Genomic DNA, 144,179 nt, shown 5'->3' on the forward strand with positions numbered 1-144,179 from the left:
GGATCAGGTATCGGTATCGGCGATATCCGATATTTTTTGAATATCGGCCGATCCAATCCGATACCGATACTTTCCGGTATCGGAAGGTATCGCTCAACACTAGTCACCACCCGTACGAACAAATCGATGCTGGGACAAGACGTGAACGGGGGGAATCTCGTGGAGCGTGGCCGAATACATGGGGGAATCTTACCTCCCAAATTATCATGCTCGAGTGCCAACTCCTCCAGAATCCTTACAGCCTCCTGTTCTTCCTCTGTGGGGAAAAGACGTTGGAATTCATCATTAAAAAAGTGTCGTTTAAACAGTAACGATCTGGCAAAGATGTGTAAGTCCTTCACCGCAGTGAAGGTGTCGAACCCCGGTGTGGGAGAGAAGGATAGACCCCTCTCCAAGACAGAAACATCCACCTCAGATAGCTTATGTTTACTAAGATAATGCAAAAATACAAAGAAAAAGTCCAAAAATTGAGCTTGGCTTAAGTTGGTACACATGCAGCACATAAACACATGTTCACGTTGGCCATAAAGTATACAAAACATACAAGAAGCAAAATGAGCAAAAACCTAGGGTTTGTTTTATTGTCAGTCCTTAAAGTGGGGTTGAAGTGTGATCCCATTGTTCTCAGCAGAGATCTGGGAGTCAGAGATGCTTCCAAGGGTCTTCCCATGCTGTTTTTCCATTAAGCACATTTTCTATCCTTTTCAACATTTTCACTGCCCCCCCCCCCAGACCTACTTGTACGGTCTGCTGGAAAAATGCTGGGGTTTCCCATTGACTTCCATTATATTCATTACTCGAAACGAGCATCCGAGTATTATGAATTGCTCGATTTCGGTAATGAGCATTCGAGCATTTTAGTGCTCGCTTACCACTATAAATAATGTTTAGGGTTTTTTTGACATTTTAGTAATTTGCACAATTAAAATGAAAGAAAAAATTAAATGTTTGCATCTTTGGATTTTGATAACCATGTTTTGAATTTCATTTTTGTACAAACTTTGTAAAAAAGTAAGTAATGAAAAAACGCTACCAGCCCAATTTCCAGAGAAATACCTCAGAAAACAAATTGACCTTTGAATTTGGCAAAGCTGCCAACTGAAATCCAACGCATTATTTATATTTGCTGATAAGAAGGATTTTGTGGACAGTGATTCCAGTCTGAAGTTTTATGTTCTAAATGCCCACATTGGCTGTGTAGTCTCCAGTAGCATCATGGAGTGGACGGCTGTGTGTCTTCTACTGCTCACCTGTGTCTCTAGTATCTACGCGTAAGTATTTTTTACTTATAACCTATAATGAATGCTGTCAATTTCAAATTCCCAGAAAGGGAATGACAAAACGATTTTACATAACCTTATAAAATAGGAAAGGAAACATAAATTAGGATATTAAATTATGACCAATTATTTTTTTGTGTGTGTTCATCATCGCATTTTAAGAGCCATAACTTCATAACTTTGCATTTTTGTGTATGGCTTGTTTTTTTTCTGATTTGATTTTATAATTCCAATTCTCAAGGTCTCCTTAATTTATTGATAAAGTTTTATTTTTATAAAGGGGTTGGGGGGATAAAAAAAAGAACAAAAAAACCCCAAACAAACAGAAATTCTGAAATGTATGTTATGCTCTTTTTAAGCTGTTACCCTCACATTAAAATTGCCATGCAATGTTTATTCTAAGGACCGGTATGAATACGGTGACTATATACATTTATAGGGTTTTTATACATTTTAATAATTTGAATATTTAAAACTAGGCTTATGGCAAAAATGTATTTTTGTGTCTTTACATTTTAATAAAATAATGTTCTTAATAATGCAGCCATGTAGGCAAGCACAGACTACCCCACAAGGGGACAGCTGAATCGCCGGGAAGGGCCCCCAGAATCAATTTTACCATTTGGCCTTTAGCGACCAAATCCGACATTGCATTAATTTTTATCAAATGAATTTCAGTTTTAGATACTTTTAATTGCAAAATTCTTTTTTTATTGCACTTTTATATATATATTTTTTTTCTGGGAATGTGAAAGATAAAAATAACACCGTAGATCACTGTTTAGTACTTATCCTTCTTCTGTGAGTGATTATGAATGCTGAAAAAGGTTCTTGATCATGGAGATTTTTTCTATTAACCCCTTTCTGCCATTAGACGTACTATTCCGTCCATGTGGGGTGGGCCTTACTTCCCAAGGACGGAATAGTACGTCATAGGCGATCGGCCGCGCTCACGGGGGGAGCGCGGCCGATCGCGGCCGGGTGTCAGCTGCCTATCGCAGCTGACATCTGGCACTATGTGCCAGGAGCGGTCACGGACCGCCCCCGGCACATTAACCCCCGGCACAACGCGATCAAACATGATCGCGATGTGCCGGCGGTGGAGGGAAGCATCGCGCAGGGAGGGGGCTCCCTGCGGGCTTCCCTGAAACCCCTGCAGCAACGCGATGTGATCGCGTTGCTCCGGGGGTCTCCTACCTTCCTCCCTGCAGCAAATCCCGGATCCAAGATGGCCGCGGATCCGGGTCCTGCAGGGAGGGAGGTGGCTTACCAAGTGCCTGCCCAGAGCAGGCACTTGGTAACGCTGGAGCGCTCTGAGACAGATCGGTGATCTGACAGAGTGCTGTGCAAACTGTCAGATCACCGATCTGTATTGTCCCCCCCTGGGACAAAGTAAAAAAGTAAAAAAAAAATTTACAAGTGTGTAAAAAAAAAAAAAAAAAAAATCCTAAATAATGAAAAAAAAAAAATTATTATTCCCATAAATACATTTCTTTATCTAAATAAAAAAAAGAAACAATAAAAGTACACATATTTAGTATCGCCGCGTCCGTAACGACCCGACCTATAAAACTGTTCCACTAGTTAACCCCTTCAGTAAACACCGTAAGAAAAAAAAAAAAAAACGAGGCAAAAATCAACGCTTTATTATCATACTGCCGAACAAAAAGTGGAATAACACGCAATCAAAGAGACGGATATAAATAACCATGGTACCGCTGAAAGCATCATCTTGTCCCGCAAAAAACGAGCCGCCATACAGCAACATCAGCAAAAAATAAAAAAGTTATAGTCCTCAGAATAAAGCGATGCAAAAATAATTATTTTTTCTATAAAATAGTTTTTATTGTATAAAAGCGCCAAAATATTAAAAAAATGATATAAATGAGGTGTCGCTGTAATCGTACTGACCTCAAGAATAAAACTGCTTTATCAATTTTACTAAACGCGGAACGGTATAAACGCCTCCCCCAAAAGAAATTCATGAATAGCTGGTTTTTGGTAATTCTGCCTCACAAAAATCGGAATAAAAAGCGATCAAAAAAGTCACATGCCCGAAAATGTTACCAATAAAAACGTCAACTCGTCCCGCAAAAAACAAGACCTCACATGACTCTGTGGACTCAAATATGGAAAAATTATAGCTCTCAAAATGTGGTAACGCAAAAAATATTTTTTGCAATAAAAAGCGTCTTTCAGTGTGTGACGGCTGCCAATCATAAAAATCCGCTAAAAAACTCGCAATAAAAGTAAATCAAACCCCCCTTCATCACCCCCTTAGTTAGGGAAAAATAAAAAAATTAAAAAAAAATGTATTTATTTCCATTTTCCTATTAGGGTTAGGGCTAGGGTTAGGGCTAGGGTTAGGGCTAGGGTTAGGGTTAGGGCTAGGGTTAGGGCTAGGGTTAAGGTTAAGGCTAGGGTTAGGGCTAGGGTTAGTGTTAGGGCTAGGGTTAGGGCTAGGGTTAGGGCTAAGGTTAGGGTTAGGGCTAGGGTTAGGGCTAGGGTTGGGGCTAGGGTTATGGTTAGGGCTAGGGTTAAGGCTACAGTTAGGGTTAAGGCTACAGTTAGGGTTAGGGCTAAAGTTAGGGTTAGGGTTTGGATTACATTTGCGGTTGGGAATAGGGTTGGGATTAGGGTTAGGGGTTTGTCTGGGTTAGAGGTGTGGTTAGGGTTACCGTTAGAATTGGGGTTAGGGGTGTGTTTGGATTAGGGTTTCAGTTATAATTGGGGGGGTTTCCACTGTTTAGGTACATCAGGGGCTCTCCAAACGCGACATGGCATCCGATCTCAATTCCAGCCAATTCTGCGTTGAAAAAGTAAAACAGTGCTCCTTCCCTTCCAAGCTCTCCTGTGTGCCCAAACAGGAGTTTACCCCAACATATGGGGTATCACCGTACTCAGGACAAATTGGACAACAACATTTGGGGTCCAATTTCTCCTGTTACCCTTGGGAAAATACAAAACTGGGGGCTAAAAAATAATTTTTGTGGGAAAAAAATGATTTTTTATTTTCACGGCTCTGCGTTAGAAACTGTAGTGAAACACTTGGGGGCTCAAAGTTCTCACAACACATCCAGATAAGTTCCTTGGGGGGTCTAGTTTCCAATATGGGGTCACTTGTGGGGGGTTTCTACTGTTTAGGTACATTAGGGGCTCTGCAAACGCAATGTGACGCCTGCAGACCATTCCATCTAAGTCTGTATTCCAAATGGCGCTCCTTCGCTTCCGAGCCCTCCAATGCGCCCAAACAGTGGTTTACCCCCACATATGGGGTATCAGCGTACTCAGGACAAATTGTACAACAACTTTTTCGTTCCAATTTCTTCTCTTACCATAGGGAAAATAAAAAATTGGGGGTGAAAAGATAATTTTTGTGAAAAAAAAATGATTTTTTATTTTTACGGTTCTGCATTATAAACTCCTGTGAAGCACTTGGTGGGTCAAAGTGCTCACCACACCTCTAGATAAGTTCCTTAGGGGGTCTATTTTCCAAAATGGTGTCACTTGTGGGGAGTTTCAATGTTTAGGCACATCAGTGGCTCTTCAAACGCAACATGGCGTCCCATCTCAATTCCTGTCAATTTTGCATTGAAAGGTCAAACGGCGCTCCTTCCCTTCCGAGCCCTCCCATGCGCCCAAACAGTGGTTTACCCCCACATATGGGGTATCAACGTACTCAGGACTATTTGCACAACAACTTTTGGGGTCCAATTTCTCCTGTTACCCTCGGGAAAATACAAAACTGGGGGCTAAAAAATAATTTTTGTGGGAAAAAATTTTTGTTTTATTTTTACGACTCTGCATTATAAACTTCTGTGAAGCTCCTGGTGGGTCACAGTGCTCACCACACATCTAGATAAGTTCCTTAGGGGGTCTACTTTCCAAAATGGTGTCACTTGTGGGGGGTTTCAATGTTTAGGCACATCAGTGGCTCTTCAAACGCAACATGGACTCCCATCTCAATTCCTGTCAATTTTGCATTGAAAAGTCAAACGGCGCTCCTTCCCTTCCGAGCTCTCCCATGCGCCCAAAGAGTGGTTTACCCCCACATATGGGGTATCACTGTACTCAGGTCAAATTGGACAACAACATTTGGGGTCCAATTTCTCCTGTTACCCTTGGGAAAATACAAAACTGGGGGCTAAAATGTAATTTTTGTGGGAAAAAAAGATTTTTTATTTTCACGGCTCTGCGTTAGAAACTGTAGTGAAACATTTGGGGGCTCAAAGTTCTCACAACACATCCAGATAAGTTCCTTGGGGGGTCTAGTTTCCAATATGGGGTCACTTGTGGGGGGTTTCTACTGTTTAGGTACATTAGGGGCTCTGCAAACGCAATGTGACGCCTGCAGACCATTCCATCTAAGTCTGTATTCCAAATGGCGCTCCTTCCCTTCCGAGCCCTCCCATGCGCCCAAACAGTGGTTTACCCCCACATATGGGGTATCAGCGTACTCAGGACAAATTGTACAACAACTTTTTGGTTCCAATTTCTTCTCTTACCATTGGGAAAATAAAAAATTGGGGGCGAAAAGATAATTTTTGTGAAAAAAAAATGATTTTTTATTTTTACGGTTCTGCATTATAAACTCCTGTGAAGCACTTGGTGGGTCAAAGTGCTCACCACACCTCTAGATAAGTTCCTTAGGGGGTCTACTTTCCAAAATGGTGCCACTTGTGGGGGGTTTCTACTGTTTAGGTACATTAGGGGCTCTGCAAACGCAATGTGACGCCTGCAGACCATTCCATCTAAGTCTGTATTCCAAATGGCGCTCCTTCCCTTCCGAGCCCTCCCATGCTCCCAAACGGTTTTTCCCCCTAACATATGGGGTATCAGCGCACTCAGGACAATTTGCACAACAACTTTTGGGGTCCAATTTCTCCTGATACCCACGGGAAAATACAAAAATGGGGGCTAAAAAATAATTTTTGTGGGAAAAAATTTTTGTTTTATTTTTACGACTCTGCATTATAAACTTCTGTGAAGCTCTTTGGTGGGTCAAAGTGCTCACCACACATCTAGATAAGTTCCTTAGGGGGTCTACTTTCCAAAATGGTGTCACATGGGGTTTCAATGTTTAGGCACATCAGTGGCTCTTCAAACGCAACATGGCATCCCATCTCAATTCCTGTCAATTTTGCATTGAAAGGTCAAACGGCGCTCTTTCCCTTCCGAGCTCTCCCATGCGCCCAAGCAGTGGTTTACCCCCACATATGGGGTATCGGCGTATTCAGGACAAATTGTACAATAAGGTTTGGGGTCCATTTTTTCCTGTAACCCTTGGTAAATTAAAACAAATTGGAGCTGAAGTAAATTTTTTGTGAAAAAAAGTTAAATGTTAATTTTTATTTAAACATTCCAAAAATTCCTGTGAAGCACCAGAAGGGTTAATAAACTTCTTGAATATGGTTTTGAGCACCTTGAGGGGTGCAGTTTTTAGAATGGTGTCACACTTGGGTATTTTCTATCATATAGATGCCTCAAAATGACTTCAAATGAGATGTGGTCCCTAAAATAAAATGGTGTTGTAAAAATGAGAAATTGCTGGTCATCTTTTAACCCTTATAACTCCCTAACAAAAATAAATTTTGGTTCCAAAATTGTGCTGATGTAAAGTAGACATGTGGGAAATGTTAATTATTAAGTATTTTGTGTGATATATCTCTGTGATTTAATTGCATAAAAATTCAAATTTAGAAGATTGCGAAATTTTCAAAATTTTCGCCATATTTCCGTTTTTGTCACAAATAAACGCAGGTAATATCAAAGAAATTTTACCACTATAATGAAATACAATATGTCACGAGAAAGCAATGTCAGAATCACCAGGATCCGTTGAAGCGTTCCAGAGTTATAACCTCATAATGGGACAGTGGTCAGAATTGTAAAAATTGGCCTGGTCATTAACGTGCAAACCACTCTTGGGGGTAAAGGGGTTAAATTTTATGCATCTTACTGTAGATTTTTTTTACTGCACCATTAGCTGGTTTGTTGCTGGGATTGAGCGTGGCCTAATATGCTGATATATCTCGCAGACTTGTAGATCTTCATCAGGCTTCTGAAGGCTATTTACATATTCAAATTCCTAGAGGAGCATTGCATCTCTGGTGTTCTCCACAAGGAGAAATGTTCCCTATTAGACCCCAAGTCAGAGGAACTGCCATTCTAAAACTCATGTCTACAAATGGAGTTTCTTGTTTGGATTCTTATTCTAAATCATCTGGTAAAGCTAATTAACCCCTTCATGAACTTGGGATTTTTCATTTTTCCGTGTTCGTTTTTCACTCCCCTCCTTCCCAGAGCCATAACTTTTTTATTTTTCCGTCAATTTGGCCATGTGAGGGCTTATTTTTTGTGAAACGAGTTGTACTTTTGAACGACATCATTTGTTTTACCATGTCATGTACTAGAAAATGGGAAAAAAATTCCAAGTGTGGTGAAATTTCAAAAAAAGTGCAATCCCACACTTGTTTTTTGTTTGGCTTTTTTGCTAGGTTCACTAAATGCTAAAACTGACTTGACATTATGATTCTCCAGGTCAGTACGAGTTCATACACACCTGACATGTCTAGGCTATTTTTTACCTAAGTGGTAAAAAAAAATTCCAAACTTTGCTAAAAAAAAAAAAAAAAATTGCGCCATTTTCTGATACTCGTAGCGTCAACATTTTTCGTGATCTGGGGTCGGTTGAGGGCTTATTTTTTGCATGCCGAGATGACGTTTTTAACGATAGCATTTTGGTGCAGATACGTTCTTTTGATCGCCCGTTATTGCATTTTAATGCAATGTCGCAACGACCAAAAAAACGTGATCCTGGCATTTCGAATTTTTTTCTCACTACGCCATTTAGTGATCAGGTTAATGCTTTTTTTTAATTGATAGATCGGGCGGTTCTGAACGCGGCGATACCAAATATGTGTAGATTTGATTTTTTTTATTGATTTATTTTGATTGGGGCGAAAAACTTTCATATATTTTTTTTTTCACATTTTTTTAACTTTTGCCATGCTTCAATAGCCTCCATGGGAGGCTAGAAGCAGGCACAGCACGATCGCCTCTGCTACATAGCAGCGATCTGCTGATCGCTGCTATGTAGCAGAAAATCAGGTGTGCTGTGAGCGCCGACCACAGGGTGACGCTCACAGCTACCGGCGATCAGTAACCATAGAGGTCTCAAGGACCTCTATGGTTACAAGGTACAAGCATCGCCGACCTCCGATCATGTGACGGGGGTCGGCGTTTGACAGCGGCATTTAACTAGTTAATAGGTGCGGGCAGATCGCGATTCTGCCCGCGCCTATTACGGGCACATGTCAGCTGTTCAAAACAGCTGACATGTCCCGCCTTTGATGCGGGCTCACCGCCGGATCCCGCATCAAAGCAGGGGATCTGACCTCGGACGTACTATCCCATCCGAGGTCAGAAAGGCGTTAAACTGTCGACATTAACTTACAAGATTCCTACATTTAAGGCCTCTTTTAGACGTCAGTGTCTCCGGTACATGTAGTGACAGTTTTCTCACGTACCGGAGACACTGACACACCTAGACCCATTCAAAAGAATGGGTCTATGCACATGTGTGTCCCTGTTGAAAACACGGAGACATGTCCGTTTTTCGCCGGCAGCACGTACCACAATACGTGCTGCACACGTGCACACGGAGAACAGTGTGCACTCTCCTCCGTGTGCACGTACCGCCCGCAGGAGAGACAGCGCTACAGTTAAGCGCTGTCCCCTGCGTGCGGTGCTGAATCAGCAGCATTTGCTAGAAAGAAGGGATGAATCATCTTTTTTTGTTTCTTTCCCTTTAAAAATAAAGTTTATGTGCCCCTCCCGCCTCCCATCCCCTGTGCGCGCCCCCAGCTGGCCAGGAAATACTCACCCAGCTCCAAGCTCCAGCGATGTCTCCTCTCAGCGGCTGCAGCCTGTGCTGTGTGAGCGGTCACGTGGTCCCGCTCATTACAGTGGGGGAATATGCGCATATTCCTCACTGTAATTAGCGGTCCCACGTGACCACTCACACAGGAGAAGCTGCAGCCGCTGAGAGGACAGAGGAGACATCGCGGGAGCTAGGTGAGTATTTCTATGCAAGGGCCCGGGCTGTGCATGGGGGATGGGAGGGGGGAGCTCAGCAGAACTTTATTTTTAACAAAAAAAAAAAATGGATCTTTCATCTCTTCTCTCCTGCGGGGGAGAAGAGATGAATGCGGCTTCAGCACCGCACAGGGGGAACAGCGCTTAGTGTAGCGCTGTCTCTCCTGCACGGTCCATGTTGTCCTCAGGCGGCACACGGGCGGCACACGGATGCCGCACGTGTGCCACACTGATGTGCTACGTGAGCACACGGACACAGATAATTCCGGTACCGATTTCTCCGGTACCGTAATTATCTGGACGTCTGAAAGAGGCCTAATAGGTGGTGCTAGAATTAAAGTCCTCTTCCTCTATGAAGAGGCTATTTGTACTACATACTAGAGACCCATTGGTACTTCGCAAAACCAATTGTATGACTCTGATAAGCTTGCGCAAGAACTCTTCTTCTTGCTTTGATAAGTTTTCTTCCTAGACTAAAATCAAACACATCAACCAGAGTATGGACCAAAGCACATTCTCACTGTGACCATTTTGCAGACAAAATACAAAACAGCACAAAATGAGTATATAACCTACAGTAAGTAAATAGTAAAAGTAGACATAAATAACATAGGGTACTTACTTAACAATTGTGATGCACTGACCCCTGTAACAGGTAGGGGGCGCTGCATGGTCTCCCCAGTATGCGCACGGAGGCGTATTGAGGACGTGAGAGTGCGTGGCAGTTGTGTGCATGGATGTGATAGTGAGACAGTGTCTGGCGTTGTGGTTAATGGGAGGTATGTGTCACAGGGATGGATGCTCCCTGCGATGCAACCCGGAGTATCTTGTCTTTAGAGCACGTGAGCACTGAAGATGTCATTTAGTGCACCTGGGTCCGGGTTGCGGGTAGCTATGAGAGATGGGAGGGTCTGGCTACCCACATACCTCACTCTGAGTGGGGGTGCTCACTGTATCTTTTTCCCTGCAGGAGTTTGAGGACCTGCAGTGATGTCATGGTCATGTGACCAGTGCATGTGATGTTACCTCACCTGTGGGTTTGGTTAGAGGCTACCTAAAGGAGGTGTGTTAGCACATGGGAGAGAGTGTTTGGGAGTCTGAAAGTGTGGACACACTTCCATGTGTCCTGGCTGGACACTGCAGAGGGGTCCTGTGTGGTCTGAGTGTGCAGACCTGGATGGTACAGGTGCAAGGTCCTGAGAGAAACCTCGGTGTTGGGTGTGCTAGCCCTGAAGAGCACGTGGTGGGACTTTGCTACTGTTGGCCTGGGTATTGGACTGTCCCAGCCGGGGATGGATGTCCTGAATAGTACCTGGACAGGCCATCGGTGTGATCCCGAGTAACCTGGGTGTTGGGAGGTCCTGGGAGGAGGACTGGATCCCTGAAGAGCACAAGGTGAGGACAGGGATCTGCAGAGCCAGAAACAGGTCCCGTGTGGTACTGCCAGTGGAAAACCTGCAGCACTGACGAGCAGGTACTACCAGACTGTGTGTTTGGCTCCAGAGCGAGCCGGAATATTGGACTCGACCAAGAGTGTGTGGTCACCGTCCTGATGGAACAGAGTCACGCTGTGAACATTGTTACTTTGATTTGCTGTGATATGAAGATTGTTGTTTTGTGTTTTCTGCCACTGGGGTTTATGGAGTAATAAACCCAGTTGAGTCTTTGAGGAGAAAACATATTGCTGTGTGTTTTGTCGCTGCCAAGCGAGTATTCCCCAACCTGCAAGTAAGTGCAATCCTACACAATATTTTGATCAAAATAGTGTAAAAGCCATCCTACTGCGACAAGATGTACTCAATCGAGATGGACACATGTTTCTCTAGTTTTAAAACCTTTAATTGTGCCAGCCAACCTCAATTTAGACTAGGGCAGAGCAGGACAGGAGCACGACTGTTCAGATACCTGCCCATGGGAAGCTATATAGGTGAAATGCCTAGCTCAAAAAGAAGGGCCATGCCCCTGTTCCTACAATGTACAAGAAACTACAGCAAAACCAAAGAAATGAGCCAGAGCACAAGTTGGCATATGTGCAATGTGTAACAACACATTAAGATTGTGGCTGTTTCACCGACAAAACCCTAGAAACAAAAAGAACAAAACAAAATGAGCATATACTCATTAGTATGTAAATAACTACATAGGATTAGTAAAAAACATGGGATACTTAGTTAACACCATTTTGATGAAAAGAAGCGTAAAAGCCATCCAACCGCGACAAGGTGACCCACCAGGATGCTCTATTAATGTCTCTAGTATCAAAACTTTACCTTGCATCAGGTGGCCTCCATGTAGATACTTAGACCAGCAAAACACTATACACATTCTAATGGAAAGCGGCACATTCCATAAGGATTTAAAATTGCAGTACAGTCACAGGAAACACTTTAAGGCCAGGGTCACACAGCCATCGATTCTCTCACTTGAGAGAATCGGGCCAATTATGCAAGTGACACTTGGCTCGAGGTTAGAGTTTGAGCCAAGTGTCAGTCCTCTGTGCTCCGATTCTCTAGCATGAAAAAAATCACAGCACAGGTGTGGAGGAGATAGAGAAAGTAATTTCTCCATCTCATCCATTGCAAGCATCCGTGGTAAACCGACAGAACTCGAATGACATCCGAGTGAAGTCAGATGTTTCACACACACCCTCAGACTTCTATATGTGATCCCATTCGGAGATGCACTTGCAGCATGCTGGAATTGTTTTATTATGCCAAATCAGAATTAGAAAATAATCGCAGATCTGCGCTGCCCCATAGTATAACACTTGGCAGAGTACTATCAATGAAAACATTGGAAAGCACTCGGCCATGTTACATCGATTACATGAGATCAGACATTACTCATCCATCGCAGTGAGAACCCATAAGGGAAATAAATAATCCATTGGTCATCACATGAGTAGCTTTCACAACCCATGGCAGCATACAGTATGTTTAATTTAGTGAGGTGCATGGGCCTTGGATCCACTGCTCATTGAGGTGTTGTTGGCTGAATCTTTACAATACAGTGCACTTTTTCCCTATCTCGATTTGTGAAATTATTTCTGAGCCACTTCTTTATCATTATGGAAAACATCTTGGCAGAGTCACCTCCATGCCATTAGCCGTGGAGGGAAAGCTAACATGGATCTCCAGTAACCTCCAACTATTCAGCTCCTTACATCTACAGCTTTGTCTCCTCTGAACAGATGTACCTTGATTACTCCAGGCATCCTACGAGCTGACACTGATGAAACCATTGTACTAGATGGTCACAGCTCTGGATTTGATGCTGAAATCTCAGTCCAGGAATTTCCCGTGATGAAACAAATTCTCGCTGAGGGCAGGATCTCTGTCAATAGTAATAATGTTTACTTGGGAACAATGAAAATAAATGTAAGTTCACAGTATGTCATGAGATTTTTCTTGGTTGGAGCTCTCGAAAAAATGATTAATCTATATAGTCAGTGGAAGATTTCCACCTCTTGGACCACTATGCATTGGGGAATGGTGGTCTGTTTAACCAAGTGTTTCTCGACTCCAGTCCTCAAGACCCACCAACAGGTCATGTGTTCAGGATTTCCTTATTTGCATAAGTGATGGAATTAATGCTTGAGCAGGTGATGAAATTATCACCTGTGCAATACTAAGTAAATCCTGAAAACATAACCTGTTGGTGGGTCTTGACTGAGGACTGGAGTTGAGAAAAACTGGCTTAAACCAATTCTGCAAGCAATTTACAAGAGAGAGTTGCTCAGATGTTTGGTCACTCCTCCACCTATCCATTTACCGGATGCATCTACCAGAAGGAATAGGATTCAGGATATTGTTGTTCTTCTAATACATGAAATACCCAGTGATAAAAGTAAATCAACACTGGCTTCTCTTCCTTGTTCATATCCCAAACAGCTCACATTTGCCGGTCACTCACCAGCTCCAACATACAGACTGCTCAGCTTCCCTAGCTGACCGAACACAAAATGAACACATGGCCTGGCTCCAGTCAGTTAGCCGAGTGCACACAATCAGGACCTCCAGTGCTGGATTTTAGTCATGTCCTACCTCGCTTTCCTACAATATATATGTGGTTGAGCTCTCAAAAAATCATGAATATATATAGTCAGTGGAAGACTTCTAGCTCTTGAACCCGCTATGCATTGGGGGAATGATGGTCAAATATCACATATGGCACAATGTCAAATATACCCTTCAGACTAGAGCATGTGCTATTGTGTTTTTTAGGCAACATATTTTCGTCTTTCTCTATCCATTGATAGTTATTTTGTTCCTTTTTTTAATTAAGATTAAATCTCGAGATCTCCTGAATGAGCCAAAGAAAAGATATTATGTAAGTGTAAAAGTGAGTTCACCACAGTGTACCTTGGAAAAAGTGGTTGCCATCTCTTTCCATAGTGGTTACATCTTCATCCAGACTGACAAAACCATTTATACACCGGGATCTAAAGGTAATGTAAATGACCTATATTTCTATACACACCAAACTTTTTAAATGGGTTCAATTTAAGCGTCACCTTGTGCCCTTAGAAGCCTCAGATTAAGAAAGTCACATTGGATATGACATGGAATATTACAAGTTATGTGTACATTTATAGGGAACCTGAGAGCTGATACATGCTGCCCGATCCATGGCAATCATTTATCAGACAGTGGCTGCAGTCATACATGATAAACTCTGAAACGCGTTTCAGAGAAATCCAAGCCGTGCTGGAGGCTAGATGGACAGGTGAGTACCTGAAGGCTTCATTCTGCCCGTTGTATGCTTGAAAAGGGAAAGACCTATCACTCAAGGTGGGGAGAAGGCACCGAGGACAACACCTGTCTGTCTAGTCCCCAGCATGGCTCAGTCCCCGACAACTAATAAACTATATTTTTCCATGAAATGCTGCAGCGTTGCATGGCTGGAATAGTGCAGCCTCTGTCCTATACGTGCTGCCCATAGATTGGGAAGCATGGGTCAACTGTCAGGTTTCCGTTAATGCTAATTAAATAATGGTCATTAGTTTCCTTTGGTTAGCTGCAATGGCAATCAATTCACCCTCCATTTACAACAATGCATTTATTAGCTCATAGGATTTTCATGAAGCACTGTGCCATGGTTTGTCGGGAATGATTATGTAATTGAGAAAGGCTTGAGAAAGGCTCAGTGTGAGCCGAAACGTTGCCACAGCATGTAGGTTTGAAATAAACCACATTTTTTCACTTAAGTCTATGGAGTGCTGCGTTCATTTTTGCTCTATGTAGAAATGGGAAGTCGCTTTTCCCTGCAGAAATCATTCCCCTCTTCAACTCCTGACCCAACGGCTCTCTTCTTCTCGTGCCAGGGACTTTCCAGTGACGACTCATACAGGGAAAACTCACTTCCTGTTTTTGCATAAAGCTTAGAAGGATTTAGCTACTCAGCTTTTAATTATGAGATGTCATAGACCTAATGGAAAACAGAAGAATTAGCGGGGTAGAAAGGCAAAATGAGCAATTGTGAGTACACAGTGCTGTGTAATATGGAGACTGCAATATATTAAGAGGATAAAAACTTTGATGGAGGAGGAGGAGGAAGGTTTCTTAAGCCCCAAAAACAAATTACAAGTAATGATAATTCTGCAACATTTTTCCAAGAATGTGATTAAAACTATATTACCAGTTAAATATTATTAGATATCATTAAAGATTTGGCGTTTTAAATGGTCACAAATATTTCATAAATGAATAGTACAAGTGAATACAAAAAACTATAGAATATATTATAAGAAATATGCTTTTTTTTTCTCCACTTTTGAGCAACTTCTCTTTTTCCTGCTCTCAAAACTCATCATTCACTCAACAGAAGAGATGAGTGAACCCAAACTTTAAAGTTCGGGGTTTGTGCCCAGTGTCTGGTGCTGAACTCCGAACACGGACTTCTTCCGGAAGTCTGTTTTACCGTTTATCAATGTCCAGAGTTTAGGAGGAGAGATTTTTTACAGCTCCAAAGTTCAGGTCCCTATTGATGTCAAGTTCGGGTACAGGTTCATGTTCGGGTTCAGTTCTGGTACCTGAACCATACTTTGGACTAAAGTTCTGTCGAGTACCAGAATCCAAACTTCCACAAATCCAATCATCCCTACTCAACAGTTCAAGTCTGCTTTAGTCAAGACCAGATAGATTTACATCTTATTGAGGGATCAGATTACAGCTCCTAGAAACTTCTATGGAGAAGGGAAGAGGAAGGAGATGTATAATGAGACAAAGATAAAGAAAGATGCGTACAGATCCCTTACTAGAACAGTTTTTTTAGTAAGTGTTTTAGCTTATCCCAGAGGTGGATTCAAAGCTACATTGCTAAGTACTGCTACATCGTTTCTTCCATGCTGATGCTGTTTTTCTATATATGTTACATAAAAATAGAAGAAAAAAGCACAGCTGACCGCACCACCACTGCAGCTGACTGCCTCCGCTCAAGGCTAATTAGCCCCAGCTGGCCCCCAGATCTCGGGTGCTTCGGCCAGGAAGACAGATATCATAGATGAATGGAATAGAAAACAGCAGCACTCACCGATCTTCTTAACAGGTGCCTTTATTAGTTAAAATTCTTCACGGCTCGGGGGTGAATGAACAAGAGAATGTGGGAGCAGAACGATGGCCGTTTCACGCCGATCTGGCGCAAAACGGCCGTCGTTCTGCTCCCACATTCTCTTGTTCATTCGCCCCTGAGCCGTGAAGAATTTTAACTAATAAAGGCACCTGTTAAGAAGATCAGTGAGTGCTGCCGTTTTCTATTCCATTCATGAAAATAGAAGAGCAGGAAACCATAACATCTATGTGTACATCTGACCAACTAGCTCAGAGACAACTAAAATTTGGAATGAGAAACTGAAATTGCAAGTGTTCTATAAGAAATGCATTCTGGAGCTGAGTTAATAGTAACTTTTTACTATGCAAAATGAAAAACATGAGCTATGATTTGGTACCTAATAGATCTAAAATACATAAACACAACTGCAAAGTATCCAAGTTCATAAAGTAATAAATGACATTATGTCTTGTCAGTTCTCTACCGAATTTATCCTTTGAACTACAAAATGCAGTCAACAAAGCAGTCTGTGATCTTTGAGATTAAGGTGGGTCCTTTATTTGATTGTTCATCTGCACTCAAACTGTTTTTTTTCTTTTTTTAGTTTTTTATCCCAGTGTCCTCATGTCATGTGTTTTTGTTTTTTTATCTCAGAATCCGGATGGAATTGTTACAGTAAAAGAGCAATGGTTTCCTGACAAATCTGGTATCATCTCAAAGAACTTTGACCTTTCTGATCTAGCATGGTATGGACCACAATGAATCATGACCACTTTACCCAGCAGAGATAAAATCCATTTTACTTTGACCAAAAATCCTTCCCAAGACAACAATATACCTATTCCCTTTCACTACTAGTTGAATCTAAACAGTTATCCCGATTTTATTATGATGCCGACTATTTACGACAGTCCTACTATTAATCATGATGGAAGCGATGGTATAAACATGCGGCCATTGCTCCAGTACTTCAGAGCCTCTTTTTAGAATCAGCAAGGGTCTTTTATACAGGTAATTTGTTAAAATGGGAATAACATTTTCAGATATTATTATCATATTTAAAGGGCCTATCCTTCATGTTGCAACTCGCTGCCATTTTGTTGAAAAATCTTGTAGAAGTAATTTATTGAAGCAGGTTCTTAAACCTGTAGGGGAAAAATCTAAGTAATTCTAAGGTTTTACATTAGTGATGAGCTAACATACTAGGATAATGTCTTGTCTGAGAATCCTCGGGTGTTTTCCGAGAATTTGGGAGTGTTGGTATTATGTTCCCATCCCCTTGGATGATTTGAAGCTACTATAAAGCCTCAACACCAACAAGGATTTCCTAATATACAGGCAATCCTCACAAATGTCAAGGAACAGTCGCAAATCATGCAGTGGACTTTAACATCATACAGTATGAGTACACCCAAGATCCTCGGATAACACCTGACGATCCTCGATTAAGACATTATCCAAGCACGTTGGCTCATCAATATTTCACATTTTAGGAGGTAATAAAATAGTATCCGGTCTTTAGGAGATTTTAATATTAGACAACTACTACCTCATATTAGCAAAATATGACACATTGCAGCATGTCATTATTTAATTACTAAAGACTAGGCCAAAATATGATGTTTAAAAAACTTAAGTACACCCATACAATTTGCATAGGAATAAGGAGGGTGTTAGTTAGGTGCTGTTAATCAAATGCCTCTGATTAATCGTTCATCAGCAACTGTGACCATTTTTATAAAAGCATAAGTTTTGGCAATTTACTGGTCTTCAGTATTCAGATGTGAGTTAACACATTGCCAAAGAAGAAAGACATCATCAAAAATCATAGGAAAGTAATTTTTGCTGCTCAGCAATCCGGAAAGGACTATGAGGTCATTTCCAAACTACGTGAAGTTGATTGACAATGAGAAAAATTATTAATAAGTGGATAGAACATTCAAGGCTGCTCACAAGTTCTTTCCATGATTGGATGTCCCTAAAATTCAACGCAAGGTTATAATGCTCATAGAAATTGCAGAGTACTATCAGCTATGGAGAGCTACCAATATTAAAACTTAACCTTTAATGAAGATAACCTAAAATATATAGAAATTGCAGAGAAATCATCAGTAGTACAGTTATAGAAAGATTGAGCTAATATAAATTGGTTGGAAGGGATTTGACGAGAAAAAGAACATGGCGGCATGGCTAAAATCTAAACAAACTAAAAAATTTTTTATAGAACATTGTCCTTTTGTCAGAAGAGAACCAAACACACGTTAGTGGAAATGCAGTTTGGGCTTGTTTTATAGCCACAAGACCTGGTCATCTTACAGCCATTGAGTCCTCGTTATATTAAAGTATTTTAAAGCTTGGCCAAAACTGGGTTTTAATTAAATTGCATTTTATTGCAAGCAAGAATTCTGGCTTTCACAGACCTGTTAGTTTATCTTTAAGAAGCTCTCCTAGTCTGCACTCATTACCTGTATTAATTGTACCAGTGTGAACTCATTACCTGTATAAAAGACACCTGTCCACAATCTCAATCAATCACACTTCAACCTCCACCATGACCAAGACAAAAGAACTGACTAAGGGTACCGTCACACAGTGGCATTTTGATCGCTACGACGGCACGATCCGTGACGCTCCAGTATCGTAACAATATCGCTCCAGCGTCGTAGACTGCTGTCACACTTTGCAATGTACGACGCTGGAGCGATAATTTCATGACGTATGTGCGATGTAGAAGCCGTTGGTTACTATGCGCACATCGTATACAATATCGTGCACACCTTTGTTACACCATGCGATCATGCCGCCACAGCGGGACACTAGACGACGAAAGAAAGTTTCAAACGATCTGCTACGACGTACGATTCTCAGCGGGGTCCCTGATCGCAGGAGCGTGTCAGACAGCGAGATCGCTGGAACGTCACGGATATATCGCTGGAACGTCACAAATCGTGCCGTCGTAGCGATCAAAATGCCACTGTGTGATGGTACCCTAAGGACACCAGGGACAAAATTGTAGACCCGCAGGAGGCTGGGATGGGCCACAGGACAATAGGCAAGCAGCTGGGTGAGAAGACAACAACTGTTGGCACAATTATTGGAAAATGGAAGAGACACAAGATGACTGTCAATGTTCATTGTTTTGCGGCTCCATGCAAGATCTCTTAATAATGCAGCCGTGTAGACAAGCACAGACTACCCCACAGGGGGACAGGTGAATCGCCGGGAAGGGCCCCCAGAAATAAATATTACTGTTTGGCCTTTAGCGACCAAGTCTGACATTGCATTAATTTTTATCAAGTGAGTTTCAGTTTTAGATACTTTTGATTGCAAAATTTCTTTTTATTGCACATATATATATATATATATATATATATATATATATATACATAGGGTGTTCAATCAGGAGATCACAGGGTTGAACCATTCAGGAACTCAGGGTGGCGAAAATCAGGAACAAATAGGTACTAGTATCTGGGTTAGCAAGTAACTGCCCAGCAAGCTGAATAGCTCAGTGGTGCACAAGATATGCTGTGTTCAAGTCCTAAGTGTTCCCCTGCTCACGTTAGCACATGTCCAGGTCCATTTGACATTCACCAATAACCTTCTGTATGATTCAGAGGAGGCATAGGAGAAAGGCATGTGCTCAGATGAGACCAAAATAGAACTTTTTAGTATCAATTCCACTCGCCATGTTTGGAGGTAGAAGGATGAGTACAACCCAAGAACACCATCCCAACTGTGAAGCATGGTGGGGAAAACATCATACTTTTGGAGAGCTTTTCTGCAAAGGGGACAAGACGACTGCACCGTATTCAAGGGAAGATGGATGCAGTCATTTATCGTGAGATTTTGGCCAACAACATCCTTCCCTCAGTAAGAGCATTGAACATGGGCCATGGCTGGTTCTTCCAGCATGACTATGACCCAAAACACACAGCCAGTGCAACTAGGGAGTGGTTCCATAGGAAGCATTTCAAGGTCTAGGAGTGGCCTAACCAGTCTTCAGACCTGAACCGAATAGAAAATCTTTGGAGGGAGCTGAAGCTCAATGTTGCCCAATGACAGCCCCGAAACCTGAAAGATCTGGAGAAGATCTGTATGATGGAGTGGGCCAAAATCCCTCCTGCAGTGTGTGCAAACCTGGTCAAGAACTACAGGAAACGTCTGACCTCTGTAATTGCCAACAAAGGTTTCTGGACCAAATATTAAATTCTGTTTTTCTATGGTATCAAATACTGATTTTATGCAATAAAATGCAAATTAATTATGTGCAAATCATAGAATTTGATTTTCTAAATTTATTTAAAGATTCTATGTCTCACATATTTTAATCTGAAAGAAGATTTTTCCTGTGTTAAAAGTGTTACCTTAACTAGTCAACCCCATGTCAGAATGTTGCTGAAACATCTGTGAACTGATGACGCTCAGGCTACACAAATGGGTAACCATGGAAAGTATGATCACAGCAAGTCCTTCAGAATTAAAGGTGGACTATCCAATGGATTTCACTATGTACATTAGAAGACTAAGCTATTATTAGGCTGGAAAATACAAAAAAAAATTAAAAATTAAGGTCAAATTTTTAGTTTTTCACTGAATTTCATTCTGAGAACCTGATAATAGCTACTTTTACTCTTCCCTACGGAGGTTGTCTGAAATACTTCCTACGGTCTAATCACTGATATTGTTTCCTTTTCCGGCAGGCTTGGCACCTGGACCATGACAGCCCATTTTGACAACTCTCATAATGAATTCTCTGCACACTTTGAAGTTAAAGAATATGGTAATTAGATATATTTAGGTCAAACAGATGACCACAGCCCCTATACGTTTTTTGTTGTCCAAATTGGCAAGTATTCCTCATTATGAAATAGTGTTATAGGAATGGACTAATCATCAAAATAGAGAAATCTGGGCTTTTTAAGTTTAGAAAAACTTTGGAACCTATTATGTGAGAATAGTAGCGGTGGCAATATTGTTACTTGACTCTCTGGGAAATCCGAGAAATTGGCATTTTGTCTTTTTTTAATAAGAGGAAAAATAGTTAAAAAGCATTTAATAGGAGTCCATTATTTCTATTGATCCTTTTTTTTCCTATAGTGTTACCTAGTTTTGAAGTTATCATAAAGCCAGAGAAAAGTTTCATGCACATAGACGACCGAACATTTTCCATAACTATTGAAAGTCGGTAAGTATGCATCACCATGATGATTTGAATAATATAATAATATGATTTTGATTTTAATTGGATTGATCCCTGTCATGTCGGAGCCAATCCAAAAGAATAATGACTTTTATAGTGTTGTGTTGTCTATGTCAGGCTACTCAAAGGGTATTCCAACCCAGGCCATTTATAGTATATTCATAGGGTAGGTTATAAATGAATTCTGAAAGTCCAAAGTGCCTAGTGAATGGAGATGCGGTGGTGCATGTGCATGGCTGTTTACACTCATTTGTCAAAAAACAGTTGAAAAGGAGGACTCCATTTCCCAAATAGCTGATAATTCCTGAGATGGAACCCACAACTATCGAAGATTTGTAGCATATACTGGGGACATGCAATGAATGTTCTGCGGTGGATTCACAGCCGGACCCTTACAGTGGCTGTTTGGACATCAGTTGATCCTTCCCCTATTGAAAGAAATGATGCACAGTGCCAGGCCGCAGACCCTATTTCGTCAACGGAGCTGGGCTATAGCATGGCAACTGAACAGTTCCAACCTCCATTGGCACGGGAAACAACTGATTGCTTGGAGTGCCGAGGGTCGCACCATCACCAATCAGACGTTGATGACCATCTTGTAAACAATGGGCGAGGACCCTGTCTAATGGGCTTACAATCTACAAGGTATTGGTAAAACCTACAAGAGAAAAAAGTAAATGAAAACCCTGATATAACTAAGTAAAAAAGCAAAAATGCATTTAAATAACACAGAGTTTTTAGTAATACTGTTTTTTGATCAAAAAATAGCACAAAAGCCATCCCACCTTTTGGTAAGGTTTTAATATTAGATAGTTTAGGACTGTCCCGATCAGAGTTACCGTGACGAGGTGGGATGGCTTTTGTGCTATTTTTTGATCAAAAAACAGTATTACTAAAAACTCTGTGTTATTTAAATGCATTTTTGCTTTTTTACTTAGTTATATCAGGGTTTTCATTTACTTTTTTCTCTTGTAGGTTTTAATGTTTTGTGGCCATTTTGAACATGCGTTTTACCTCTGCATGTATACCATCTTAAGTTAAGCTCAATTTTGTGGTTTTTTTTTTCTGTGTATTGTTGCATTCTGTGCAATCCGGGGTGTGGCCTCCCTGTTTCTGAGCTAGAAACTATATAAGGCTTCCCTAGTCTAGTGTTTCACTTTTTGGGCTCAGTCCTTTCATCTGCCCTTATTCACACTGAGGTCAACATTGACTCATGGTAAGGTTTTAATATTAGATAGTTTAGGACTGTCCCGATCAGAGTTACCGTGACGAGGTGGGATGGCTTTTGTGCTATTTTTTGATCAAAAAACAGTATTACTAAAAACTCTGTGTTATTTAAATGCATTTTTGCTTTTTTACTTAGTTATATCAGGGTTTTCATTTACTTTTTTCTCTTGTAGGTTTTAATGTTTTGTGGCCATTTTGAACATGCGTTTTACCTCTGCATGTATACCATCTTAAGTTAAGCTCAATTTTGTGGTTTTTTTTTTTTTCTGTGTATTGTTGCATTCTGTGCAATCCGGGGTGTGGCCTCCCTGTTTCTGAGCTAGAAACTATATAAGGCTCCCCTAGTCTAGTGTTTCACTTTTTGGGCTCAGTCCTTTCATCTGCCCTTATTCACACTGAGGTCAACATTGACTCATGGTAAGGTTTTAATATTAGATAGTTTAGGACTGTCCCGATCAGAGTTACCGTGACGAGGTGGGATGGCTTTTGTGCTATTTTTTGATCAAAAAACAGTATTACTAAAAACTCTGTTATTTAAATGCATTTTTGCTTTTTTACTTAGTTATATCAGGGTTTTCATTTACTTTTTTCTCTTGTAGGTTTTAATGTTTTGTGGCCATTTTGAACATGCGTTTTACCTCTGCATGTATACCATCTTAAGTTAAGCTCTATTTTGTGGTTTTTTTTTTTTTCTGTGTATTGTTGCATTCTGTGCAATCCGGGGTGTGGCCTCCCTGTTTCTGAGCTAGAAACTATATAAGGCTTCCCTAGTCTAGTGTTTCACTTTTTGGGCTCAGTCCTTTCATCTGCCCTTATTCACACTGAGGTCAACATTGACTCATGGTAAGGTTTTAATATTAGATAGTTTAGGACTGTCCCGATCAGAGTTACCGTGACGAGGTGGGATGGCTTTTGTGCTATTTTTTGATCAAAAAACAGTATTACTAAAAACTCTGTGTTATTTAAATGCATTTTTGCTTTTTTACTTAGTTATATCAGGGTTTTCATTTACTTTTTTCTCTTGTAGGTTTTAATGTTTTGTGGCCATTTTGAACATGCGTTTTACCTCTGCATGTATACCATCTTAAGTTAAGCTCAATTTTGTGGTTTTTTTTTTTTTTTTTCAAGGTATTGGTAAAAGGATATAGTAGATCAGGGGACAAAAACCATGTGATTGTATAAGCTATCTTAGGTCATAAGCACAGGATCGATGAAAAGACAGGAATCCAAAGACAAAGACTTGAGATTGACCCACAGTAATAGTATGAAAAAAGGAGGTGTTGTGTAAACGGGAGCCACTGAAGGCACCATTGTTGAGGTGTGCACCATCGTTGCCCAAGTCCGTGAGGACAAGAAAAGTGGGAATCGTGAAAAGGAGAAATTGGTCAACAATGCGTTGAAGACAAAGGTCAGGTTTAGATGATTGAATAATGTTTTGCTAAGACTGTTTCGGTAGATTAGAGGGTTGGAAGCCAGATTGTAGATGGTCAGAAAGAAAGATGGATGAGAGGTGGGAGGATCATTTAAGATGGTTCAAGGTGTGGAGACAGAACCAGCTGTCACATCTGTGGTCCACCTAAAAGCTGCATGCCTCAAAGCTAAGGTTTTATCAGATGACATTACTACTGCACATTGTGTGACAAATTGTGAGGTCAAATATAATCCATGTGGAAAAACTGATTTCTAAATTTTGTGGTTTTGTACTTTTCTGGATTGACTTCATGTTTCTTTAACTCTTAGGTACCTATTCAAGAAACCAATTAATGGAATGGCCTTTGCTATCTTTGGCCTGAAGAAAGGTGATGAGAAGAGAAGTCTCACAGACTCACTGAGGAAAATTGAGGTAATTTAGCTCCATGTTAAGAAAACTGCCACAATGGGTATGTTCACACTGTCAGGATTTGCAGCAGAAAATTCTGCTGCTTCAAATCCTGATCTGTATGCAGGATAAATGATGTGTAAATGATGCACATTTTTGCCCCACTTTTGTTGAATTTTACATGCGTTTTTATTGCGGATTTTTCCCGACTCATTAGGCTATGTTCATATGTTGCGTTTTTGTAGCATTATTTCAGCAAACAAAACATGTTCTTTGGGCAAAAGCAGAATTTGTTTCAGCTTCTTTTGGTGCATTTTTACTGCTTTTCTGGGTCAAATTATGCATCAATTGTCTACAATTCATGTTTAATAGAGTCAGTTTTACTGCCCAAAAACGCTGCAGAAATGCCAAGAGAATTGAGATGTTGCAGATTTTAAAAAAAGTTGCAGTTTTCCAGGTCAATCAGGAAAAAAACAAAGCATGTGCATTCAGATCTTTAAAATATCAAAGCTTTAGCCGATACTGTAAAAAGCAGCTTTTAATTTGCATTAAAAAAGCACTGAAAAAAAATGCTGCAAAAGCGCAACATGTGAATTTAGCCTTACCATTGGTGAATTCTGCAGTAAAAACGCTAAAACAATTGGCATGCTGCAGATTTCAATCTGCAGGGAAAAAATAAGCAACATGTACATGAGACTTAAGCAATATCATTCATTTTTCTGATACTAGGAAATCCTTCAGGTTTTGTGACAAAACTGAGCAGGAAAAATGCAAAAAAAATGACAAAAATGCAACGTATGCTCATACCCATAAGAAGGAAATAATATGGAAAGTAAAGATATTACTGAACTCCAGTCAATTTGCTAGGGCAAGGGCAGACAATTGTTTTCTCCACATTTGGGAAAATCGGTCCGATTCTGCCAATCATGCTCTGATCAGTAGAGTTGAGCGACTTTTACTTTTTTAGGATCGAGTCGGGTTTCGCGAAACCCGACTTTCTCAAAAGTCGGGTCGGGTGAAATCGGCCGATTATTGCGAAAAGTCGGGGGCCGACCGAAACACGAAACCCAATGCAAGTCAATGGGGAATCAAAGTCGGCAGTGAGTGGAGGATAGGAAAACACCTACAGTGCCCATTTTAATGCCAAAAACATCAATTCTTGTTACTTAAGCTTGTCAATCTTAATTTACCTTATAATAATAGTCATTGAAAATTGGGGGTCATTTGGATAAAGTTGTGGGGGGGTAGGTCTGGTTCAAGTTTTTCGTGGGCCCAGGAAACGCGGACTACGTCACGGTGGTGGAGAAGGGAGAGGTAAGTATTTCAACTTTGCAAGTGCTGTGATCCTGAGCAAGCGGGGGGCCCACTCATTCGCATTGGCACTGGCACAGGGCCCCTCAAAGTACGGTGGTGTGTTTGATGGCGGGGGCGCCTCCCACCGGCAGAGACACTTTTGCGTACTATGAGGGGCACTGTGCCAGTGATGTCGCCAAGAGTATGCACCCACACCTGATGAAGGAACCTTCACTTTCATCTGCACCTTCCTCTTTGTCCCTGTGTAAGGTGGTATAGTATGCGGGAAGGGGAACCTGACTTTCAGCAGGGTCAGATTCTGGCTGTGTAGAGTGCAAGGAGAATGTAGTGGTCTGGGTCAATGTACCAGCAGACTCATCTAGCAGTGGCTGGGCAATGGGCAGGATGTGAAGGAAACATAGTTAGTAGGCCCAAATAATAAAGTAGGCTAATTGCAGTTCAAATGTGGTAACATGACTAAACAGGTGGCATAGCTTTGTTCAGTAGAGGACAACTGTAATGAGTGGCAGACACAGTTAGTAGGCCCAAGTAATAAAGTGGGCCAAATGCAGTTCAAAATTGGTGACAGAAGTAAACAGGCGGCACTGCTTTGTTCAGTGGAGGAGAACAACAAGCAGCGGCAGACAAAGTTAGTAGGCCCAACCAAACAAGTAGGCCAAATACAGTTTAACCCTCCGTCACATACAACTGATCTGACAGGCGCTTCTCTTTTACTTTCATTTCTCCTTCCTCACCAGATTGTGAGGAAACCCCCTCCCTCCAGGTAGTCTCCTGTCTCTTGAAGGTCTGTGAAACCTGATATCACAGTTGGATTTCAGAGCTTCAGGGGAGAGGATATAGCTGCACAGATCTCTCAGGCTCATTGTATGTGAATACGTCACATTCAGTAAGGTTGGTATTTTATGTTTTTATTCATCACAATAGTTTATTTAGCTTGTTTTATGAATGTATAGCACAAAATGTGAGGATATTTCATAGAAATAAGGGAGATTTTATAAAAGAAAGTGTGCTGCTCAGGCATATACAGTAGTTCCCTAACATATTCCTTCTCTTGCTTCAGATTATCTGCTGAAATGGAGAGGAAAATGTACAATTTATCCAAACAACTTGATGTTGAGGAAGTAACAAACATGCTGTTAGATGATAGAGACCTCACACAGAAGGAGGATTTAGGAGAGGAAAGTGAGATTGATTCTCATGATGAGGTGGAAGAATGTGTCCTGGATTCTGAAACAGAGCAAGATGGTGACAGTGGTGAGGATGAAGAAGTTGGATCATATTATATTGGAAAAGATAAAAATACTAAATGGAACAAGAAGCCATTCCAGAAAAAACGTACTACTTCTATCAACACTTCATGATGATGCTGCCATCAATCCTGGGACTGGGGCAGAAAAAACCCCGGAGATAATTACATTTTACAATGCCACCAAAGGGGGTGTGGATACAGCAGATCAGATGTGCTCCACTTTCAACATCAGCAGAAACATCAAACGCTGGCCAATGGTCATATTTTTTGCTATGTTGAATTTGGGTGGTATAAATTCACAAGTAATTTATCTTGAAAACAAGCTTGAACCACTCCGTAGACGATTGTATCTATAAAAATTGGCCCATGAACTAGTACTTGGAGAGCTACGCAGGAGAAGCGTGAAAACAATCGGTATCCCCTCTCGCCTTCAAGTTCAGCTCAAAAGGTTCCGCCCAGAAGATGATGGTGAAAAGTCACCATCTGCACCACCTCACAAAAGAAGGAGATGCACCACCTGTCAAACGGAAAGCGGAACCAGAAGGCTTTCAAATTATGAATGTCTCAAATGTCATAAAGCAATTTGCCTGACACATGCAAAAATGGTGTGTAATTCTTGCTATTTGCTCTGCAAGTGTGACTTTTCTGGGGAAACCTCAGCATCTACTTCTGATTGAATATGTTTTTAATAGTACTTAAGGTATCTTAAAATTAAGTTTGTGTTCAAAAATTTTCTTTGTACATTTTTTTGAGAGAGTCGAACTGGGGACTATTTGGCGGGAGTTTTGAAAAGTTTGTATTTCATAGTTATTAGTTTTATGTTAAGTAAATGTTTTTTTTTGCAACTGATTATGTGTAGTCTCTTTTATTACATCCCTATGAAGGTCACTGATCACTTTTAGAGCACTGAAATTGCAAACATTAGATATTATAGGTATTTTTCCAGCAGGCGCCTGACAGGCACATTGTATGTGAACTCGTTAGTCCGAATATTGTATGTGACGGAGGGTTAATATTCGAAACAGGATCAAAATTGAGGCTCAGCTTTGTTCAGTGGAGGAGAAAAGCAAGGCGCAGTAGACACCATTAGTAGGCCCAACCAAACAAGTAGGCCAAATGCAGTTTAATATTCGAAACAGGATGAAAATTGAGGCTCAGCTTTGTTCAGTGGAGGAGAAAAGCAAGGAGCGGCAGACACCGTTAGTAGGCCCAACCAAACAAGTAGGCCAAATGCAGTTTAATATCTGAAACAGGATGAAAATTGAGGCTCAGCTTTGTTCAGTGCAGGAGAACAACAAGCAGCGGCAGACACCGTTAGTAGGCCCAACCAAACAAGTAGGACAAATGCAGTTTAATATTCAAAACAAGATGAAAATTGAGGCTCAGCTTTGTTCAGTGGAGGACAACTGAAATGGGAGGCAGACACAGTTAGTAGGCCTAAATAAGTAAGTAGGCTAGATGCAGTTCAAAATTGGTAACTGGAGTACACAGGCAGCATAGCTTTGTTCAATGGAGGACAGCTGTAATGAGTGGCACAGACAGACACAGCTAGTAGGCCTAAAATAAAAAAGTAGGCTACATGCAGTTCAACACTGGTAACAGGAGAACACAGGCGGCATAGCTTTGTTCAGTGGAGGACAGCTGTATTGAGTGGCACAGACAGACTTAGTAGGCCTAAAATAAAAAGTAGGGTAAATGCAGTTTAAAATTGGTAACAGGACTCAACAGGCGGCATTGCTTTGTTCAGCGTAGGACAATTGTAAGGAGGGTCTGACACACTTAGTAGGCCCAAAAAAGTAAGTAGGCTAAATCCAGTTTAAAACTGGTAACAGGAGTAAACTGGCGGCATCGCTTTGTTCAATGGAGGACAACTGTAAGGAGTGGCGCAGACACAGTTTGTAGGCCCTGTAAGACTCATGCTGGTGTGGTAGTTGGAGGCAGGTATATCTCGCCCAGGTGTTTGTCCTATGTGAATTAGGCCACTCAGTATCTTCAGGGTGCTAATGGGTTAATAATTGCAGGAATACAAGATGACCAGCTGGGGGTTTTCAGCGTCTGCCTGGGGCACACAGATTGCCTGCCTGTGTGAGACAAACGTGAGTGAAGAGCTCTGCTCAAGAATTGTGTGATGTTAGCTGGGTGGGAGAAGCCCCCCCAGTTGTTGAGATAGCAACGTATTTGTTTAGTTAGTGCCGGACAGGCTAGGATTTATTTTTATGTTTTGTTTTGTTCATGTTGCTTTCACGTTAATAAATCTGACCTGAGGTCAGCCTGCTCAGAAACCTGCTGTACGCCTCAGATTCAATGCACAAACCACGTGACCTTTGACCCCAGCAAAGGCGATCCCAGAGTGTTTTGTCACATTGTGGTGGAGAACGCGGGCATACCGTGGCACAGGCGACAGCATGGAAGACGTGGTGAAAGCCTTAGTACAGTCCACTCCCGTACAGCAGCAGGCCACTGCCGCACAGCACGAAGCTAATCGCTTGATGGCCGCACAGCTGAAGGAGTTAGTGGACATGACGGTTGCAGACCGCCAACTTCTCCAACAGGTGGCGCAGCGCCTGGTGAGCATGCCTGACGCTGTCCCGGAAGCAGAGTCCAGAAGGATCCATGTGAGTCGATACTGGCAAAAGCTGACTGCAGAAGATGACGTCGAGGCATACCTGACAACGTTTGAGCGGACGGCGTTGAGAGAGAAGTGGCCGAAGGCACGATGGGCCGACTTGATTGCCCCGTTTCTCTCCGGCGAGGCCCAAAAAGCTTACCATGATTTGGACCTGGAGGTCGCTCAGGACTTTGAGAAACTGAAAGCTGAGATCCTGGCCCGGCTGGGTGTGACGACGGCTGTCCGGGCACAGAGGGTACATCAGTGGACATACCAGCAAGATAAACCGGCGCGGTCTCAGATGTTCGACCTGATAATAATAATAATAATAATAATAATTTTTATTTATATATCGCCAACATATTCCGCAGCGCTTTACAAATTATAGAGGGGACTTGTACAGACAATAAACATTACAGCATAACAGAAATACAGTTCAAAACAGATACCAGGAGGAGTGAGGGCCCTGCTCGCAAGCTTACAAACTATGGGGAAAAGGGGAGACACGAAAGGTGGATGGTAACAATTGCTTTAGTTATTCGGACCAGCTATAGTGTAAGGCTCAGGTGTTCATGTAAAGCTGCATGAACCAGTTAACTGCCTAAGTATGTAGCAGTACAGACACAGAGGGCTAATACTGCATAAAGTGTATGAGAACATGATGCGAGGAACCTTTTTTTTTTTTTATTATAAATAGGCCACACAGGGATCGTTAGGTTAATGCATTGAGGCGGTAGGCCAGTCTGAACAAATGAGTTTTTAGGGCACGCTTAAAACTGTGGGAATTGGGGATTAATCGTATTAACCTAGGTAGTGCATTCCAAAGAATCGGCGCAGCACGTGTAAAGTCTTGGAGACGGGAGTGGGAGGTTCTGATTATTGAGGATGCTAACCTGAGGTCATTAGCGGAGCGGAGGGCACGGGTAGGGTGGTAGACTGATACCAGGGAGGAGATGTAGGGTGGTGCTGAGCCATGGAGACCTGATCTACTTAACAAAGAAATGGCTGCAACCCGAGGTACTGACAATACCCGAAATAATCCAGCGGGTTGTCCTGGACAAGTACCTGAGAGTACTTCCCCCAGGGCTGAAAAGGTGGGTAAGCCAAGGAAATCCCACGACAGCTTGTGGAGTTGGTCGAGCGTTATTCCGTGGCAGAAGGACTTCCCGACGACACCGACAACCCCCGGTCTGTGCCTCCTCCTCGTGGAACCGGTAAGACTGTTCCAGGGACCACGGGTGAAGGAAAATCGCTTAAAACTGTGGGGGAGGAGTCTGGGACTGCTCGCACTCCGAGACCAAGAGTATTGGACGGTGGTCTCAGTAGGGGACCTGTTAGGTGTTTCCGCTGCCATGAGAAGGGTCATGTTTCTGCGAACTGTCCTGTTACCGCTGAACCCATGCAGTGCGACGTTATAGACTCTAGAAAACGCATGTCTTTGGTTACACAGCTAGTGAGTGTGAATGCGGGTCAAAATGATACAGTGAAACACCTGTGTGAATTATCTGTTGATGGGAAAAATGTTGTGGCATTACTAGACTCCGGAAGTGTGGTGACTCTGGTGAAAGCTAGTCAGGTGGCACTTCCGTCTGGTCTGTCTGACAAGTTTTCTGTGACATGTGTGCATGGTGACACCCGCTCGTACTTAACAGCGGTCATATGGATTTCTACTCCCTATGGGTCAGTGCAGCACAAAGTGGGACTCGTTCCCGCATTGTTACAGGATGTAATCCTGGGCAGGGATTTTCCCTATTTCTGGCAGTTGTGGGAGAATCAGTTGCTCCTTCACGGTAGCTGTACCCGTGAATCTTCTCCCATGCCATCTGGAGGTCCCGAGTCCCTAGAGGAGACCCCACAGGAAGATGTTGCTGGGGAGGTTAGTGAATCTAACCTTCAGTACCCCTTCTCCGTCATGGCGGGGGAAATGGAGGAAACTGAGGAACCTCAGCGAGAGGCGGAGGCAGACAGCCATCCGGCACCCTGCCTGCCAGATTTGGGAGTCCAGGTGGATGACTTCTACAGCGAGCAAATGAAAGATCCTACCCTGACTCCGGCTAGGAAAAATGTAAAAATGATAGATGGGGTACCCGTAGAACCTGACACTAGGCTAGCGTACCCGTATATGGTTCTTGAAAATGATTTGCTCTACCAGGTAGAAAAAAAAGGGGAAGACACAGTGCAACGGTTAGTGGTACCCAAACCTTATCGGCGGAAGGTACTGGATTTGGCCCACGGACATATAATGGGGAGACATCTGGGGGTACAGAAAACCACAGAAAGGATATTGCATTGTTTTGTGTGGCCTGGAATACATTATGATGTGCGTAACTATTGTGAGTCCTGTCCAGAGTGCCAAATCGCGGCCCCTAAATCTCAGTTCCGTAGCCCTTTGGTACCCCTTCCTATCATCGGGGTCCCTTTTGACAGAATTGGGATGGATTTGGTTGGGCCCCTTCCCCGATCCGCACGTGGGCACCAACATATCCTCGTCATCGTGGACTATGCCACTCGTTACCCGGAAGCCGTCCCTTTGCGTAACACAGCTACCAAGACGATCGCCAAGGAATTGGTACAAGTGTTTAGTCGGGTGGGAATTCCAAAACAGATACTCACCGACCAGGGGACTCCCTTTATGTCGAGGGTAATGAAGGAGCTCTGCAGGCTCTTACAAATAGACCCGTTGCGTACGTCTGTCTATCACCCTCAAACAGATGGCCTGGTTGAGCGCTTCAACAAAACCTTAAAACAGATGCTCCGGAAGGCGATAGACAAAGATGGGAAGAACTGGGATTACTTGTTACCCTATTTGCTTTTTGCCATTAGGGAAGTTCCCCAGTCTTCCACAGGGTTTTCGCCTTTCGAACTGTTGTACGCCCGTCGTCCCCGGGGACTTCTGGACGTCGCAAAAGAAACCTGGGAAGGTCAAGTCAGTCCCTTTAAAACGGTGATCGACCATGTAACACAAATGCAGGATCGTATTGCCGCTGTCATGCCCATTGTTAGGGACCATATGTTACAGGCCCAGGGAGCCCAGAGGCAAAGTTATGATAGAGGTGCTAAGGTCCGTACATTTGCACCCGGCGATAGGGTGTTGGTCCTAATCCCTACGGTGGATAGTAAATTCCTGGCGAAATGGCAGGGCCCATTTGAGGTCTGAGAAAGAGTTGGTGAAGTGAACTATAAAGTGTACCAGCCGGGTAAGAGAAAACCGGAACAGATTTATCATGTGAATCTGATAAAATCCTGGAAAGACCGCTCTGCCCTAACGGCGGATCTGCCCCGTCCGGTTTGTTCACCTACTGTACCGGAGGTGCAGGTTGCCAAGACTCTCTGAGAACGACAAAAATCTGAGGTTAAGCAATTTTTGTTACAGAACCGACAGTTTTTCTCCGAAAAACCTGGCCGGACTAAGTTGGTGAAACATGAGATTGTCATAGAGCCTGGCGTCACTGTTCATGTGAAGCCCTACCGGATTCCAGAAGCCCGCCGTGAAGCCGTCTCCCGGGAAGTGATGGCAATGTTGGACTTAGGAGTCATTGAGGAGTCGCACAGCGCCTGGTCCAGTCCAATTGTGTTGATACCTAAACCGGATGGCTCCATCCGGTTTTGTAATGACTTTAGGAAACTGAATGCAGTTTCTAAATTTGATGCGTACCCTATGCCCCGGGTCGATGAGTTGATCAACCGGCTTGGTAAAGCCCGATACATTACGACCCTGGATTTAACAAAGGGGTACTGACAGATTCCTCTGGCCGAGGCGGCCAGAGAGAAGACGGCATTTGCTACACCGGAAGGTCTGTTCCAGTATGTCTATATGCCGTTTGGACTTCACGGAGCTCCCGCAACGTTCCAGAGATTGATGGATCGAGTCTTGAGGCCTCACAGACAGTACGCTTCTGCCTACCTGGATGACATCGTGATTTACAGCATGGACTGGGAAACTCATCTCCAGAAGGTACAAGCGGTGATTGATGACCTGCGAGATGCAGGTTTAACGGCAAACCCCAAGAAATGCCACATCGGGCTTGAAGAAGCCCGATACTTGGGCTACGTGATTGGCCGAGGAGTGGTTAAACCCCAGATCGACAAAATACAGGCAATTCAGGGCTGGCCACAACCAGTGAACAAAAAACAAGTACAGGCTTTCCTGGGGATTGCCAGCTATTATCGCCGGTTCATACCCAATTTTGCAGCCATGGCTTCTCCCTTGACGGATCTTACCAAGGGGAAGGGTTCCGTCATGGTAAAATGGACCTCAGCTGCTGAAGAGGCCTTCCACAGCCTGAAACGGGCTTTGTGCTCTCAGCCCGTACTAGTGACTCCTGATTTCAGCAGCGAGTTTGTGATACAAACTGATGCCACTGATACTGGTGTCGGAGCTGTACTTTCCCAGGTGAGGGACGGAGTCGAACACCCGGTCCTCTATCTCAGTCGGAAACTGAATGTACATTAGCAGAGGTATGCGGTGGTTGAAAAAGAGTGCCTAGCCATTAAATGGGCTCTCGACTCCCTCAAGTATTACCTGGCCGGTAGGAAGTTTAGGCTGGTCACAGACCATGCCCCTCTCAAATGGATGCACCTCCACAAGGACCGTAATAGTCGGGTAACCCGGTGGTTCCTTGCCCTGCAGGCTTACTCTTTTACGGTGGAGCACCTACCTGGGGTGCAGATGGGGAACGCCGATGCCCTATCCCGAGTGCACTGTTTCAAAAGTGTTCTTGCTCGACCGGAGTGGTCTGAGCAAGGGGGGGGGATATGTAAGACTCATGCTGGTGTGGTAGTTGGAGGCAGGTATATCTCGCCCAGGTGTTTGTCCTATGTGAATTAGGCCACTCAGTATCTTCAGGGTGCTAATGGGTTAATGATTGCAGGAATAAAAGATGACCAGCTGGGGGTTTTCAGCGTCTGCCTGGGGCACACAGATTGCCTGCCTGTGTGAGACAAACGTGAGTGAAGAGCTCTGCTCAAGAATTGTGTGATGTTAGCTGGGTGGGAGAAGCCCCCCCAGTTGTTGAGATAGCAACGTATTTGTTTAGTTAGTGCCGGACAGGCTAGGATTTATTTTTATGTTTTGTTTTGTTCATGTTGCTTTCACGTTAATAAATCTGACCTGAGGTCAGCCTGCTCAGAAACCTGCTGTACGCCTCAGATTCAATGCACAAACCACGTGACCTTTGACCCCAGCAAAGGCGATCCCAGAGTGTTTTGTCACAGCCCACATTAAAAAAGTAGGCTAAATGCAGTTCAAAATTTGTAACAGGAGTACACAGGCGGCATTGCTTTGTTCGGTGGAGGACAACTGGAAGGAGTGGCTGACACAGTCAGTAGGGCAAAATAGTAAAGTGGGCTAAATGTCTGCTAAACAATGTTCCTAAATAAGCAGGTGGCATAGATAGGTACAGGGGTGGGCTCCTCTGCTGAGTAGCAGACAGTGGTAGTTCGCGCACAGCATTAACTGGTCTAAATGGAGACCAGGGCCCCTGTATATATTTACTATCATCTATCATTTCAACAAATTTGTATTGGCAGTGCCATTAAAGGATTTAACAGCACAGACTAAACAGTGGTGGAGCAGGGAGAGGTAAGTTTTGCAAGTGGTAGAGCACTGTTTGAGCTGGGGCAACACTCTTTCGTGGGCGGCTGTACTGGCACAGAGCCCCTCATATTACGACGGTGTGTCTGACATTGGGTGTGCACCACCACCATCAGAGACACTTCATTGTACTATGAGGGACCCTGTGCCAGTGCCATCGCCCAAAAGTGGGCACACCCACCTTTCCAGGCAAACGGCACTCACACGGGTGCTTGCGCCAAGTGGTGACCACGGCCCTGTGGGGTAGTCAGACCATTTAGGGAGGTATAAAAATGGCCTATGGTGGACATTCAGCAGCTGGAAATGAAGGAATTGGAGCAGTCAGTAAGAGGAGGCCAAAAGCAAGACATTTTTCAGGCAAGCTACGTGTCAGCAGGGGAAGGTGGGGCAAAATAATTAGAAATCCATGATTGGTTCATTTTAATGAAGGTTGAGCATCAACATTTCGGGAAGCCAGACAAGTCCTTTTTTCGGTCAGTATTGAACCAGCAGCACTGAAGACTCTTTCTGAGAGCACACTAGCAGCTGGGGAAGCGAGATCCTTTAATGCATATTCTGCCAATTCAGGCCAGGTGTCTATTTTAGATGCCCAGTAATCAAAGGGGAATGACCTGTGAGGGAGAACATCGATAAGGGAGGAAAAATAGTTCGTAACCATACTGGACAAATGCTGTCTCCTGTCACTTTGAATCGAACCTGTACCTGTCGTGTCTGCGGTCATTGCGAAATCACTCCACAACCTGGTCATAAAACCCCTCTGTCCAATGCCACTTCTGATTTGTGCACCTCTAACACCTCTGCCATGTTGCCCCCTACAGCTCGTGTGAGAACCATCACCGCCGCTGTGTGCTGGGAATACCTGAACCAAACGGTCTACAAGAGTTGCTTGTTTGGTAGCCAATATTTGCTCAAGGTTCTCATGTGGCATGATATTTTGTAATTTCCCTTTATATCGTGGATCCAGGAGGCAGGCCAACCAGTAATCGTCACCGGTCATCATTTTGATAATGTGGGGGTCCCTTTTTAGGATAAGCAAGGCATAATTAGTTATGTGGGCCAATGTTCCAGGTGTCAATTCATTGCTTGTGCTGGGTTGAGGAGCAATTTCTTGCAAATCAACATCACTTGTCTCCCACAAAAACCCTGTACCTGACCTTGCAATGCCACCAGTTTCTATTGCCCCCTGAGAAGCATCCTCCTCCCATAAATATTCCCTGAGCAGACAGTGGCTGACTGTCATCAAGGCTTCCCTCCTCCTCGGCCGCAGACGCCTGCTCCTTAATGTGCATCAAACTTTGCATCAGCAGACGCAATAATGGGATGCTCATGCTTATGATGGCGTCGTCTGCACTTACCAGCCATGTGCATTCCTCAAAACACTGAAGGACTTGACAGAGGTCTTGGAGCTTCGACCACTGCACACCAGACAACTCCATGTCTGCCATCCAACGGCCTGCCCGTGTATGTGTATCCTCCCACAATTACATTACAGCACACCTCTGTTCACACAGCCTCTGAAGCATGTGCAGTGTGGAGTTCCACCTTGTTGCAACGTCGATTATTAGGCGGTGCTGGGGAAGCTTCAGCGACCACTGATGGTTCAGCATACGCCTGGAGTGTACGGGCGACCGGCGGATGTGCGAGCAAAGTCTTCACACCTTCAGGAGCAGGGCTGGTAACCCCGGATAATTTTTCAGGAAGCACTGCACCACCAGGTTCAAGGTGTGAGCAAGGCAAGTTATGTGTTTCAGTTCTGAAATGGCTATGGCAGCCATAAAATTCCATCCGTTATCACTGGATGGTGAAAGCTAACATATTAAACACCTTCTTCTCCACGGTATTCACGGTGGAAAATGAAATGCTAGGTGAAATCCCAAGAAACAATGAAAACCCTATATTAAGGGTCACCAATCTAACCCAAGAAGAGGTGCGAAATCGGCTAAATAAGATTAAAATAGATAAATCTCCGGGTCCGGATGGCATACACCCACGAGTACTAAGGGAACTAAGTAATGTAATAGATAAACCATTATTTCTTATTTTTAGGGACTCTATAGCGACAGGATCTGTTCCGCAGGACTGGCGCATAGCAAATGTGGTGCCAATATTCAAAAAGGGCTCTAAAAGTGAACCTGGAAATTATAGGCCAGTAAGTCTAACCTCTATTGTTGGTAAAATATTTGAAGGGTTTCTGAGGGATGTTATTCTGGATTATCTCAATGAGAATAACTGTTTAACTCCATATCAGCATGGGTTTATGAGAAATCGCTCCTGTCAAACCAATCTAATCAGTTTTTATGAAGAGGTAAGCTATAGGCTGGACCACGGTGAGTCATTGGACGTGGTATATCTCGATTTTTCCAAAGCGTTTGATACCGTGCCGCACAAGAGGTTGGTACACAAAATGAGAATGCTTGGTCTGGGGGAAAATGTGTGTAAATGGGGTAGTAACTGGCTCAGTGATAGAAAGCAGAGGGTGGTTATAAATGGTATAGTCTCTAACTGGGTCGCTGTGACCAGTGGGGTACCGCAGGGGTTAGTATTGGGACCTGTTCTCTTCAACATATTCATTAATGATCTGGTAGAAGGTTTACACAGTAAAATATCGATATTTGCAGATGATACAAAACTATGTAAAGCAGTTAATACAAGAGAAGATAGTATTCTGCTACAGATGGATCTGGATAAGTTGGAAACTTGGGCTGAAAGGTGGCAGATGAGGTTTAACAATGATAAATGTAAGGTTATACACATGGGAAGAAGGAATCAATATCACCATTACACACGGAATGGGAAACCACTGGGTAAATCTGACAGGGAGAAGGACTTGGGGATCCTAGTTAATGATAAACTTACCTGGAGCAGCCAGTGCCAGGCAGCAGCTGCCAAGGCAAACAGGATCATGGGGTGCATTAAAAGAGGTCTGGATACACATGAGAGCATTATACTGCCTCTGTACAAATCCCTAGTTAGACCGCACATGGGGTACTGTGTCCAGTTTTGGGCACCGGTGCTCATGAAGGATATAATGGAACTAGAGAGAGTACAAAGGAGGGCAACAAAATTAATAAAGGGGATGGGAGAACTACAATACCCAGATAGATTAGCGAAATTAGGATTATTTAGTCTAGAAAAAAGACGACTGAGGGGCGATCTAATAACCATGTATAAGTATATAAGGGGACAATACAAATATCTCGCTGAGGATCTGTTTATACCAAGGAAGGTGACGGGCACAAGGGGGCATTCTTTGCGTCTGGAGGAGAGAAGGTTTTTCCACCAACATAGAAGAGGATTCTTTACTGTTAGGGCAGTGAGAATCTGGAATTGCTTGCCTGAGGAGGTGGTGATGGCGAACTCAGTCGAGGGGTTCAAGAGAGGCCTGGATGTCTTCCTGGAGCAGAACAATATTGTATCATACAATTATTAGGTTCTGTAGAAGGACGTAGATCTGGGGATTTATTATGATGGAATATAGGCTGAACTGGATGGACAAATGTCTTTTTTCGGCCTTACTAACTATGTTACTATGTTACTATGTTACTGACTACCTTGCCTGCCTCAAGATGTACACTGCTCAGCCATGACTGAGTTTCTTGCTGCAAGTACTCGGCCAGTACTTCCGCGGTGTGTCTGTTGTCGCCCAAACACTTCATTTCCAACACAGCCTGCTGACGCTTACCACTAGCTGTTCCATAAAGGGACACCTCGTGTGCAACACTGGCAGCTTCGGATGGAGTGGTCATGCGACTGCGCTCTGTGGACGAGCTTTCGCTTCTGGAGGAGAAGGAGGGGTGGCAAATGCCTACAGCCAACTGTTTCCTAGACCATGGGCTAGGCAGAACTGTCCCACTATGGCTGTCCCCTGTGGACCCTGCATCTACCACATTAACCCAGTGCGCCATGATGGACACGTAACGTCCCTGGCCATGCCTACTGGTCCATGCATCTGTTGTGAGGTGCACCTTTCCACTGACTGATTGCCTCAGTGCATGGACAATGCGGTCTTTGACATGCTGGTGGAGGGCTGGGATGGCTTTTCTCGCAAAGAAGTGTCGACTGGGTAGGTCATAGCTTGGTACCGCATAGGCCATCAGGGCTTTGAAAGCTTCGCTTTCAACCAACCGGTAGGGCATCATCTCTAACGAGATTCGTCTAGCAATGTGGGCGTTCAAACCCTTTGTACGTGGATGAGAGGATGAGTACTTCCTTTTCCTAACGAGAGTCTCTTGTAGGGTGAGCTGGACTGGAGAGCTGCATATGGTGGAACTAGCGGGGGTGGTGGTGGTGGACATGGCAGATTGAGAGAGGGTTGGTGATGGTATTCTTGATGTTGGCCTACATACAGTATTTTCTACCAAGAACCTTGTGATTCCCTGACTGCTTTGGCCTTGCGACGATACCTCCACATTTGCTGCTGGTGGTGTCCTAACCGGTGGACTTACAGTGAGGGAAGCAATGTAGCGTTGCTGACTACCTTCACTCTGAGCAGGTACACCAATGGTACGGGACGTTTCGTAGTTAGTTCAGGCTTGCAAGTGCATGCTGGTTAAATGTCTACGCATGCACGTTGTATTTAAATTTTGGACATTCTTCCCTCTGCTAAAGGTCTTTGAGCATTTCTTACAGATAACTTTGCACTGATCATTCGGATGTTGGTTAAAAAATTCCCACACTGCACTCTTCCTACTATCGAATACCTTTTCAGGCATTGCACGCTGTGCTACTTTCACCGGATGGCCACGCTGTCCTAAAACTGTTTTTGTTTTTGACAAACGTGTTTGGCCTGATATGGGCCTGCCAGATGACAGCTGTTGCGATGTAGATGGCTGCTGCAGATCATCCTCCTCCGCTTCTGAGCTACTGGCAGCGGCACCCTCTTCCCCCAATGGCTGCCAATCTGGGTCAACAACTGGGTCATCTATCACCTCCTCTTCAATGTCATGTGCACCTTCCTCTGTGTCACCGTCTAAGGTGCTATAGCGTTCGGGATGGGCCACCATAGTCTCATCAGGGTCAGATTCTGGCTTAGTACACTGCGAGGGCAATGTAGTGATCTGAGTCAATGGAACAGCATAATAATCTAGCTGTGGCTGTGCATCTGCGCACTCCATGCCCGATTCATCTTGTAATGGGCTGTTAACAATTTCCCTTTCTAACCCAGGCACGGTATGTGTAAAGAGCTCCATGGAGTAAACTGTAGTGTCGCCTGCCACATCCTTCACTTTTGCTTTGGATGAAGGACACAAGGAAGCGACTTGTTCCTGACCGGGAGCATCCACTGACGACTCGCTGCTTTTATATTTGGAACTTTCTGAAGAGGAGGCGCAAGAGCTAGAGGCTGAGTCAGCAAGGAAAGCCAAAACTTTTTCCTGCTGCTCCGGCTTTAAAAGCGGTTTTCCTACTCCCAGATAAGGGAGCCTTCGAGGCCTTGTGCAGCCAGATGATGAAGCTGGCTCAACACCTCCAGCCTTAGGTGCTATTTTGCTTTTCCCTCTACCACCATATGCTAAACCACCACCACAACCATCATTACCAGCTGGCAACGACCGCCCACGGACTCTTCCACCAGACTTCCTCATTTTTGGGAAAATGTAACCAAAACAACAACCGTTATATGCTACTGTAAAACAAGGTAGAAGGTGTATATAAGCTTGTTGAGAATTTAAATCTCCCTATTTTTGGGGGGAGACTGCAGCAAAACTCTGGCCCAGTGTATTACACTACACAATGTAAGTGGCAGAATGTGGCTGGCAGATATAGGACAAACAGAACTGACGTAGATCCACTTAGTGGCAATTTAAATCTCCCATTTTTTTGGGGGGGAGACTGCAGCAAAACTCAGGCCCAGTGTATTACACTACACAATGTAAGTGGCTTTACGTGGCTGCAAGATATATAAAAAAATACAAGGACTGTAGTACAATTTCAATCTCCCTACAATGATCTCAGGACTAGGGTTGAGCGAAACGGGTCGGCCAGATTCAGAAGTCGCCGACTTTTGGCAAAGTCGGGTTTCATGAAACCCGACCCGACCCCTGTGTGGGGTCGGCCATGAGGTCGGCGATCTTCTGATCTGGAATTGGAATTCCGATACCGAGTTCCGATATGTTTAAGATATCGGGAATCGGTATCGGAATTCATATTTAAGTGTAAAATAAAGAATAAAAATAAAAAAATATTGATATACTCACCCTCGGACGCGCCCTGGTTCCCACCGGCAGCCTTCCTTCCTAAGAATGAGCGCCTGAAGGGCCTTCGATGACGTCACGGCTTGTGATTGGTCGTGTGAGCGGTCACATGGGCGTCACGCGACCAATCACAAGCCGCGACGTCATCTAAGGTCCTTCAGGCGCTAATTGTTAAGAAGGAAGCGTCCGAGGGCGCGTCTGAGGGTGAGTATATTCCTAATAGGTATATACTCACCCTCGGACGCGCCCTGGTTCTAACCCGCAGCCTTCCTTCCTAAGAATCAGCGCCTGAAGGACCTTAGATGACGTCGCGGCTTGTGATTGGTCGCGTGACGCCCATGTGACCGCTCACGCGACCAATCACAAGCCGCGACATCATCGAAGGTCCTTCAGGCACTGATTCTTAGGAAGGAAGGCTGCCGGTGAGAACCAGGGTGCGTCCGAGGGTAAGTATATCAATATTTTTTATTTTGATTCTTTATTTTACACTTAAATATGGATCCCAGGGCCTGAAGGAGAGTTTCCTCTCCTTCAGACCCTGGGAACCATTAGAAACCCAATGCATTGCATTGGGTTTTGTTTCGGCCGACCCCGACCCCGACTTTTCTATAGGATCAGCCGATTTCACTCGACCCGATCCTATAAAAAGAAAAGTCGCTCAACCCTACTCAGGACAAGTATGGCAGCCAGCAATAAAAAGGACTGCTGAACACAAAAGTGTGGACAAATAAACAAGAGAACTGTGCAGAAAGGAGCAACAGGATCTTTGCTTTTAAAAAAGCAGTTGGTTTGCACAGCGGCGTACAAACAGCAATGCAGCTATCAGGGAGCCTTATAAGGCAGCCTAATAAGCTACAGAGCTGATGCACAAAAATCTAGCCTCCACTGTCCCTGCAAAGCAACCTCTCCCTATGCTGAGATCGGCAGAAGTAAGATGGCGGTCAGCGTGCACGCCCCTTTATAGCCCCTGTGACGCCGCAGAAAGCAAGCCAATCACTGTCATGCCCTTTTCTAAGATGGTGGGGACCGAGACCTATGTCATCTCGCTGCCCACACTCTGCTTCTTCCTTCATTGGCTGAAAAATGGCGTGAAAGCATCATACGAAACGCGACTTTGGCGTGAAGATCGCCAACCAAATGGCCGATCCCACACTGTGATCTGGTCGGGTTTCATGAAACCCGACTTTGCTGAGAGTCGGCGATTTTTGAAATTGTCCGATCCGTTTCCCTCAACCCTACTGATCAGAGTTTGATCAGAGTGAGATCCAATTCTCTCAGTGGAGAAAAAAAAAATTCTCCACCTTCCCTATAATACCAGTCCGGGAAAATCGGATGTCATCCGAGTATGGTCAGATTTTTTTTCACAGATCCATAGTAATGAATGGGCGAGTGCCATTTGATTGTTGGAGGTAAAACGGTAATGCCGAGATATTTTCCTTGGAGGAATGAAAAGAGAATCTGAAATGTGCACGGCCCAATAGAATAACATGAGTGCTATCTACCAAAGCGAAGGCTACCAAATTCTACAATCATCTACTCGAGCCCTTAAAGATGTTCTACAATAGAATGGATAACAAGCTTCAGCTTTGAAATCTTAGATATCCCATTTAAAACTATAAATCATAAAGCTGCCAGGACATATAGTATAGGATTCTGTTTTACAAATACATGTGCATCTCACAAAATTAGAATTTCATCAAAAAGTTAATTTATTTCAGTTCTTCAATAAAAAAGTGAAACTTATATATTATATAGAGTCATTACACACAGAGTGATCTATTTCATGTGTTTATTTCTGTTAATGTTGATGATTATGGCTTACAGCCAATGAAAACCCAAAAGTCATTATCTCAGTAAATTAGAATATAGTACTTTATAACACCACTTTGAAAAAATGATTTTAAAATCTGAAATGTTGTCCTACTGAAATGTATGTTCAGTAAATGCACTCAATTCTTGGTTGGGGCTCTTTTTACATCAATTACTGCATCAATGCGGCGTGGCATGGAGGCGATCAGCCTGTGGCACTGCTGAGGGGTTATGGAAGCCCAGGTTGCTTTGATATCAGCCTTCAGCTCGTCTGCATTGTTGGGTCTGGTGTCTCTCAGTAGGTCAACATTTCAGATTTTAAAATCATTTTTTCAAGCTGCTGTTATAAAGTATTCTAATTTACTGAGATAAGGACTCTTGGGTTTTTATTGGCTGTAAGCCATAATCATCAACATTAACATAAACACATTAAATACATCACTTTGTGTGTAATGACTCTATATAATATATGAGTTTCACTTTATGCATTGAAAAGCTGAAATACATAAACTTTTTAATGATATTCTCATTTTGTGAGATGCACCTGTAGTTATTCCATCTGAGATCGGGAATATGGTGTCATGCTTAGAAACCATCCTTTATAAGAAGTCCCATCAGCAGTCAAATGGTGGACTCCCTGGCATAAAGTGCCTTTTGTTGGCGGCTAGAGCTCTGGATCTAAAAAAATGGCTTAACAAATATGCCAGACGGAAGAAGAGAGAGTTAGCCTAGCTGCTGGAACCAACAGACATGGTAAGTTGGCACCAGGAGCCTTTTTTATTACAGCAACCCAATAGCTCAAAGATACCTTGTGAGACACGTTCAAGTTGACATTATGGTCAAGAACCTCATTAAGCTCAAACATGTAAAAAAAAATGCCTTTTAAATGTGGATACATTAAAAATATGTTTGTAAATATTTGTATCTCAAAATTTTACATTTGCATCATGCCATCAGAATTGACACTTCTCAGCATAAACGAGTACACCCCCTTTGAAAGTAAGATTTTAATCAATATCTCACTCAACACAAGAACAATTTAAAAAATTTCGATGAGACTGAGTTTCATAAAACATTGTTTTAACTTAGTCATTACATGAAAGTTAGGTAAGTAAGTATAAAAAGGTTACGGGATGCAGTATGATCAAAAAGGCAGATCAAGGGTCAACAAGGGGATTTATTTAACGAACAGTAACTCCTCGCAGGGAGATATATATATATATATATATACAAGAGTATGAAATAATTTCCTAACACAGAATATACTAAAAAGGAAAAAATATAAACGATGCACTTAACACTCTGGGCTCCTGTAACGGATGTGCTCCTGTCCGCGACTGGGAACGTTAGATTATGCCCAAAGGGGATTTATCACAGGTGGTCCTAACGATGTCGGTGCTCTGTGGTGGTCCTGAAGATAGCATTGTCATGTTGTGGTCTCGGCCATGACGACAATAGTCTGTGGCTCCAGCACGGGCACTGGCCTCAATGGATGAAGGAAGGAAAGGGAATAATCTCTTGTCTCAGCGGTGAGAGCCCTTACACTAGCAGGGCCTATGCCACTGCCCCAACACTGTTCAAACTGTAATGGCCAGCCCGGTCTGCTGCATTGTACTGATCAGCGCTTGTATCCCGTACAGACCTTGCCTCTCATGGTCAGTGCTGAAGGCCAGGCCGGTTTTGTTAATGTACTATAGACATAAGGATGAATGACCTTGGGGAGATCAAAACATCCAGCACCACGGAGACACCATCACGTGTTTCTCAGTGTGAGAAACATGTGATGGTGTCTCCGCGGTGTTGGATGTTTTGATCTCCACGAGGTCATTCATCCTTATGTTTATAGTCCTTTTACTAGGCACTGCTCCTAATAGCTAGTTTCCTACTCCACACTGATGAGGGGCAAATACCCCAAAACAGCTGTCTGTGGATGGATACCATGTTTTGGTATAGGTGGTTTTCCCTTTTTGGATGCTGCCCTTCCTGTGGTTGTTCCTTCCCGGTGAAAGACCTGGCTATTCATTGCTTGCATTGAGAAACACGTGATGGTGTCTCCGCGGCTTTTCTACATGGTTTTGTTAATGTAGTCAGCTACATCTCGTAAATGTCTGTGATGTAAGTAGGGACAGCGGTGTTAGTGTGGACAGCGGTATCTCCGGTGTCTCAGTGGGACCCCATCTGTCGGCTCCTGTCAGCACATCGTCTTGTCCCTGGCTCCAGTCAGCTCCCCATCGCCTCACAGCTGATATTTTCTGACCGGACTCCCGCGTGTGTGTGCCGTTCCCGCCTCAACTGTTTGAATTTCTGCACGCACATTAACTGTCTGTTTAGCCATGCCCCCTTCTCTTGAGCACAGGGAACACTCTGACACGCCAAATTCTCCCCCCTATAACCCAGGTGACAGACCCGACGGTTCCAGACCCGTTACAGATGAGGCAAACCTGGTTAGTTTCGCCCCCTTACATTATCACATCAAAAACTACTACATCTAGTATTTTGTATGACCTCTATGATTTTAAAGGACAGTCCCAAATCATCTAGGCCTCCAGTGAACAAGTTGGTGACATATTGTAACTTCTATCTTTTTCCATTCTCCAAGGACGAGCTCTCTTAGAGCCGGGATGCTGGATGGAGAGTGATGACAACTTGTGTCTTCAGGATTCCTTATAGGTGTTCTGCTTGGTTCAGATCAGCAGACACTTAATCACTTAATCACTTTCACCTTGCTCTTCTTCAAAAATTCAATCGTGACCTTAGAAGTGTGTTTGGGATCATTGCCATGTTGAAAAATTGGCCGACTACCCAGGGCATGGATTGATGGCGGCATCTTCTCTTTCAATGTAGAGCAGTACATCTGTGAATTCATGATACCATCAATTGAATGTAGCTCCTCGACACCAGCAATGCTCATGCAGCCCCATGAAAGGACACTGCCACCACCATATGTCACTGTAAGCACCAGACATTTTTCTTTGAACCCCTCACCCTTTGCGACACCATCCAGTTTTTAGTTTTAGCCATCAGTTCCAAAAACATTTATTTTGAAGTCATCCCCCCCAGTGTACAAAGACCCTGTAGTCTTCATATTTCTCAGCATAGTACTTGGAAAAGTGTAGATGTTTCTTTTTTGTGCATGTGCTTTAGGAAAGGCTCCTTTTGTGGATGCCCCCCATGCTGCCGTTCCTCTGCAGTGTACACCAAATTGTGTTACACCAGTTTGGCTTTGTGCTTCTTAAGATAACAGCAGTGAACCTACATGTGGTTTTTCATCAAACCTTCTCATCAGAAGACGCTCTTGTCTAGGTGGTAACTTCCATGCTTGGCCCTCACGTCTCTATGAGATGTTCTATATTTGTTACTTTTTTTTAACCTCTTTTGCTATAGTATTCTGATGGATAAGTAAAACTTTGCTGATCCTCTTCTTGCCTGCACCTTTCTTGAATTCAGAAATTGTTTCCTTTCTCAGGTCTTGTGACATTTCTCTTCCATGGGGTGCCATTTCTGACAACAAAGAAAACCCCTTCCCATCTTCTTAATTACAATTTGGTAGCCTAAACTTTAGGTTTGCTCCTAAAACTTTCAATACAGTGTGCCCATTTTTGCAACATGTTCTTGAATACATTTTCTATGAAAATTACATTTTTGGTTTTGCAAAATAACAATTCTTGTTTGCAGTTAGTGTCCCTGATAAATCTCTTGGGACATACTCATTTTTGATGAGCTCTGTAATTGAAAAATTTGCAATACAATTATTTTGGTTAATTTTCCCCTTTGTTTTCCCATTTATTACCTAATAATTTTCTAGATCGAAGAAGGAATTGGACATGTGGAACTACAACGAAGAGACTTAGTAAAATCTTTCAAAAATCCAGAGGATTTGCTACAGTATAAACTCTACGTTTCGGTGACTGTCATCACTGATGAAGGTTAGAAAATTGATTAATAAAGAATGTCATGATCAATGGAATAATCTAAGAAAAATAATTATTGCACTAAATGATTTTTAAAAGTCTTCATGGATGTAAAACCTGGATAAAAGGATGAGATCTTTTACGTCAACTGAAATGTTTAGAAATGTTTTTATTCGAATACTGGTACCCCACGTACGAACATTGATGAACTATAATTCAGCATATGAAGCTAATGCATGAACACTCGCAGGAAATCTAAAACTACTTTAAGGTCCATCCCTCCTAATTTCTTAATGGTCTAAAATAGCTGCTGCCAGGTCCCAACATTAAAAGGGGTTGCCCGGGCTTGCGGAAGAAATGCAGTCATTCTATGTAGATTGTTACTCTATGCAATGCGCTCGCTGTGGGGAGTTTCCGGTGCTGATGCTGGGAGCGGGTGGTTATGTGTCCCCATATATGTGATTCAGTCACATTTCAGCTATACTTGTCTGACCTCACTGAATACTCTTACATTGAGCGAGGATGTGCATTACTAGTCATCATATGACCACATGTATATAAATCACATACTTGCAGTCACGCCCAGCCGCTCCTGGTGCCAGAGAACCCTCGCATCATGCAGCGCACGAAATCGCAAGCCTGTACTCACATTGCACGACTGCAGACTCAATGGCTGGACAATTACTTTAAGTGGAAATCTATCCCAGGAGAATATAGTTACTGTGGCATACAAAATTATTCACCATATACAGAATGAGAAGAAATTCTGCTTAGGAAACTCATTTCATCTCCTGGACAGAATGGAGAGTGGTTGAGTGATACCTTCCGATATCCAGAAATATCGGATTGGATTGCATCGGACTGATACCCAAAAAATATCAGGTGTCGCCGATTCCGATACCGGAAACAAATGCAAGTCAATGGGACACAAATATCGGAATGAAAATAAACCCTTTCTTTCCTTGTACATCCAGTTCGGGAGGGGAAAGAGTGTGGGCGGTGCGTGGGCGAAAATTGTGCGTGTATGTGTGTGCGGGCGGGGTCTTTACGGGCCTCTCGGGGGTCTGTGCGGGCCTGCTGGGGTCTGTACGGGCCTCTCGGGGGTCTGTGTGGGCCTGCCGGGGCCTGTACGGGACTCTCGAGGTCTGTGCGGGCCTGCTGGGGCCTGTATGGGCCTCTCGGGGGTCTGTACGGGCCTGCCGGGGCCTGTACAGGCCTCTTGGGGGTCTGTGCGGGCCTGCCGGGGCCTGTACAGGCCTCTTGGGGGTCTGTGCAGGCCTGCTGGGGGTCTGTACGAGCCTCTCGGGGGTCTGTGTGGGCCTGCCAGGGCCTGTACAGGCCTCTTGGGGGTCTGTGCAGGCCTGCTGGGGGTCTGTACGAGCCTCTCGGGGGTCTGTGTGGGCCTGCCGGAAGTCTGTACTGGCCTCTTGGGGGTCTGTGCAGGCCTGCTGGGGGTCTGTACGAGCCTCTTGGGGGTCTGTGTGGGCCTGCCGGGGGTCTGTACTGGCCTCTTGGGGGTCTGTGCGCGCTGCCGGGGCCTCTCGGGGGTCTGTACGGGTTTGTGCATGCATCTTCCGATGGGACTACAAGTCCCATCGGGCTATGCCTGCTGCAATGACGGTGATTGACACATTAGCCAATGATGGGACAGTAGTAGTCCCATCATCCGGCTAATGTGTTGAATGTAAAAAAAAAAAAACACATACATACTACATACAACAAACAACATACATACTATGTACATACAACATACATACAACATACTACATACATACACACATACTGCATACATAATAAATACATACTACATACATACTACATACATACTGCATACAACATACATACTACATACAAACATACTACATACATGCTACATACAGTACATACATACTACATACAACATACATACAACATACTACATACATGCAACATACATACAACATACATACATACATACATACAACATACATACTACATACATACTACATACATACTACATACATACAACATACATACATACTACATACATACAACATACATACTACATACATACTACACACATACATACAACATACATACAACATACTACATACATACTACATACATACAACATGCTACATACATACTACATACATACAACATACTACATACATACAACATACATACATACTACATACATACTACATACAATACATTCATACATTACATACATACATACATACATACATACATACATATAGACATACAGTACATATAACATAGAGTACATACTTACCATCACTTGTCACTTTGTTCCCCCGAAGCCAGTGTCATCTGTAAAAAATATTAAAATAACAAACAATATACTCCCTGATCGGCAGAAATCCACGAGTGTCCCACGATGATCTCCAGTGGAGAACAGCAGTATCAGCTGATGTGACCGCTCTCTAGGGGCTCCAGGAATACAATGTTGGGAGGAAGGTATCCTTCCGCACTGTATTCTTCCACCACTGTAAAAAAATAGTCCCTAGTCTCACTTTTGGCATTGCTGTGTGAGAAAGTTCCCACGCAGCTTTTGCCATAAAGTGAGACCAGTGAACTATAGTAAACTCTCAGTGATGCACGGCAGGAGCCATTGTCTCCTGTCAGCGTGTCACTGAGGGTCCTATAGAGCAGTGACATCACCCGATGTCACTGTTCTATAGGGGAGATCATCGTGGGACACTCGTTATTAATTGAACTATGGCGGACAGGTAGTATACGGTTTATTATTTTACGCTTTTTGAAGGCGCTGAAGTATGGTAAGTATGGTGAAATTAAGAATAATAAAATAACTTTTCTGGCTGTGTCTTTATTTTGTTTTTAACCTGTTCACTATTTTAGGATTAATAATGGATAGGCGTCTTATTGACGCCTCTCCATTATTAACCCGGCTTAATGTCACCTTAAAATAGCAAGGTGACATTAACCCCTTATTACCCATATCCCACCACTACACTGCAGTGGGAAGAGAGGGGCTAAGTGCCGGAATTGGCGCATCTTTAAGATGCGCCATTTCTGGGGTGGCTGCGGACTGGTATTTGTAGCCCGGGGGGGGGGGCAATATCCATGGCCCCTCTCTAGGCTATGAATACCAGCCCGCAGCTGTCTACGTAGCCTTTCTGGCTATAAAATATAGGGGTACCCCACGTCATTTTATGGGGGGTCCCCCTATTTTAATAGCCAGTAAAGACTACACAGACAGCTGCGGGCTGATATTCATAGCCTGGGAGGGGCCATGGGTATTACCCCCTTCCCAGACTACAAATATTGGCCTCCGGCCGTCGGCTTTCCCCCTCTGGCGCAGAAAATTGCGCGGGAGCCCACGTTGTTTTTTTCCCATTTTTTTCTTTATGTTAATTTATCAACATCGGCCTATCTATAGATATATCTATAGATACATAGATGTTTCTATCTATATATCTATCTGGCTAATTTTACACATCAGGTTTTTGCCGTCAGGCACAATCTGGCGAGTTTTGAAAAAAAATGGCCAAACGTTTCATCCGCTTTTTGCCGGATCCATCAAAAAAGCTGTTTCCACCTGATGGAAAACACATACAGAGGAACGGTTTTTCTGTCCGGCAAAAAAACGCACAGCGACGGATCTGGCAAAAAATGGATGAAAAGTGTTGCCATCAGGCACAATCCAGCGCTAATACAACTCTATGAGAAAAAACGGATTCAGCAGAAAAAAAAGGATGTTTTTTTTTTTTTCAAAACTCGCCAGATTGTGCCTGATGGCAAAAACCTGATGTGTGAAATTAGCCAGATATATATATGGATAGAAACATCTATGTATTTATAGATATATCCATAGATAGGCCGATGTTGATAAATGAACATAAAGAAAAAAATGGGAAAAAAAACAACGTGGGCTCCTGCGCAATTTTCTGCGCCAGAGGGGGAAAGCCGACGGCCGGGGGCCAATATTTGTAGCCTGCTATGAATATCAGCCCGAGCTGTCTGAGTAGCCTTTACTGGCTATTAAAATATGGGGACCCCCCAAAAAATGATGTGGGGTCCCCCTATATTTTATAGCCAGAAAGGCTATGCAGGCAGCTGCGGGCTGATATTCATAGCCTAGAGAGGGGCCGTGGACATTGCCCCCCGCTGCTACAAATACCAGCCCCCAGCCGCCCCAGAAATGGCGCATCTGTAAGATGCGCCAATTCCGGCACTTAGCCCCTCTCTTCCCACTCCCGTGTAGCGGTGGGATATGGGGTAATAAGGGGTTAATGTCACCTTGCTATAGAAAGGTGACATTAAGCCGGGTTAATAATGGAGAGGCGTCAATAAGACACGTATCCATTATTAATCCTAGAGTAGTGAAAGGGTTAAAAACAAAATAATGACACAGCCAGAAAAAAGTATTTTCTTATTCTTAATTTCACCATATTTACCATACTTCAGCGCCTTCAAAAAACGTAAAATAATAAACCGTATACTACCTGTCCGCCGTAGTCCAATTAATAACGAGTGTCCCACGACGATCTCCCCTATAGAACAGTGACATCGGGTGATGTTACTGCTCCATAGGACCCTCAGTGACACACTGACAGGAGACAATGGCTCCTGCAGTGCATCACTGAGAGGTTCAGAGTCTTAATTTATGGCAAAAGCTGCATGGGAACTTTCTCACACAGCAATGCCAAAAGTGAGACTAGGGACAATACTTTTACAGTGGCGGAGGAATACAGTGCGGAAGGATAGAGAGCGGTCGCATCAGCTGATGCTGCTGTTCTCCACGGGAGATCGTCATGGGACACTCGTGGATTTCTGCGGATCAAGGAGTATAGTGTTTGTTTGTTATTTTAATATTTTTTACAGATGACACTGGCTTTGGAGAACAAAGTGACAAGTGATGGTGAGTATGTACTCTATGTTATATGTACTGTATGTCTGTATGCATGTATTGTATATAATGTATGAATATATTGTATGTAGTATGTATGTAGTGTGTATGTTGTATTTAGTATGTATGTTGTATGTACTGTATGTAGTATGTTGTATGTATGTAGTATGTATGTTGTATGTTGTATGAATGTATGTAGTATGTATGTAGTATGTATGTGTGTAGTATATATGTATTATGTATGCATGTAGTATGTTGCATGTATGTAGTATGTATGTATGTAGTATGTATGTAGTATGTATGCATGTAGTATGTATATAGTATGTATGTAGTACGTATGTAGTATGTTGCATGCAGTATGTATGTAGTATTTTATATGTATGTATGTTGTATGTATGTAGTATGTATGTAGTATGTTGTATGTATTTAGTTTGTATGTAGTATGTATGTTTTATGTATGTAGTATGTTGTATGTAGTATGTTTGTTTGTGTTTTTTTACATTCAACACATTAGCCGCATGATGGGACTACTACTGTCCCATCATTGGCTAATGTGTCAATCACTGTCATTGTAGCAGGCATAGCCCGATGGGACTTATAGTCCCATCGGACGATGCCTGCACATAGACACAAAGACCCCCAGCAGGCCAGCACAGACCCTCAAGAGGTCCGTACAGACCCCCGAGAGGCCCATACAGACCCCGAGCAGCACATACAGACCCTTGAGAGTCCCGTACAGACTCCCAGCAGCACGCACAGACCCTTGAGAGGCCTGTACAGACCTCCAGCAGCAGGCACAGACCCCTGAGAGGCCCTGTACAGACCCCCGGCAGGCCCACACAGACCCACGAGAGGCCCGCACAGACACCGCCCGCACACACAGACACGCAGTCTCCGCCACGCACCGCCCACCACCGACATCATTTCAGCAGCTAATCACAGCCATGCCATTAGTTGACATGGCTAACATGCCTAACAGGATGTGCCCACACTTCTTAGGATCCTCATTGGCTGAATAGAATAAAACTGGCTCATTGCATTAAGGGAACTTCCGATTCCAGTATCCGATATTGTAAAAATATGGGAACTCGGTATCGGAACTCCGATATAGCGAATATCGGCCGATACCCGATATTGCAGTATCAGAATGCTCAACACTAGTTATAATGTGCATCTTTCACTCTGGAAGACCTGTCTTGTCCTGCAATACACAACCAGCCCATTGATGAAAAAGGACAACTTGCAGGTTTTCTAAATCCATGCAGCCTCTCCTATAACTATTTAGAGCCTTAAAGAAGCACTTGCATCATTTTTATCCTCTTATCTTCAGTCATCATATTATATATCACTGTGTACTTACAATTGTTCATTTTTAGTGATGAGCGAATATCCTAGTTACTCGAGATTTCCCGAGCATGCTCAGGGGTCCTCTGAGTATTTGTTAGTGTTCGGAGATTTAGTTTTCTTTGCCACAGCTGAATGATTTACAGCTACTAGACAGCTTGATTACATGTGGGGGTTCCCTAGCAACCAGGCAACCCCCACATGTACTTAAACTGGCTAATAGCTGTAAATCATTCAGCTGAGGTGATGAAAACTAAATCTCCGAGCACTAAAAAATCCTCAGAGGACACCCGAGCATGCTCGGGAAATCTCGAGTAACGAGTATATTCGCTCATCGCTACTCATTTTCCCTTTCTACCCAGATAATTCTTCTCTTTTGTCTGCTTTATCTAGAATCAGGAGGTCTCTATTCCCTGCATTCAGCATTCAATTCCTTGACCCAGCTGCTCCTTCCTCAACCTGCCAAGGAATTTTGCAGCAACTCATGACTCATACAGGGAAGATAGACTTCCTGTTTCATATAGCTTAGAAGCATTCAACTAGTGTCACGACTCTACTCCTCACAAGGTCCTAGGGACGCAGTGAGTGACAGCTCTGCTGTCCTGTAGGGTGTAAGGATGTGCTGGACCGTCAATTAGGTAAGTTACATTCTAATCATACAATCAGTGATAGTGGCGTACTGGGCTGTCGGTATGTTGAGTGACAGCCCAGCCATCCATTTAAAACAAGTCTATTTAGTTCCCTCCAGGTGTCTCCTATTTACGTGATTGGCTATTTAGCTGGCTGGCGATGGTTAACTATTGCCAGTTATAGTTTCAGCTCTGTGGTGTGTGTGTCTTGTTTGCTTGTTCTCTGTTATTCTTATAATTTGCTACCCGACCTTATAATAATAATCTTTATTTTTATATAGCGCTAACATATTCCGCAGCGCTTTTTACATTTTGTACACATTATCATCACTGTCCCCCATGGGGCTAACAGTCTAGATTCCCTATCAGTATGCCTTTGGAATGTTGGAGGAAACCGGAATACCCGGAGGAAACCCACGCAAACACGGAGAGAACATACAAACTCTTTGCAGATGTTGTCCTGGGTGGGATTAGAACCCAGGACCCCAGCGCTGCAAGGCTGCTGTGCTAACCACTGCGCCACCGTGCTGTCCTTCCCTTTGATCATCTGTTTGCCTTGTCCCTTTTTCTCGATCCGTTGTCTTCCTGGTATTCTAGCCTCGAACTCCAACTGGATTACTCTTTTGTCTTGCCCTTCTGCTTATGACGAACTCTCTCGGAATATGACCTCTTGACTTTCCTGCCGCACAGACTGTCCTTGAGAAGTCATGGTGACAAATGTCACAGCTAGTCAGATAGTCATCATGTGATGTCATAGGCCTAATGAAATAGACTGAGTCCAAGGGCAAAATGAGCAGTTGTAAGTACATAGTGCTATTAAATATAACGATTGCAATATATTAAGAGGATAAACATTTTCATGGGAGGAGGAGTGCTTCTTTAATTCTGCAAACTCATGAAGCCCTTGGCAGCTCTAATTGAGCAAAAAAGCATTATTCACATCCTTGGAACGCAAAAACCATTTAAGACTAATCGGGCAGAGTATCACTTGTTCCAGAACAATCCAACGCTAGACACTTTGGGTATGATTGACATCATCAATTGCTTGAAATCTTATTCATGGGCAAGACTTCATACCCCCATGGGATTGCACAACATGCCAATGGAAATGGGGACATTTTTATCGCTTGTAGAACTAGTTGACAAGTGAAATTAATGTCACACATTTGGTGCCGTATAGTTCTGGGCGAAGCAATGCCATCTGAACTAGTTCAAGGAAATTTGCATATGCCATGGATGAGAATAAATGTTGGTTCTGCGCAATTATAAATGTTACAAGGTTGTAGATTTAGGAATCATATAATGTTAGAGCTGGAAGGGAGCTCCAGGGTCATCATGTCCAACCCCCTGCTCATTGCAGGACTCAATAAACCATCTACTTCCATTGAAGGAGACCTCACCACCTCTCGTGGTCTCTGGTGGCCGATCAGCTTCACTGTCAAAAAGTTGCCATGGTTCGAGATTGAGCTGAAGGCTGTTAAATAAGATAAATAAAATGGTACTAGAAAAGTATTCCTCTAATCGAACATGTCTGCCACTTTTTCTATTACAGGCAGTGACTTTGTGGAAGCGGAGCTGGATAACATCTACATAGTCAACTCTCCATATAAAATTGTCTTCACCAGAACGTCTAAATATTTTAAGCCTGGAATGCCGTATGATCTCTTGGTTTGTATATTGTTTCTACAGGATATTTACAAATCAGTGCGACATTATCAATCAAGGATTAGCCTGCCCCACGATGAGCTCCAAAAAGGTCCAGTACTCATCGTCATGCCATTATGGCAAAGATTGCCCATTCAACCCGAACTAGAGGACACCTGAAGCCTCTACTTTCCTTGATAACATTATAATCGATCAGCACCGAGCAACTTGGCCTGCAGAATAGGAAATACCATCAACAAGCCAACTCATATGGTTGGTATTTGAAAATTAATGGGGAAGCCGCCCAGGTGGCTCATGTCCCCGCTCAGTTGTCAGGTTGTCAAGGCTAACATAGTCTTCAGATGCGGCCTATTAGAGGACGGCAAGAGATTTTTACATTGACTTTCAAGTAAGCAAATATTTTTGGGAAAGGTTGTGGTAGATAGATGTAGCCAAGAGTTAGTTAAGATAAGGTGAACGGAAAAGACGGTAACTGTAGATATGGACCATGACTCTCTACAAATTGCGTGTACCTTGCCTTCATTTATTATAGTTTCATAGCTCAATGGTTAAAACAAAACACAATTTCATTAAGTAAAACCTTCAAAATAACATGTTGATCCAGAGGAAGGAAAAATCTCCATCAGGCAGATGCCAATAGCTCCATATTAGGAAAAAAAAAATTTCTGAGTTCACATATGGCAAACATACAAGTTCTCTGGATCAACGTCCCATCACAGAATTTAGTCCCCATAACTGGTAATATTATATTTAGCAATAAAGGCATCAAGGCACTCTTTGAACTTTTTTAGGGAATTGGAAATTATCACATCTTGTGGCAGAGAGTTCCATAGTGTCACTCCTCATACAGTAAAGAATCCAAGATCTCACTGCTCGTACAGTAAAGAATCCGTAGTGTCACTGGTCCTACAGTAAAGAATTCAAGATCTCACCGCTCGTACAGTAAAGAATTCAAGATCTCACTGCTTGTAGAGTAAAAGATTCATAGTCTCACTGCTTGTACAGTAAAGAATCCTAGATCATACTGCTCGTACAGTAAAGAATCCAAAATCTCACTGCTCGTACAGTAATGAATCCAAGATCTCACTGCTCGTACAGTAAATAATCCAAGATCTTACTGCTTGTAGAATAAAAGATTCATAGCCTCACTGCTTGTACATTAAAGAACCCCAGATCTCACTGCTCGTACCGTAAAGAATACAAGATCTCACTGCTTGTAGAGTAAAAGATTCATAGTCTCACTGCTTGTAGGGTAAAAGATTCATAGTCACTGTTCGTGCAGTAAAGAATCCTAGATCTCACTGCTCATACAGTAAAGAATCCAAGATCTTACTGCTTGTAGAATAAAAGATTCATAGCCTCACTGCTTGTACATTAAAGAACCCCAGATCTCACTGCTCGTACCGTAAAGAATACAAGATCTCACTGCTTGTAGAGTAAAAGAGTCATAGTCTCATTGCTTGTAGAGTAAAATATTCATAGTCACTGTTTGTGCAGTAAAGAATCCTAGATCTCACTGCTCATACAGTAAAGAATCCAAGATCTTACTGCTTGTATAATAAAAGATTCATAGCCTCACTGCTTGTAGAGTAAAATATTCATAGTCTCACTGCTTGTAGAGTAAAATATTCATAGTCTCACTGCTTGTACAGTAAAGAATCCCAGATCTCTCTGCTCATACAGTAATGTATACAAGATCTCACTGCTTGTAGAGTAAAAGATTCATAGTCTCACTGCTTGTAGAGTAAAAGATTCATAGTCACTGCTCGTGCAGTAAAGAATCCAAGATATCACTGCTCGTACAGTAAAGAATCCAATATCTCACTGCTTGTACAGTAAAGAATCCCAGATCTCACTGCTCGTACAATAACGAATCCAAGATCTCACTGCTTGTAGAGTAAAAGATTCATAGTCACTGCTCATGCAGTAAAGAATCCAAGATCTCACTGCTCGTACAGTAAAGAATCGAATATCTCACTGCTTGTACAGTAAAGAATCCCAGATCTCACTGCTCGTACAATAACGAATCCAAGATCTCACTGCTTGTAGAGTAAGATTCATAGTCTCACTGCTCATACAGTAAAGAGTCCAAGCTCTCACTGCTTGTAGAGTTAAAGATTCATAGTCTGAATCTCGAAAGTCTCACTTCACGCACAATACACCTTCTTTCATCTAGGCGTAGATGATACTCCCTTGTCCCCGTTGCAGGCCTCGGTGTAAAAAGCTCATTATACAGATTTCTGTACCATCTCCTAATATATTTGTACATTGTAATAAGATCTATGAACCTGCAGTGACATAGAAGTGACGTGTGATCATGTATCAAAAAAAATTGTTCCTTGAAATGTATACAAAAGAATTTATAATATCCGGTACATAAAGAAAATAGAAATAAATAATACAAGAAAAATGAATTCATTATATAGAAAAAGATGGAAAAGTAACACGAGAAACAAGATATAAAAAGCACAACATGGGATAAATTAATAAAAAAAACAGATATGATGTAATGTCAGGTAATAATGAAAAAATGACCTCACAATACAAATGTTAGACCCTTCTGGTGTCAATATAATGGGCTGCTATACCGTATTTTACAGGGTTCAATAAATATATATACCAAATAATGGCAGATCTTGTGCTCTAGGCCTCCTCTCTGTCTCCTTTTTGAGTTTACCGTCCACCCATACGCCCAAGTCTTTTTTTGGTGACCCAATAATTTATTATTTAGCACATAATTATACACTTTGTTTCCTCGGGTATCATATATTTATCTACATTAAACTTCAACTGTCGTTTCTTGGCTCAAGCTGCTATCTGTCCAAAATCCTTTTTTATTTTCCTATGTATAGATTTTTTTTTCATTTCACTAAATACCTTTTATTGTATTTTTTACCTCCACATAGGTCATGGTAACGAACCCTGATGGTTCTCCTGCAAAAAACATTGCCGTGGTGGCATATCCGGGCAATGAGAGAGGGGCAACTCAGCAAGATGGAATAGCGAGACTAAAACTGAACACAGCCTTGAATGTAATATCTTTGAAGATAACTGTAAGTTCTATTATTTTCAATTAACACACGATTCTGTTTAATATTACTGTAAGGATTCAGCTAGACAGGTCCTTAGTGGGAGATCTGTGTCACCAAGGATGGGTAGCCTCGGTGATGTGAATCCTGGAGAGAAAGCTCTAGCAAAGTAGTTGCTGAGAGGTTTTTTAATGGGCCCAGATATTTGGGTCTAGGCTTTAGGAGCGGCAAGAAGAGCTGGGTGGGACTGGCCATTCCCATATCTCCACTCCGGAGTTAGAATGACCTATTTAAGGCAGCTCAGCTGCCTCACAGGTTGTCTTTGTGTAGAGGTGAAAAGACCTGTTGTACACTGGTTAGCGTTTGCTAGAGGTTGACTAAGCCTGGATATACTTTTGAACGGGTGAGCCCGCTCTATAAACCTGTATCTGCTATATGGACTATTCTGTTTATTGTTTCCCCTTGTACCAATACTTTTAATAAACCACTCACTGTTTGAGCGTGAGAACTTTTTCCCTGTGTCTACCAGAACCATTGATAGAGAAAGTGGACCCGTCTCCCACAAAAAGAAATATGATTTGATTTCTACATGTAATATGGAGAACTATAAATAAAGGCTACTGAAAATTGTTACATCTCATTGATTGACATGTTCCACATAATCATTGACATGTTCCGTGTGTTCATAAAGTCGGGTAAGGTGGGGAAGATGACAGCGTCCACTGCTACTATTCTGAAGTCTGGTGTAGACTCATCTAAGCAGGCATTCAAACAATATTTAGAGATTGCCTTTAATTTACGAGCATGGTTTTCTCTCACTTCATTCCTGTCAGGACCAAAACGGAGCACACAAGCTGCACTGCAGTCTATGGAAGGATTTTCTCTGCCTAAATGTCTCAATAGTATTTTATTCACAGGCATAATGCCACTGTCGGACACAGACAGTGGAGGCCCATGTGCAAGAACAATACATGGGTCCTTCAAGTCCAGTAATTTATCGCATTGCACAATTCCACCTGCTTTGGAGCTTGAAATGGGTCCCCTAACCTCCAGGAACCCTGTGTGGAGGCACAGGTTGCACTAATGATATGTCCGCTCGTGCATAATGTTCTTGCATATACAGATAGATCTCAAACTAAAAGTCTCGGTTTTATTTTTAAACGAAGTCTGAAAATACACTGGAAAATTTGCTTCAGGAAAATGACTGCTAGCAGTTTTGCCTTAAACAACCTGATGGGTGTGCCGGCGTCTAAAAGACGTGATATGCACATACCCTGGAAGCAAAAAATTAAAAACAATTCCAGTTAACATAGGTTATAAAACCTTCTATGTCATAGGTAGAAAATGTGGCCTTTAATGAGGTGAAATTCAGCGTCTCTAAACTTCTCTGCTTTCACACACAAGTGCAGCTCATTTACCAGTAATTATGGTGTCCAATATTCCAGCACTACACTGGAAAGGGTACAGCCACCAAAAAAGCTCCAGAGAGTCCATAGAGTACGGTTACCACTTGGAAATACCAAAGAAAAAAAGACAATGCACTCTGTTGACTTGAAGACCTGCACAATTCGAACCATATGATGAACTAAGCAACAGCACGTGTGAAAAAAACTTGGGTATACTAATAGATCACAGACTGAACATGAGTCAAATGTGTGATGCAGCAGCAAAAAGGCAAGCACAGTTCTAGGATGTATTAAGAGAAGTGCAGAGTCTAGATCACGTGAAGTAATTATCCCCCTCTACTCCGCCTTGGTCAGACCTCATCTGGAATACTGTGTCCAGTTCTGGGCACCACATTTTAAAAAAGACATCAACATACTGGAGCAAGTCCAGAGAAAAGCTGTTAGACGTCAGGTTTCTCCCACTGTACGGGATAGATCCCAAGCATCATTTGGTGCCGTGGTCTCTCATTCTGGCCTGGTCGCTGGGAATGCTGCTCAGCACAGATGTCGGTCCTTGTGTGCTGCTCAGGCTCATGGTATATGTTGGGTTACTGTTAGCTCTCCAGTCAAGCCTATGGTAACCAGTGATATGCAGGTACATCCTTGCGTTCTGTAGTCTAAGTCCAGAGATCACCTTACTGAGCATGTCCGTGATGTGGTGTCTTCTCATTCGTGGTCAGATGCTAACTGCTCTGGTGATGTGGCGGCTCCGGATTGGCCCGCGGGCGATGTCACGCTTAGCTTAGCATATAAAAGGCTCTCAGTGGCGCCCACGGGTGCGCTAGTATTATTTATGTTTGGTGTGTGGGTGGTGGTGGTGTGTGACTGTACACATTGGCAGGCAGGTTGCACACTTATGTTACGTACCCTTGGCTCAATGCCTGAGTCTTTAGTCTGCTACATGCTAAGGATGCCGATCAGGCACAGGTTCAGTAGTGTCAGGACTGGGGTAACTTGTCGCTTGGCTTAGCATCTGTTTCATACATGTGCGCGATTGGCACAGTTCAGTTACAGAGCAAGCTCAACCCTTATGCTACACTTCTCTACAAAGGGCTACAGGGTTGTGTACCTAGCGTCACATGAATTTGCTCTCTTAGCTTAGTATCTCCTTCATTCATGTGTGCAGTTAGCACAGTTTAGTTGCAGAGCAAGCTTTGTCCACATGCTATCTTCCCTGTGACGTTTAACAGGGTACAATACTTAGCAAACTCGGGTCTAACTCTTTGTGAAGTTAACAGAGCTAGGTATTCTGCATCCTGTTCATACTGTGTGGTGTTAAAACAGTGTGTTTAAGGTAACGCTTGCTGTTTTGTTCCGTCATTGTTCACACTAGCAGCAGCTTTACGTCTCTGCCCGGTGGACCCCTGGTTGTGATTGCACTTTAATTTATTTTTTATTTAGTGCAATCCGCCAACCCTAACATTATACTAGCACCAGGTTCTGGCTAGAAATGGCGGATGAGCAGCGACTCCAGGGGGACATCCAAGAGCTGGAGAGCAGGTTGTCCACTCTCAAGCGGGCAACCTCAGTCGTGCAGTGGCAGCAGAAGCAGCCAGCAAAGCAGTCTCTATGGCTGCCGCACTTGTTTCACCTGTACCATGTTTTTAGCTGCCCAATACATTTTCTGGGGAACTCAAGGCCTGTAGAGGTTTCGCGAATCAGTGCTCAGTTCATCTGGAGTTACTAGCTTCATGATTTCCAACTGAGTGAACCAAGGTGGGATTCGTGATTTCCCTCTTGTCAGACAGAATGTTAGAGTGGACTACACCGTTATGGGAGCGAGATGATCAACTGGTTCTTAGCACCTCTCGTTTTTTGAGTGCTCTGAAAGAGATCTTTTTGGGGCCACAAGTAACCCATGGTACCACACTCCAACTCCTGGCATTAACTCAGGGTTCATCCGTGGTTAGTCAATTTGCCATCCAATTTCATACTCTGGCTTCCGAGTTGGAGTGGCCTGATAAGATCCTGATACCTATCTTTTGGAGGGATTTAGCTGATCATGTTAGGGATGGTTTGGCCACTGGGGAGATTCCGACTACTCTAGAGGAATTAATATCTGTGTCCACTCGCATAGATCTTCAGCATGCTGAGCGGGGATTGGAGCGAGGTCAGAGTGGATCTGGGATTCGGTTGGCTTTGAACTTCGCCAATCATATGAGTATTCCAACTTGGGTTGATGACCCTGTTGAGCCCATGGATGTCTCTCGAGTGGAATCAATTGCCCGCCATCTACATCCACAACTGACTTGTTTTGCATGCAGACAAGTCGACCATTATGACAATAAATGCCCCAAGCGTCAGAGGTAGTCACAGCGTCTAGTGGCTTTAGGGAGAGCCTCACTAGTTCCAGTTGATGTCCCTGCCAAATTAGCCTTTGGGATTTCTTTGACATTTGGGTTGACTACTCTCAATGCTGAGGCTTGCGTGGACTCCAGGGCGGAGGGCAATTTCATGTCTGCTACCTTCGCCCAACGGCACGCAATTGCAATAGTGATGCTTCCTAAGCTGATGTCCATTTGGGTAGCTAATGGGTCCATTTTACCAAACTCGGATTCTCATGAGACTGTACCTCTTACTCTTACTATGTCTCCACAACATCAGGAGATAGTCTCTTTTCTTGTTATCTCTGAGGGTATGGGTGAGGTACTTCTGGGGATGACTTGGCTGCACTTTCATTTTCCCCAGATTGATTGGGCAATAGGGAGCATACAGAAATGGGGTAGTTTTTGTGAGAGTCTGTATTTTAAGGTCCAGGTGCCCCCGGGCGAGATCTATGTACCCTCTATTCTTCAATCGGAGGGTCACTCTGGGACACATACCTCCAAATGGGAGGATACTCTAGTATTAAAAGAACCATTGAGCGGTTGGTATGAAGGGAGCTTCGGCCGACGAGCAAGAGCACATCTATGCCCCCCAGCTTGTGTCAGCTTTCAAGCGTGGCAGATGTTGCCGAGGGGGGATGTTAGTGAGGGGGTAATGTTAGGTGTCGAGTTTCTCCCGCTGCATGGCATAGATCCCAAGCATCATCTGCTTCTTCGGTCTCCCATTCTGGCCTGGCCACTGTGATTGCTGCTCAGCACAGACATCGATCCCTGTGTCCTGTTCAGGTTCGTGGTATACATTTGGTTACTGCTGGCTCTCCAGTCAAGTCCATGGTAGCCAGTGTTATGTAGGTACAGCCTTGCGTTCTGAAGTCAAGAGATCACCTTACTGAGCATGCCCGTGATGTGGTGTCTTATCATTGGTGGTCAGACGTTAACTGCTCTAGTGATTTGGCAGCTCTGGATTCGGCTGCGGAAGACGTCACGGCCGGCTGGACATGAGTGTTTGGGGTGGAGCTTAGCATGTAAAAGGCTCTCAACAGCGCACACGGGCGCGCTAGTATCATTTATGTTTGGTGTTTGTGTGTGGCTACTCTACCACGCTGTTTGCGCTCGTGTGTCTTTGCTCAGAAACTGTACACGTTGGCAGGCAGGTTGCACACTTATGCAATTTTGTTCCCGTGGCTCTATGCCTGAGTCTCTAGTCTGCTACATGCTAAGGGTGCTGGTCAGGCACAGGTTCAGTAGTGTCAGGACTGGGGTAACAGGCCTCTTGGCTTAGCATCTGTTTCATACATGTGCGCGATTGGCACAGTTCAGTTACAGAGCAAGATCAACCCTTATGCTACACTTCTCCACAAAGGCTACAGGGTTTTGTACCTAGTGTCATATGAGTTTGTTCTCTTAGGCTACGTTCACATTTTTGTTGTGCGGTGCTGCGTCGGCGACGCAACGCACAACGCAAACAAAAACGCATGCAAAACGCATTGTTTTGTGACGCATGCGTCCTTTTTTGGCATGATTTTGGACGCAAACAAAATGCAACTTGCTGCGTCCTCTGCGCCCTGAGGCTTGCGCCAAAAAAGACGCATGCGTCACAAAACGCAAGAAAACGCATGTCCATGCGCCCCCATGTTAAATATAGGGGCTCATGACGCATGCGTCGCCACGGCTGCGCCCGACGCAGCCCCGCAAAACGCTAATGTGAACGTAGCCTTAGCTTGGCATCTGCTTCATTCATTTGTGCAGTTAGTAGTACAGTTTAGTTGCAGAGCAAGCTTTCTCCACGTGCTATCTTCCCTGTGACGTTTAACAGGGTACAATACTTAGCAAACTCGGAGCTCTACCTCTCTGTGAAGTTAACAGAGCTAGGTATTCTTCGTCCTGTTCATTCTGTGTGGTGTTAACACAGTGTGTTTAAGGTAACGCTTGCTGTTTTGTTCCGTCATTGTTCACATTAGCAGCAGTTTTACGTCTCTGCCCGGTGGACCCCGGGTTGTGATTGCACTTTAATTTATATTTTATTTAGTGCAATCTGCCAACCCTAGCAATACCTACCAGGATGGTCATCAGACTGCAAAGTATGTCCTACGAGGAACGCTTAAAGGATCATGGAATGTTTAGCTTGCAATAAAGAAGGCTAAGAGGAGACTTAATAGATGTCACAGTGTAGAGGGATCATCCTTATTCTCATTTGCACATGGAAACACGAGCAGCAATTGAATGAAACCGAAAGGGAGAAGATACAGTTTAGATATTAGAGAAAACTTTTTGACACTGAGGTTGATCAATGAACGGAACACGCGGCCACGAGCGGTGGTGAGTTCTCCTTCAATGGAAGTCTTCAAACAGAGGCTGGAAATACATCTAACTGAGATGGTTTAGTGACTCCTGCATTGATCAGGGGGTTGGACTCGATGACCTTTGACGGTCAACTCTAACAGTTTTTGATTCAATGATTCTATAGCAGGTCCTGTGCCCAGAGAAATTTTAGCAGAATTACGGTATATCACTCACACAATTTGGCTGCTAAGAACATCATAGCCAGGGAAATATGTACGTGATAAATATTAAATGTGCAACTTTTGCTGTACTTAGAAACCTTAATCCACTAAATTGAACCAAACATTTAATTACACGTTTGCAAAAGTTAAGGCCGTGGGTCGATGAACCGGGGTAAAGCCATGGCTGATATCATATTCTGTTTCCTTGTCTTAATTCATTTTGCTGTATCACTTGCTCGTAGGTCAGAACGGCTGTGCCCGGATTACCCGACAACTTACAGGCTTCTGCAGAAACAACAGCGGAGGCCTATAGAGCATTGAATGGACAGAACAATTACCTACATATCGGAGTCACAAATGACAACCTGCAACCCAAAACACAAATTTATATCAACTTTAATATCTTGAATAGCGATATCAATATCCAAAACAAAATTACACATTTCACCTACTTGGTAAGTAAACTCTGGAATAATCACTGCCCAACCACGTAGAATGCAAAGATTATGTACAGTGCTCAGCATAAATGAGTACACCCACTTTGAGGAGTAAGATTATAATCAATATCTCACTCAATAATATGACAAATTCCCAAGTTTTGACAATAACGAATTACATTGATCATTTTTTAACCCATCACATGAACGTAAGGTTAATAATATAACTTTCATGTTGAAACCCTATTTTACTCAAATTAGTTAATGCAAAATGAGTACACCCCATATAAACACCACTTCATCCTATTTTATTTTTCTGTTAATGGTCATAGCGTAAAGGTACACCTACACATTTCACTTAGAGCAGCAGGTGCGCCAGCCTCTAACCTTTTCGGTTTTACATCTAGTATTCCGTATGACCTCCATGATTTTTGTAAGGGTTGTCCAGTCTTAGGCTACAAGTTTGCAGACACTCTATGTGACTGCAGACTTGTGAATCCTCATATAGTGCACACTGTGCACTGTTAGGATGGCGCGGGGCAGGAAATGAGCAGTCATGTGAGTGCAAGTTTGCAAAATGCATTCTCGCTGCCACATTCAGACTAGACCGTTTCCGGTCTCTCTCACAACACTGGAATAGAGCGAGGCCTCTCCCATTTAGTTGGAGTGTGGTCAGTAGTATGCATATTGCATACTTGAGGTTACATGACTTACCAATCCCAGCGCCGGCACCAGAGAATCCTCACAGCATACAGTGCACAGCAACAAAGAGTGACTGCAGACTTGTAGCTTAAAACTGGACAACCCCTTTAAAAACAGCATCAAGTAATAATAATAATAATCTTTATTTTGATATAGCGCTAACATATTCCGCAGCGCTTTACATTTTGCACACGTTACCATCACTGTCCCTGATGGGGCTTACAATCCAGAATCCCTATCAGTATGTCTTTGGAATGTGGGAGGAAACCGGAGGAAACCCATGCAAACACGGAGAGAACATACAAACTCTTTGCAGATGTTGTCCTTGGTGGGGGTTGAACCCAGGACTCCAGCGCTGCAAGGCTGCAGTGCTAACCACTGAGCCACCGTGCCGCCCAAGTATTCGACACATGGAGTGAACAAGTGGTTGACATATTGCAAAATGTATATTTTTCCTTTCCTTAAAAGAGTTGTCCAATCCAAATCGATAAGTCTGCAGACGGTCTGTGTGACTGTAGACTTACGAATCCCCCCAGCGCATGCACTGTGCGGTGTGGAGATTTTCCAGTGTCTGAGCAGGGACTGGAGGGTATGTATAAGGTATACACACTCATGGCCAGTGGGAGCAGCCTCGCTCCAAACACTTGTATGAAGTGAGGCCGCACCCTCTAGTCGGCCTCGCCCATTGGCCTGCCACATCACTAGACCGGGCACAGCCTTCCTCAATGCAAGTGTATGGAGCCAGGCTATGCCCACTGGACGGGCATATGTATAACTCATGCAGAACCTCCAGTCGCGGGTCTGAGACAGGCAGTCTGCACGGTGACTGCAGACTTATTTATTTCAACAGGACAACCCCATTAAGAATGACCACTCTTGGAGCCTGGATGCTGGATGGAAAGTAATAACAATTTGCCTCTTCAGAATTCCCCATATCTATTCGGGTGGGTTCAGATCAGGAGACGCTTTCACCCAGATGTGTGTTTTGGATCATTTCCATATTGAAAAAGTGCATGTCTACAAAAGATATGGAGCAATGACAGCATCTTCCCTTTCACTACAGAGCATAATATCTGTGATTCATTATGCCATCAATTACATGTAGCCCTCGAAATCAGCTGCACTCCTACAGCCCAACATATAGGCACTTCCCCCACCATGTGTCCCTGTAGGCACAATGTCTTTAAAAATAGATAAATTGAGGGAAATTGCATGGTGCCTTCATTGACGCATGGTGGTGACAATGTCCTTGTGTGGGTCTGCATGAATCCTGTTGATATTAAGAGCTACATGTCATTGATGGTATCATGAATTTACAGAAGTACTGCTCTGTATTAAAGGAAAAATGCTGCCCTCACTCTGTGATCTTGGTAGATATGCATTTTTTCTAAATGCGGCTGCAGGAGCGCTGCTACTGTCAGGAGGCCACATGTCATTGATGGTTTCATGATATCACAGATGTACTGCTCTGTATAGAGAAGATGCTGTCATCACTCTGTGCCCTAAGTACATGTGCTCATTTCCAACATGACAATGATCCATATACACATATGTTGCATTTCTGAAGAAGAACAAGATGATTCAACAGCCAAGTGTCTCCAAGTCTGACCCCAACCGATCATTTATGGGAAATTCTGAAGAAACAAGTTGTCAGCACTCAAAACCCTGCATCGAGACTCAAAAAAGAACTCATTCTTGAAAAATTGAAAAAGATAGAAATTGCGATATTTCACCAACTTGTTTATTTCATGACTAGAAGAAAAAAATGTCCCATGAAACTCCGCTTTGTCAACATTTTAGAAATTGTTCTTATGTTCAGCGAGATATTGGTTAAAAACTAACTTTTCAAAAAAATTTTTTATGTGTTGTTGGTTTAATGTGAACGCAGTGTAGTGGTATTGTGTAGGCTTGGCTACGTTAGTTTCTTAGTTTAGCCTGGACAGTAAAGAAACAAGACAGAAGGAAAGTTGATGCCTTCAAAATGTGGTGCTGGAGAAGGATGTTATCAATTCCATGGATGGCAAGAAGAACAAACAAATCAATTTTGGAACAAATCAAACCAGACATGTCACTCCAAGCAAGGATCACCAATATACGACTTGCCTACTTTGGATGCATCTTATGAAGAGAGCATTCACTGGAGATATCCATCATGATCAGATTAATAAAAGGAACAAGATGAAGAGGAAGAAAAGCAACCCGATGACTTGTGTGGTAGAGTGGCTCTCTCGGCTGCACATGGAGGCAGACACGGGTGCACTGCGTCTTTAAGAAGTTCCTTTAGTTTACTGTAGGTAGCATAAACCAAGGCATGGTAAAGAAAATACAGCCCTCTGGGCAAAACAGGAAAACAATACAAAATGGTAGCAGAACAAATGCAGTCTTTCTGTGAGCGGGGTTCCTCCCACTCACGGCAGACAGAACCCACTGTCACGCCCGCACATACTTACCCGGCTTCTCCCATCCCTCGGCGCGCTCACGATCCTGTCCCGCGCCGCTCTGCCTCCTCCTTCGCCGGCTCTCAGCGTCTGGTCTCTTCGCGCATGCGCGGTCGCGTCTCCCCCGTCGCTGAGCCTTCTGGGAGGTCGTGACCCGGTGGCTCCGCCCCAACATGGCGGCGCCCATCGGGTATTTCTTCCCGGCGTCTTCCTAGGTAAGACGCCTTTGCTTTGTAGGTGCACTGTCAGCCGTCAGTGTCCCTATGCCCTAGGCTCCCCTGTACCAGTGTCTTTTCTCAGCCCAGTCCTTGCTTTGTCTCTGTATCCTGCCAGTCCGTGTTCCTGTTGTATCCTGCCAGTCCGTGTTCCTGCTGTATCCCGCCAGTCCGTGTTCCTGCTGTATCCTCCCAGTCCGTGTTCCTGCTGTATTCTGCCAGTCCGTGTTCCTGCTGTATCCTGCCTGTCCGTGTTAATGCTGTATTCTGCCAGTCCGTGTTCCTGCTGTATCCTGCCAGTCCGTGTTCCTGCTGTGTCCTGCCAGCCCGTGTTCCTGCTGTATCCTGCCTGTCCGTGTTCCTGCTGTATCCCGCCAGTCCGTGTTCCTGTTGTATCCTGCCGGTCCGTGTTCCTGCTGAGTCCTGCCGTTCCGTGTTCCAGACATTCTTTCAGTTAAGTCTTGTTTTCCTATTATTCCCTGCCATCCTTATAGCCTGTGGTTTCCTTCTTTATTTTGGGTCGTCCCTTTGGCTCTAGCTGTTGTGTCTCCATTCCCCCGAGGTCCTGCTCCTAACACTCCCTGTATAGGGGGTGATTCCATCTGGTCCGCTCGACCCCGGGGGCTCTAGAGTCACGACCCAGAGGGTCCACTCTCGGATTTCTGTCCGAATACTTACACCCACACTGTTTAGCCTGCTCCAGGCGCCTCCTCTGAACACTGAAATTTCTTTCCTTCAGCCATTTAAGCCCAGACCATGTGACTCTTTAACCATGTGACTGATGACATGACTGCGACATCACCACGGTCCTGTCAGCACACAGTGGCGCCAGCTCTGTAGGTGGAGACATTAGGGGACACTCTCCCTCCTGCTCTATGAAGGTCCCCCTAAAAACCAGCCCATAACATACGTTAACTTAACCCTCACAACACTTACTGTGCTGGAGTAAATAAAACTCTGGATTTTATATCACTAACGCCATTAGGCGTAGTGAAACATATATCCCCTCTATTACATTACCAGTGACTCTGTCACACTTTACACTAGTAAAGTGTGACTAGATAACGGCAGAGAAGACCCTGGTAGACCTATCAAGGCTTACACAAGATCAGTGTTCCTATAGATCGTTCATCCATCAAGTCAACATGGTTGGAGATTGAGCAGAAGGACGTAAATAATAATAGTTTACTTTACTAGGGTTATTGGGCCATGGCATGGTGCTGGAAATAATGTACCAAATTGCATGACTGCCATCTGGCAGAAGACAGGGATGCAGAGTTGAGAATAATGATGTTACACTTGAAGGTGTTAAACATGGCACCAGGGCAGGTTGGTACAACCTAAGGCAGCTTCTCAACATCTACCCTTTATAAAAAGAGGTGGATATACCAGTCAGAAACCTAGTCATGGTTCCTAGGATAGCCCTGAATAGATGCTTAAAAAGCTGGTGGTGACTTCAGCTAAAGACATAGCAAGGACAGATCTAGTTACGTAACAGATTGGGGAACGCAGAGCCAAAATTACTGACAGAAGACCAGGTCAGAAGACTGGGATGGGTATTAGTGTATAGAAAATCCAAGAACAAACCAATTCAAATTCAGTAAACTGGAAAACCAAGAGAAGAACTGAAACATTGAGACCTACAACATCACTCCAGGTCTAACTGGAACTATTCATGCCATACAGATAAAAATCATAGTGTCCTGTCATCATGGTGACGCAATGGCTCATGATATCTTGTCCACCAAGCAAATACCATTGTGGTTTGAAATGGCTTTTGGCTGACAACGGCAATTATTAAAGTTACTGTATTTTACGGATTATTGAATTTTGTATGACAGGACCCAATAACAAGTGAAGGCCCCATCAGAAGGTACTTCACAGTGCACCACCCAATAGAAATACTCAGAGTTGTACGGAAATAAAAAGCTGAGGCCAAACGTATATGTGAGTCTAAGGAATGTCTTCGTATTTTTCCAGATCCTAAGCAAAGGCCAGATAATAAAGGCGGGGAAGTACAATCGACAGGTCGGCCAAATCCTGGTCAGCATGCCACTGTTTATCACTGAGGATTTTATGCCATCTTTCCGTATTGTGGCATATTACACTGTTTCCAACCAGATAGTACCTGATTCCCTATGGCTGGATGTGGTGGATGACTGTACAGGAACGGTAAGGAATTAATAACAACCGTGAATGTGGTAACTTCTTTTGGGTTTTTGTCATCTATGAATTACTTATTTTTAGTTTCAGGCAAAATCTAAGTTGTAAAAATTCTAGACGCATTTATATGATCTGTCCTTTTGTGTACCCCTAGAGGGAGTCTATCACCCACAAAACCGAAACGAAACCATTCAGACCTTCATGTAGGGTACTTCGACCCTATAAAGTCATACTTTTACTGTAAATTTTAGTAAATATGTTTCATGGAAAAGGTTTCTTACATATGTAAATGAGGGGCTTTGGTGCACCTTTGGTGTGGCCAAGGCTCAGTGTACGGTTCTGCCCCCTCAATGACCATCCTTCACCTCTCCCTTGTGAGGATTGACAGCAGTCACTTCAGAGCACTGAATGACCTTAATACCCGGCCCTGACCATACTGACAAGCAAGGACCGAGCACTTGCACACAGTGTCAGTGTGTGCGCATTATCATCTCACATAGGACAGAGGGATGAGAACTTAGCTTCTGTGCACACTGACACCGTGTCTGATCTCATCTCCTGCAATGTTAGTAAGTGCAGGGCTGAGTATTTATATAAGGCGGACCTCCAAATTGAACGATGTCAATCACCACAAGGGAAGGAGTGGACGATAACAACTGAGGGGGTGGAATGGTGCTTTGAGCTTTGGCCACACCAAGGGTGCACCAAAGCCTTTGATTTACACATATAATAAAACCTTTTTATATGCATCACATTTACTAAACTTTACAATACAAGTGCAACTTTTATAGGAGATAGGTTCCCTATACGAATATCTATATAGTTCTATTTCAGTTATTTGGAGGACGGAATCCATTGAAAAGGAAATATCTTGGGAAACATTGCAGAGTACAAAGCCCCTTCATGTAGGCGAATCTTCTCTAGTATGAAACTATGTCACCCTGTAGGAGAAATACACAGTGATAAATGTCTAATGGCCACAGGTGGTAAGATATGGCTCACACGATGAAGTATATCTAAGTCATTGTATTTATTTGTGCATAAAAACTGAAGCTGAGTCTCCCTCCTCTCCCCATTTTGTAGTACAATACAGGCTGTTTTGGGGAACAGCTGTTGGAGTTTGTTATTTTCTCCCTTACCCTGATGTAGATTTCCGCTTTCAGCAGAATAATCAGACATTATAGGAAACTGAACGTTTTGCATTGGGAAATATAGCAAGTAATAACCATAGTCTTCATCATGACAACATGGAGGATTGCAGGAGAGAACAGATACAAACAAGACCGAGCGGTTAGACCAAAATACATTATGAAAAAACACACACAGTTCACAAAAATTCATATGCGGTTCCACCATCGTAAGACTTTTTGAGAATTATCACTTCATGTATTTTCTACATTCATTTTACATAGCTCTCACTGAAAGCTGAAAAAAACGTTGCAAAACCTCAAGAGCGCATAAAACTGACCTTGAAAGGGGACCATAACGCCCATGTCGGCTTGGTGGCAGTGGATAAAGGCGTTTTTGCAATAAACAGCAAGCATAAGCTGACCCAAAGTAAGGTAAGAACTTGTAGATAAGAGCCAGCTAAGTAGTATCTTCCAATTGAGTGTAGAAGGCCTCCATACCAAGGAGTTGGAAGGATAGGAAAAAAGGAAAGAGCAGGGACAATGTATGTCTATGAAGCTTAGGTTACCTAAAGACAATCGTTTATCTCTAAGGTAATCATGTCTGTAACTAATTAACAAAAAGAGAATAGACTAACTTCAGATTGACCATAGTTCATGAAAAAGTTGATTACAATTATATTTCACAAGTCACCCTTGACTTTTTCTTTCATTAACAACGGGCTCATATCATGCACAATTTGTGCTAATGCCACAATTTTACCACAATTTTAAAAAGACAGAAAACAAATTGATTTCCGGTACTATGAACACCAAAAGGTAGTTCTTATAGCACAGTCAGGTAGTACAAGGTTAAGTCCTATCTCTGCAGGATTTGATTAGGTGCACATGCCTAGCTTTTTATTAGAACCAGGGCCTGTATTCACTAGGAGTGTGTCAGTCTGCTGGATGGAGCAGTGTCACGAGGTTACCGCAACAGAGAGGAGCCAGAAGACCGCAGCGTCTCAATGCTCCTACTCCTGCAACGAAAATAAGCACTTCACCTTCTTTTTAAATGGTGTTAATGGTTTTTAATGGTTTTTGGAGCTCTGGGAGTCTGAGCTTGGTTGGCCACTCTTATCCCCTATATAATCTGGCTCCTGATTGAAACACATTGTCAGAGCTAGCTTATGCTGCATGGCTTGGAGGAGAGGTGTTTTGGTGCTTATATGAGAAGGAGTTTACAGGAGTTATCTGTGACTGTTGCGTAGGTTTGTAAGTGTGATAATTACCTTTCCTACTCTTACTTTGGTTTTTCCCCATCCTCTACTCCCCAATGCATTCCTCTGCTATATGTGAAAGAATATTTGTATGCCTGGTATTTTCAGTTACCCTTGTTTGTGTTGCCTTGTTCATCGGGTTGGTGTACTGCGGTGCACGGTAGCTCCCATCGTCACTCGGTGGGGGAAATAGACAGAGGGCTGATTCAGGAGATAAGGCAAGGGCGGAGGCCCCCGCATCTTCACCTTCAGAAGTATCCCGGGCCACCCAACAGCTGAGTTGTGACAAGCAGAGTCTAGTGTACATCTGGTGAGTGACCATCCAAAATGTGAGCTGTAGCTGAGAGAATGACAGGGTATCATATGTGCCCTGCTGAATGAACTGATTATATGATGCCCATAAGAGGCTGTTTTTGGTTTTCAATTCCTTGAAGTTTTATGAAAGCAATGAAACAGGTACAGCACGTGTTTGGACTAAACCACATTGCCTATGTGACCACTACCTAATGCCTACCTGAGAGAATGAGTCCCTGCACCGTCTATTTCTTAACTTTTCATTTCATAAATCTCTTCGAATGAGTTAACAAGGTATTTGCATGTGACTCTACTTTGTCTCTGAGGTATGGGATACAGTGGAGAAATCTGACATTGGCTGTTCCCCTGGGAGTGGTGCTGATAATATGGGAGTATTTTATGATGCTGGGCTTGCTGTACAGACAAACTTTGGAATGACAACTGCAGAGAGATCTGGTAAGTGAAAAAGCTGATTCTGTATTGACCAGTTTAGGAGCTTACATTTCAGAAGAAGACCATGGATACAACTCAACCCACAGTTGGATTTTCAGTCAGGAGTTTCTTCTGGGCTTTTATCAGCCATAAAGAAAAAACAATTCAAATATAAATCTAGGTCCCAATTTCTACATAACACTAAAAAAGATCCACCTGCTTTATATACAAGACTTTAATGAAAAAAATAGTAGTCAAAAGGAAGGACTTAATGCCAGGGTAAGTCAATAGTATGAATGAGTAGGGGATTGACCTTAATTGAGGTCTCCGGTTTCCTTACCTAACCTCGGAAGTTGGCACCTTAGGGGAATATGAAATTGCGCCCCCGCTTGATGTCGACTCGCCCTTACTGACCCTGTTATACTCTGCAAAAAAGTGACAACACTGAGAAAAAACAGTAAACATACAAACTGACACATGTGAGAGTCATATTGTTGAAAACAGACAGATGTATATTAACTTACGCTGGCAGTAAAGGGAACCTGTCACCAGGTTTGGCCAATATGTGAGTCAGCACCCCTTTCAGAACTTATATACAGCATTATATAGATCGAGTGTTTAAGAAGGGTTCTACTCCGAAAAACTAAAAATATAAAAATCCTTGGCACACCCAAAAATTAGATAAATCAGATATTTATTTTGGCAATCCAACAAAAGGTAGTAGTTATCAGACACATAGGGCACCCTACATCCTGCAATTAAGATTGTTTTTCTCATGCACTGTACAGCCTCTTTTATATCCCCCTGCATTAAATTAGCAACAAGTGTCTGATGAAGGTCCATGTCACGGGACAGAAACTTACTAGTTTCTTTTGTTGAATTGCCAAAATAAAATCTGATTAAATTGCTTTTGTTTGTTGAAAAATGTTAAAATAAGTACTGTAAGTTTGTAATTAATTTGATATTTTTATCTGCCATCGTTCTCCTTCTGTGAGAGCTTTTATCTTACTTAATGTACAGCTTTTAGCCACTAGAGCCTGGCCGAGTGTGCAAAGTATGTTCCAGGGGAAGAGTTAACTCATAACATCCTATTCAGCTCTCTCCTAACCATTGATTTCTGTACAGCAGTTATCTGCTCTCGTTACTCTCCATCCCTCTCAGTCTCTGAGCTTTTATCAGTCTTGCAAAATCACCAACCCCTAACTCCTACCTTGGCAGCTTCCAGAGCAAGTCTCCTAAAAACGCCATGGAGGTACTTCACCACTCTGTCCATTTTTGTTATATTTCTAAACTTACGTGAGAACATTATATTTTTTAGATCCATCATGTAAGGATACCAAGACGCGCAAGAGAAGATCATCAGTGGCATTGATGGATATTAAAACTCAGAAAGGTAGGAAGAAAAAAATTGATGTCACCTCTTTGGAACTATAAAGCCACATAGATATCCTCTCTCCGTTCTTTGTAATGTAATGTTGTACATTTTCAGTTTTCTAATCTGGGGTTATGGGAGCCCTGTTTTACTGAGAGATACAGTTGCAATTACAATTATTCAGCCCCCGTTACATTATAGTTTTATAGATCTGATGTCTGCAATAAGCCAAGCAAACAAGAACAATGTAAATTACTCAACGCAGCTAATATAACAGGAAACTTTCAGGAATAGTGTCTTTAAAACTTAGTAGCGCACTAACTGTTCTGTTGCCGACATGATGCTTAGTTGGACATCAGCTTCCTGAGGAATCTTAGACTATTCCTCATGGGTCGTCCAAAAAGATAAAAGAAGAGATTAATGTTTTGTGCAACAAACGAAAGTATACGTAAAGATAGAAAAGGCTTTGATGGCAAAAGGAGAAAGCTAACACCGGCTGCCATCAGATTCCACAAGGCCAAAAGTCTTCAAGCGATTGCAAAAGATCTGCAGCAGATTTGGTGGAATCAGGTACTCTCGAAAGTAAGACGCATGTTAAATGCTTAAGACCTCCATGCCCAGACTCAAAGACATATACCTCTACTGACCAAAAGCACAAGAAAAGACAGCGAAATATGCTCAAAGAATATGTATTAGGTCATCAGATGAGGTGGATCTGCAAAGCCCAAGCCCCAGGTGGGCACCCAGGCCACTTGCATTGGTGCAACAGGCAGATGAAGCATGTGGAAAATGGTAGCAAAAGCACTAAAGATGCAAGCAGAGAGGAGACTGAGAAGTAGGAAGCACAGATACTGGAGGCCGCAGGCAGACTGGGAAGCAGGTAGCAGCGATATTGGAAGCCACAGGTGTGGCACCTCAGGGTCCTGGTTATCACAGTAGCGTTGCTTTCCTCACGGGGAGAGTGATGTTACATTTGGAAGCGATGAAGGATATCTTTTATCAGGTAGCCACCATACACACAACATGTTCAACCTCCAGGCCACAAGTGGGAGCTTTTGATCCTATTTCTAGGTGACTCCCCTGCATATTCATATATATTGTGGTTTTGGAGGGAAAGTGAGTCAGAAAGTGCCAGGAAGCAGACTGGAGCAGTCTGAGGCAGGAACAACGTACGAAGGGGCCATGTAGTCTGAAGTACTACAGCTCCTGGTAAGAGACATACAGAAAGCCGAACATTGTTCAGTGAGCATGCAGGAGAGCGAAGCAAAGGAGAGTAACTTCAGGGGAGACCAGCTAAGAGCAGGCTGCCTCCCTCTGAGGCACAGATAACAGGCAGCCGGACCACCGAGGTTGTAAGGAACTCTACGACTTATAGCAGAGACCGGCAGGACCGCTGAACTGCAAGTTACCTGTCCGCCACACACACCTGAGACACAGTAACACATAGAGCCCGGGGTGTGCTAGAGTCCCTGTAAAAAGGCTTGAGTTACCTGTCATGCAGGTATTGCCCTATCCTATAAAGGGGACAGAGAGAAGAATTGTGAGGACCTTATCTGAAGCCATAGGCAGTAAGGGACTACAACACCACCGCACTAGGGGAAGGCTTTTAACTCCACCTGGTAAAGGGGACTCTGGATTCGCTTCCAAGATGGCCAGACTCTGCCTGCCCTGTGATCTGGTGCCCTGGACTGTGGCTGCCTGAAGTCTTCAGTATTCCAGGTAAAGAGACTGCAAACCTGTGTCCTCGTTCCTTACTATGCCATTCACAATCTTCCATCTACACACCGGGACCCCTGGGGATATACTTCACCTGTGGGAAGTATACCATCTAGCTGCCATAACATCACCCCAGAGAATCCCTTAAAGCAGCGTCGGTTCCCACTGACAGAATACCACAGGTGGCGTCACGAACATAAACTCTATTCAAATTTCTCCTTTTACATGGGACCGGGTCACCGCCGTGACACGTCCCCTTAAGTACTGGACCCAGTACCGAGTACTCCACGGTCCGGGCGGGCTATCACAGGCAAATAGTATTCAGGAATACTAAAAGCTTTAATACCATGACACAGCTGTGTGTCTTGTTAGGCCTTATATAAGCCAAATCAGATATTCACGTTGGGAGCACACTGGGCCACTTGCAAAGCTTGACATAGCGCACAGCAGAGTTCAGTGGACCAGTGAGAGGGAAGCAAAGCTCGGATCCAGGACAGGTGTGTAGCAGAATATAAATAAGCCACATACGTTCTGTGATACTGCTATTTAGAGCAATAAAACAAAGAGGGAACTTTTTGGACTTGTGGATAAGCAGTATGACTGGTAGGGGAAGAATTAAGGATACTTAGAAAAGAAAACCAAACTCTACAATGAAGCATGACAGTGGTTCAATGATGAGTACAGTGAAGCGAGATGGCAGTGGCTCAGTAATCTCTACAGTATAACATTGCACTGGCTCGATCATGCCAACAGTAAAGCATGGTGAGGCCTTGGTGATGCCTACAGTAAATTATGGTAAAGACTTGGTGATGCCTACAATGAAGAATGGTTTGGGCTTGCTGATGCGTACAGTGAAGCATGATGGTGGTTCAGTGATGAGTACAGTGATGCATAGCAGTGGCTCAGTGACGCCCTTGGGCTTCTTTTCTTCCTATGGTACTGGAAATTTGCGGAGTAAGGAAAGAAGGATTTTGCAGGGCAAGATGGATTCAATTGTGTACTGCAAATCCTAGGACAAAACCTCATGCCTTCTTTGGTGAAGATGAACCCTGTGCACCATTGGACCCTTCAAAAGAATGAAGAGCTTAAGTAAACCTCAACGTCTGCCAAGGCTTGATTTCAGAAAATGTCTTGGAAGATTCTGAAATGGCCATCATAGTCATGTGACTTCAAATCCATAAATATATTTGGTGGAATTTAAAGAAGAATCTAAAGAATAATATTGTTGTGGAGGCCATTGTCCATGAGGAATGAGTGACGATTCCTCAGGATAGTTTCCAGGAGCTTTTATCTGGCTATTAACCATATGTGCAGCAGGTCATAACAACCAGATGGTAAGATGGTATGCTAAGTAAGAGACATTGATTATAGAAGGACGAATAATTCCGAGATTCAGATATTGTTACAGTATATTAGTTGTGTTGAGATAGTGACGGTACATTGTCATTGTTTGATAAATTTAATGCAAACAATAAAAAGTTGTACATTTTTCTAAGAAACCTAATTTACCATCAATAGACTGGATAATTAATTGAAATTGCTACTGAAAGATTTCTGCATAAACTGGAAAATGGAAGCCTAGAATTATAGGACTAGTTTTTGGACCTGGTCATAGTGTGTGGTCCTTCGTATGGCCGTTGACTCATGTCATTGACTCATATATACCTTAGACCTTTAGTCACGCTGATGTGTGTTGTGGAATTGTTTTTTTTGTTCTGTTTAGCCTCCAACTACACAAACCTCGAGAAGCAATGCTGCAACGATGGCATGGTTAAGAACCCGATGGGCCACAGCTGCGAGCGACGTGCTCTCCTCATTCAAGAAGGAGAGACGTGTAAGGAAGCTTTCCTGGACTGCTGCAGATACATTGATCTGAAGCTGAAGATGGAAAGGCTGATAAAAGAAAGTGATCTAGATTCTGATAGAAGTAAGCATATATCGCGAGAGAAAATTAAAGGGGGTGTTCATTATTTAAAAAAACAGCGCCACTTCTGTCCACAAGTTGTGTTTTTTTTTTTTAGCCGCATGCACTTCTTTAAATAATCACAAAATTGTCTGAATTGGAAATAACTATTTAACCTTGTGACCTTTTTTTTTTTCCATAGGTGCAAATGACCTTGACTATTATCCGGATGCTGACATTTCGGTTAGAAGTGAATTTCCAGAGAGCTGGTTGTGGAGCATTGTAAAAATGGATGAAAAACCTCATGCAGAGAAGTGAGAATTTTGATGATTCCATTATTTGTATGACCATGCTTCTTTTTATTGATTCATTTCAGAAATACCATTTGGAAATCATTAGAGACTATTCTAGGCACCTACATTTGGAAACCTCCGTGCAAAAAATTCTTTCCCTTTAAAGGGAATCTGTTAACAGGATTTCACACCCCAAACCAAATGTGCATATATCTCTTTCAAAGACACGTTCATCAATACCTTTACATGGCCAGTCCATTCTTCCATTATTGAGAAATCAGTGCTGTATTTGTAGATCTGAAGCCTCTGTCTCCCCACCCAGTGCCACACCCTCCTGCTTGACTGACAGCTTCAATGCTATGTGACTTCAGGCAAAGAAGATCGACAAACTCATTTGCATATCAGTTTGGACGCTAATTTCTCAATAATTGATGAATGGATTGCCTAGGTAAAGGTATTGCTGGACTCGGCTTTGAAAGAGCCACATGCACTTATAAACAGTATGTGGGGTGAAAGGAGGTGACCTATTCTATTTAAAGGGCTTTTGAGAATAGTTTTCTTCCATCTTACAACTTTGAGACTGGCATAAAATGTTTCTCTGGTTACTATCAGTTTTTCATATGCTTATTTGTACTGATAAATACATCAAGTTTAAGCCCCCTCACACATCTGTTTTGTATGTCCGTATGCAGTTCGTTTTTATAAGAATTGCAAATATGGACATACACACATCTATTGTTTTGAATGGTGGTGTGCACAGGTCAGGTTCTTAACACGGACCATGAGTCCATGTAGAAAAGCCTGAAGACATGTCAGTTTTCTTTTGGGCAGCACTGACAAAATGCATGCCGCACACATGAACACTGATGAAACACGAATAACATCCGTGTGTCACAAGCGTTACATGTACCGGCGCATGGGAAAAAGTGGTACACTTAGCGCTGATCCCAGGCGCCAGCTACTGAGGACAGCTCTCATCATTGTCTCCCGGTCGTGCTGAGATTAGCATGACCAGGAGACAATGATAGATGTTGTATTCAGAATTCAGCACCCACTGTGTACATTCTGCATAAAATTAAGAATTAAAAAAAAATGGTGTGGGCTCTCATGTCATCGTCATAACCAGCTGAGGGAAAGCCGATCTCTGGGGCTGATGTTAATAATCTGGGAAAAGGGACATTATCCCAAAAGGTTCTCAGGCTATTAATAACAATTCAAAGGTGTTTGATTAGCTTTTACTGGTGAATTTACATGGGAACCCCAAAAAATGATGTAGGGTCTCCCTATCAATTCAATCAGCAAAGACTAAACAGACAGCTGGAATCAACATTAATAGCCTGGGAAGGGGTTAGGGATATTGTCCCCCCTCTCAGGCTACCAACATCAACCCTCAGCCGCCCCAGAAATGGTGCATCCATAAGATGTGTCAAATCTGGAGCTTAGTCTTACCCTTCTCACTTGCCCTGGTGTGGTGGAAAGTTTGGTAATAGGGTTGGGGTTGATGTCAGCTTTGTATTGCCAGTTGACATGAGCCCAGGGGTTAGTAATGGAGAGGAGTCTATAAGAAATAAACACACAGCAAAAATAAAATGCTTTATTTGAAATAAAACTCGCCTTGTTGTACACGTTTGTTAAAAACTAGATGGTGGCCCGATTCTAACGCATCGGGTATTCTAGAATATGTATGTAGTTTATTTAAGAAGTTTTCAGAATAATGCAATTTATACACAGGATTCGGCTGGCCGGGCGCGACCAATTAGCGAAGCGTGGTTCAAATTCTGCACCAATTCGCGGGCGGACTGCGACTGTCGCTGATTCTTCGCGGCCGGGCGTAACAAATCAGTGAAGCCAGGGCCGGCTCCAGGTATTTGAGGGCCCCGGGCAAAAGAGTCTCAGTGAGCCCCCCTCTTTAACACATACAACGATTCATGATGCACAGATACAGCAGAGAAATATAGCACAGCCAAGTAGCATATAACACAGCCCACATAGTATATAACACAGTCACATAGTATATAGCACAGCCACGTAGTATATTGCCCAGCCACGTAGTATAGAGCACAGCCCACATAGTAAATAGCACAGACACATAGTATATTACCCAGCCACGTAGTATATAGCACAGACACGTAGTATATAGCACAGACACATAGTATATAGCACAGACACGTAGTATATTGCCCAGCCACGTAGTATATTGCCCAGCCACGTAGTATATTTCCCAGCCATGTAGTATATAGCACAGACACATAGTGTATAGCACAGACACGTAGTATATTGCCCAGCCACGTAATATATTGCACAGCCACATAGTATATTGCACAGCCACATAATATATTGCACAGCCACATAATATATTGCACAGCCACATAGTATATAGCACAGCCACGTAGTATATAGCACAGAGACATAGCATATAACACTGCCAATGCAGTATATTACTCAGGCCACATAGTATAGAGCACAGCAATGTAGTATATTGCCCAGCCACGTAATATATACCACAGCCACGCAGTATATAGCACAGCCCACATAGTATATAGCACAGAGATGTAGTATATAACACTGCCCACGCAGTATCTAACACAGCCCACGTAGTATATAGCAATGTGGGCACCATATCCCTGTTAAAAAAAGAATTAAAATAAAAAATAGTTATATACTCACCTTCCGTCGGCCATCGGATCCAGCCCAGGCGTTTACTGATGCTCCTCACGACGCTCCGGTCCCAAGAGTGCATTGCGGTCTCGCGAGATGATGACGTAGCGGTCTCGTGAGACTGCTACGTCATCATCTCGTGAGACCGCAATGCATGGACCGTTCACCGGACCGTCGTGAGGAGCAGGAAAGGCGCCGGAAGGTGAGTATATAATGATTTTTTATTTTTTAATTATTTTTAACATTAGATATTTTACTATTGATGCTGCATAAGCAGCATCAATAGTAAAAAGTTGGTCACAAAGGGTTAATAGCAGCGTTAACGGAGTGCGTTAACACCGTGGCATAACGCGGTCCGCTATCGCTGCCATTAACCCTGTCTGAGCGCTGACTGGAGGGGAGTATGGAGCGGGCACTAATGGCAGGGGAGTAGGGAGTGGCCATTTCGCGGCCGCACTGTGCCCGCCACTGATTGGTCGCGGTCAAACGGCCACAACCAATCAGCGACTTGGGATTTCCGTGACAGACAGACAGACAGAAAGACGGAAGTGACCCTTAGACAATGATATAGTAGATAGAAAGCAAAGTTATACTCACATTTATGCCTAATCTATTGAAGCCAATGTCTCCTATTAAAAAAACACAAAAATAATAACCAACCATATCCCTCACCTGTCCAGCATGAAGATAATCCTCTGATGCCCATGTCTCCTATAAAAAAAACAAAAATGATAAACAATCATATCCGTCACCGACGTGAAGATAATCCATGATGTCCCACACTGTAATTCATACCTTCGACATCTGGTATTCAAAATGAACGGTAGCAGGATGTGACCGTTCCAGATCAGGAGACTGTGAGCTGCTGCAAGTGGGCTGACGACGTGCGGTGCAATCGGATTCAGGTCTGGGGAACGGGCGGGCCAGTCCATAGCTTCAATACCTTCATCTTGCAGGAACTGTTGACACACTCCAGCCACATGAGGTCTGGAATTGTCCTGCATTAGGAGGAACCCAGGGCCAACCGCACCAGCACATGGTCTCATCTCAGTAACTAATGGCAGTCAGGCTACCTCTTGCAAGCACATGGAGAGCTCTGCAGCCCTCCAAAGAAATGCCAATCCACACCATTACTCACCCACTGCCAAACCCTTTATGCTGAACGATGTTGCAGGCAGCAGATTGCTCTCCATGCGTCTCCAGACTCTGTCACATCTGTCACATGTGCTCAGTGTGAACCTGCTTTCATCTGTGAAGAGCACAGGGTGCCAGTGGCGAATTTGCCAAATCTGGTGTTCTGTGGCAAATGCCAAGCATCCTGCACGGTGTTGGGCTGTGAGCACAACCCCCATCTGTGGACGTCGGGCCCTCATACCATCCTCATGGAGTTGGTTTCTAACCGTTTGTGCAGACACATGCACATTTGTGACCTGCTGGAGGTCATTTTGCAGGGCTCTGGCAGTGCTCCTCCTGTTCCTCCTTGCACAAAGGTTGAGGTAGCAGTCCTGCTGCTGGGTTGTTGCCCACCTACGGCCTCCCTTCACGTCTCCTGGTGTACTTGCCTGTCTCCTGGTAGCGCCTCCAGCCTCTGGACACTAGGCTGACAGACACAGCAAACCTTCTTGCCACAGCTCACATTGATGTGCCATCCTGGATGAGCTGCACTACCTGAGCCACTTGTGTGGGTTGTAGAGTCCGTCTCATGCTACCACGAGTGTGAAAGCACAACCAACATTCAAAAGTGACCAAAACATCAGCCAGAAAGCATTGGTACTGAGATGTCGTCTGTGGTCCCCACCTGCAGAACCACTCCTTTATTGAGTGTCTTGATAATTGCCAATAATTTCCACCTGTTGTCTATTCCATTTGCACAACAGCATGTGAAATTGATTGTCAATCAGTGTTGCTTCCTAAGTGGACAGTTTGATTTCACAGAAGTTTGATTTACTTGGAGTTATATTCTGTTGTTTAAGTGTTCCCTTTATTTTTTTTGAGCAGTGTATATACTGTACACTAAGGTTGAGCGAAATGGGTCGGCCATTTTCAGAAGTCGCCGACTTTTGGCAAAGTCGGGTTTCATGAAACCCGACCCCTGTGTGGGGTCGGCCATTAGGTCGGTGATCTTCTGAATCTGGTATCGGAATTCCGATACCGAGTTCCGATATGTTTGCAATATCAGAAATCGGTATCGGAATCCATGTTTAAGTGTAAAATGAAGAATTAAAATAAAAAATATTGCTATACTTACCCTCTGACGCGCCCTGGTACTAACCGGCAGCCTTCCTTCCTTAGAATCAGCGCTTGAAGGACCTTCGGTGACGTCGCGGCTTGTGATTGGTCGCGTGAGCGGTCACATGGGCGGTCGCGCGACCAATCACAAGCCGCAACGTCATCTAAGGTCCTTCACGCGCTGATTCTAAGGAAGGAAGGCTGCCGGTTAGTACCAGGGCACGTCAGAGGGTAAGTATAGCAATATTTTTTATTTTAATTCTTTATTTTACACTTAAATATGGATCCCAGGGCCTGAAGGAGAGTTTCCTCTCCTTCAGACCCTGGGAACCATAGTATCCCATTGCACTGCATTGGGTTTCGTGTTTCGGCCGACCCCGACTTTTCTATAGGATCGGCTGATTTCACTCGACCCGACTTTTGAGAAAGTCGGGTTTCGTGAAACCCGACCCGATCCTATAAAAGTAAAAGTCGCTCAACCCTACTGTACACCCAAGTGACTGTTGACTGTTTTATACAGCTAACAACCTGCTTTAATATCCATCATCACGGATAACTTATTTCTTAGCTGTTTTACTTCTTAACTGCTGCTGCTTTATGGTTTTTCTGACAGAGGGAGCTACATCTGTAAGACTATAAAGTCTTCATGACATAATCCTGGGCTGTCGATGCCTTGGTGTGGCAGCCAGAACTTTAAAAGCTCTTTTATATAGTGAAACTAGTATGGAAGTAATTGTGATGGCATATTCAAATCTCATCGCTGGACTTACCGGGAGTTGTCCCATATTGTTAAATGAAATAAATCTCAAACAGCCCAAATTTTTATTTTTACAATATTTTTAAGGTTCCCTTGAGGCACATGAATAAGTATATAAAAAAGGAAACAATAGAGAGTGGTGCCAGGAACAAGGTTCAACACTGTTATTAAGAACAATACTTTTATTGAATACATTTAAAAAAAAATCATACAGTATAATCAAAGCAGATGCCGGAAATGCAGGTACAGACAAAGACAATTCATGATTATATATATATATATATATATATATATATATATATATATATATATATATATATATATATATATATATATGAATATATGACTGAATATAACAGGATGTGAATTACCATAGGGTTAGTTCATTAATGCCCAAAGTAATAAATATAGAGCATCTAAGTATAAAGGATTTCTGATGATATAATAATGCAATGCAAGAACCCCAGAATAAGTAAGGATCGATAGTATTGGAGTAGTGGATCTATACAGGGAATTGCATAAAGTATTCTCAAAAGAAATCACAAGAACTTTGGTACCCACCAACACACCCGACACGTGTTTTACAACAGCTTCGAAGCTGTTGGAGGTTATCCATCTACCCTACTTTTGTGCCTGTCTACAAAAGACAGAAATTGCCAAATAGAAGGCTAGAGAAATCATTAAGTTATTCTGTCTGACTTATAATAGTGAATGGCTCAAGCCAAGGTTGTGTCCAAAACCGGTTTCTCAAGGCTTCACGTGGAAGCCTCGATGGAGCTACCAATGTGTGACTTAAAAGTAATGTGAACCCAGCCTAAAATGTATGGATTGTCTAAAGTGAAGAACCCTTTTAATATGACATATCTCTCTCATCAGCATCTCTACAAAGGTCTTGCCAAACACATATCTTAAGGACTCCATCACAACATGGGAATTGCTGGCCGTGAGTCTATCAGAGAATAAAGGTAAGATATAAAAGCAGACGAGTTGAGCACTTAAAAAGTATTGACTTGTTCTTTGCCAGCCTTGGACTACCTTATCATGGAGTTCTTGGCTTCTATGACTCTTCTCGTAGGGACCAGTTAAACTTCAAAGACCTTCAGTGCTGTCATTCGAGATTCTTCGACATTTTAGCTGATGACTCTGCTAGGACCAGACAATGTCTGAAATTGCAATGACGATTCCTGCCTGTGAGAACTAGATGTTTTTTTTTTTACTCAGACTCTGACTTCCCCTAACCCATTTTGGGTATATTTTTTCCACTTTTATCCAATTGTTTTTCCTGTCTGGACTCTCCATTATTGCCATTGATCGTGGCATCGAAAGGGTTTAATGGTCAGAGTTGTGTTTTTCTTTTCCTGGCCAGTGTCATGTGGTGAAGACTGTATGAGAGCAAACACCGTGTGCACTGCTATAATCTGGTGCAGAGACTAGGTACCCAAACCGTATAGTAAAATATGAAAAAGTCTCGCACTCAACTTAAGTATTTATATCCGTAGATTTATTTCGTACTAGAGGTAGCACTAGAAACGATTCAGTCCAACCGGACTTTCATCAGTCACTACATAATCCAAGAAACAAAAAAACACAATGTGGTATATACAAAAACAAAAACATATACAAAACAAAAGTATATACAGAATTTCACAAAATTTACTTAGAGCCAAAATTATAGAATTTGTATCATAATGCTGGTGCCGTAGTGAGATCACACATAATATCCTTGCTTGATGTGTCATATGGAATATATATATCATAGGTGTAAGTTTAACACACATACCATGCTGTGCCAACTAGTGTGTGGCAACAGGTCCTATATTTGGATGCCGATAATGCGTGGTGCCTAGGGTGGCATAGGAAGGAAGTCAGGATTTTAAACCAGACGAGAAAGTCTGTAATAAGTCTGATGAGAGGAAGGTAGTACTTACAGGTAGAAATCGCCTGATACAGGAATAGGGTAGTAGATGAGAGGAATATGCATAGACTGTGGAGTAATTATAAGAAAAGGAGGGGAGGGAGGGGGAAAGGGGGGAAGGGAAAGGAGGGAAAGGGGAGAGGGTAGGTATAAATAGAGATAAAAATAAGTAGGTACCTATATCGATGAACCCCTATGTCCATATGCCCCCTTATATATATATATATATATAAAGAAATATACCTCTTAGGCGTGTTTGTAAGGCTTGAGGTAGTGACCTCTGACTGCCAATAGTGGGACAGGGGCTGCAGAAAAATGGAGAGTAAAAACTAAAGAAAATGAAAGGGAAAGTGTGTGTCAGCGCACAGAACCGGATGCCTATACGTCCGGTCTGCAGACGGGTAATCTACTACCTGTAGGGAAGCCGCTATACTGTATGGGAGATCCTCTCAGACACGGAGTCCACCGCTAGTCTGAAGAGAGGGTCCCTGCGGCGTGCTTATATCTCCGGAGTCTGTGCTGCGGTGAATGATCGCGACCGGAAGTGACGTAACCGCATACGGCCGTACCGGAAGTGCATGGCCGTGCGGGTCACAATGGACTGATGCGTTCCATAGTGGTAGCGCTAAGCTCCAAACAGCACAAACTATAATGTAGTGCATCTAGCCTACGTTGTAATGCAGTGTAGGGTAGTGGGTCAAGGAGTGGGTGTATTAAACAATGAAATATAGAAACTCCGTATAGGAGCTGAGGATGGGAGGAACAAGGAGGCGGGGTGTGTATGGTAATAAGAAATAGAAACTCCGTATGGGAGCTGAGGATGGGAGGAACAAGGAGGAGGGGTTGGGGGGAAAATACTACCTACGGAGCTACATGTAATACGTGGAAGAGGAATGGGTAGAAATACTCTGACACCCGGACAGAAATAAGGGGTATGGGACCAAGAGCATGAGATCTGCAGACTGAGTGACAGTGAGATGGTAAATAAAGATACCCAGTGGGTCCTATATATACACTACGCATGACAGGTGTAAGTGGAGTGCGTGCCACTGTGATGTGTACCGATGACTCCAGGATGTGATACATGTTGTAAACGTGCCGTAAATGACTGAGAACAGAAGGAGTGACATGTCTACAGTGAGTGGTGGCATTATTTCAAATGATCTCATACGGAGAGAGGTGATCGATCCTGTGGTGACCGTAGATCGTGATGTGCCAACCAATCATTAATATAGACGACTCTAGAAAAACAAAGATACGTGTTAGTACATAGTCACAAGAGAATCAATGTCACATAAGCCAGTCAAAGAGAAAAAAATTCATCCGCAGTTTAACAGTTTAACATCAACAGTTTAACAGCAGTTTATCAGCAGTTCAATAGGGCGCTCAGTGGCCTTAGATAAATGCAGATAGCTCATACTCCCTATTCAATCCCTTAGGTGATAATGTGTCCAAAGTGTGTATCCAATAAGCCTCACGTTTCTTAAGCATAAGAATCCTATTACCCCCTCTACGTTGTATGGGAACTTGTTCGAGAACTTGAAATTTCAACTGTGCGATATTGTGTCCTGATGTGTGGAAATGGTGAGGTAATGGTAACAGAAGGTTATTGCAGCGGATGGTAGACTTGTGCTTGGACACCCGATCTCTGATAGGTTGTGATGTTTCCCCCACATATAAAAGATCACATGGACATTTGATGAAGTAAATGACATACGTGGAACTGCACGTGAAATAACCTCTAATTCTGAATTGTTTCCCAGAGTGTGGATGTGTGACTACATTCCCTTTAAGAACGTTATTACATTGGACACAATGCAAGCATGGGAATGTTCCTTCCCTTGGTTTACCAAGAAAACTTTGTCTCATAATGGAGTTAGTGCCAATGTCGGCCTTAACAAGGTTATCTCGTAGGCCTGGAGCTCTTTTAAAACATGGGAGAAATGGGTGTTGAAATTCCACGACGTTGGGGTAGGCATTGGAGAGGGTCGACCAGTTGCTACGTATAGCCCTATGTAGTTTATACATGAAGGGGTGAAATGAATGTACGAACGGGATACGTGATGTAGTGTCTGCCCTGGGTCTGCTAGTCATGACTCTAGAATCTTCCAGTAGAGGTAAAGGATACCCTCTGTCTCGGAACTTAAGTGTCATCTCATGTGTCCGTTGTTCTCTGGTGTTAGGATCGGAGACTATTCGTTCTACCCTCTGATACTGTGCTTTGGGTATGGACCTTTTGGTTGATGGAGGATGGAGACTCTGAAAATGTAGAAGACTGTTGCGGTCTGTGCTTTTAGAGTAAAGATCTGTACTCAATAAGCCATCTGGATCCTTAATTACCAGCGTATCGAGAAAATTCATACTCCAGAGGTCAAAATTCATAGTAAAGGTAATGCCAGGCCATGAGGTGTTCAGGAATGAAAGGAAGGTGTGGAGTGTTTCTACTGAGCCCCGCCATACGCAGAACACATCATCGATGTATCTTCTCCATATGATGATGTTGTCTTTAAACAAAGTGTTTGTATATATCATACTTTCCTCGAAATGAGCCATATACGCATTAGCATATGGAGGTGCTGCGTGTGACCCCATTGCGGTCCCCCTCGTTTGTAGGTAGAATGTATCTTCGAATAGGAAGAAGTTGGACTTGAGTATAACCCTTAAGAGGTCGATACATAACGATATCTGATCTACATCCATATCAGTATTCTCAAGTAAATATCGTACCGAGTTAATACCCTCCTCATGGGGTATGGAGGTATAGAGATCCCTCACGTCGAGGGTCACCAGAAGGGCATCCGTCGGAACGATGTTAATCTCCCTGACAAGTTTCAGAACGGAACCTGTGTCTAGCAAAAAGGATCTAGACTTCTGTATGTAAGGAGTAAGTATTCTCTCAACGAATCTCGCTATAGGGGATAATATTGAATCGGTGGAGGCCACTATGGGCCTCCCTGGTGGGTTCTCCAGATTTTTGTGGATCTTGGGCAATGTGTAAAAGACCGGTATGATGGGATTGGGGTTCAGAAGGAAGCTACATGTCTTCTGATCTAAAACACCCAATCCAGTATATTTCTGAAGTATAGTCTCAATACTTTTGCGAATTGTATGTGAGGGATCCCTATCCAGTGCCTGGTAAATGGAGCAATCGCTCAGTTGCCGTGTTATTTCGGCCAAATATTTCGTTTTATCCATTATCACCAGGGCCCCACCCTTGTCCGCCGGTTTCATTACAATGGATTTGTCCCCCTGAAGGTTTTTTAGGGAGTGTCTCTCCTCAGCAGTAAGATTGGGAGGATAAAAAAGGTTGCCCCTTTCTATGTTGTCTCTGAGGGATGCAAATGAGTCCTGTACAAAACTAACAAAAGTTTCGACCGCATGAGAACAATGTGGGGGTCTAAAGTGACTTTTATTCCGTAGGCCCAAGCTGGAGGAGGACAGTAACTTGGGATTATCACTGGTGGGAACAGTATCTAGAGTTAGAGGGTTTGCGGAAAAATAAGCTTTCAACCTAATAAGGCGAAAAAATCTCTGAAGATCCATATCCAGATCAAATGTCCGACAACGATAGGACGGACAAAACGAGAGTCCTTTCTGTAGGAGCGAATGTTCGGCAACGTTCAAGGTACGAGATGAGATATTAATCACTAAGTTGTCCATACCTTTGATCGGGTGGTCCTGTTGGTGTCCTGGTTCCTTTTTATGTTTCTGTCCCCGTCTGGTCTTCTTGTGGGATATCTGCGTTGTCCTAAAAAAGGAATAGTTGGTACCGAGGTAGATGGTCCGGATTCGTGGTCTGATCCTGGGGTTGAGAGGTCTGAGGATATAGGTTGGTTCGGACGTGTGTTGGTACGTCGAGAGTTGTCTTGCCATCTATAGACCCTGTTGTTCTTGTAGTCCTCTGCGTCCCTTACAAATTTGTTTCGTTTTCTGACCTCGATGTCCCTTTTATGTCGGGTGATACGGTCCTGGATCTCAGTCTTGAGGGCAGATAACTCCTCCGGTGTACCTGTTGTAGATAACTGAACTTCAATGGTCTTAATTTTCTCAGAGATGTCAGCAATGGCACGTTGGAGATATTCTACTGTTAGGGTTAATTAAGTCCAGAGAACACTTGTTAAGAATGTATCACATCCTGGAGTCATCGGTACACATCACAGTGGCACGCACTCCACTTACACCTGTCATGCGTAGTGTATATATAGGACCCACTGGGTATCTTTATTTACCATCTCACTGTCACTCAGTCTGCAGATCTCATGCTCTTGGTCCCATACCCCTTATTTCTGTCCGGGTGTCAGAGTATTTCTACCCCTTCCTCTTCCACGTATTACATGTAGCTCCGTAGGTAGTATTTTCCCCCCAACCCCGCCTCCTTGTTCCTCCCATCCTCAGCTCCCATACGGAGTTTCTATTTCTTATTACCATACACACCCCGCCTCCTTGTTCCTCCCATCCTCAGCTCCTATACGGAGTTTCTATATTTCATTGTTTAATACACCCACTCCTTGACCCACTACCCTACACTGCATTACAACGTAGGCTAGATGCACTACATTATAGTTTGTGCTGTTTGGAGCTTAGCGCTACCACTATGGAACGCATCAGTCCATTGTGACCCGCACGGCCATGCACTTCCGGTACGGCCGTATGCGGTTACGTCACTTCCGGTCGCGATCATTCACCGCAGCACAGACTCCGGAGATATAAGCACGCCGCAGGGACCCTCTCTTCAGACTAGCGGTGGACTCCGTGTCTGAGAGGATCTCCCATACAGTATAGCGGCTTCCCTACAGGTAGTAGATTACCCGTCTGCAGACCGGACGTATAGGCATCCGGTTCTGTGCGCTGACACACACTTTCCCTTTCGTTTTCTTTAGTTTTTACTCTACATTTTTCTGCAGCCCCTGTCCCACTATTGGCAGTCAGAGGTCACTACCTCAAGCCTTACAAACACGCCTAAGAGGTATATTTCTTTATATATATATATATAAGGGGGCATATAGACATAGGGGTTCGTCGATATAGGTACCTACTTATTTTTATCTCTATTTATACCTACCCTCTCCCCCTTCCCTCCTTTCCCTTCCCCCCTTTCCCCCTCCCTCCCCTCCTTTTCTTATAATTACTCCACAGTCTATGCATATTCCTCTCATCTACTACCCTATTCCTGTATCAGGCGATTTCTACCTGTAAGTACTACCTTCCTCTCATCAGACTTATTACAGACTTTCTCGTCTGGTTTAAAATCCTGACTTCCTTCCTATGCCACCCTAGGCACCACGCATTATCGGCATCCAAATATAGGACCTGTTGCCACACACTAGTTGGCACAGCACGGTATGTGTGTTAAACTTACACCTATGATATATATATTCCACATGACACATCAAGCAAGGATATTATGTGTGATCTCACTGCGGCACCAGCATTATGATACAAATTCTATAATTTTGGCTCTAAGTAAATTTTGTGAAATTCTGTATATACTTTTGTTTTGTATATGTTTTTGTTTTTGTATATACCACATTGTGTTTTTTTGTTTCTTGGATTATGTAGTGACTGATGAAAGTCCGGTTGGACTGAAACGTTTCTAGTGCTACCTCTAGTACGAAATAAATCTACGGATATAAATACTTAAGTTGCGTGCGAGACTTTTTCATATTTTACTATGTGGTGAAGACTGTCAGTGACAGCGGCTCCCGTAGATATATCTCATTGGCATAAAACAACATGACAGACCTTTAGAATGCTTGGTGGGGCAATGTAAAGGAGCCTTCTAGAGTTCTAAGAAAGTTTTTGTCTATTGGTTCAATTACCGTTTATATATATTCATGAATTTTGAATAGTAAGTACTGTATATGTAGGGATTGCTCATTTTTCCAAACATTTTTTTCTGAAATTGATTCTATTACAATGTACATTTTTCTCATCACAACAAATACATGAAGTCAAATTGAGCCATAATAGAAATGCTAAATATTTAGGTGAAATTCATTACTTGGCTATAGACACCGGACCACCAGCAATAAGTAAGAAACGACCACTGTAAGAAAATTAGCCTTGATAAAGTGCTCTCTACCCGCACCCACAGGATGAAAATTAATTTTATTCTCCCCGCTGAATTCAGGTTTCAGTCACGGGGGCCGTGCCGGCACGGGTTCAGTCACCGAGCGGCGGCTCTAACCGCACCCCTGGCACTGACTGACACTCGCTCTGCATTGGGGCTGGCTGTCAGTCATAGCTGGGGGGCGCGGTTAAAGCCACTGCTCTGTGCAGTGACCGAACCAGCAGCATCGCGGCCCGTGACTGAAACCGGAACGCTGCGGGGGTAATAATCCTCATTTACTCCCCTTAGCGTTTCGCTAAGTGTACATGACAGGCAGGTTACTAATGCTATTAAGCTGCAGATTAACCTCACAGACCCTCAGAGACACTTATTCTAGCGATGTGTCACTTACAGGGCTGCTTGCTGTAGTTTTGATCAAATCACTGTTTTATCAGTAGGAGATTGTCACAAGAGGACTAGTAAATCTGCCGCCAGGTAGTCCTTCAAATTCATGAGCTCTGTAACACCCCGCCCCCACCACTGATTGGCAGATTACTGTTTACCCAGCGAAAAGCTGCCAATCAAGGGTGTGGGCGGGGTAATGCAGAGCTCAGCATTCAGAGAACTGCTAAATTCACAGCAGAAAAAAATGTGATTTTATCAAAACGATGGCAAGAAGTTCATTTATTAACACATTGGTGGAGTTAGGGTCGAGTGGCATGGTGAGTATGATTACTTAATTTTTAACCTTTTTCTAGCCCTCTCCAATTCAGAACCATTTGGTTGCCAGTGGAGTGAATAAGAAAAAAAATTTAATTTAAGGGAATTTGATTTTTTTTTTTCTAAATTTAATTCACTGCATATAAATTTGCTTAACCTTTAACCTTATCCCATGCAACTAATCTGTTTATCGTTCTTATCTCATTGATACAGGAATATGTGTGGCTAAACCCTACGAAATCCTGACTTTCCAGAGTTTCTTTGTTGATCTAAGACTTCCATATTCTGCAGTGAGAAATGAGCAGGTAGAAATTCGAGCCATCATCTACAATTACGAATCAAAAGAAATACAAGTAAGTGAATTGACATCAACCATTTTTTGTTGTTGTTTTCTTCCAAAAACATCCCCACTTATGTCCACACGGACTTAGCCATTTGGGCTTGTGAGAGGCTGGTAAAGTCAATTACGGCCCAATTCATCATTTGTGGGTTTTTAGCGCCTCTTTTCTTTCTATGCCTGGTGTCTATTGTGTCAAATTAATTATAATAGCGCACATGGTTCTTGGCTTTGGCGCCAAGTCAAGAATAGACTTTTTTTTACTATCATTAACCAATTTTGTATCAATGAAAGTGAATTGAGCGAGGCCAAACGAGTCTAGTCGGCACCCGCTCTCGCCACTGGCTATGGCAAAACGTCAGTCTGTGGTTCGCACGGTTCAAGGAAGCAAAAAAAAAATAATGTCCAATTGACCTCAACATATCAGACTAGGAGAAACCCAATAGTTTCCACTGGTAACCAATAGCACATCTAAAAACACAATGCAAATATGATCACTTATTTGGGACAGATGTTTGCTTTTCTGGTAGTTACACACACGTGGTACAAACAGGAGTAGCAGTGTCTTTCCAGAAGTGGTCATGCATGAATTATCCCTGCTTGGTAAACATACCTCCCTGGCTCAATAGGTGTACGGCGGGATATTTATAAAACTCATTATTTCATCGTTCCTAGGGATAATAAACATAAGAGCCGCCTTCAGAGATTGCAGCCTTAGCGCTACTGAAGGTGGCTATTTTATTTTAATAGGCCCTGGGGGGGTGACAGGTTCTCTTTAATCTACAGGGTAACATGAATAATTTGATGTCCTGCAAAAAAAAAAGCTCCGATATGTCTATGTCAGTGAAAAAATAAAAAATTAATGACTATCTATATATATATAAGAGGCATCGTGATTACTCGCTAATCTCACCCCCTGCACAGAAGCTCTGCCTCTAACCACATCACCACACATAATCTTGCCCCCACCACATTAGCACAGATAATCCCGCCCCCAACCACATCACCACACATAATCCCGCCCCCCACATCACACTCGCTAATCCCGCCCCCTGCACAGTAGCTCCGCCCCACCACATCACCACACATAATCCCACCCCCCACCACATCACCACATAATCCCGCCCCCCAACACATCACCACACACAATCCCGCCCCCACCCCCTCACCACACATAATCCCACCCCCCAACACATCACCACACATAATCCTGCCCCCCACCCCATTACCACAGATAATCCCGCCCCCACCACATTACCACACATAATCCCGCCTGCCCACCCCATTACTACACATAATTCCACCCCCACCACATCAACACAGATAATCCCGCCCCCCACCACATTACCACACATAATCCCGCCCCCCACCACATTACCACAGATAATCCTGCCCCCCCACCACATTACCACACATAATCCCACCCCCACCACATTACCACACACAATCCCGCCCCCCACCACATTACCACACACAATCCCGCCCCCCACCACATTACCACATATAATCCCGCCCCCCACCACATTACCACACATAGTCCTGCCCCCCACCACATTACCACACATAATCCCACCCCCTACCACATCACCACATATAATCCCGCCCCCCACCACATTACCACACATAATCCCGCCTCGCACCACATTACCACACATAATACCGCCCCCCCAACACATTACTACACATAATCCCGCCTCCCCACCACATTACCACACATAATCCCCTGTTATGATCTGGTGGTTTAGGAGCAACATGGAACGAGCTCTGAAGGAAGTGGTATCTGTACTGACCGCAGTCCCTAAGCTCAACACAACACTAGAAGTATCCGTGGGATGCTGCTAACTCTCCCTAGGCACCTCGTCACGGCCTAAGAGCTAACTACCCCTAAAGAAAGAAGCAGGAAAGCTATCTTGCCTCAGAGAAAATCCCCAAAGGATAGATAAGCCCCCCACAAATAATGACTGTGAGTGGAGAGGGAAAAGACATACACAGAATGAAACCAGGATGAGCACAGGAGGCCAGTCTAGCTAGATAGATAGGACAGGATGGAATACTGTGCGGTCAGTATAAAATGCTACAAAAATCCACGCAGAGATTACAAAAATCTCCACACCTGACTAAAGGTATGGAGGGTAAATCTGCTTCCCAGAGCTTCCAGCAACACAGAGATAATTCATACTGATAAGCTGGACAAGCATAGAAAGCACAGAACGGATAATCCACAATCTGTGGACAGAAAAGAGCAAGCAAGAACTTAGCTTTGCTGAACTGGTCAGGATAACAGGGAAATCCAAAGAGATGTGAATCCAACTAGGAACCATTTACAAGTGGCACTGGCTGAAGGAAAGAGCCAGGCATAAATAGCCGAGCAGAAAAGACAATCAGTAGAAGCAGCTGCTGACAGCTAAATCCAAGGAGCAGCCATACCACTAGAAACCACAAGAGGGAGCCCAAGAGCAGAACTCACAAAAGTGCCACTTACAACCACAGGAGGGAGCCCAAGAGCGGAATTCACAACAATCCCCCCACCACATTACCACATATAATCCCGCCCCCCACCACATTACCACACATAATCCCGCCCCCCCCACCACATTACCACACATAATCCCGCCCCCCACCACATTATCACACATAATTCCGCCTCCCCACCACATTACCACACATAATCCCCCCACCACATTACCACATATAATCCTGCCCCCACCACATTACCACACATAATCCCGCCCCCCACCCCATTACCACACATAATCCCACCCCCCACCACATTACCACACATAATCCCACCCCCCACCACATTACCACACATAATCCCGCCCCCCCACCACATTACCACACATAATCCCGCCCCCCCACCACATTACCACACATAATCCCGCCCCCCCACCACATTACCACACATAATCCCGCCCCCACCACATTACCACACATAATCCCGCCTCCCCACCACATTACCACACATAATCCCCCCACCACATTACCACATATAATCCTGCCCCCACCACATTACCACACATAATCCCCCCCACATTACCACATATAATCCCGCCTCCCACCACATTACCACACATAATCCCGCCCCCCCACCACATTACCACATATAATCCTGCCCCCACCACATTACCACACATAATCCCGCCTCCCCACCACATTACCACACATAATCCCCCCACCACATTACCACATATAATCCTGCCCCCACCACATTACCACACATAATCCTGCCCCCCACCCCATTACCACACATAATCCTGCCCCCCACCACATTACCACACATAATCCCCCCCACATTACCACATATAATCCCGCCTCCCACCACATTACCACACATAATCCCGCCCCCCACCACATTACCACATATAATCCCGCCCCCACCACATTACCACACATAATCCCGCCCCCACCACATTACCACATATAATCCCGCCCCCACCACATTACCACACATAATCCCGCCCCCCACCACATTACCACACATAATCCCCCCACTATATTACCACACATAATCCCGCCTCCCCACCACATTACCACACATAATCCCCCCACTACATTACCACACACAATCCCGTCCTCACATATTAAATTGTACCTGGTAGAAGTCAAGGAAAGATCTTTGAAAATTACGAAAATGACTATACATTTAATTGTGTTTACAGAGAAATTTTAACTTAATTTATGTTTCGTTGTGAAATTTGTTTAGATGCTGGAATGAATAAAAAATGCACATCTTACTGAATCCAGTTTGTTTTTTATTTTACACTGTGAACAAAATGTATTATTAGCATTATTCTGATTTTTTATGATTATTATTGTTATTAACTTCATTTTAAGATAATTTACCACCTGCGTAAGCGCTATTGAATGTTGTCATTATTTACTTTAGTTTAATCACCAGCAGCGTTAATTAGATAGCAATGAGCGTGCCGAGCGTTAGCTGGCTGGAAATTTCTAGTTATATTATATTTGTCTATTTTTTAAATCTTAACATCTTTTACTTTTAATTGGGGAATTCACATTTTTAGGTTTAACTTTCTTTAATATACATTTTTTTACTACTTATTTTTTGATCCTGTGATTTTCTAATTGCTTATTCTATATATTGACATACAGCGTTATTGCAGTATATTGAGCAGTATAGATCCCTTGTGAAGTGTTGGACACAGAGGTACCAACAGCTGCCAATTTCAACCAATCAGAACCTTGTGATCACATCACAGAGCATCACTGGACGTATGGAGCTGCACGCCATAAATGCTTCTGTTAGAGATTAACAGCAGTATTTAAGGGGTTAATTGCACTCCGCTCCACTCAAGGATGTTACAGACAGGACCTACCATGACTAAATAGCACCACCATAACGTGACTAGTAAGTTGTCAAAAAAACAGATTTGGATGAGAGCTGAGAGGACAATTGAAGGTGGGCCCGCCTATGAGGATCTCTTTGTCAGTGTAGAGATTTTACAAATAGAGCATCGTGCCTTGAGAAAATAGAGCATGGCCCCATGTAATCGTTTATGTCTGCTATGATTATGCTATAATCTTACGAGATTTTTCACAGATTACTGGGGCTTCCAGCAAGTGAACTATTTTTTTTTATTTGCCTACTGTCAAAAAACCCTGTTAGCTATTAAAGATTGTTCAATCTTGAGAAGCCTTTACGAATTCTTTGTAGACCTCACCATGAAAAGATAATCTTCATTTACCATTACCTTTCTTTGTGGCACCCGATTTTACCTTGGGCGAGACATAGGGTCATTAAAAGCTGCTTGCGCCAAAAATTTTGTGGGAACCTCCACCTAAGTTGCTGCATATAATATTACGGTATGTTTCTTACTAAAAATTATGTTAATTTATGTTTTTATGGTCTCATTATAGGTGAGAGTGACCTTATCTCACAACCCTGAGTTCTGCAGTCCTTCTACACCACGAAGCCCCTACTCAGTTGTGGTGAAAGTGAAGGAAACCTCATCGTATGTAGTTCCATTTGTCATTGTGCCATTAACCATAGGACAACATCACGTTCAGGTGAAAGCTTCAGTCTACGGAGAATTTGGAGGTGATGGCATCAAAAAGTCACTGAGAGTCGTGGTAAGGGAGTATAGATTCTGTACAAATTGGGTCACTAATTTCATTAATTTCCATGTTCTGCTAAAGTGAATCTGTTTTTAGGATCAACTTTTCTAAGCCGCCTACATGGGCCTTCAGGTCATAGGAAGATGACTAAAATGAAATCTTGGTCTCTGCAATCCAATATCTTATTCAAGTAAAATCCAAATTTTTCCTAATATGTAAATTAGCTTTTACGATCTATGGGCTGGATATAGTTCTCCCTGAGGATCTGTCTACTGGGCTTATTTTAAATTAAAGGGGTGTTCTGATCTGACCAGAGTTGGAGTAGTCGTATGGCAACCATAAAGGGGTGCATCGTCAGACAGCATAGTCAGGAGATAGCCAGAGGTTGGTACACGGGAACAGCAGTATAGTTTGGAGGCTAAGCCGGTTGCGTAGTCAGGAATCAACCAGGAGTCAGTACATGGGAACAGTAGTCAGGCCTGGATTTAGGGGGGCCCAAGGGGCCCGGGCCCTGGGCCGCCCACCAAGCAGGGGCCTCCCACTAAGATAGGGATAAATATCTCAAAACATGCAAAATACACATCTCTTTGCTGTGAACGGTTTCTAATGATAAGGAATATTTAACAAAAGAGAAACTATTGAAAGTGTAGGGACCCGGCTACGGTCCTACATCTCAGTGGCTGGCGCAGAGCGGCAGAGTCATGGCACCTGACCTGCGTCAGCATCCACTGACCTGGCTAGCCTAGCCAGACTTTCTTAGTGCCCTCCCTGTACCTAATGCTTAGCTTATGGCATGCGACAGCCTTCTCCGATCCCAACAGAAGCTTCTAGGCGCTACCTATTCAGCTATATGATTGCTCCCTTGAATTAGATCAGATGAGGGTTTGTTCAACTACCTTCGAGGAAGGAGGTGGAGCCACGATGTCGGCGCGAGAAGAGGATTCTCCACCGCGGAGCGCGGCAGGACCACTGAGGATCCAGAGGTGAAGTGGTTCAGTCTTCACAGTGTCACGGTGGGTGAGTATGATCTCTGTCTGTGTGTGTGTCCCTTGTGTGTTTGTCTGTGTATCTTTCTTGCAGCTCCTGTCCTACACAGTACCATACTGTATATACTGGTCCACACTATATCCTGCATTACAAGTGTCTGTGTATGCTGTATGTATATAGTGTGGACCTGTTTACAGTTTAGTGCTGTGTAACACTGCTGTGGCATCACTGACCAGCTTAAAAAACTATGTCGCATCAAAGCGTGACTCCTTCCGAATTTATGAGAAGCAAGGCGAAGAGCTGTCTGGTTCATCTGAGTATGTTCAAACGATAACTCGACACAGGCGCCAATACTTGTGTCTCAATCCATTGGATTATGGTCATATGGAAGAAGTACAACTCAGCCCTTCTGAAAAATACAGAACAGAAACTTTCTTGCCTACCACTTTTCATGGACAAGTTTATCATGGAACAGGGTGTGCAGGACACTTTCCCAAATTTCGAGATAGCTCTAAGGATATATCTAATTTTGATGGTAACAAACTGCAGTGGTGAGCGTTCCTTCTCAAAACTCAAATTAGTTGAAAACCGATTAAGGACATCCATGAAGCAGGAACGACTTTTAAATTTGGCTATCATGAGCATCGAGTCAGATCTACTGCGTGAATTGGACTTTAGAGACATCATTAGTGATTTTGCAGAACGAAAATCCAGGAAAGTGCCCGGATTGTAAAAAATGAATGATTTTACCTGAATTACTCTGCGTAAATGAATTCTGTAAATAAACTTGCGTTCGTTTCATTTTGTGTTTTTTTTTTGCATTACATATTGCAACACCTTGAAAAATGGGCCTCCCTCCAAAATGGGCCCCGGGCCACCAACCTCTTAAATCCGGCCCTGACAGTAGTATAGTTTGGAGGAAGCAGCAGGTGGAACGAAAGCTAGACTAAAGGCTGGGAGCTCAATAATCTCACAAGGATGGAAGTACAGTGCCAGGTTTAAGTAGGGTGTTCAATCAGGACATCACAGAGTGGAGCAAATCAGGAGCTCAGGGTGGAGACAATCAGGAAGAACACAAGTACTAGTATCAGGGTGAGCAAAGAACTGTGCAGCGAGCTGAATAGCTCAGAGGGAAAAGAGCCAGAAGCTGCTGGATTCAAGTCCTGACAAAGGTGCATTATAGTGTGAGATATATGATGACTGACAGTCTGCTCTCCTTATCTACAAGTCTCACACTGGTAACGTCTCCTTTCATTTAAAATAACCCCTGGAGTCAGATTCTCGGGGAGATCTATGTCCGGCCCATAGATCTTAACAGCTCATTTACAAGAAAAAAATGTAGATTTGTCTGGAAAAAGACTTCGGATCACAGATATCAAGGTATCATTTCATCCTGCGGCGGCACGGTGGCGCAGTGGTTAGCACAGCAGCGTTGCCGCGCTGGAGTCCTGGGTTCGAACCCCACCCAGGACAACATCTGCAAAGAGGGAATTTAGATTGTGGGTCCCAACGGGGACAGTGATGATAATGTGTGCAAAAAATGTAAAACGCTGTGGAATATGTTAGCGCTATATAAAAATAAAGATTATTATTATTATCCTGCTTCCTATGACCTACGCGCCCATATATATGGCTTAGGATGATTGATCCTACTGACAGATTCCCTTTAAATTCGTTTCGACATGTTTGTATCCTGCTGGACTGGAGAAGCCCCAAAACGTAATTAAGATTCTGAACCTGTCCCTATAAGAACACAATACACATAGTAACTATCCTGATAATAAAGCCCTTCTGTTCAAAAACAATTATAAGACACAAACACGTTTTATTTATTTTAGCCAGAAGGAATTCGTAAGGCGGCAATTATATCTTCAGTGATACTGGACCCAGTAGCGAGAAGTAAGTGCCCCTCATTTTATGGTTTACCTTTATAACTGTAGTTAATGAAAAATACTACCTTAAAAAAATACTTTTATGCTAAGTTCTCACAATGAACATTTGGTCAGTTCTTGAGGTTGCAGTTTTCCTGCACCATTTCTGCACCTATTAGCTAGGTTACCGTACTTGCATTCTTTTCATTGCGGTTTTGCATGCTTTTCATAGAGTTTTTGACATTCTGATTGTTGCCTCTTTTTGTTAGATCATGTTTTAAATGAAACTGCTTTTTTATACTTCCTGGTATTTGGCTTTGACAGAACTTTATTGATACAAGCACGTGCATATTACAAGTCTTGCACTTTTTTTGTGCGTTTTTTCCCAATGCATTAAATAGCGGGAAAAATGCAAAAAATCCGCAACATTTATGAACATGCTGCTTTTTTTACCGCAATGCGTTTTTTTTTGCGGAAAGAAACGCATCATGTGCACAAAAATTGCAGAATGCATTCTAAATGATGGGATGCATATGTCTGCGCTTTTTATGCATTTTTATAGCGTTTTTATTGTGAAAAAACGCAAAAAATAACGCAAAAAAACTGAACTTGTGCACTTACCCTAAAGGTGTTTTCCCACAATGAACAACAGTTTGTTCTAATCAACAGATCTTGGAATAATAATAAGTTCCACAATTGAATGTGTTTTAAAAATATATTCCTGTGCTGAGATAATCTTATGATTTTGCCCCTGCTGTGTACTGTGTAATGGTCGTGTCCGACCATAAAGATAAGGGTTGTCCCCTAGTGGGCATTTATGACATTGATCTATAGATGAAGGAAAGAACTCGAATAGAAATGCTTGGTGAGAGGGGTGAATGCGCAACCACTTCCTGTTCCTGGCAGAGCACACCAGGACCCGATTCCCTTATGGATGCAGCGCTAAGCAGTGAGATTGCAAATATTAGACACTTAAGCATATCCGACCATTGCATGATAAACTCCCAGATGGGAACATCCTTTCAAAGATTTACAGCAATGCAGAAACATATAGGTTGTCAACGGCTATAACGTGTGTAACTTTCACTGAATATTCATCATATTGTTGCTTTCAGGTGGAGAACATGTAATACGGGTGCCCTCACTTGAAAACAGGAACATTGTCCCAGACTCCCCGACCAGACTTATTGTCAATGTACAAGGTAACATAGTAACATAGTAACATAGTTAGTAAGGCCGAAAAAAGACATTTGTCCATCCAGTTCAGCCTATATTCCATCATAATAAATACCCAAGGTGAGCTGATGAAAAATGTCCATTCATTTTGGATATAGAGGTCAGCTGGTGGCCTCTCTTACATGATTTACAACACCAAACAAGGAAATGTTATGGTTTTTTTTTGTCTTTCCTTAGGAAGTCCGATTGCTCAATTTCTTGAAGATTCCATAGATGGTGCCAGTCTAAGCCATCTTATCATTACGCCATCCGGTTGCGCAGAACAAAACATGGCATCCTTCACTCCACTTGTCACAGCTACAAGTTATCTTGACAAAACTAACCAGTGGGACCGAATAGGAGTACATCGCAGGGCAGAGGCCGTTCAAAAAATCAGCATAGGTGAGATTGTTATTTCCAGGATGAAGTCCATTTTGATGCTGTTGTTACATTTCATAATGTGCCGTTTCCTCCTTGTCATACTAGGTTATGTCAATCAGCTCAGATATCGTAAATCAGATGGATCTTTTCAATCTTTTCCTGGAAAAAGCACTGGCACCTGGTAGATACAACTTCTCTCTTTTGACCTTACTTTACACTCCACTTAACCATTTTTCATAATAAATGTCATCTTCTATTGCATTAGGTTCACCGCTTATGCTGTCAAAGTCTTTTCCATGGCTAAGAGTTTTGTAAATGTTCATGAAGATGATCTATGTAGTTCCGTCAAGTGGCTCATCTTCGTGGTTCAGAAGCCTGACGGCATGTTCACTGAAAACATTCCTATTAACTACGCATACACAAGGGTAAGGGCACTGACATGTGTTTACATAGACAGAGAGGAGCCAGAAGACCACAGCATCTTATTTGTCCTACTCCTGCTTACCTTCTACTAATCAGTATTAGAAGCACTTCACTTTCATAGATTTCTTCTAGCAGTACAGGGGTTCCTGGAAGCTGTCTTGCTTTCATTCTCTTAGCTGTGCAGTGTTGCCCAATCCCCTCTTCTATATATTCTCACCTCTGGCAAGTAGTCATTGCCAGAGTTAGCTTTACGCTGCATGGTTCAGGAGTTGGAGGAGTATTGTTGGTTGATGTAGCATTTGGTGGATTTATCTAGACTGTTGCTTGGTTATGGTTGTGTGCAAATCCATTTCTTCTCCTACTTTACTTTTGTATAACCCCATCCTTCACTCCCTAGTGTTTCCCTCTATTGTTTATGAGTGCATATTTGTATGATTGGTATTTTCCTTTATCTCTGCACATATTCCCTTGTTAGTCTGGTTGGTGCACAGTATATCCATACACTACCACTCCCCTCTTCCATGGATGAGGGAATTGAACCGACTAAGGGCGATTTCAGGAGCTCAGCAAGGTATGTGGCTCCAGCGTCTTCACCATTAGAAGTAATCTGGGGAGCAGGGCTATCTAGGGTGCTGTTATGATCTGGTGGTTAGGACAAATAGTGGACCTGGTAGTTAGAGCACCAGAAAAGACCTGATAGCACATTAATACAGGACAAGCTCTGGGATGTGGAACCTCTGCTGACCGCAATCCCTAATCCTATCACGCACACTAGAAATAGCCGTGGAGCGCTCCTATCATGACCTAGGCGCCTCGTCACAGCCTCAGAACTAGCTAGCCCTAGAGATAGGAAAAATAAGCCTATCTTGCCTCAGAGAAAATTCCCCAAAGGAAAAGGCAGCCCCCCACATGTATTGACTGTGAGTAAGATGAAATCACAAACACAGAGATGAAATAGATTTAGCAAAGAGAGGCCCGACTTACTAAACAGACAGAAGATAGGAAAGGTCACTTTGCAGTCAGCAAAAAAACCTACAAAAGCCACACAGAGAGTGCAGGGAAAAATACCTTCCGCACCGACTAACGGAGCGGAGGCGCCCCTCTGCGTCCCAGAGCTTCCAGCAAGCAAGGCAAAATTCACATAAGCATGCTGGACAGAAAAAATAGTAAACAAGAAAAAAGCAAAGCAAAACTTAGCTTCTGCTGGAGGAAACAGGTAACCAGGAAGATCCAGGAGCGAACTAGACCAATGCTACAACATTGACAGCTGGCATAGGACAAGGATCCAAGTGGAGTTAAATAGAGCAGCCCACTAACGAATTAGCCTCGTCACCTGTAGAAGGAAACTCAGAAACACCCACAGGCATCAGAGAAAGTCCATGAACAGAACCAGCCGAAGTACCATTCATGACCACAGGAGGGAGCCTGAAAACAGAATTCACAACAGGGTGCCCCATAGAGCTAGAGACAGGGAAAGAGCCCCTCCCTGTCTACAGGATACCTAAAAACAGAGTTGCAACAGTCGTAATATTAATACTTCACATTTCAACATGTCCACAGAGAGATAAGGTGTTTTTTTTTAAATTAAGAACTTTCTCTGGATATGAACTTGATTTGAGGGAGATCATTCACACAGACCACCATGAATGCCAAGGACAAATGTGATTTAGCAAAAGGATGGGTTGCTGTTGTGAATTCAGCTTTTGGGCTCCCTCCGGTGGTTGTAGAGGGTAATGCATTTGTGCCTGGACTGCAGGAGTGGACAGGTGTATCTACTAATTGCAAAACTGACTGGGGTATATAGCTTTGCAGGATCCTTTAGTCAGTGCCAGTTGTCCATTGTTTTTGAAGGATTCACTTCCCTGCTGGTCTCTCCAGTTTGCTGTGCTTTTCTACAAAGATAAGTCCTGGCTTTGTTTTTGCTGTCCACCTGCTGTGGACCTTATAGTTCTGTGCATTTTCATGTTTTTGTCTTGTCCAGCTTAGTCTGTGAAGGATTTCTCTGGAGATGCAGATATACCCCCCATGTCTTTAGTCAGATGTGGTGATTCGTATTTTCTGTGGTGGATATTTTTTAGTGTTTTTTTACTGACCGCATAGTACTCTGTTCTATTCTTTCTTTTTAGCTAGTATGGCCTCCTATGCTAAAATCTGATTTCATATCTGCGTATGTTATTTCCCTCTCCTCTCACAGTCAAAATTTGTGGGGGGCTATCTATCCTTTGGGGATTTTCTCTGAGGCAAGATATGTTTCCTGTTTCTGTCTTTAGGGGTAGTTAGATCTTAGGCTGTGCCGAGGGGTCTAGGGAGTGTTAGGTACCCCCCACGGCTCTAGTTGCGCTGCTAGGTTCAGGGTTTGTGGTCAGTACAGGGACCACCTTCTCCAGAGTCCGTCTCATGCTGCTCCTAGGCCACCAGATCATAACAGGTTGCATTGTTCCGATTATCAACTCACCTGAAGTATCTGACCCCGGCCACCAATGATCATATAGAATAGGATAGCCCATAGGTGTGAAACCATAAAAAACATATAGAATACTATTAGAAATGATCAAATAAAGTCATGCCATTATATTTTTATTTAATTATTTTACTCACTTATATAGCGCCATTAATTCCAATATTTACCTGAATATTGACATTCTCTAATCCTACAATGTCTACGATCACTCATCTGAAGCCTACACCGACCTTGACAATATCAAAACCTCTGAACAATGACATGAGAGGCATCTGGCAAGCCAAATGCAAAATACCCTGCTGCCAACCACCTCCATAGGTGGCTGTTATAGTACATCTTATGCTGCCTCCTAAGTGACCTATGCCAGGACCACTTGGTTGCCATTTTGTTGTGAACGGGAATGTCTTAGAAAACAGTAAAGAATCATCCAGAATGTTGTTTCTAACAAATAAATCTTTCTTCTCTTTCTAACTCAGGGTGGTGTTGCAGGTTCAACAGATCCTGATGTTGCCATAACAGCTTATGTTGTGATTAGTCTACTCGAGAGTCAGAAATACTGTTCCAAATCTGTAAATGTAAGTGAGTGGAAATCCATATATAACTGATATATTGACCTAGCATAAACTGTATCATCAACTAGACAACTAGCCCTGATGGAATTGGTTGATCTTGGAAGCTTCTTGTTATATAAATGGAGTAAAAATAGACACACCGGCAATTTTCAGAACTTACCCCTGATCAAGTACACTGTGTAAAACATGCGTCAGGTGGTCTGGGCTCTTGAAGTCTTCATCTACTTTACTTGGTACCATGCATTTGACCATGCTGTAATGTTGTTTAAATTAAATTATATTTTGGGTGCTCTTCTCTGCTATGTTTGATTCCAGTCAAAACTTTATATATGATGAATGTCTAGCATTCCTACCTTCATTTATGCACCTTGATCATAGCTGGCACCACTATACTGTATATATATATATATATATATATATATATATATATATATGTGTATATATATATATATATATATATATATATATATATATATATATATATATATATATATATATATATATATATATATATATATATATATACACTTGTACCTTAATATTATTACTGGTATATGTGATGCTAGTCACTACTCACGGACTAGCCATGAGGCAGAATGGTCAAGAGGTCCAAGGTCAAAAGCCAGGAAGGTACATCAAATACAGAGGGAAAAGACAAACAGATAATCATGGGCAAAGTCCGGGGTCTGGTAACTAAAGTCAGAATACACAAAAGGGTTATACAAACTTGTGGTCAAGAGGGAAATCCAAGATCCAGCAACAAAAGATCAGAATATCAGTATACAGAGCACAGAGTAAGAACACCACTGAGCTGAAGCTACGTGTTTTTATGTTTTTATCTATTTTTCAATAGAGTTGTTCACTTTGGCATTCATGCAGGGTTTTAGTCATGCTTCTCATGAAAGGGTCTTTATGATATATTGGATTAGTGTAAATCGTATAACCAACTGAACTACCTGACCTGATGGAAGTGGTTGTACTTGAAAACTCCTTTAATAAGTGATATGAAAAATGAGGAAAAAACAGACACAAATTAAATTTTCAGAGCTTTATTTGGAAACATGATTACATGCCAATATTCTAGTTAGGTCAGTTCTAAAGACCCCTGTACAACTTATATAGTTTGCTGAATCGATTTGCCGGCAATCGTTTCTCGACTCTCCCATACACAGGATAGCTAAAGGTATCTTCACACTGACCAACTTCACAACAATATCGCTAGCGATCCGTGACGTTGCAGCGTCCTGGATAGCGATATCGTTGTGTTTAACAGGCATCAGCGATCAGGCCCCTGCTGTGACATCGTTGGTCGGAGCAGAAAGGCCAGAACTTTATTTCGTCACTGGATCTCCCACAGACATCGCTGAATCGGCGTGTGTGACGCTGATTCAGCGATGTCTTCACTGGTAACCAGGGTAAACATCGGGTTACTAAGCGCAGGGCTTAGTAACCCGATGTTTACCCTGGTTACCAGTGTAAATGTAAAAAAAAACAAACACTACATACTTACATTCCGGTGTCTGTCGCGTCCTCCGGCGTTCTACTTCCCTGCACTGTGTCAGCGCTGGCTGGCCGTAAAGCAGAGCACAGCGGTGACATCACCGCTCTGCTTTACGGCCGGCGCTTACACAGTGCAGGGAAGTAGAACGTCGGGGGACAGACACCGGAATGTAAGTATGTAGTGTTTGTTTTTTTTACATTTACACTGGTAACCAGGGTAAACATCGGGTTACTAAGCGCGGCCATGCCCCTGGTTACCCGGGGACTTCGGCATCGTTGGTCGCTGGAGAGCTGTCTGTGTGACAGCTCTCCAGCGACCACACAACGACCTAAACAGCGACGCTGCAGCGATCGGCATCGTTGTCTAGATCGCTGCAGCGTCGCTAAATGTGACGGTACCTTTAGCTGGCGAAATGCCTCTGTGTTCCCTATGAAAGAGCCACTGCCAGACACCTTTATCTGTGTCTTATGTCTATGAGAACAAAATAATCAACTGTCCGCTCTAAAGAATGGAGGGATCCTTAATTCTACAGTTTACTACTCATTTCCTAGGTTATTGGCCACCATGCAGACTATCAGCAGTGGTGGATTTCCTAGGTAAAGAAGGAGCGCTTGCAAGCTATTTGATATAAAACTTGTCTATGCTGCACTGAAAATTGCTGGATTACTTGATGCTTCTGATCTGAAATGTTACCTAGGTAAGAAGAATCAAATAATATACCTGGAGAGACAGACAGTGAAAATAGTGTCTCATCTGATAAACAAATGAAATTGCATATAGCAGATACGCTCAACTGATAGAGTTGTGACAAAAGCATGTAAAGGATGCCGCCGGGCCACCAGTAAAATGCCATGCAGAAAATAAGTGGTTCAGAGTCCACGCTGCCAAGGTTCAAAGGTGTAATCATGCTTGAAAGGTTCAAAGTTGTAGTCACACACAAGGTTAAAGCATGAATGAGGTTTATTGTGTCAATGCGTTTCAAGATTTCCAAACCTCTTCATCATGACCAAACCATAATGTGACCTCGAAATAAACTTAATTCATGCTTTAACCTTGTGTGTGAATACACCTTTGAACCTTGGGCAGAGCGGACTCTGATCTACGGTATTCCTAATTTTCCACCTAGTTAAGAAGGGCACACTGGCAAGCTGTTTCCGATAAAGATTATAATTGCTGTTCTGAAGATTGTTGGACAGTATCTTGTATCAGCTGTCTCTAGATAGGTTTCCAACGTGGTTACTATCCCAATCCTTGTCGCAAGACTCCTCGAAGATGTAAATATAAAACTATTAAGAGCTTCATCACATAGGTGACGCTATCTACTATGGATCTACAGTAGGTTATAAAATGTACAGTGTCTTCATTACTATATTACAATATTAATGGGAAACAAAGGAAACAGTGGATGAAAGTTACAGCTTTTATACTGGCTACTTGTCGGCTATTTCCATTTGTCTTCTAGAACCTGCAGAGTAGGGTTGAGCGAAACGGGTCGTTCATTTTCAAAAGTCGCCGACTTTTGGCAAAGTCGGGTTTCATGAAACCCGATCCGACCCCTGTGCGGGGTCGGCCATGCGGTACGCGACTTTCGCTCCAAAGTCGCATTTCAATGACGCGAAAAGCGCCATTTCTCAGCCAATGAAGGTAAACGCAGAGTGTGGGCAGCGTGATGACATAGGTCCTGGTCCCCACCATCTTAGAGAAGGGCATTGCAGTGATTGGCTTGCTGTCCGCGGCGTCACAGGGGCTATAAAGGGGCGTTCCCGCCGACCGCCATCTTACTGCTGCTGATCTGAGCTTAGGGAGAGGTTGCTGCCGCTTCGTCAGAAGCAGGGATGGCGTTAGGCAGGGTCCATTAACCACCAAACCGCTTGTGCTGTAGCGATTTCCACTGCCCAACACCACCTTCGGTGTGCAGGGACAGTGGAAGCTACATTTTTTTTTTTTTCCTCAGCGCTGTAGCTCATTGGGCTGCCCTAGAAGGCTCCCTGATAGCTGCATTGCTGTGTGTACGCCGCTGTGCAAACCAACTGCTTTTTTCAAAGCACAAATCCTCTTGTTCCTTCCTTTCTGCACAGTTATCTTTTTTGTTTGTACACACTTTTTATTTAATTTGTGCATCAGTCCACTCCTTATTGCTGCCTGCCATACCTGGCTGAGATTACTGCAGGGAGATAGTAATTGAAGGACACTCCCTGTTTTTTTTTTTTTTTTTGTGGGAGATTAAGATTGACATTTCTGCTAGAGTGCCATCCCTGTCTGTGTCATCTCTCACTCAGTGGGCCATAGAAAGCCTATTTATTTTTTTGCTTGATTTGGGTTCTAAAATCTACCTGAAAAAATCACTACATCAATCAGTGGGAGAAAAATATTGGCCTCAGGGCTTGTGTGCCACTCCTGACTCCTGTGTGCATCATCACTCACTCAGTGGGCCATAGAAAGCCCTTTTTTTTTTTTTTTTTGCTTTATTTGGGTTCTAAATTCTACCTGAAAAAATCAATAAATCAATCAGTGGGAGATTAATATTGGCCTTTGGGCTTGTGTGCCAGTCCTAAGCGTGCCATCTCTCTCTCTCAGATAGTGGGCCATAGAAAGCCTATTTATTTATTTTTTTTTTTAATGGGTTTATAAATTTTCCCTGGGAAAAAAAAAAAGAGTGGGAGATTAATATTGGCCTCTGGGCTTGTGTGCCAGTCCTGAGCGTGCCATCTCTCTCACAAATAGTGGGCCATAGAAAGCCTATTTATTTATTTTTTTTTGGTTTTATAAATTCTCCCTTAAAAAAAAAGGGAGATTAATATTGGCCTTTGGGCTTGTGTGCCAGTCCTAAGCGTGCCATCTCTCTCTGTCTCTCAGATAGTGGGCCATAGAAAGCCTATTTATTATTTTTTTTATTGGGTTTATAAATTTTCCCTGGAGCAAAAAAAAAAAAAGTGGGAGATAAATATTGGCCTCTGGGCTTGTGTGCCACTCCTGACTCCTGTGTGCGTCATCTCTCACTCAGTGGGCCATAGAAAGCCTTTTTTTGTTTTATTTCTTTTCTAAATTCTCCGTGAAAAAAATCATTTTATTTTATTTGGTTTCTAAATTCTTCCTGAAAAAATCATTTTATTCTATTTTTTTTTTCCTAAAGTCTCCCTGAAAAAAAAAAACAAAAAAAACAAATCTGTGGGAGATTAATATTGCCCTTTCTGCTTGTGTGCCAGTCTTGACTCCTGGGTGTGCCATCTCTCTCTCTCTCTCTCTCCAATTGTGGGCCATAGAAAGCCTATTATTTTTTTAGCTTGATTTGGGTTCCAAAATCTACCTGAAAAAATCACTACATCAATCAGTGGGAGATAAATATTGGCCTCTGGGCTTGTGTGCCACTCCTGACTCCTGTGTGCGTCATCTCTCACTCAGTGGGCCATAGAAAGCCTTTTTTTGTTTTATTTCTTTTCTAAATTCTCCCTGAAAAAATCATTTTATTTTATTTGGTTTCTAAATTCTTCCTGAAAAAAATCATTTTATTCTATTTTTTTTTTTCCTAAAGTCTCCCTGAAAAAAAAAAAAAAAAAAAAAAACAAATCTGTGGGAGATTAATATTGCCCTTTCTGCTTGTGTGCCAGTCTTGACTCCTGGGTGTGCCATCTCTCTCTCTCTCTCTCCAATTGTGGGCCATAGAAAGCCTATTATTTTTTTAGCTTGATTTGGGTTCCAAAATCTACCTGAAAAAATCACTACATCAATCAGTGGGAGATAAATATTGGCCTCTGGGCTTGTGTGCCACTCCTGACTCCTGTGTGCGTCATCTCTCACTCAGTGGGCCATAGAAAGCCTTTTTTTGTTTTATTTGTTTTCTAAATTCTCCCTGAAAAAATCATTTTATTTTATTTGGTTTCTAAATTCTTCCTGAAAAAATCATTTTATTCTATTATTTTTTTTTCCTAAAGTCTCCCTTAAAAAAAAAAAAATATCAAATCAGTGGGAGATTAATATTTACATTTGTGCTTCAGTGACAGTCCTGCGTGTGTGGCATCTCTCTCATTTGTTGCCACCAACAACAGAGTGTGTAACATTGTGCCTGATTTTCGTTGTGGTCTCACTCACCTGTAAAGGGGTAGCTAAATCATACTGAAGTTATAGCTCACCGTGTAATTTGTGTGACAGCAACAAATACCGTTAGTTTGTTTACGTTTTTAAAACAATGAGGAAGTATGGTGGAAGAGGTCGTGGCCGGGGGCGTTCATTGTCAGCTGGTAATGAGGGTAGTGGTAGTGGTGGAGCATCAGCTGGTCGTGGGAAAAAAAATATTGCACCTAAGTCTGGAGCTGTGGAGCCAGGTTCGTCGTCTGGCTACACAAGGCCTCGAACGCTCCCTTTTCTCGGAGTAGGAAAACCGCTTTTAAAGCCGGAGCAGCAAGAGCAAGTTTTGGCTTATCTTGCTGACTCAGCCTCTAGCTCTTTTGCCTCCTCTCGTGAAACTGGTAAATGTCAAAGCAGCGCGTCCTTAGTGGATGTTCACGGTCAGGGACAAGTCGCTCCCTTGTCCTCTTCAGCAAAAGCAACAACAGAGAAGAATGCAGCAGGCGACACAACGGGTTACTCCATGGAGCTCTTTACACATACCGTCCCTGGCTTAGAAAGTGAAGCAGTTAACAGTCCATGCCCATTACAAGTTGAATCTGACATGGAGTGCACTGATGCACAGCCACAGCCAGACTACTATGCTGGTCCTTTGACTCAGACCACAACATTGCCCTCGCAGGGTGCTGATCAAGAATCAGACCCTGATGAGACTATGTTGCCCCATCACGAACGCTATACCACCGACCGACACGGTGACACAGACGAAGTTGCACACGAGCTACAAGAAGAGGTAATAGATGACCCAGTTCTTGACCCCGATTGGCAGCCATTGGGGGAACAGGGTGCAGGCGGCAGCAGTTCTGAAGCGGAGGAGGAGGGGCCGCAGCAGGCATCAACATCGCAACAGGTTCCATCTGCCGGGCCCGTATCTTGCCCAAAACGCGTGGCAAAGCCAAAACCTGTTGGAGGACAGCGTGGCCATCCGGTTAAAGCTCAGTCTGCAATGCCTGAAAAGGTATCCGATGCTAGAAAGAGTGCAGTCTGGCATTTTTTTAAACAACATCCAATTGATCAGCGCAAAGTCATCTGTCAAAAATGTTCAACTACCTTAAGCAGAGGACAGAATCTGAAAAGTCTCAATACAAGTTGCATGCATAGACATTTAACCACCATGCATTTGCAAGCCTGGACTAACTACCAAACGTCCCTTAAGGTTGTAGCACCCTCGGCCAATGAAGCTAGTCAGCAACGCAACATCCCTTCCGGCAGTGTAGGGCCACCATTTTCCGCACCACCTGCAGTATCTGTGCAGGTTTCTTTGCCAGGCCAAAGCAGTCAGGGTCAGGGAATCACCAGTTTCGTAGTAGGAAACACTGCATCTAGGGCACCGGTGGCAACAATACCATCTCCCACCGTCTCTCAGTCTGCCATGTCCACCGGCACCCCCGCTAGTTCCACGATCTCCAGCTCTCCAGTCCAGCTCACCCTACATGAGACTATGGTTAGAAAAAGGAAGTACTTAGCCTCGCATCCGCGTACACAGGGTTTGAACACACACATAGCTAGACTAATCTCGTTAGAGATGATGCCCTACCGGTTAGTTGAAAGCGAAGCTTTCAAAGCCCTGATGGACTACGCTGTACCACGCTACGAGCTACCCAGTCGACACTTTTTTTCCAGAAAAGCCATCCCAGCCCTCCACCAGCATGTTAAAGAGCGCATCGTCCATGCACTCAGGCAATCTGTGTGCACAAAGGTGCACCTGACAACAGATGCATGGACCAGTAGGCATGGCCAGGGACGTTACGTGTCCATCACGGCACACTGGGTAAATGTGGTGGATGCAGGGTCCACAGGGGACAGCAAGTTTGGGACAGTTCTGCCTAGCCCACGGTCTAGGAAACAATTGGCTGAAGCCGTTCGCACCCCCTCCTCCTCCTCTTCGTCCTCCTGCAGAAGCGAGAGCTCGTCCACAGACCGCAGTCGCACAACCACTCCATCCGCAGCTGCCACTGTTGCACACCAGGTCTCCCATTATGGGGCAGCTACTGGCAAACGTCAGCAGGCTGTATTGGCTATGAAGTGTTTGGGCGACAACAGACACACCGCGGAAGTTCTGTCCGAGTTCTTGCAGAAAGAAACGCAGTCGTGGCTGGGCACTGTAGATCTTGAGGCAGGCAAGGTAGTGAGTGATAACGGAAGGAATTTCATGGCTGCCATCTCCCTTTCCCAACTGAAACACATTCCTTGCCTGGCTCACACCTTAAACCTGGTGGTGCAGTGCTTCCTGAAAAGTTATCCGGGGTTATCCGACCTGCTCCTCAAAGTGCGTGGAGTTTGCTCACATATCCGCCGTTCGCCCGTACACTCCAGCCGTATGCAGACCTATCAGCGTTCTTTGAACCTTCCCCAGCATCGCCTAATCATAGACGTTGCAACAAGGTGGAACTCAACACTGCACATGCTTCAGAGACTGTGTGAACAGAGGCGGGCTGTTATGTTTTTGTGGGAGGATACACATACACGGGCAGGCAGTAGGATGGCAGACATGGAGTTGTCAGGTGTGCAGTGGTCGAAGATTCAAGACATGTGCCAAGTCCTTCAGTGTTTTGAGGAATGCACACGGCTGGTTAGTGCAGACAACGCCATAATAAGCATGAGCATCCCCCTAATGCGTCTGCTGATGCAAAGTTTGACGCACATAAAGGATCAGGCGTCTGCAGCTGAGGAAGAGGAAAGCCTTGATGACAGTCAGCCATTGTCTGGCCAGGGCAGTGTACAGGACGAGGTAGCGGGCGAAGAGGAGGAGGAGGACGAGGAGGATGATGGGGATGATTATATTTTTAATGAGGAAGCTTTTCCGGGGCCACTGGAAATTGGTGGCGCAGCAAGGCCGGGTTCTGGTTTTTTGAGGGACACAAGTGACGTGGATTTGCCTGAAACTGCCCCTCAACCAAGCACAACCGCAGATTTGAGAACTGGAACTTTGGCCCACATGGCGGATTATGCCTTACGTATCCTCAAAAGGGACACACGCATAACTAAAATGATGAATGATGACGATTACTGGTTGGCCTGCCTCCTTGAGCCTCGCTATAAAGGCAAATTGCAAAATATAATGCCACATGAGAACTTGGAACTAATATTAGCAACCAAACAATCAACTCTTGTTGACCGTTTGCTTCTGGCATTCCCTGCACACAGCGCCCGTGATCGTTCTCACACGAGCTGCAGGGGCCAGCAGACCAGAGGAGTTAGAGGGGCAGAAATCCGAAGTGGCGTTGGCCAGAGGGGTTTTCTGACCAGGTTGTGGAGTGATTTTGCTATGACCGCAGACAGGACAGGTACTGCAGCATCAATTCAAAGTGACAGGAGACAACATTTGTCCAGTATGGTTACAAACTATTTTTCATCCCTTATCGATGTTCTCCCTCAACCGTCATTCCCATTTGATTACTGGGCATCAAAATTAGACACCTGGCCAGAATTGGCAGAAAATGCATTGCAGGAGCTTGCTTGCCCGGCAGCTAGTGTCCTATCAGAAAGAGTATTCAGTGCTGCAGGTTCAATACTAACAGAAAAAAGGACTCGTCTGGCTAGCCAAAATGTAGATGATCTAACCTTCATTAAAATGAACCACAACTGGATTTCGAAATCTTTTGCCCCACCTTGCCCGGCTGACACCTAGCTTTCCTATGAAAAGGTCTTGCCTGTGGACTATTCTGAATGCCTTTTCCAATCTCGTAATTTTCTGCACCTGATTGTCCAGCATACGACATGTTTACACCTCACTAAATGGCCAAACTCCCCACACGGGGCCGTGGTATCGACACTTGGCGACAGCACCCGTGAGAGTGCAGTTTGTCTGAAGAGGTGGGTGAGCCCGCTTTTGGTCGACGGCACTGCCACTGGGTCCCTCCTAGTACAATAAAGTGTCTCTGGCGGTGGTGGTGCGCACCCAACGTCAGACACACCGTTGTAATATGAGGGGCCCTGGGCCTGTACCGCCGGCCACAAGACAGTTTCCCCCCACCCCAGCTCAAACAGTGCTCTACCACTTGCAAAATTATCTCACAGCTCCACCAATGTTTAGTCTATGCGCTGACATCCTTCAATGCCTGCCACTGACAATACCATTGTATTGACATTTTTGTTATGTTAGGCCTTCGATGCCTGTCTGTGGTCACTCCTTCCACTAGGCCTCCACTGACCACACCACTGCTGCCCGTGTACCCCTGTAACCAATTTAAAATTGCCTACAGCCATGTGTTATTATTTTAGGCCTTCGATGCCTGTCTGCGGTGACTCCTTCCACTAGGCCTCCACTGACCACACCACTGCTGCCCGTGTACCCCTGGAACCAATTTAAAATTGCCTACAGCCATGTGTTATTATTTTAGGCCTTCGATGCCTGTCTGCGGTCACTCCTTCCACTAGGCCTCCACTGACCACACCACTGCTGCCCGTGTACCCCTGGAACCAATTTAAAATTGCCTACAGCCATGTGTTATTATTTTAGGCCTTCGATGCCTGTCTGCGGTCACTCCTTCCACTAGGCCTCCACTGACCACACCACTGCTGCCCGTGTACCCCTGGAACCAATTTAAAATTGCCTACAGCCATGTGTTATTATTTTAGGCCTTCGATGCCTGTCTGCGGTCACTCCTTCCACTAGGCCTCCACTGACCACACCACTGCTGCCCGTGTACCCCTGGAACCAACATCAGAAAATATAAAAATAAGTATTTTGCTTATAAAAAAGAAAATACTGGAGAGATATCAAATGCAGACATTTTAACATTAAAAACAAACACATACAACAAAAATCTGGTACAGTACTAAAAATGGCCACCAGCTACAATAACTTTCTCCTGCAAGTAGTTAACTGAAAGGTTTTTTCAATTTTAAACACAGATATGGCATCCACCGAGTGTTGTCCTGTCGCGTCTTCTTTATATTATTGCCAAGAAGATACAAAACAATGAAAATAATAAAATCATTATTTACCAAAAAAATAGAGTAAGTCAAAACCACATTGCAAATAAACATTCATTACAAATAAAGAAGCAGGGCGCGTCCGAGGGTGAGTATATACCTAATAAGAATATAATCACCCTCGGACGCGCCCTGCTTCTTTCCGATAGCCTTCCTTCCTAAGAATCAGCCCTTCCGTGGTGTAGAGAGAGGGTTTGTTACACTCCAAGGTGTTCCCCAGGTTGCCTTTCCTGAGCTTCGATCTTCCAGCTCTCGTTTAGTAGTTGTTGGAAACTACGCTGCATTAGGCCTACAAATTGGGTATAGGGTGTAGAGAGATGGTGTGTTACACTCCAAGGTGTTCCCCAGGTTTCCTCTCCATTGCTTCGATCTTCCGGCTCTCGTTTAGTAGTTGTTGGAAACTACGCTGCATTAGGCCTACAAATTGGGTATGGGGTGTAGAGAGATGGTGTGTTACACTCCAAGGTGTTCCCCAGGTTTCCTCTCCATTGCTTCGATCTTCCGACTCTCGTTTAGTAGTTGTTGGAAACTACGCTGCATTAGGCCTACAAATTGGGTATGGGGTGTAGAGAGATGGTGTGTTCCACTCCAAGGTGTTCTCCAGGTTGCCTTTCCTGAGCTTCGATCTTCCGGCTCTCGTTTAGTAGTTGTTGGAAACTACGCTGCATTAGGCCTACAAATTGGGTATGGGGTGTAGAGAGATGGTGTGTTCCACTGTAGAGAGATGGTGTGTTCCACTCCAAGGTGTTCCCCAGGTTTCCTCGCCAATGCTTCGATCATCATGCTCTCGTTTAGTAGTTGTTGGAAACTACGCTGCATTAGGCCTACAAATTGGGTATGGGGTGTAGAGAGATGGTGTGTTACGCTCCAAGGTGTTCCCCAGGTTTCCTCTCCATTGCTTCGATCTTCCGGCTCTCGTTTAGTAGTTGTTGGAAACTACGCTGCATTAGGCCTACAAATTGGGTATGGGGTGTAGAGAGATGGTGTGTTACACTCCAAGGTGTTCCCCAGGTTTCCTCTCCATTGCTTCGATCTTCCGGCTCTCGTTTAGTAGTTGTTGGAAACTACGCTGCATTAGGCCTACAAATTGGGTATGGGGTGTAGAGAGATGGTGTGTTACACTCCAAGGTGTTCCCCAGGTTTCCTCTCCATTGCTTCGATCTTCCGGCTCTCGTTTAGTAGTTGTTGGAAACTACGCTGCATTAGGCCTACAAATTGGGTATGGGGTGTAGAGAGATGGTGTGTTCCACTGTAGAGAGATGGTGTGTTCCACTCCAAGGTGTTCTCCAGGTTTCCTCGCCAATGCTTCGATCATCATGCTCTCGTTTAGTAGTTGTTGGAAACTACGCTGCATTAGACCTACAAATTGGGTATGGGGTGTAGAGAGATGGTGTGTTCCACTCCAAGGTGTTCTCCAGGTTGCCTTTCCTGAACTTCTATCTTCAGGCTCTCATTAAATTGTGGTTAAACGGAACAACTGCATTTGGCGTACTAGTTGGTTTGGGGCCTACTATCGGTGTCTGCCGCTCCTTGCTGTTCTCCTGGTTTCCTGTCCTGAAATTCCGTTTTCAGGCGCTCGTTAAGTAGTTGTTAATGTTAGACTGCATTTGGCCTACTAGTTGGGTTGGGGCCTACTATCGGTGTCTGCCACTCCTTGCTGTTCTCCTCCACTGAACAAAGCTGTGCCGCCTGTTTACTACTGTTGCCAATTTTGAACTGCATTTCGACTACTTACTGATTTGGGCCTACTCTCTGTGTCAGCCTCTCATTCCAGTTGTCCTCCACTGCAATGCCCCCTGATTAGTCCTGTGTTACCAATTTTGAACTGCATTTAGCCCACTTTATTCTTTGGGCCTATATCTGTGTTTCCTCCTCATCCTGCCCATTGCCCAGCCAGTGATAGATGAGTCTGCTGGTACATTGACCCATAACGCAACATTTCCCGTGCACGCTACACTGCAAGATTGTGACCCTGCTGAAAGTCAGGTCCCCCTTCCCGCATACCATACCACCTTACACGGGGACAAACAGGAAGGTGCAGATGAAAGTGCAGGTTCCTTCATCAGGTGGGGGGAGGAATACTAGTTGGCGACGTCACTGGCACAGGGCCTCTCATGGTATGCAAAAGTGTTGCTGCCGGTGGGAGGCGCCCCCGCCGTGCAAACACACCGCTGTACTTTGAGGGGCCCTGTGCCAGTGCCAATGCCAACGAGTGGGCCCCCCCTGCTTGCTCAGGTTCACAGCACTTGCAAAGTTGAAATACTTACCTCTCCCTGCTCCACTGCCGTGACGTGGTCCAGATTTCCTGGGCCCACTAATTACTTGAACCAGCCCTACCCACCACAACTTTAGCCAAATGACCCCCAATTTCAAATGCCTTCCAATTATTATAAGGTAAATTACGCTTGACAAGCTTCATTAAGAAGAATGGATGGTTTTGACATTAAAATGGGCACTCTAGTTGTTTTCCTGGCCCCCACTCACTGCCGACTATGCTGCCCCATTGACTTGCATTGGGTTTCGTGTTTCGGTCGATCCCGACTTTACGTCATAATCGGCCGATTTCACTCGACCCGACTTTTGAGATAGTCGGGTTTCGCGAAACCCGGCTCGACTCTAAAAAGGTCAAGGTCGCTCAACTCTACTGCAGAGCAGTATTGATAAAGCGGTAAACTACATAGCAGATCGATATCAAAAGCTGAAGACGCCATATTCTATTGCAATTACCGCATACGCACTAGCTATAGCTGGAAGACTGAAGGATCCACTGAAATTGCTCTCTGCAGCACAAGGTAACAATTATGTGGATGGCTGGAAAGTCTGTACAAAAAACAATTTATATATGTATACATAGGTATCAACAAAGACCCCACAAGAAAGCTAAGTAAAAAGGGCAGCACACTGCAGCGCCAAAACATGCAAACTTGAAAACACGAAATTTGAACTGCATTACTGCACTAGAAATATGAAAAATGAGAGCTTTTAGCGCATAAAAATGGCCATATTTATGTGTACCTCGTAGCCACTTTACGGCATCTCTCTTATACGAGGTCCTACGCTTGACCTACCTCACCGAGAATAAACGTCTCCATCTGAATGGGTACATGTGAAACCTCTTCTTGGACTCAAATTCTCTCTTTCTGTGGAGGGGTATTGGACCTACTATAATTAAAACACCTGTGGCTAGGAGGCGGGGAGTGCACGATCAGAAGGCTAAAGAATACATTTCAAAAACAGAAAGCTGACAGATCCTCTATATACTACACCACACAGGAGAGCTGACAGTCAGATCCTCTATATACTACACCACACAGGAGAGCTGACAGATCCTCTATATACTACACCACACACGAGAGCTGACAGATCCTCTATATACTACACCACATAGGAGAGCTGACAGATCCTCTATATACTACACCACACAGGAGAGCTGACAGATCCTCTATATACTACACCACACACAAGAGCTGACAGATCCTCTATATACTACACCACACACAAGAGCTGACAGATCCTCTATATACTACACCACACACAAGAGCTGACAGATCCTCTATATACTACACCACACAGGAGAGCTGTCAGATCCTCTATATACTACACCACACACAAGAGCTGACAGATCCTCTATATACTACACCACACAGGAGAGCTGACAGATCATCTATATATTACACCACACAGGAGAGCTGACAGATCCTCTATATACTACACCACACAGGAGAGCTGACAGATCCTCTATATACTACACCACACAGGAGAGCTGACAGATCCTCTATATACTACACCACACACAAGAGCTGACAGATCCTCTATATACTACACCACACAGGAGAGCTGACAGATCCTCTATATACTACACCACACAGGAGAGCTGACAGATCCTCTATATACTACACCACACGGGAGATCTGACAGATCCTCTATATACTACACCACACAGGAGAGCTGACAGATCATCTATATATTACACCACACACAAGAGCTGACAGATCCTCTATATACTACACCACACAGGAGAGCTGACAGATCCTCTATATACTACACCACACAGGAGAGCTGTCAGATCCTCTATATACTACACCACACAGGAGAGCTGTCAGATCCTCTATATACTACACCACACAGGAGAGCTGACAGCTGCTCTGTATACTACACTGGAGCGCCCCCAGACACAGGGCCGCGGATTACTCGGTACCGGTCCTCTCTGTCTCAGTTCTGGGGATGTCACGGTGGCTTTACCCGGTCCATGACCCTGCTAAGGGGCGTCCAATAAAAGGTGATAGGAGTCTGTCAAGGTTTCGTGACGCCACCTGTGGTGTTCGGTCAGGGCGACCAACGCTGCTGTGGGGTCCACTGGGGTGATGGAATGGCAGCTAGATGGTGAACCTGCCCACAGGTGAAGTATGACCCCAGGGCTTCCCAGTAGGGTGGATGGTGATGGTGTGAGGTGCAGTCAATAACGAGGACACAAGGTTGCAGTCTCTTTACCTCTTTACTGAAGACTTCAGGATCCTCAATCCAGAGCACAGTTAACAGGGCTATCTGAGACCGGCCGGTCCGATGGCACATCCAGAGTTCCCTTTGCAGGTGGAAATCGTTGCCTACCAATAGCGCCTGTGTGTAGTAGTGCTACTCTGCTGAGCATTCGGTATAGTCCTCACAACTTCTGTTCTCGTTCGTTCGTTCTTTCTAGTTCTTTCTCTTTCTTTCTATTTCGTTCCAGATGCTACTAGTTTCTCGTCCCCCAGGTATGTTATGGCTAGGACGCACCCGTATGACGGGAAGGCTCGGAGCACTTCCGGGACCCTAGAGACGCCCCTCTCCACGCGTTGCCGCCTATGTCTTCATAGGAAATTTCAGGTAGACAGCCAACCTATAATTAACTGTCCTGCGGAGTTTGAAGTAAGGCATAGAGTCAGTTACTTCCTCGATGTTCCGGCCACTGGCTACGTGCCTCAGTAGGATGTTGCCGTTCTCGGGGCACGACTCCTACTGGCTCTCCTTTGTGCTTGATCTCGTTTCTCACTGTTCCACAATATCCTTCGCTTCGTGTCTCTTTCTTAGGATACCACCGCAAGGTAGTGCAGGCGCGGTTCCGTAATGTTCTGTTCTGTTCGCTAGGTACCTGCCAGGTTCCCATGCCTGACAGGGACCCCCCTGAATCTTCTCCCTGCAACACCCCCTGCCACGGGATGTTGCCTGAATCCAACCCAGTCAGCTTCTGACTAACTTCCTATCCAACCCCTAGTTTTACCAGTGTGAGGAGTGGCCCAATAAATAAAGCCATTTTCTCCCCCTAGTGGCCGGAGTGTGAAGTGTACTGTGTGCTGGTGATACCTGGTCAGTAGAATTCCTTCAGTGCAATCAGACGTACCATCACTCCCCTTAGCAGCAGAGTGTCATACTGCAACGACCAGGTCTCTGGGGCGCTGCAAAACCACACAGGAGAGCTGACAGATCCTCTATATACTACACCACACAGGAGAGCTGACAGATCCTCTATATACTACACCACACAGGAGAGCTGACAGATCCTCTATATACTACACCACACAGGAGAGCTGACAGATCCTCTATATACTACACCACACAGGAGAGCTGACAGATCCTCTATATACTACACCACACAGGAGAGCTGACACATCCTCAATGTTCTACACCACACAGGAGAGCTGACAGATCCTCTATACACTACACCAGACAGGAGACCTGACAGATCCTCTATATACTATACCACACAGGAGAGCTGACACATCCTCAATGTTCTACACCACACAGGAGAGCTGACAGATCCTCTATATACTACATCACACAGGAGAGCTGACAGATCCTCTATATACTACACCACACAGGAGAGCTGACAGAACCTCTATATACTACACCACACAGGAGAGCTGACAGATCCTCTATGTTCTACACCACACAGGAGAGCTGACAGATCCTCTATGTTCTACACCACACATGAGAGCTGACAGATCCTCTATATACTACACCACACAGGAGAGCTGACAGATCCTCTATGTTCTACACCACGCAGGAGAGCTGACAGATCCTCTATATACTACACCACACAGGAGAGCTGACACATCCTCTATATACTACACCACACAGGAGAGCTGACACATCCTCTATATACTACACCACACAGGAGAGCTGACAGATCCTCTATATACTACACCACACAGGAGAGCTGACAGATCCTATATATACTACACCACAAAGGAGAGCTGACAGATCCTCTATATACTACAACACACAGGAGAGCTGACAGATCCTCTATGTTCTACACCACACAGGAGAGCTGACAGATCCTCTATATACTACACCACATGGAAAGCTGACAGATCCTCTATATACTACACCACACAGGAGAGCTGACAGATCCTCTATATACTACACCACATGGGAGAGCTGACAGATCCTCTATATACTACACCACACAGGAGAGCTGACAGATCCTCTATACACTACACCAGACAGGAGAGCTGACAGATCCTCCACATACTACACCACACAGGAGAGCTGACAGATCCTCTATATACTACACCACACAGGAGAGCTGACAGATCCTCTATATACTACACCACACAGGAGAGCTGACAGATCCTCTATACACTACACCAGACAGGAGAGCTGACAGATCCTCTATATACTACACCACACAGGAGAGCTGACACATCCTCAATGTTCTACACCACACAGGAGAGCTGACAGATCCTCTATATACTACACCACACAGGAGAGCTGTCAGATCCTCTATATACTACACCTCACAGGACAGATCCTCTATACACTACACCACACAGGAAAGCTGACAGAACCTCTATATACTACACCACACAGGAGAGCTGACAGATCCTCGATGTTCTACACCACACAGGAGAGCTGACAGATCCTCTATGTTCTACACCACACATGAGAGCTGACAGATCCTCTATATACTACACCGTAAAGGAGAGCTGACAGATCCTCTATGTTCTACACCACGCAGGAGAGCTGACAGATCCTCTATATACTACACCACATGGGAGAGCTGACAGATCCTCTATATACTACACCACACAGGAGAGCTGACAGATTCTCTATATACTACACCACGCAGGAGAGCTGACAGATTCTCTATATACTACACCACGCAGGAGAGCTGACAGATCCTCTATATACTACACCACACAGGAGAGCTGACAGATCCTCTATATACTACACCACACAGGAGAGCTGACACATCCTCTATATACTACACCACACACGAGAGCTGACACATCCTCTATATACTACACCACACAGGAGAGCTGACAGATCCTCTATATACTACACCACACAGGAGAGCTGACAGATCCTATATATACTACACCACAAAGGAGAGCTGACAGATCCTCTATATACTACAACACACAGGAGAGCTGACAGATCCTCTATGTTCTACACCACACAGGAGAGCTGACAGATCCTCTATATACTACACCACACGGGAGAGCTGACAGATCCTCTATATACTACACCACACAGGAGAGCTGACAGATCCTCTATATACTACACCACACGGGAGAGCTGACAGATCCTCTATATACTACACCACACAGGAGAGCTGACAGATCCTCTATATACTACACCACACAGGAGAGCTGACAGATCCTCTATGTTCTACACCACACAGGAGAGCTGACAGATCCTCTATATACTACACCACACAGGAGAGCTGACACATCCTCTATATACTACACCACACACGAGAGCTGACACATCCTCTATATACTACACCACACAGGAGAGCTGACAGATCCTCTATATACTACACCACACAGGAGAGCTGACAGATCCTATATATACTACACCACAAAGGAGAGCTGACAGATCCTCTATACACTACAACACACAGGAGAGCTGACAGATCCTCTATGTTCTACACCACACAGGAGAGCTGACAGATCCTCTATATACTACACCACACAGGAGAGCTGACAGATCCTCTATATACTACACCACACGGGAGAGCTGACAGATCCTCTATATACTACACCACACAGGAGAGCTGACAGATCCTCTATATACTACACCACACAGGAGAGCTGACAGAGCCTCTATATACTACAACACACAGGAGAGCTGACAGATCCTCTATGTTCTTCACCACACAGGAGAGCTGACAGATCCTCTATATACTACACCACACGGGAGAGCTGACAGATCCTCTATATACTACACCACACAGGAGAGCTGAAAGATCCTCTATATACTACACCACACAGAAGAGCTGACAGATCCTCTATATACTACACCACACAGGAGAGCTGACAGATCCTCTATATACTACACCACACAGGAGAGCTGATTGATCCTCTACATACTACACCACACAGGAGAGCTGACAGATCCTCTATATACTACACCACACAGGAGAGATGACAGATCCTCTATATACTACACCACACAGGAGAGATGACAGATCCTCTATATACTACACCACACAGGAGAGCTGACAGATCCTCTATATACTACACCACACGGGAGAGCTGACAGATCCTCTATATACTACACCACACAGGATAGATCCTCTATATACTACACCACACAGGAGAGCTGACAGATCCTCTATATACTACACCACACAGGAGAGCTGACAGATCCTCTATATACTACACCACACAGGAGAGCTGACAGATCCTCTATATACTACACCACACAGGAGAGCTGACAGATCCTCTATATACTACACCACACGGGAGAGCTGACAGATCCTCTATATACTACACCACACAGGAGAGCTGACAGATCCTCTATATACTACACCACACAGGAGAGCTGACAGATCCTCTATACACTACACCAGACAGGAGAGCTGACAGATCCTCTATATACTACACCACACAGGAGAGCTGTCAGATCCTCTATATACTACACCACACAGGAGAGCTGACAGATCCTCTATATACTACACCACACAGGAGAGCTGTCAGATCCTATATATACTACACCTCACAGAACAGATCCTCTATATACTACACCACACAGGAGAGCTGACAGATCCTCTATACACCACACCACACAGGAGAGCTGACAGATCCTCTATATACTACACCACTTAGGAGAGATGACAGATCCTCTATATACTACACCACACAGGAGAGCTGACAGATTCTCTATGTTCTACACCACACAGGAGAGCTGACAGATCCTTGATTTACTACACCACACAGGAGAGCCTACAGATCCTCTATATACTACACCACACGGGAGAGCTGTCAGATCCTATATATACACTACACCTCACAGAACAGATCCTCTATATACTGCACCACACAGGAGAGCTGACAGATCCTCTATACACCGCACCACACAGGAGAGCTGACAGATCCTCTATACAACACACCACACAGGAGAGCTGACAGATCCTCTATATACTACACCACACAAGAGAGATGACAGATCCTCTATATACTACACCACACAGGAGAGCTGACAGATCCCCTATGTTCTACACCACACAGGAAAGCTGACAGATCCTCTATATACTACACCACACAGGAGAGCTGACGGATCCTCTATATACTACACCACACAGGAGAGCTGAAAGATCCTCTATATACTACACGAGACAGGAGAGCTGACAGATCCTCTATATACTACACCACACTGGAGAGCTGACAGATCCTCTGTTTACTACACCACACAGGAGAGCTGACAGATCTATATACTACACCACACAGGAGAGCTGACAGATCCTCCATATACTACACCACACAGGAGAGCTGACAGATCTATATACTACACCACACGGGAGAGCTGACAGATCCTCTATATACTACACCACACAGGAGAGCTGACAGATCCTCTATATACTTATATACTACACCACACAGGAGAGCTGACAGATCCCCTATATACTACATCACACAGGAGAGCTGACAGATCCTCTATATACTACACCACACAGGAGAGCTGACAGATCCTCTATATACTACACCAAACGGGAGAGCTGACAAATCGTCTATATACTACACCACATGGGAGAGCTGACAGATCCTCTATATACTACACCACACAGGAGCTGACTGATCCTCTATATACTACACCACACAGGAGAGCTGTCAGATCCTCTATATACTACACCAGACAGGAGAGCTGACAGATCCTCTATATACTACACAACACAGGAGAGCTGACAGATCCTCTATATACTACACCACACGGGAGAGCTGACAGATCCTCTATATACTACACCACACAGGAGAGCTGACAGATCCTCTATATACTACACCACACAGGAGAGCTGACAAATCCTCTATTTACTACACCACACGGGAGAGCTGACAGATCCTCTATATACTACACCAGACAGGAGAGCTGACAGATCCTCTATATACTACACCACACAGGAGAGCTGACAGATCCTCTATATACTACACCACACAGGAGAGCTGACAGATCCTCTATATACTACACCACACAGGAGAGCTGACAGATCCTCTATATACTACACCAGACAGGAGAGCTGACAGATCCTCTATATACTACACCACACAGGAGAGCTGACAGATCCTCTATATACTACACCACACGGGAGAGCTGACAGATCCTCTATATACTACACCACACAGGAGAGCTGACAGATCCTCTATATACTACACCAGACAGGAGAGCTGACAGATCCTCTATCTACTACACCACACAGGAGAGCTGACAGATCCTCTATATACTACACCACACAGGAGAGCTAACAGATCCTCTATATACCACACCACACAGGAGAGCTGACAGATCCTCTATATACTACACCACACAGAACAGATCCTCTATATAATACACAGCACAGGAGAGCTGACAGATCCTCTATATACTATACCACACAGGAGAGCTGACAGATCCTCGATGTTCTACACGACACAGTAGAGCTGTCAGATCCTCTATATACTACACCACACAGGAGAGCTGACAGATCCTCTATATACTACACCACACAGGAGAGCTGACAGATCCTCTGTGTTCTACACCACACAGGAGAGCTGACAGATCCTCTGTATACTACATCACACAGGAGAGCTGACAGATCCTCTATATACTAGAGAGATGACAGATCCTCTATATACTACACCACACAGGAGAGCTGACAGATCCGCTATATACTACATCACACAGGAAAGCTGACAGATCCTCTATGTTTTACACCACACAGGAGAGCTGACAGATCCTCTATATACTACACCATACAGGAGAGCTGACAGATCCTCTATATACTACACCACACAGGAGAGCTGACAGATCCTCTATATACTACACCACACAGGAGAGCTGACAGATCCTCTATATACTTCACCACACAGGAAAGCTGACAGATCCTCTATATACTACACCACACAGGAGTGCTGACAGATCCTCTATATACTACACCACACAGGAGAGCTGACAGATCCTCTATATACTACACAACACAGGAGAGTTGACAGATCCTCTATATACTACACCACACAGGAGAGCTGACAAATCCTCTATATACTACACCACAAAGGAGAGCTGACAGATCCTCCTGTATACTACACAACACAGGAGAGCTGACAGATCCTCTATATACTACACCACACAGGAGAGCTGACAGATCCTCTATATACTACACCACACAGGAGAGCTCACACATCCTCTGTATTCTACACCACACAGGAGAGCTGACAGATCCTCTATATACTACACCACACAGGAAAGCTGACAGATCCTCTATATACTACATCACACAGGAGAGCTGACAGATCCTCTATATATTACACCACAAACTAGAGCTGATAGATCCTCTATATGGTACAACACACAGGAGAGCTGACAGATCCTCTATGTTCCACACCACACAGGAGAGCTGACATATCCTCTATATACTACACCACACAGGAGAGCTGACAGATCCTCTATATACTACACCACACAGGGGAGATGACAGATCCTCTATATAATACACCACACAGGGGAGATGACAGATCCTCTATATACTACACCACACAAGAGAGCTGACAGATCCTCTATATACTACACCACGCAGGAGAGCTGACAGATCCTCTATATACTACACCACACAGGAGAGCTGACAGATCCTCTGTGTTCTACACCACACAGGAGAGCTGACAGATCCTCTGTATACTACATCACACAGGAGAGCTGACAGATCCTCTATATACTAGAGAGATGACAGATCCTCTATATACTACACCACACAAGAGAGCAGACAGATCCGCTATATACTACATCACACAGGAAAGCTGACAGATCCTCTATGTTCTACACCACACAGGAGAGCTGACAGATCCTCTATATACTACACCACACAGGAAAGCTGACAGATCCTCTATATACTACACCACACAGGAGAGCTGACAGATCCTCTATATACTACACCACACAGGAGAGCTGACAGATCCTCTATATACTACACCACACAGGAGAGCTGACAGATCCTCTATATACTACACCACACAGGAGAGCTGACAGATCCTCTATATACTACACCACACAGGAGAGCTGACAGATCCTCTATATACTACACCACAAAGGAGAGCTGACAGATCCTCTATATACTACACAACACAGGAGAGCTGACAGATCCTCTATATACAACACCACACAGGAGAGCTAACAGATCCTCTATATACTACACCACACAGGAGAGCTGACAGATCCTCTATATACTACACCACACAGGAGAGCTAACAGATCCTCTATATACTACACCACACAGGAGAGCTGACAGATCCTCTATATACTACACCACAAAGGAGAGCTGACAGATCCTCTATATACTACACAACACAGGAGAGCTGACAGATCCTCTATATACTACACCACACAGGAGAGCTGACACATCCTCTGTATACTACACCACACAGGAGAGCTGACAGATCCTCTATATGCTACACCACACAGGAGAGCTGACAGATCCTCTATATACTACACCACACAGGAGAGCTGACAGATCCTCTATATACTACACCACACAGGAGAGCTGACAGATCCTCTATTTACTACACCACACAGGAAAGCTGACAGATCCTCTATATACTACATCACACAGGAGAGCTGACAGATCCTCTATATATTACACCACAAACTAGAGCTGATAGATCCTCTATATGGTACAACACACAGGAGAGCTGACAGATCCTCTATGTTCCACACCACACAGGAGAGCTGACAGATCCTCTATATACTACACCACACAGGGGAGATGACAGATCCTCTATATACTACACCACACAAGAGAGATGACAGATCCTCTATGTTCCACACCACACAGGAGAGCTGACAGATCCTCTATATACTACACCACGCAGGAGAGCTGACAGATCCTCTATATACTACACCACACAGGAGAGCTGACAGATCCTCTGTGTTCTACACCACACAGGAGAGCTGACAGATCCTCTGTATACTACATCACACAGGAGAGCTGACAGATCCTCTATATACTAGAGAGATGACAGATCCTCTTTATACTACACCACACAGGAGAGCTGACAGATCCTCTATATACTACACCGACAGATCCTCTATATACTACACAACACAGGAGAGCTGACAAATCCTCTATATACTACACCACACAGGAGAGCTAACAGATCCTCTATATACTACACCACACAGGAGAGCTGACAGATCCTCTATATACTGCACCACACAGGAGAGCTGACAGATCCTCTATATACTACACCATGCAGGAGAGCTGACAGATCCTCTATATACTACACCACACAGGAGAGCTGACAGATCCTCTCTGTTCTACACCACACAGGAGAGCTGACAGATCCTCTGTATACTACATCACACAGGAGAGCTGACAGATCCTCTATATACTAGAGAGATGACAGATCCTCTATATACTACACCACACAGGAGAGCTGACAGATCCTCTATATACTACACCACAAAGGAGAGCTGACAGATCCTCTATATACTACACAACACAGGAGAGCTGACAGATCCTCTATATACTACACCACACAGGAGAGCTGACACATCCTCTGTATACTACACCACACAGGAGAGCTGACAGATCCTCTATATACTACACCACACAAGAGAGCTGACAGATCCTCTATATACTACACCACACAGGAAAGCTGACAGATCCTCTATATACTACATCACACAGGAGAGCTGACAGATCCTCTATATATTACACCACAAACTAGAGCTGATAGATCCTCTATATGGTACAACACACAGGAGAGCTGACAGATCCTCTATATACTACACCAGGGGTCCCCAACTCCAGTCCTCAAGGCCCACCAACATGTCATGTTTTCAGGATTTCCTTAGTCTTGCCCGGGTAATAATTGCATCACCTGTGCAATGCAAAGGAAATCCTGAAAACATGACCTGTTGGTGGGCCTTGAGGACTGGAGTTGGGGACCCCTGTACTACACCACTCAGGAGAGCTGACAGATCCCCTATATACTATACCACACAGGATAGCTGACAGATCCTCTATATACTACACCACTCAGGAGAGCTGACAGATCCCCTATATACTACACCACACAGGATAGCTGACAGATCCTCTATATACTACACCATGCAGGAGAGCTGACAGATCCTCTATATACTACACCACACAGGAAAGCTGACAGATCCTCTATATACTACACCACACAGGAGAGCTGAAAGATCCTCTATATACTACACCACACAGGAAAGCTGACAGATCCTCTATATACTACACCACACACGAGAGCTGACAGATCCTCTATATACTACACCACACAGGAGAGCTGACAGATCCTCTTTATACTACACCACACAGGAGAGCTGACAGATCCTCTATGTTCTACACCCCACAGGAGAGCTGACAGATCCTCTATATACTACACCACACAGGAAAGCTGACAGATCCTCTATATACTACACCACACAGGAGAGCTGAAAGATCCTCTATATACTACACCACACAGGAGAGCTGACAGATCCTCTATATACTACACCACACGGGAGAGCTGACAGATCCTCCATATACTACACCACACGGGAGAGCTGACAGATCCTCTATATACTACACCACACAGGACAGCTGACAGATCCTCTATATAATACACCACACAGGAGAGCTGACAGATCCTCTATGTTCTACACCCCACAGGAGAGCTGACAGATCCTCTATATACTACACCACACAGGAGAGCTGACAGATCCTCTATATACTACACCACACAGGAGAGCTGACAGATCCTCTATATACTACACCACACAGGAGAGCTGACAGATCCTCTATATACTACACCACACAGGAGAGCTGACAGATCCTCTATATACTACACCACACAGGACACATCCTCTATATACTACACCACACAGGAGAGCTGACAGATCCTCTTTATACTACACCACACAGGAGAGCTGACAGATCCTCTATATACTACACCACACAGGAGAGGGGACAGATCCTCTATATACTACACCACACAGGAGAGCTGACAGATCCTCTATATACTACACCACACAGGAGAGCTGACAGATCCTCTATATACTACACCACACAGGAGAGCTGACAGATCTATATACTACACCACACAGGAGAGCTGACAGATCCTCTATATACTGCACCACACAGGAGAGCTGACAGATCCTCTATGTTCTACACCACACAGGAGAGCTGACAGCTCCTCTATATACTGCACCACACAGGAGAGCTGACAGATCCTCTATATACTACACCAAACAGGGGAGCTGTCAGATCCTCTATATACTACACCTCACAGAACAGATCCTCTATATACTACACCACACAGGAGAGCTGACAGATCCTCTATATACTACACCACACAGGAGAGCTGACAGCTCCTCTATATACTACACAACACAGGAGAGCTGACAGATCCTCTATGTTCTACACCACACAGGGTAGCTGACAGCTCCTCTATATTCTGCACCACACAGGAGAGCTGACAGATCCTCTATATACTACACCACACAGGGGAGCTGTCAGATCCTCTATATACTACACCTCACAGAACAGATCCTCTATATACTACACCACACAGGAGAGCTGACAGATCCTCTATAACTACACCTCACAGAACAGATCCCCTATATACTACACCACACGGGAGATCTGACAGATCCTCTATATACTACACCACACAGGAGAGCTGACAGATCTATGTTCTACACCACACAGGAGAGCTGTCAGATCCTCTATATACTACACCACACAGGAGAGCTGACAGATCCTCTATATACTACACCACACAGGAGAGCTGACAGATCCTCTATATTCTACACCACACGGGAGAGCTGACAGATCCTCTATATTCTACACCACACAGGAGAGCTGACAGATCCTCTATATTCTACACCACACAGGAGAGCTGACAGATCCTCTATATACTACACCACACAGGAAAGCTGACAGATCCTCTATAAACTACACCACACAGGAAAGCTGACAGATCCTCTATATACTACACCACACAGGAGAGCTAACAGATCCTCTATATACTACACCACACAGGAGAGCTGACAGATCCTCTATATACTACACCACACAGGAGAGCTGACAGATCAATATACTACACCACACAGGAGAGCTGACAGACCCTCTATATACTACACCACACAGGAGAGCTGACAGATCCTCTATATACTACACCACACAGGAGAGCTGACAGATCCTCTATATACTACACCACACAGGAGAGCTGACGGATCCTCTATATACTACACCACACAGGAGAGCTGACAGATCCTCTATATACTACACCACACAGGAGAGCTAACTGATCCTCTATATACTACACCACACAGGAGAGCTGACACATCCTCTATAAACTACACCACACAGGAGAGCTGACAGATCCTCTATATACTACACCACACAGGAGAGCTGACAGATCCTCTATATACTACACCACACAGGAGAGCTGACAGATCCTCTATATACCACACCACACAGGAGAGCTGACAGATCCGCTATATACTACACCACACAGGAGAGCTGACAGATCCTATATATACTACACCACACAGGAGAGCTGACAGATCCTCTATATACTACACCACACAGGAGAGCTGACAGATCCTCTATATACTACACCACACAGGAGAGCTGTCAGATCCTCTATATACTGCACCACTCAGGAGAGCTGACAGATCCTCTATATACTACACCACACAGGAGAGCTGACAGATCCTCTATATACTACACCACACAGGAGAGCTGACAGATCCTCTATATACTACACCACACAGGAGAGCTGACATATCCTCTATATACTACACCACACAGGAGAGCTGTCAGATCCTCTATATACTACACCACACAGGAGAGCTGACACATCCTCTATATACTACACCACACAGGAGAGCTGACAGATCCTCTATATACTACACCACACAGGAGAGCTGACAGATCCTCTATATACTACACCACACAGGAGAGCTGACAGATCCTCTATATACTACACCACGCAGGAGAGCTGACAGATCCTCTATATACTACAACACACAGGAGAGCTGACAGATCCTCTATATACTACAACACACAGGAGAGCTGACAGATCCTCTATATACTACACCACACAGGAGAGCTGACAGATCCTCTATATCAGTGTTCCCCAACTCCGGTCCTCGAGAGCCACCAACAGGTCATGTTTTCAGGATTTCCTTAGTATTGCACAGGCGATAATTGCATCATCTGCACAGGCAATTATTCCATCACCTGTGCAATACTAAGGAAATCCTGAAAACACGACCTGTTGGTGGCTCTTGAGGACCCGAGTTGGGGAACACTGCTCTATATACTACACCACACAGGAGAGCTGTCAAATCCTCTATATACTACACCTCACAGAACAGATCCCCTATATACTACACCACACGGGAGAGCTGACAGATCCGCTATATACTACACCACACAGGAGAGCTGACAGATCCTCTATGTTCTACACCACACAGGAGAGCTGTCAGATCCTCTATATACTACACCACACAGGAGAGCTGACAGATCCTCTATATACTACACCACACGGGAGAGCTGACATATCCTCTATATACTACACCACACAGGAGAGCTGACAGATCCTTTATATACTACACCACACAGGAGAGCTGACAGATCCTCTATATACTACACCACACAGGAGAGCTGACAGATCCTTTATATACTACACCACACAGGAGAGCTGACAGATCCTCTATATACTACACCACACAGGATAGCTGACAGATCCTCTATATACTACACCACACAGGACAGCTGTCAGATCCTCTATATACTACACGACAAAGAAGAGCTGACACATCCTCTATATACTACACCACACAGGAGAACTGACAGATCCTCTATATACTACAGCACACAGGAGAGCTAACAGATCCTCTATATACTACACCACACAGGAGATCTGACAGATCCTCTATATACTACACCACACAGGAGAGCTGACTGATCCTCTATATACTACACCACACAGGAGAGCTGACAGATCATCTATATACTACACCACATAGAAGAGCTGACAGATCCTCTATATACTACACCACACAGGAGAACTGACAGATCCTCTACATAGTACAGCACATGGGAGAGCTGACAGATCCTCTATATACTACACCACACAGGAAAGCTGACAGATCCTCTATACACTACACCACACAGGAGAGCTGACAGATCCTCTATATACTACACCACACAGGAGAGCTGACAGATCCTCTATATACTACAACACACAGGAGAGCTGACAGATCCTCTATATACTACACCACACAGGAGAGCTGACAGATCCTCTATATACTACACCACACAGGAGAGCTGACAGATCCTCTATATACTACACCACACAGGAGAGCTGACAGATCCTCTATATCAGTGTTCCCCAACTCCGGTCCTCGAGAGCCACCAACAGGTCATGTTTTCAGGATTTCCTTAGTATTGCACAGGCGATAATTGCATCATCTGCACAGGCAATTATTCCATCACCTGTGCAATACTAAGGAAATCCTGAAGACACGACCTGTTGGTGGCTCTTGAGGACCCGAGTTGGGGAACACTGCTCTATATACTACACCACACAGGAGAGCTGTCAAATCCTCTATATACTACACCTCACAGAACAGATCCCCTATATACTACACCACACGGGAGAGCTGACAGATCCGCTATATACTACACCACACAGGAGAGCTGACAGATCCTCTATGTTCTACACCACACAGGAGAGCTGTCAGATCCTCTATATACTACACCACACAGGAGAGCTGACAGATCCTCTATATACTACACCACACAGGAGAGCTGACAGATCATCTATATACTACACCACATAGAAGAGCTGACAGATCCTCTATATACTACACCACACAGGAGAACTGACAGATCCTCTACATACTACAGCACACGGGAGAGCTGACAGATCCTCTATATACTACACCACACAGGAAAGCTGACAGATCCTCTATACACTACACCACACAGGAGGGCTGACAGATCCTCTATACACTACACCACACAGGAGAGCTAACAGATCCTCTATATACTACACCAGACAGGAGAGCTGACAGATCCTCTCTATACTACACCACACAGGAGAGCTGACAGATCCTCTATATACTACACCACCAAGGAGAGCTGACAGATCCTCTATATACTACACCACACAGGAGAGCTGACAGATCCTCTATATACTACACCACACAGGAGAGCTGACAGATCCTCTATATACTACACCACACTGGAGAGGGGACAGATCCTCTATATACCACACCACACAGGAGAGCTGACAGATCCTCTCTATACTACACCACACAGGAGAGCTGACAGATCCTCCATATACTACACCACAGAGGAGAGCTGACAGATCCTCTATATACTACACCACCCAGGAGAGCTGACAGATCCTCTATATACTACACCACACAGGAGAGCTGACAGATCCTCTATATACTACACCACACAGGAGAGCTGACAGATCCTCTATATACTGCACCACACAGGAGAGTGTTATGGCTGGCAATCAGGCAACACAGCGTGCAGTAATCAGCGCACATACAGAGATCTGGCAATAACCAAAAACAATAGGACGAGCTCTGAGACGTGGAATCTCTGTAGACTGCAGTACCTGATCTATCCTCACACAACTATAAGCAGCAGTGGATTGCGCCTATAACTACCTATGCAACTCGACACTGCCTGAGGAGCTGACTAGCCTGCAGATAGAAATACAAGCCTGACTTACCTCAGAGAAATACCCCAAAGGAATAGGCAGCCCCCCACATATAATGACTGTTAGCAAGATGAAAAGACAAACGTAGGAATGAAATAGATTCAGCAAAGTGAGGCCCGATATTCTAGACAGAGCGAGGATAGCAAAGAGAACTATGCAGTCTACAAAAAACCCTAAAACGAAAACCACGCAAAGGGGCAAAAAGACCCACCGTGCCGAACTAACAGCACGGCGGTGCACCCCTTTGCTTCTCAGAGCTTCCAGCAAAAGTTAATAGCAAGCTGGACAGAAAAAACAGAAAACAAACTAGAAGCACTTATCTAGCAGAGCAGCAGGCCCAAGGAAAGATGCAGTAGCTCAGATCCAACACTGGAACATTGACAAGGAGCAAGGAAGACAGACTCAGGTGGAGCTAAATAGCAAGGCAGCCAACGAGCTCACCAAAACACCTGAGGGAGGAAGCCCAGAGACTGCAATACCACTTGTGACCACAGAAGTGAACTCAGCCACAGAATTCACAACAGTACCCCCCCCTTGAGGAGGGGTCACCGAACCCTCACCAGAACCCCCAGGCCGACCAGGATGAGCCACATGAAAGGCACGAACAAGATCTGGGGCATGGACATCAGAGGCAAAAACCCAGGAATTATCTTCCTGAGCATAACCCTTCCATTTGACCAGATACTGGAGTTTCCGTCTAGAGACACGAGAATCCAAAATCTTCTCCACAATATACTCCAATTCCCCCTCCACCAAAACAGGGGCAGGAGGCTCCACAGATGGAACCATAGGTGCCACGTATCTCCTCAACAACGACCTATGGAATACATTATGTATGGAAAAGGAGTCTGGGAGGGTCAGACGAAAAGACACTGGATTGAGAATCTCAGAAATCCTATACGGACCAATAAAACGAGGTTTAAATTTAGGAGAGGAAACCTTCATAGGAATATGACGAGAAGATAACCAAACCAGATCCCCAACACGAAGTCGGGGTCCCACACGGTGTCTGCGATTAGCGAAAAGCTGAGCCTTCTCCTGGGACAAGGTCAAATTGTCCACTACCTGAGTCCAGATCTGCTGCAACCTGTCCACCACAGAATCCACACCAGGACAGTCCGAAGACTCAACCTGTCCTGAAGAGAAACGAGGATGGAACCCAGAATTGCAGAAAAATGGAGAGACCAAGGTAGCCGAGCTGGCCCGATTATTAAGGGCGAACTCAGCCAACGGCAAAAATGACACCCAATCATCCTGGTCAGCGGAAACAAAACATCTCAGATATGTTTCCAAGGTCTGATTGGTTCGTTCGGTCTGGCCATTAGTCTGAGGATGGAAGGCCGAGGAAAAAGATAGGTCAATGCCCATCCTACCACAAAAGGCTCGCCAGAACCTCGAGACAAACTGGGAACCTCTGTCAGAAACAATATTCTCAGGAATGCCATGTAAACGAACCACATGCTGAAAGAACAAAGGCACCAAATCATAGGAGGAAGGCAATTTAACCAAGGGCACCAGATGGACCATTTTAGAAAAGCGATCACAGACCACCCAAATGACCGACATTTTTTGAGAAACGGGAAGGTCAGAAATGAAATCCATCGAAATATGTGTCCAAGGCCTCTTCGGGACCGGCAAGGGCAAAAGCAACCCACTGGCACGTGAACAGCAGGGCTTAGCCCTAGCACAAATTCCACAGGACTGCACAAAAGCACGCACATCCCGTGACAGAGATGGCCACCAGAAGGATCTAGCAACCAACTCCCTGGTACCAAAGATTCCTGGATGACCGGCCAGCACCGAACAATGAAGTTCAGAGATAACTTTACTAGTCCACCTATCAGGGACGAACAGTTTCTCGGCCGGACAACGATCAGGTTTATTAGCCTGAAATTTCTGCAACACTCTCCGCAAATCAGGGGAGATGGCAGACACAATGACTCCTTCCTTGAGGATACTCGCCGGCTCAGATAACCCCGGAGAATCGGGCACAAAACTCCTAGACAGAGCATCCGCCTTCACATTTTTAGAGCCCGGAAGGTATGAAATCACAAAATCAAAACGAGCAAAAAATAACGACCAACGGGCCTGTCTAGGATTCAAGCGCTTGGCAGACTCAAGATAAGTAAGGTTCTTATGATCAGTCAAAACCACCACGCGATGCTTAGCACCCTCAAGCCAATGACGCCACTCCTCGAATGCCCACTTCATGGCCAGCAACTCTCGGTTGCCCACATCATAATTACGCTCAGCAGCAGAAAATTTCCTGGAAAAGAAAGCACATGGTTTGAACACTGAGCAACCAGAACCTCTCTGTGACAAAACCGCCCCTGCACCAATCTCAGAAGCATCAACCTCGACCTGGAACGGAAGAGAAACATCAGGTTGACACAACACAGGGGTACAGCAAAAACGACGCTTCAACTCCTGAAAAGCTTCCACGGCAGCAGAAGACCAATTAACCAAATCAGCACCCTTCTTGGTCAAATCGGTCAATGGTCTGGCAATGCTAGAAAAATTACAGATGAAGCGACAATAAAAATTAGCAAAGCCCAGGAATTTCTGCAGACTTTTCAGAGATGTCGGCTGAGTCCAATCCTGGATGGCCTGAACCTTAACCGGATCCATCTCGATAGTAGAAGGGGAAAAGATGAAGCCCAAAAATGAAACTTTCTGCACACCGAAGAGACACTTTGATCCCTTCACGAACAAGGAATTAGCACGCAGTACCTGGAAAACCATTCTGACTTGCTTCACATGAGACTCCCAATCATCTGAGAAGATCAAAATGTCATCCAAGTAAACAATCAAGAATTTATCCAGATACTCACGGAAAATGTCATGCATAAAAGACTGAAAAACAGATGGAGCATTGGCAAGTCCGAACGGCATCACCAGATACTCAAAATGACCCTCGGGCGTATTAAATGCCGTTTTCCATTCATCTCCCTGCCTGATTCTCACCAGATTATACGCACCACGAAGATCAATCTTAGTAAACCAACTAGCCCCCTTAATCCGAGCAAACAAGTCAGATATCAATGGCAAGGGATACTGAAACTTAACAGTGATCTTATTAAGAAGGCGGTAATCAATACACGGTCTTAGCGAACCATCCTTCTTGGCTACAAAAAAGAACCCTGCTCCCAATGGTGACGACGATGGGCGAATATGTCCCTTCTCCAGGGACTCCTTCACATAACTGCGCATAGCGGTGTGTTCAGGTACGGACAAATTAAATAAACGACCCTTAGGGAATTTACTACCAGTAATCAAATCGATAGCACAATCACAATTCCTATGCGGAGGTAGGGCATCAGACTTGGACTCTTCAAATACATCCTGAAAGTCCGACAAGAACTCTGGGATGTCAGAAGGAATGGATGACGAAATAGACAAAAATGGAACATCACCATGTACTCCCTGACAACCCCAGCTGGTTACCGACATAGAGTTCCAATCCAATACTGGATTAAGGGTTTGTAGCCATGGCAACCCCAACACGACCACATCATGCAAATTATGCAGTACCAGAAAGCGAATAACTTCCTGATGTGCAGGAGCCATGCACATGGTCAGCTGGGCCCAGTACTGAGGCTTATTCTTGGCCAAAGGTGTAGCATCAATTCCTCTCAACGGAATAGGACACCGCAAAGGCTCCAAGAAAAATCCACAACGTTTAGCATAATCCAAATCCATCAGATTCAGGGCAGCGCCTGAATCCACAAACGCCATGACAGAATATGATGACAAAGAGCACATTAAGGTAATGGACAAAAGGAATTTGGACTGTACAGTACCAATAACGGCAGAGCTATCGAACCGCCTAGTGCGTTTAGGACAATTAGAAATAGCATGAGTAGAATCACCACAATAGAAACACAGTCTGTTCAGACGTCTGTGTTCGTGCCGTTCTACTTTAGTCATAGTCCTGTCGCACTGCATAGGCTCAGGCTTACTCTCAGACAATACCGCCAGATGGTGCACAGATTTACGCTCGCGCAAGCGACGACCGATCTGAATGGCCAAGGACATAGACTCATTCAAACCAGCAGGCATAGGAAATCCCACCATTACATCCTTAAGAGCTTCAGAGAGACCCTTTCTGAACAAAGCCGCTAGTGCAGATTCATTCCACAGAGTGAGTACTGACCATTTCCTAAATTTCTGACAATATACTTCTACATCATCCTGACCCTGGCATAAAGCCAGCAGATTTTTCTCAGCTTGATCCACTGAATTAGGCTCATCGTAAAGCAATCCCAGCGCCTGGAAAAATGCATCAACATTACTCAATGCAGAATCTCCTGGTGCAAGAGAAAACGCCCAGTCCTGTGGGTCGCCGCGCAAAAAAGAAATAATAATCAAAACCTGTTGAATAGGATTACCAGAAGAATGAGGTTTCAAGGCCAAAAATAGCTTACAATTATTTCTGAAGCTCAGGAACTTAGTTCTGTCACCAAAAAACAAATCAGGAATCGGAATTCTTGGTTCTAGCATCGATTTCTGATCAATAGTATCTTGAATCTTTTGTACATTTACAACGAGATTATCCATTGAGGAGCACAGAGCCTGAATATCCATGTCCACAGCTGTGTCCTGAAGCACTCTAATGTCTAGGGGAAAAAAAAGACTGAAGACAGAGCTAAGAAAAAAAAATGATGTCAGGATTTTTTTTTTCCCTCTATTGGAAATCATTGGAAGGGCTCCTTGTACTGTTATGGCTGGCAATCAGGCAACACAGCGTGCAGTAATCAGCGCACATACAGAGATCTGGCAATAACCAAAAACAATAGGACGAGCTCTGAGACGTGGAATCTCTGTAGACTGCAGTACCTGATCTATCCTCACACAACTATAAGCAGCAGTGGATTGCGCCTATAACTACCTATGCAACTCGACACTGCCTGAGGAGCTGACTAGCCTGCAGATAGAAATACAAGCCTGACTTACCTCAGAGAAATACCCCAAAGGAATAGGCAGCCCCCCACATATAATGACTGTTAGCAAGATGAAAAGACAAACGTAGGAATGAAATAGATTCAGCAAAGTGAGGCCCAATATTCTAGACAGAGCGAGGATAGCAAAGAGAACTATGCAGTCTACAAAAAACCCTAAAACGAAAACCACGCAAAGGGGCAAAAAGACCCACCGTGCCGAACTAACAGCACGGCGGTGCACCCCTTTGCTTCTCAGAGCTTCCAGCAAAAGTTAATAGCAAGCTGGACAGAAAAAACAGAAAACAAACTAGAAGCACTTATCTAGCAGAGCAGCAGGCCCAAGGAAAGATGCAGTAGCTCAGATCCAACACTGGAACATTGACAAGGAGCAAGGAAGACAGACTCAGGTGGAGCTAAATAGCAAGGCAGCCAACGAGCTCACCAAAACACCTGAGGGAGGAAGCCCAGAGACTGCAATACCACTTGTGACCACAGAAGTGAACTCAGCCACAGAATTCACAACAGGAGAGCTGACATATCCTCTATATACTACACCACAAAGGAAAGCTGACACATCCTCTATATACTACACCACACAGGAGAGCTGACAGATCCTCAATATACTACACCACACAGGAGATCTGACAGATCCTCTACATAATACACCACACAGGAGAGCTGACAGATCCTCTATATACTACACCACACAGGAGAGCTGACAGATCCTCTATATACTACACCACACAGGAGATCTGACAAATCCTCTATATGCCACACCACACAGGAGAGCTGACAGATCCTCTATATACTACACCACACAGGAGAGCTGACAGATCCTATATATACTACACCACCCAGGAGAGCTGACAGATCCTCTATATACTACACCACACAAGAGAGCTGACACATCCCCTATATACTACACCACAAAGAAGAGCTGACAGATCCTCTATATACTACACCACACAGGAGAGCTGACAGATCCTCTATATACTACACCACATAGAAGAGCTGACAGATCCTCTATGTTCTACACCACACGGGAGAGCTGACAGATCCTCTATATACTACACCACACAGGAGAGCTGACAGATCCTCTATATACTACACCACACAGGAGAGCTGACAGATCCTCTATATACTGCACCACTCAGGAAAGCTGACAGATCCTCTATATACTACACCGCACAGGAGAGCTGACAGATCCTCTATATACTACACCACACAGGAGAGCTGACAGATCCTCTATATACTGCACCACTCAGGAGAGCTGACAGATCCTCTATATACTACACCACACAGGAGAGCTGACAGATCCTCTATATACTACACCACACAGGAGAGCTGACACATCCTCTATATACTACACCACACAGGAGAGCTGACAGATCCTCTATATACTACACCACACAGGAGATCTGACAGATCCTCTATATAATACACCACACAGGAGAGCTGACAGATCCTCTATATACTACACCACACAGGAGAGCTGACAGATCCTCTATATAATACACCACACAGGAGAGCTGACAGATCCTCTATATACTACACCACACAGAAGAGCTGACAGATCCTCTATATACTACACCACACAGGAGAGCTGACAGATCCTCTATATACTACACCACACAGGAGAGCTGACAGATCCTCTATATGCTACACCACACAGGAGAGCTGACAGATCCTATCTATACTACACCACACAGGAGAGCTGACAGATCCTATATATACTACACCACACAGGAGAGCTGACAGATCCTCTATATACTGCACCACTCAGGAGAGCTGACAGATCCTCTATATACTACACCA

The 144,179-nt window shown here is 44.0% G+C and overlaps 1 protein-coding gene across 1 annotated transcript; it reads left to right on the forward strand.

The window, feature by feature from the left end:
- The first annotated feature begins 12,502 nt into the window (after positions 1-12,502).
- LOC138674681 (venom factor-like) lies at positions 12,503-106,957 on the forward strand. The gene is made up of 27 exons (XM_069762496.1): positions 12,503-12,513; positions 12,568-12,754; positions 13,662-13,824; positions 16,403-16,473; positions 16,581-16,672; positions 20,630-20,709; positions 21,027-21,114; positions 24,097-24,199; positions 46,745-46,865; positions 55,249-55,364; positions 58,268-58,414; positions 64,906-65,118; positions 70,436-70,627; positions 72,031-72,180; positions 73,625-73,754; positions 75,049-75,123; positions 78,542-78,745; positions 78,924-79,035; positions 85,535-85,623; positions 93,556-93,695; positions 98,558-98,770; positions 101,581-101,641; positions 102,729-102,815; positions 103,027-103,230; positions 103,315-103,390; positions 103,475-103,634; positions 106,570-106,957. The coding sequence occupies exons 1-27, from the start codon at positions 12,503-12,505 to the stop codon at positions 106,696-106,698; spliced, it is 3,414 nt and encodes a 1,137-aa protein (XP_069618597.1). The 3' UTR covers positions 106,699-106,957.
- The last annotated feature ends 37,222 nt before the right edge of the window (positions 106,958-144,179 follow it).

The sequence above is a fragment of the Ranitomeya imitator genome, chromosome 4 (genome assembly GCF_032444005.1).
Source record: "Ranitomeya imitator isolate aRanImi1 chromosome 4, aRanImi1.pri, whole genome shotgun sequence".
NCBI lineage: Eukaryota > Metazoa > Chordata > Amphibia > Anura > Dendrobatidae > Ranitomeya > Ranitomeya imitator.

What these genes read in the sequence shown, in the direction of transcription:
- LOC138674681 (XM_069762496.1), top strand. An exon ending in TGGGAACAATGAAAATAAAT is followed by an intron (nt 12,755 to 13,661) that starts GTAAGTTCACAG and finishes TTTTTAATTAAG; the next exon opens with ATTAAATCTCGAGATCTCCT. An exon ending in TTATACACCGGGATCTAAAG is followed by an intron (nt 13,825 to 16,402) that starts GTAATGTAAATG and finishes ATGTCTTGTCAG; the next exon opens with TTCTCTACCGAATTTATCCT.